The 144,179-nt window shown below is 34.7% G+C and overlaps 1 long non-coding RNA gene and 1 other non-coding gene across 2 annotated transcripts; one reads left to right on the plus strand and one right to left on the minus strand.

Annotated features, from left to right (window-relative positions):
- Positions 1–27,695: 27,695 nt before the first annotated feature.
- Positions 27,696–108,224, plus strand: LOC140164966 (uncharacterized). The gene is made up of 4 exons (XR_011860612.1): positions 27,696–27,835; positions 40,119–40,401; positions 96,852–97,034; positions 107,495–108,224. It is a non-coding gene; the product is annotated as an uncharacterized lncRNA (long non-coding RNA).
- A 29,938-nt stretch (positions 108,225–138,162) lies between these two features.
- On the minus strand, positions 138,163–138,234 carry Trnav-aac (transfer RNA valine (anticodon AAC)). Its single transcript has one exon. It is a non-coding gene; the product is annotated as a tRNA-Val (tRNA).
- Between the last annotated feature and the right edge of the window lie 5,945 nt (positions 138,235–144,179).

Below are 144,179 nucleotides of genomic sequence, written 5' to 3' on the forward strand. Positions count from 1 at the left end.
AGTGCAGTAAATGATCTAGTGTGCATCTGATCTAATTATGTTATATTTAAATAAGTGATGGAGATTACAAATCATTAGAATGATCTATATCTATATCTATATCTATATCTATATCTATATCTATATCTATATCTATATCTATATCTATCGTTTGATATTCGTATAAGCCTTTCATTTGTATGCAATTTTAACTTGGGAGGAGAAAAATTGGTACATTCTGTTACAATGACTTTTTGAGGGGTAACAAAATTCATCACTTTCAGCGGATCATTTTACGTCACGAAATTCTTATCTCAAGTACAATCACGTTTAATCCGTCTCGAAAAATATTTGTTTTGGTAAAACTCAAAGGAGATATTTTGTATTAATTTCGCGCAGATCAAGTCACTCATCTCTAACGTTCACAATATTGTAGCTCAGCTGAGCGTACACGGAGCGCTCAACTTGTCAGTGCTTAGGCTCGAACTCTCTTTTGTGTACGCTCGCGCTGTTTACGCTACATTTGAAGTTCGCTAACGTACCCCTCACTTATCGTCGACCACCATAGGCAACATGCCTACCTTCCGCGGTAGGATTGAAAGTATGATGCCCAGTTTTTATATTGTGGTCTGAAAGACAGGAAGTTTACTACCCACACAAAAGACCGGCCGTATGCCTTTAATAAGTGACGACCCAAATTACTCAATAAATTATGATATTACTATTGAAATTCCCGCTTTTACTACGATTCTTCTACGTTTGTTGGAATACTATTCGTCACAAATCCAGGTTAACTAATTGACTGTCTCTATTAGTAACACCTACTCGGATTTTTATGGGCGATTGAGTGTACACAATGGCAGACATTCACATCCTCAGGAATTTCATCCCCAAGTGTGGTGTTACATGATGAAAAGGTAACCGTTCAATGTGCGAACAAATGTCAAAATATTGTCTACATGGTGTTGAAGATGGTGAATAAAGTTGTGAAACTAGAGTGCTAAAGCTAACACCGGACTCTTGTTCAACGAGAGGTTTAATATTTCATTTTCGTGTTGACCAGTGATGACTACGCTGACATTATTTTGTAGGATGGGGCTGTCGAGGAAGGAACTTAAAAGTGGCTTAGTTTTAAAGTTTAATAAACCACTGTGCGATACCCTTACGATGTCGTCATAAAGAGTTTAGCGTCAGTATTTGTGACGTTGTTGATCGTAATGTTTAACACTATGTTCCCAGAAAGACAAAGATGTTAGAAGTTGAAGTACTCCAAAGAAGAACAACGAAAGAAATAATGTAGAAGAAGAAGCAAAAGATGATGATGATGATGAGGATGGTTATGCTTGATGATGATAATGATCAAACAACTTCTGATATATTGCACTGATTTCAACCACAATGCAGTCTACATACTGCATATAAATTGGTTTATATGGTCATTATTTCGAAACTCAATCACTCGCTTACGTAGTTTTTCTAGTTAGAGGATGCCCACAATGGTATAATTTTCTCCAAAGCAGAATATTCAAGAGGCTGTCTTTTTTAATGAAATATTTTCTGGAAAGTATGGCAAATTAAAATCATGTTATTTTTCTTAATGAAATACTATCTGGAAAGTATAGCAAGTGTTCGCTCCCACTGATCAGTAGAAGGTCACGTTATGTTTTGCCTTCAATATTACCACTTGCTCTTTTTTTTTTAATATTAAGGACCCTAATGGAAATAACCCTTTATATTTGAGCGTTTTGAGGCTATTATTGGTGTTATCAACCACTTGTCGTCGTGTTGTTGTTGTTTTATTGCATTTTACTTTGTTAAACAATAGGTTTTGCGTACTGGTCCCCTAAGAATGTGCCATATGTTCTATTTTAAATATATTATGTGTTCTTCGTCTGAGTATTTTGTTGTAAATGCGTTTTAATGTATTTATATGTAGTGGTGATAATGTATTAATAAATTGAATTGAAATAGGAGATGTCAAATAATTTACTTTTATCTACAAGGCTAACAAGTATATTTTACGGCGGTTCAATTTTCGTCTCATTAATAAAATTCTGTTATTTATCAAGAAAACTAATTTCGCCCACAATACATGGATACGTTGTAGTCTTGTTACATGAGCACAATAAAGGTTTTGAATTTCCAACTTATGTTTACATGATAGCGATACAACCTTGTAATAGGTGTTATATTTCCACATTTCCCTTCATGGTCAGTATGGTTTAGTTGTGACCGGAAATCAATGTATTTCTGACATTCTAAAGGTCTGAGCTGAGGATCTCGCATTCAGAACATTGAGATACTATTAACAGGTGACTGTCCTCCCAAATACATAAGCAGTATCTACAAACGTGTTACAAAACAGATACTGCCTTCTTACTCGAGAGGCAGATGTTCTTGAGTCAGTCCGTCCAGAAAATCAAAATGCTGTATCTACGTGTAAATAACGTAGCAGATATTACACTTTTATTTTGGAGGCAACTATTTTGAACCAGTCTGTCCACAAAGTGCAAGGCAGTATCTGCTATCCGTGAGCAGTCCAGAGTACCACATTGATGTTTATTTATTTTTAGAATGCCAGGATATCAATTGATCGTACAAAGTTGTTATCAGTACAAAAGCCAAAATTGTGATTGAGTGGAATTATTGTTAAAAGAAAATGTTATAACATTAAGTAAAGTTGAATTCAAATTACCATCATTGCTTTAAATAAAATAATCTAGTCTGCATCGGATCTAATCATGTGATATCTAAATAAGTAATTGAAACTACAAATTATCAGAATTTGCCAACCTACATTCTAGATATCTATCTTTTGATACTCGTGTCTAAGCTTAACACACGGATGTATTTACAATCCGTAAAAACAATATTGTTCAAGGTTGTCCCTCGGGGCTACAAAGAAACACTAGCGATCAAGCTTAAACTATAAATTAGTCCTGATAGAGGGCAGGGCCTGCAGAATGAGGAAAATTAAGGGTTAAAATTTTAAAAAGTAAAAAGTATGAAATGGGGGACGGGTTGTTTCTAAGTATGGCATTAAGGTTGCGCATTTACCTTGCTTTCTTGACCGGGAACTCCACCAGGGCTTAAACGCCATCAAGGCCACAATCCCGGTAAGCCTGAGGCTGGATACTTCCATAGTAAAATGGAGTTCCAATATGTAATAGCCCGCAGGGCATGTTAAATCCTTGCGTAACTTTAATGTAACGACAATGTAACGATGTAAGGCCGTATAAAATTAATGTTTTGGTTCTCGTCCAGAGGATTTTCATGAATTGATGAGGAGGAGGTGTTTTTTTTTTTTTTTTTTCAATGTAAAATTAGCATTGTCAGTAGTTTTCGGTCTTCTCCAACAGTGCTCGAGGAAACGATGAGGCCTTTTTTTTTTTTCAAATGTGAGATTCTGAGGGATAACCCCCTATAGAGTACCACAAAAAGACTTGGAAGTGATGCTTGTTCTCTAATAAACTTATTTATATGTATGAAGATTTCATAAATCATTCCAAAGTCTTAAACAATTGAAAAATCTAAAAAAAAAAAAAAAAAAAATCTGACAAATCCCAGAAATAAAGGAAGAAGAAGACGAGAACCAAAATATTAATTTTACACGGCCTAATGTAATGCAATGTAATAAATCACCTGACCTGTACAATATTTCTACTACTAAATTATGTTGTATTATTAAAGCTACTCAATTCACCAGCACCTTCACACCATCACAACCACCACCACCATCATAACCACCGCCACCGCAACCACTACATTCACCAAAACCATTACCGTCACCATGATATACTCACTATCCTTTACATAGCGTCGGAATTCCCTTATTGAAACAAATTGACGATAATATAAAAATACATCTCTAGCAAAAGTGATAAGTGACTAATTGTATTTTTTTCATTCATTAAAAGTAAAACTTTGTTTAAAGTTAATAAATATTTGACATATATTAAGTAGTTACTTAATCCCAGTGCCTATCAAACTAAAATAATTTTTCGTCATTAGTTATGAATATGACTTTCATCATTAAAAGGTGCGGTAAGATGCCAAATTTGAAGATTATTTATTCCTGATTGCCAGAATATCACATCATAGAAAGCTGAATGCACGTAGTTGTATATGAAAGCAAAACCTGTGAGTTAAATTATTGTTAAAATTACATGGTACAATAATATTGTGAAATGAAGTTGAAATTAAATTATTATCATTGTTTTGAATAAAATAATCTAGTCTGCACCCGATCTAATTATGTTATGTCTAAATAAGTAATTGAAACTACATATCATCATAATTTGCCAACCTATATCTAGCTATCTATCTTTTGACATTTGTTTAAGCCTTACAGATGATTGCATATATCTACTATGAATCAAAGCGCAAATTGTTTTGTTTTTGAGTGGCATTGGAAGTACGTAGATGCAATTACCCAAAATATTATTGAGTTTATTTATTCATTCTTTTCTCATTTACCTGGGCGTTTTTATTTAGTGTTTTTGGTACGTTGCTCTGTGTGCTAGTGTATTTTTTGCAAGTTGTTATTAATTTTATAGAGGGGTTCCATAAATACCGTAATATTTGTTCTAACAATTATGTGTGGTTCGTAAAGAGTTTTGGACAATACAACAGAACAAGAAATCGTATTACCAAAACAATACATTTTATGAGTTTAAGTACTCCAGCAGCTTGATATAAGAAACTCATTATTTGGAATAGTACGATTGCGTGTTGTATACCACCAGGTGGATGAGGCTACACGTTTTTGTTCCATCTAAGGATGTATCTCAGGCCTAAATCTTTGCTGTGTGTGTGGCGGTATTCTGTCATTAAGGTCACCTCTACTTTTATTGTGAAACACAAGGCTGACCAAAAACGATTTTGGTACCTTTGCCATTGTCTTAGATGTGCTAACGTACCCAGTTCAGCCCAGCCAGAAGCCGTGCATTAAAGACAAAATACTTAGTAAGACATTTTACATGAATCTGACAGTTTATAAATTAGCTACGTCTATTTCAAAGGGGCTTCAACTTTGTCAATAACGTAACGCTGCTTCCTTGGTTTTTGCCAACTTTTTCATTTCCGAAATACCTGATGACAATTTAACGACTTATCTTTCACTTTATTTTAATTTTTTTATACTTGTGCTGGTATCACTGAATGGGACTTTAAGCAAACCAAATAATCAAACTAACCAGTACACCATTAAAGAGAGGATGTCTCATTGTTTTGTTTTTAAATCTGGACATCAATGTCGAAAAGTTAAGCTTACCTGGGCTTATAAAACTATTAATGTTATGTAAACCCGTAGAGATTCGTCTTCTTACTTGTTCTATAGTATCTGTCTAACGCAAGCTTAAAAACAAAGAGGTTTTGTAGTCAACTATTTTGTCTAATAAGGTATCCCCATAGAGAAGGTTTGAGTGATATAAACTGTCGCCCAAGGCTTATCATATCCCAAGGCAAATATTTTATTGGGAGCCTTTTTACGAACAGAATTTGTAGGATGTGTCGAAAGTTGAACAAACAAGAGGATTTTTTATACTTGATATTTCATATTGCTTTCGTCTTTATTTCATCTTGGTTATCTTTGTGATGTTGAACAGACATTAGAAATCACTTGAGATCTTTTTGGTTTTGTGTTCGACAATAATGTTAACATCAGAATAGATATAGGTCTTGATAACCTTATCAGTTTTAGTATGATGCTAAAAAATGCAAATATAAATAATACATGACGTTTGCAAAAAAATATGGAATATATCTTTAAGGGAAACAAAACATTACCTTTCTATAATAAAATCATTTTTGAAAATTGATATCTGAGGACGTATTCCGTTAACAGTTACATTACATAGCATAAAACGGTTTTTGTTCATGTGCATATATTCATGTGCATATTTGAAGTAAATGTATGTTATTATATTAAATGTGGTTATATTATATTTCAGGCTTAGCGAATGGGGAATTTCACTTTAAAACATCCTGCAAGATATCGCTTTTTCACATATAATAATATGTTATAAAATGCAGAACAATTTATTTGAAGTAGGTGAATGCACAGGATTCATTTCAATTAAATTAAAATCACATTGCATTAGCCAAAGGTAATTTATTATAATTATGAAGCCAGCTAATTATTAAAGAAGAAGAAGAGTTAGCTCATTAGTTAAAAGCAGGAGATCAAGCTCATTACTCCAATACTATGTATTATAAGTTGCCAATAACACGACGTTTTTAGACTATTTATGGATGGTGCAATAATTATGTGTACCCAGGGTGGTGAAAGATTGGGGGGGTGGCAAGCATTTTTTGGCAAGTCGAAGGGGGGGGCAATTTTGGCACAGATATTTTGGGCACTGTTTCTATATTACGTCCTAAAAAGATGTAGGAAAAACGTTAGGAACACGTTCAACTATCCAAAATTTCCTGCTCGTTGCGCTCGCTTATATGTAAAGACAATTTTAGGTTTTAAATTCGGGTTCCTCAAAATCGTACATGTGTTAAGGGCGGGGACAAAGATTTTTTGGCACGTCAAAAAGGGGGGACAAAGGTTTCTTTGGTACGTCAAAAAGAGGGAGGGAGCATAGATTTTTTGGCATGGCTAAAGGGGGGGGGGGCAAGTGAATTTTGGCAGACCATTTTGATAATTCACCACCCTGGTGGGTACAAATAATTGCACAACCCCTTAGGCCCTCAGTGTATCCATGAAGCGTTGGATTCATTGTTAATCAGAAAGTATGAACTGTGGGCAATTTTAAACTTGAATTACTGAGTCATATTGTGTTACGCGGACTACGAAGCAGGTTGTTACAACTATCCAGTGATATCAAAATAAGTACAAACATGGCCAACATAATGTCGCTATGACGTTATAATGTGAGCGCGCCCATTGAAAATTGGGAGATTCTGGTTATGTACAAAAGTATAGGCTAAATTGATTTTCGGCTAAAATTCTACGAAGATGAAATTTTCTCCTAAATATAAAAGGAAATGACCATTTCAACCTAACTTACAAGTAAGTAAAAAGTCAGTAGCTCTTGGAATTATTTTACAAGAGCGAAATGGAAATCTTAGATTTTACTGTAGAAACCAAACCCCTCTATGGTCACCTTTGATGGCCGGTTCTACCCCGAGTGAGGTGCTGGGGTATAAAATTTTATCACTCAAATGAGCGCAAAGGATGCATCTACGATTAGCGTAGGTCGTTTGGGCGTAAACACGCGCGTTCCTTTATGACAGATATTAGGGGGTTGGTACAACGTAATATTAGGGGGTTGGTACAACGTAACTTCATAGTTCTAAGGTTAAGAAATGACCTTCATATACATATTCTGTAAATACTAAGCGTGCTTTGGGGTTTTTTTTGCCCCTGGTTAATGTAATGTGCGCCATAATTGCCATTGAAATGAGCCGTGTCAACTTTCACCTGATCTTTGCAATATATCTACTACTAAATCTGTTGTATTTCCAAAGACTCTCTTTTTTCTTTCGGGTACATATTTTAAAGTATTATACAGTGACATCTCTGCACCATCAGTCATTGTCACGATCATTTGAAAAAGGAAGGTAATTCAAATCTTCACATTTTAATTTTAATTCTTCATTTTCAAATGTCTTGTTCATCATTGTTTTGCTAGTATGTTAGAAAAGATCAAGGACATTAAGTTGACATTGAGTGCTGCAGTCATTGTTGCATTATCTTCGTAGTCAATATATATTATTTTCTGAATGAAAACTGATGTTGTATCTTGTCGCTTATATTTTAAGAAATATGAAGAACTGGCTTTGTTATAAATGCGTTGATGTCGCGATCATAAGCAACGTCTTGATAGTTAATAACTAATAGCTCTATAGGAAATACCATCGTTAAAAAGGTCGTTGATTCGTCAGAACACTCCTCATTCATTATGATATCTCTCTCTAGTATCTTGAACCTGATGCACTTTATTGGATTGTAACTTGCATTGAGTACATTGCAATAAAACCACGAGTAACAATCAAATAAGTATATACTTGTCCGAGAGGTTTCCGAGTTATTTTAGTACAAAAGGCATGGATCACCACTTTCCTCAAGAACTGACTCTTTCCTGTGAAGAAAAACTGACATCTTTGAAGGCGAATTTTGTACATTACGGGCAGTTACACCGACTGCTTGGTCCAGTAAAAATTCGTTGTTTGTTGTTCCTTAGCATTTGTACATTATGTACATTGTAGTCTGCAAATCCAAAGGCATAACGGCACTACATTTCCGAAATATCCAATACCCTTGGCTGTACACAAATGTGTATTTTGCAATGCTCATAGTCCAGTGTGAGTGACGGATTAAAACAATCCAAACAAACAAAGAAACAAAGAAACAAACAAAGAAACAAACAAACAAACAAAAACAACAATACAAAACAACAATAAACAACAACAACCAATTAACCTTTCTGTACTCTAAGCTGTTGAAACCCATTGCATTCAACTTGCACAAAGGGTCATTTTTTAGAAATCTATAATCGACATAATATTTTGCCAACTCTTCATTTTTGTTTTGAAAATGCTTAATTCTAATTATGATAGTCGATGATTGAAACGCTATTTTTGGATCAAAAGACCAGCATAATATTGTTCCAATTCCTCTCTTTTGAGAAATCTTAATATACGACCTTCAATAATTGCATATCAATTTGTAAGTGCTCTTTAGGAAATGCATAGTTCATTGAATTTACAACCATATGACAAAACAGGCGAAAATAGTATCTTTTTGCACAAGATTTTAAATTTAAAGAGAATTGGCCATTGCTCATTCTAATGACGCTAGTATGGATAATATAAGTGTGCTCTTTCATTTAATGACATAAAATTTGAAAAATATTGTAAGAAACACATTTGAGGTTTTTACTTTTAAAACCTACGTTTTGGTCAAAAAACGTGCTTGGAAAGATCGTTTTCAACAAATGTACTATATTCGCTTTGCTATAAACATTGAATTGCGTTATCTGTTGACTAGCTTTAATTTCGTTCGATATAAAAATATTTCAGAAAAAACAATCACAGAGGCCTTACACGGCTCTATGATGCTATGCGCTCAACCGTGTAGTGCAATGAAAGACGGTGTCCACTGCTAGCTTGGACGAAATTGTGTGCCCAGGTCTATCGAGGTGGAAACTGTGCATAGATGGTTTATATAAAGAGAATCGTTTTTGGAGCCAAACCTTTCCATATGTTGTCTATTCACGGAAAACAATATAATGATAACAAAAACGTCACCGCACACTTATACTAGCCTCTTTTCTTATATTCTTTTTAAAAGAACGATTAGAATAGAGCCACGAGGTTATTTATTACCTCGGTTGCAGATAAAGTATTGTCTGGTCTTGTAAAAGTAGGTCTTCATACAAAACAATATCTTACCTTATCATATGTTGTTGTCCATGAATAAATAACAATTATTGGTCCAATGATTAAAGTTTATAGTAAGATTTTTCAAAAAGAGAAATTTGGAAAATAATGCTAGTCATTTTATACAAAAGTAGCATTTCAATCATTGAATATCATAAGTATTAGCAATAATTCAGCGCTCGAAATAAGGCGCGTCCTTGCGTCAAATACCCGTAAAAGTAGGCGCGGACCCGCAAATTTCCGACGGTACGGGTCCGCGTGACCCGTAAAAATTGAACCAAGCAAAGAGCAAAAAATCCTAGTTTTGTTGTTCCACTGAAAAATCCGATTCACATAATACGTACAGCTCCCTGAGTAGACTTTCATTTTAGTTTCCCATCAAGTTTTCAACCCGGACCGCCGTAGCTAATTCTCATTCTTGAAATTTCAAAGGCAAGTGGCCGGGGTCGGACCCTTGAAAATTGGTGAGGACCCTTGGATTTTTGTTCTTATTTCGAGGCCTGATTAGCATATCAAAAATGAAGAGAAGCCACAATATTATGTCGATAAATTCCTCAAATTACCCTTTGTGACCTCATTAGTCAATGCAAATTGAATGCGATGGACTTCGAAAGTTTGGAGTAAAAAAGCTTAATTGCATTTTCAAATCAGTCATTCACACTTGACTATGAGCATTGTAATACAAGTGTTTAAAGCCAAGAGAATTGGATATTTCAGAAATATAGTGCCGTTACTTTAAAAATTACGATTGCAAAAATGTCCGGTGCCTTTGGCTTGGCGCTTTGCCCATAGTCCAGTGTAGAAGTGATGTATGACTGACCCGTAAAAATATGTACAATATTTGTCGCAAAAGACGCCACTTTTTCTTCATGGGAAAGACCCCGTCTTAGCGACAGGTTAGACATCCTTATACATTAACTATTGTCAAATTACAGTTCCAATGGTGAAGGTAAAAAGGTATCAAAGCTAGGAATAAGATGGAAGACAATGCCCGAAGTATAAGATCAACATTCTAGTACAAATCTGTCAAAGATACTAACCACATGCATGTATAATAAATAGCTGTTTTAAAAATAATTATAAAGCCAGGGGCATTGGATATTTCAGAAATATAGTGCCCGGTGCCTTTGGCTTGGCGCTTTGCCCATAGTCCAGTGTACAAGTTATAAAAAGAAAAATTTTAAGTGAGTAGCAAAAGTAAAATCTTTTTCTACTCCAAGCAGTTGCATGACTGACCCGTAAAAATGTGTACAAAATTTGCCTTTGAAGACGCCAGTTTTTCTTCATAGGAAAGACTCGGTTCTTAGCGACTGGTGGGACATCCTTAAACATTTTATACAACTATTGCCAAATTACAGTGGTAAATGTTATATAAAGGCATTAAAGCTAAGAATAACATGGAAGACAATGCCCCAACTATATGTATAAGATCAGCATTCTATAATAAATCTGTATTTTGTTAAAGACACAAGAATATACAATAAATAGCTGTTTTGAATTTGCTGTAGAATTCATTAAAGAGGAAAGTTTAGATGGCGAGCATTGCCTTTTGTACTAAAATAAATATGAATGCTCTCGGACAAGTCGATATCTTGTTTGATTGTTCTTCGTATTTATTTGCAATGTACTCAGTATAAGTTACAATCCTCTAAAGTGCATCAGGTCCACAGATATTAACCTCTTGTATTTCGGAAATCCAAGATAGATAGAGAGAGAGATCATATTAATGGATCAGGAGAATTCCGACAAATCTACGACCAGTTTTGCAATGATACTAGCTAGCTATTGGTTATCATATCGTTGTTTATGATAGCGATATCAAAGCATTTATAACAAAGGTAATATTCAGCTCTTACTTCATATTTTTAAAGTACAAGCGGGGATCGATGGAACATCAGTTTTCATTCAGAAAACAATATATAATGACCACGAAGATGTTGCGACAATAACTGAAGCGCTCAACGTCAAGTTAATGTCCTTGATCTTTTCTAACATACTATCAAATGAGGAATAAGACGAGAACAAAAAAGAAATAAAATTAAAATGTGAAGGTTGTTTTCTTCATGTTAATCTCTTTTTTTTGTAGTACGGTGACAATGACTGAATGTACAGAGATGTCACTGTATAATCTAAAATGACTGAAAATATGAATCCAAAGAACGAACACTTGATAGAGAAAAAAAAACGCATATCGGATTGAATTTTCCGGTTAATAGAGATTGTCTGTTTATTTGTTTATTTGTTTGTTTGTTTGTTTGTTTTTGTAATTGTTATCATGGGTTTTGCTACTACACAACCGGCTCTGTCGGAAATGGTAGGCGATGAGGCGTATATATTAAAACGAAAAAAGAAAAAATATCAAGCAATTAATGTAACTTTCTTGTCAATGTAAGAATTCCGATGCAATGTGGATGATAGTGACCATACCGCAGTGATTGTAATGGTTGTGGTGGTGATGATTGTAGACGATAGTAGCGGATTTGATGGCGAAAGTGGGGTGGTGAACTGAGTTGCTTTGGAAATGCAACACAATTGCGACCGTACACCACGAATATATCCTAAATTGTATTCTGAGTTACAGTGTAAAATGTGCATGAAGGTCGTATTCATAGGTACCTCAAGTTGGTGCTACATGTATCTCATTTTGATAGCGCTAGTTAAACACCTTTTAAACCAATCAATAATCCTATTGTTGAAGATGATAATAAGCTTCTACCTATGTCTATATAATTCTTAAATAGCTCTAGTCTTTGTTTGCTTTGGCTAAATCCTGTTCAAGTGGTTGGTTACAAAGCATGGTATTTTGCCTAGATATGTATAACCAACAATTAACAATGAGAGGACATTCCTGAACCTCGTTGACTTGGGATGATTTGAAATGACCGCCAGTTATGACTGTTTGATATTTATTACCAGCAATGTGGGAAAAGAGACACATGTAGAACCGAAAAAGGTACCATTTTGTTGAAGGAGCAAAGTTCATCAAACCATTACCCCGCTTCTGCATATCGCTTGAAGTCAAATAATATACCATTTTAAAGCTTAAGATATATATTTTCTAAAGTCGAAATAAAACCAAATTTGGCCGGGCCGACTTTACGGTTCATTCGTGGTGTACGGTCACAATTTAGTAGTAAATATATTGTATAAAAATCAGGTGAAAGCGGACACGGCTTATTTTAATCACGAATTATAGAACACATTACATTAAACTAAATGCAATTTATCAAAAAAACATATTCGAAGAAAAATGAGATCAAACTCATTGTAGTAGCAATGTTTTGCAAGTTCTCAATTTTCCGCCGTGTATTCATTTTGATGTACATGCAATCCGACGCTCCATGGAGACACTTGGGGCCTAAATAGTCTTCTACGTCGTGGTATTGACAACTTGTAAAACACATCTACTCCCAGCAAACACAAAAACGTTTTTAAAACGTTTTAAATAAGTTATATTTTGGGTTTTGGTTTAGGTAAAAACGTTTTAATAACATTAAAATGTCGGGTTATATAAAGGTCATGAAATCGTTTTAAAACGTTTTGTATGAAAACACACTACAGCAATATTTTTAAAATGTTTTCGAAATGTCATTGTAAACTATTTTTGCAAACATTTTTGGCCAAATATTTTGTCAACACTTAAATAACATTATGTTAAAATATTTGCACCCAGTAAATACAGAAATGTTCTTAAAATGTTTTTACAAAACGTTTTAATAACATTTAAATGTCGGGTTATATAAAGGTCGTGAAAACATTTTAAAAACGTTATTGTAAATATTTTGGGCAAAACATTTTTTGCAAAATATTTTTTCAACCCCAAAATAACATTCTGTTTAGAATGATTTGTACCAAGTTTTCAAAAAAATTTTGGAATGTTATTAAAACGTTTTTATACCCTTTATGTAACCCGACATCTAAATGTTTACTGTAAAACATTTGTGTTTGCTGTGCAGTAAATTACCAACATATGTTATTTAATGTTATGAAAATGTTTTATACCATTAATGTACCCTTTTTATAACCCGACATTTAAACGTTTTCTGACAACTTTTTATAACCTTTTGCGAATGATGTCGAAAACGTTTTGTGTTTGCTGGGCTGTTATTACATTAATGAGCCTTGATCTGCTTCTTTCAATTTAATCTTTTTTATTTTTTGAATAATTAGCTTGTTTCATATTTGTGATAAAGTGCTTTTGGGTAATGTAATGTGCTCTTTATTCATTGAAATGAACCCTGTCGGTTTCACCTGCTCTTATACAATATTTCCACAAATAAATGTTGAATTTCATACTAAACGTGAATGTGAAAAAAAGTGATATCTCACATGCTTTAAAGTGAAATTATTACAATTCGCAAAAACTTATATTTATCAAAACCATGTAAAGTACAACAACATATATTTATTTCAAATATGCACATGAATATTCACATGATTAAAACCATTTTATGCTCTGTAATCAAACTGTCAAGGATATGTCCTCAGATTTTCAATCGTCATAAATGATTTTGTCAAAACTCAAACGTCATTATACGAAGCTAATGTATTTTACCCTTCAAGATTGTCAAATATCACGTATCATCAAATTATTAACGTTTTAGGATCATACTAATGCTGATAACTTTATCAGAAACTATATCTATTATGATTGCTAACTTTATTACCGAACACAAAACCAAAACTATCTCAGAGATTTCTAATGTCAGTTCAACATCACAAAGATAACCAAGATGAAATAAAGATGAGAGCAATATGAAATATCAAGTATAAAAAAAAATCCTCTTGTTTGTTCAACCTTCGACACATCCTACAAATCATGCTCGTAAAAAGTCTCATAAGAGAGCATCCTTCCAAATACATTTTGCCATGGGGTATACTAAGCCTTAGGCGACAGTTGAGATCACTCAAATTGTCTCTATTGGGATACCATAATAGACAAAATATATTTAACTTAAACTGAAAAGGCTCTTTGTTTTAAGCATGCGATTGATGGATATTATAGAATAGGTCAGTAAACATTCTCTGCGGGGTTGCATAACAACCATAATTTTATAAGCCCAAGTAAACATAAATATTTGACGTTAATGTCCAGATTAGGAAATGAAATATCCTCTTTTTATTGGTGGGCTGCTACTTTATAATTACTCCAAACAGCGGTTTATTTCCATTGGGGTCCATGACAAACAACACCCGAACATATTGAGATAATCAGGGTCAACAACCTTTGAGCCTGTCTGAGAGATAGCATACATGTACAGGTAAAGGGGGTCAATCGCTTAACGTCCCCGCTGAAGCACGGAATACTCACATGGTCATGGGACATTTACCCAATTACAAAATGCACTATGACGAGAGCAGAAACCCAGCAAACACAAAACGTTTTCGACATCATTCGCAAAAGGTTATAAAAGGTTGTCAGAAAACGTTTAATTGTCGGGTTATATAAAGGGTATATTAAGAGTATAAAACGTTTTCATAACCTTAAAAAACATTTTATGATAATCCACTGCTCAGCAAACAAAAATGTTTTACAGAAAACGTTTAAATGTCGGGTTATATAAAGGGTATAAAAACGTTTTAATAACATTCCAAAAACATTCTTGAAAACTTGATACAAAACATTCTAAACGGAATGTTATTTTAGTTGAAAAATATTTTGCGAAAAATGTTTGCCCAAAATATTTTCAATAACGTTTTAAAAACGTTTTCATGACCTTTATATAACCCGACATTTAAATGTTATTAAAAGGTTTTGAAAAAACATTTTAAGAACATTTCTGTGTTTGCTGGGTTCAAACATTTTAACATAATGTTATTCAAGTATTGACACAATATTTGGCAAAAATGTTTGTAAAAATAGTTTACAATAACATTTTGTGAAAACATTTAAAAATATTGTTGTAGTGTGTTTTCATACAAAACGTTTTAAAACGTTATCATTACCTTTATATAACCCGACATTTTAATGTTATTAAAACGTTTTTACCTAAACCAAAAGCCAAAATATAACTTATTTAAAACGTTTTTAAAACGTTTTTGTGTTTGCTGGAAAGTCTGAATTTACAGTTGAAGACCTGAGCGCAAGAAGACCGTAAGTCCACTTGGACCCTCAATATGTATACACTAAAGTTGCGTACAGTTTCGTATAGTTTGATAATGTTTTATACATGTTCAGGGGCCAAAACAAATCTTTCACAACCTTTCATGATGTTTTCACCCTGGAACATGTATTAAACATTATTAAACCCTAAGAAACTATACGTAACTTTAGTGTATACATGTTGAGGGGCCAAGCGGACTTACGGTCTTCTTGCGTTCAGGTCTTCAGTTGTTGCCAATTGAATTCTGATGTTTTCCATGTCATTATTCCAGCAAGTTGCCACCACCGAAATTTGAACTCGGAAGTTCCCACCAAGGTCGAGGGCCATAAACTTCCATAAATCATCCAATACCTGAAAGGAAGAGCATTTGAGTTTCACAATTAAAGTTTAGGTGAACAGCCTCATCCCCTACCTACCCAATCAAATGATATTTTGACATATGGACAAAGCTCATATTTTTGCCATAACCCCAGCAAATGTGGCCAAAAGATATGGTTCATGTAGCCAAATCGATGGATTGGATTTAGATTGTTCTCGTCATAGGCCAGCTTTAAGAATCAGACATGATTATTTGTACCAAAAAGATTTCAATATTTTGAATTGTTTATATCATGAACGAAGTGCACAAAAACATAAGAATACAACCGCGTAACACACAGAAAAGTACCAAAAAAAATAAAAACACGAAATAAATACTCCTAAGGAAATGAGAATAAAATTAATAAATAAAAACAATGTAAATTATCTGGGGTAATTGAATCTGTGGAGTAATTCCAATACCACTAAAATAATTCCACTTTTTGATTCACTGTACATGCAAGCATGGGTAAGGCTTAGACGAATATCAAAAGATAGATAGCTAGATATATGTGATGCGATCAAGCAAAATCAGTCGGAACTTTCTGATTCTTACAGTATGGTAAAAAACATTTACAAAGCTGCATTTTGCAGAAACTCCAATTGAAATTGAACGACCAGTTCCAAAGATATAAGTGATTAAAGAGTTTCCAAAACAGGAGGAAACAAAAGGGAATATTTCCTTTGTTTGGCTATATCTCAAAATCAATATTTGCGAGTTCCGACTGATTTTGCTTGATCGCGTCACATATGTTGTCACATTCTAATGATTTGTAGTCTCAATTACTTATTTAGACATAACATAATTAGATCAGATGCATACAGGCGCGTAGCAAGCGGGGGGACAGGGGGGACGAAGTCCATGGGCCCCTGGGGTTCAGGGGCCCCAAGCAAAAGAGAAAATGAAATAAGCGCTGTTTAAAAAGATGCTAAAAAGGCAGGACCGAATTTACCTTGGCCAGGCCAAAATTTGGAGGCCCCAAACTCACCGTGAGGAAGCCATGTGTACCTAAGAGGCCAAGTTTTGTTTACAAATTGGGGGCCTACTATAAGATCGACAGTGCATGGTGACAGCATTTAGCCCAAAATGAAGGTAAATTCTGCTATTCGAAAGGCTAGTATGATATGCCCTAAGTGCGCAAAATTGTGCAATTTTACCATATTTTGGTCCAAAACATGGTGTTGTCGGGCTAAGAGAAACATACACAGGGCAACTTGGAGCTACTTGGGGGCCCCTCAGGTCCAGTGGTAAATCCGGCCTTGCTAAAAGGGCCCCGCACTGTTTCTTGTCCATGGACCCCCGAGGCTCTTGCTACGCCCCTGGATGTACACTAGATTATTTAGTTAAAAACAATAATGATAATTTGAATTCAACTTCACTTGATATTGTATCATTTTATTTTAACAATAACTCCGCTCAAATGTTTACTTTCATATACTGCTATGTGCATCCAGCTTTTCACGAGCAATTGCTATCCTGGCATTCTAAAAATAAATAAACTCAGTTGTGATATTTTATCGCACCTACTAATGATGAAAGTCATGGACATAAGTAAAGACAAAAATCGTTTTGGTTAAATAGCTACTCAGATTAAGTTACTACTTTATATAGGTCAAATATTTGCATTTCTTTATTAATTTCAAACAAAGGTTTACTTTTAACGAATGAGCAAAATACAAAAGACATCAGTGACTTGTCACTTTTGTAATTTAATATTGAAATTCTTTAGATACGAAGAGGATAAGCTCACTAATGGCTGCCAAATGTATTTTTTCGACTAGTTCTAGTAGCACGCTGCCAATCGGCAGCAATCACATCAATTGGGATACAAATCACTGGGTAATCACATGCTGGAAAACGATATAATGCAAATACTGCTAATGAAGGTCTGCCATGGACATGACAGGCTACAAAATGCGATCAAGTTGACTTCAACCATTATCAATTGCAGGTAGCGAAGCAGTCGCTGTTATGTGCCCATCCGTTATAACGAGGACAAGTCGTTCCATTAAGTTCGCAAACCAAAATTATGACTCTCACTTTGCGTCTATCGCCGCGTAAATAACAGCAGTGGCTTTCGTAAATTAAATAGAGGTCGTCAGTCTTTTAAGCCGCCCCGCTCCTTGATCGCCTTTTTTGTACTCGTACATCTGCTTCTGCGGGTAATTTAAAACAAGTTAATTTGCACCTACAACCTTCTTAAAGACACATATCCATAAGTACATGTGCAACGAATTGTCCAGTATTTAATTTTGTTTTTCGTTTGATACCATGTAATGCACGGCGCCTCAAATGTGTTGGGGAAGAAGAATATTTCTTGATTTTTCATGATCAACAAATTTAAGCATGTGAACTTTTAATCGTTTCTTATCTTTGCCTTGAGCATCTGGATTAATAACATATTCAGTACACTGCCCTGTGGCCTTAGTAAACCCCTTTTTCACCTTGTCGATAAAACAGGGTTCATTTCTTGACCATCATTTCATTTCAATTGGTTGAGACATTATCTTAACACAATAACTATAATTACAAAAATGCATAAATAGAAACAAAGTACAATTAAGAAACAATAAAAACGGTAAAGGTAAAGGTAAAGGGGACGATCTTGCATAAACAGTGATCTGAGTGCTCATCTCTCTTTCATTTGCGACTGGGCCAGACTCCTCCATGTAATGTTGTTATAGGGGGATCGCTACACTTCCTCCACAGCGAGTCTGTTACCTTCCCAGCATTTAAGAATGCCGTTACCCATTTATACACCTGGGTGGAGAGGAGTAATCGAGATAAAGTGCCTTACTCAAAATGGCGTCGCCGGGGCTCAAACCCGCAATCTTCTGATTATGAGTCGGAGCCCGTTCCAATCGGCCTCCGTGCACCCCAATAAAAATACAATGAAAAGTTGTTGATAACACTAAGGATATTGCAAAAGAATACACATACTTATATCCATTGTGGTCCTTAATATTTTAAAGAAAAAGAAGTAATTTTGATACCCACACAAAACAATAACTTTGTCCATGCAGTATTACATAATGCCTTAAAACTAGTATTCAAATATGATTCAATAAATTTTGAAATTACTTTTGAAATTCCCGCTTTTACTGCGATTCTGAAGTTTGTTTGAACCCAATTCGTCACGAATCCAGGTTAACTATACATGTCCCTAGCTGTCTCTATTCGACGTTCGTCACACCTACTCGGATTTCTATGGGCAATTTAGTGTACACAATGACAAGCCTTCACACCCTAAGGAATTTCATCCCCGAGTGGGGTGTTACATGATGAAAAAGTAACCATTCAATGTGAGAACAAATGTCAAATTATTGTCTACATGGTGACAGAAGATGTTGAAGAAGACTTGGGATGACGACGATTTAGTACTAAAGCTAACACCGGACTCCTTTTCAACGAGAGGTTTAATATTTCCTTTTTCTTGTTGACCATGTTGCCATTTTGTAGCTTTAGGATGTAACTGTCGAAGAAGGAACTTAAAAGGGGGTTTATCTTAAAGTTTAATAAATCACAGTGCGATACCATTACGATGGCGTCATAAAGCGGGAAGTAATAATAGTGTTAATATTGGTGACGTTGTTTGACTTAATTGCTTAACACCTATGTTCTCAGGGAAAAAAGAAGACAAAGTGTTTCAGAAGAACAAAGAAATAAAACAGATGAAGAAGAAAAAGAAGAAGGAGAAGGAGGAGGAAGAGGAAGTAGACGACGATGTCGATGATGATGATGATGATGATGATGATGATGATGATGATGAAGATAATGAGGATGATAATGATGATGATGAGAATGATGAGAATGATGATGTTGATGAGAATGAGAATGATGATAACGATGATGATGATGATGGTGATGATTATGTTGTTGATGATGATGATGATGATGATGATGATGATGATGATGATGATGATGATGATGATGATGTAGTATTATGACAGATAATGGTGATGATGTAGTTTGATGATGATGATCAAAGCAACGTCTGTTAATGGGACTGATTTCATCCACCAAAGCAATCTACAACATACTGAATATACAAACAGGATGGACATTATTCCGAAGCTCAATATATATGTCACTCGCTAATGCAGTTTGGCATCACTCAAAAGGAGAATATTCAAGAGGCGGTCTCTTTTCATGAAATATTTTTTCTGGAAATTATATATCAAATCATAATATCTGGAAATGTATGGTAAGTGAAAGTTCCCAGTGATCAGTATAAGGTCACATTATATTGTTTAAGGTTAAATACCACTAAATAGGCCTGGGCGATACACTGAAATACGATGAGGAACTATTTGTTTTCATGGCATTCGAAAAGACTGCATTAAAATCGCTGAAATTGATCAAGTTATATAGCCAAAAAGTACTTTTTAGAGTTTGATGCTTCAAAATGGTACATTTTCTCTCATTATATGACATTTTTGATTTAATAGTCCCAACATTCATACGCACAGCCTCGGTGCTTAGTAAATAGTCGCCTTATCATATTGTAACTTTCAGCTTCGAGGGCGCACTGTCATTTTAAGGTGTTTACGGTTCAGTGCGTTAAAACAAGAAAAGTCTCAGGTCAACCTATGTTGAATTTTTGATCATTTGGCATCTAAATCATATAGTTTCACCTGATATTGGTGGCATTGAACTGTGAGAGTTCTGAATATGAGAAAATTCCACCCGAAATTAGGCATTTTCCCATTGAAACACGTGTAATACATAATTAGTGGTATTTAACCTTAAGGGAGAGCCCCACTTCCTGACCTGCCTCCTTGTTTTTTTCGTGATATTTTTGTTCTGCCATCCATGTTATTTTTTTCTTCTTTTGTATTTTGCTCATTCATTAATAGTAAAACTTTGTTTAAAATTAATTTAAAAAATGTAAATATTTGGCCTAATAAGTAGTAACTTAATACTAGTGGCAATTTAAGCAAAGTGATTTTTGTCTTTACTTATGTTTTATGACTTTCATCATTGTTAGGTACGATAAGATAACACATTTGAAGTTAAATTAATTTTTAGATGCAATAATATCACTCGCTAATGGCATCGCTCAAAAGGAGAATATTCAAGAGGTGGTCTCTTTTTATGAATATTCTTCTGGAAATTATCATGGCAAATTCAAAACATTATTAATGATATATTATCTGGTAATGTATGGTAAGTGTCGGTTCCCAGCCATTAGTATACTTAGAGCCTCACTTCCTGACCGGCCTCTTCCTTTTTTCTTGATGTTATATTTGTTCTGCCATCCTTGTTACTTTAAGCTGTTTGTTCTAACTTAAGTGTTATTAACCACGTGTTGTGCTTGTCGTTGTATTTTCATTGTATTTTACTTTATTTATACAAAAATTAGGCTATCTGTGCTGGTCACATAATAATGTGCAAAAATCTATTTTAAGTAAACTATGTTTCTATCGATGCATGTAGATTGTTGCAAGTACCTTTATTAATATTTATATTCATTGGTGATAATGTGATAACGCTACCTAACCGATGGACCAATAGTGCCACGGGCCCTCTACCCCCCAGAAGGGAGAATTAATAGTCTCACTACTAAATATAATATAACTACTACATCTCCTGTCAATCAATATTAAGGCCAAAATGCTGTATCTAAAAGTAATTCAACAACTCTTCCTATACCTTTGTACAGGAGCCAACCGTTGTTAAACCGTGATGAACCCACACTTTTACTGTAGCGTATACGCGAACGCGAGCGAGACTACGCGTTACGCGAGAGCGCGTAAAATTCGTCATGCCTGGAACCTTTGTGCGTATGCCAGCTTACAAGTTGAATTCAGTATTTTTCAGGTAGCGGCTAAACATTGCCGTTTTATTCTGTAGTTTTATTGCTGATATCAAAAGAGAAATCATCAAAGTTTTTGTAAGGCTGAGTGGCAATGATTAACTGACATTTCTCGTAAAATAATCGTGAATTATACGATATTTAACTTCTTTTGGTTGTTGAAAAAGCTGCCCTCGCGAAGTAAACCACGCAGACGACGCGGCCGCATCGTTGTTAAACGGTGATGAACAACGGTGAAACATGATTGAATCCCTAAATAACATATACTGTACTTTGATTTTGGAGGATCATATTTTGAATCGGTTTGTCCTCAAAGTAAAATAATATAGTTGAAGCATTGTGAATTACATGGTTGAAAACGGAAAACAAATGTATACTAGGCAATCCATTGCATCACTGTACCCGTAGGCCAGAGTAAAACATAAATGATTTTTGGGATTATATATATATGTCTTTTAAAAAATGTATTTCCCGCGTAAGCAGACATCACTAATACAAAAACAAAAAAAACCGCGACCAGGAAGCGGAGCTTAAATGAATGACGACCTCTATTTAATTTATGAAAGCCGCTGCTGTTGTTTACGAGGTGATAGACGCAAAGTGAGAGTCACAATTTTTGTTCTCGCACTTTATGGAGCGACTTGTCCTCGTTATAACGAATGGGCACATTACAGCGACTGCTTTGCTAACTGCAATTGATAATGGTTGAAGTCAACTTGATCGCATTTTGTAGCCTGTCATGTCCATGGCAGACCTTCATTAGCAGTATTTGCATTACATCGCTTTCCAGCATGTGATTACCCAGTGATTTGTATCCCAATTGATGTGATTGCTGCCAACTGGCAGTGTGCAACTAGCACTACTCGAAAAAATACTTTAGCAGGCATTGGTGAGCCCATCCTCTTCGCATTGAAGGAATTTCAATATTATATTACAGAAGTGTGACAAGTTACTGTCTTTTGTATTTTACTCATTCAATAAAAGTAAAACTTTGTTTGAAATTAATAAAGCAATATAAATATTTGAGTTATATTAAGTAGTAACTTAATCCATGGCTATTTAACAAAAGTGATTTTTCATCTTTACTTATGTAAATGACTTTCATCATTAATAGGTGCCAGAATATCAATTGATCATGGAAGCTTGATGCATATAGTGGTATACTGGTATATGAAAGCAAAACTGTAAGGGCAATAATTGTTAAAATTACACGATACAATATTATTGTAAAGTGAAGTTGATATATTGGCAGTACAATTGAACCCAAAACATTTGTATACAACTGCTATAAAGGAGAGAAACATCAGTTTTAATAAAATCTTTGGTAATATTTGGCTATTTTGAGAAAATGGCAAAGTACCAAACACTCTTCCCTGTAGAATGCAATGGGGTTTTGAAATGAAAAAATGGCTTAAGTCAAAACGCGGTTTTTTTTGCAAATAACACATATCCTATATTATTTTCAAGGAATGTTGTGCATGGCACCGTAGCCGATAAAGCTGATCTAATTATGTTATGTCTAAATAAGTAATGAAGACTACAAATCATCAGAATTTTCCAACCTATAGCTCTATTTATCTTGTGATATTCGTATAAGCCTTGTATGTACAATGAATAAAAAATTATTATGTTTTTGGGTGACAGCGGAATTACTCCACAGTTTCAATTACCCCAGATAAGTTAAATTGTTTTAATTTATTAATTTTATTCTTATTTCGTTGGGTGTTTTTATTTCGTGTTTTTATTTGTACATTTCTCTGTGTGCTTCGCGCTTGTATTTTTAGGTTTTCGTGCACTTCGTTCCTGATATAAATAATACAAAAGACTGAAATATTTGTTGGTAAAATGCATCATGTCTGATACTAATAATGTGTGTTTTCTCCCTACCATACAAGAAGGCTTATCACTGTACTAATCTCATTACAAGTTTTGAGATCGGTTGCTCCATCTATCGGTTACGATATGGGAACGATATCTTAGGATAACGTTTTCTGAGGTTATGACAAAAATATGAGTTTCGTTCAAATGCCAAAAAACGTCGCTCCCATCAGTAACAAACCTTAAGAAAAGACTTCACGTTTCATAAATAAAGTCTGCACAAAAAGTAACTCAGCTGTTCTAAATACGCCTATAGATTCAGAACTAACATTTGTTTTCACAATATTACAACATAGCGAGAAGGATGATTTATTTACACGCATTTTGATACCCCATTCGTCAAATGTCGTTCAATATTAACAACACAGTAGTGCTTTTACAGAAAAATACCCGAATTTAAAAGTTGCAGTTTACAGCGATCAATGGTTATAATGCCAGCACTGTAAACAAGGAAAGCCCGCCATTATCTTCGCGCTTACTTGAAATCAATACAAATAACTGCAACTTTTAAATTGGGGTATTTTTCTTTCAAAACACTGCTGTATTGTCAATATTGAACAAAATTGGACAAATGTGGTACCAAAATGCGCGTAAATAAGTCATCCTTCTTTTTATGTTGAACTATTGTGAAAACAGTTATTAGTTCTGAATCTATAGGCGTATTTATAATAGCTGAGTTACTTTTTGTGCAGACTTTATGTCATCATAAGTCATAGATCTGTATGTGAAACACATTATTTGCATTAGAGATGCGACAGTATGTGAAATTTAGTAGTGCGCGATCTTGACCCAATTTTACGAAAACAACGCCGATACGACAGTATGTAAAAATGCTTTGAAAATACGGCGATCGAATTAAAAATATTATAGATACGACTGTGTGTGAAACGTACAATTATAAATAACCGTATAACATAATCATCTAATTAGGGTGTTTGCTTTTAAAACTTTCCTCCCCGACTACCCTCTGGCTACGCCACTGATATATCTCACAGCTAGACTTAAATGGTGTTACCCGTTCGGGTGTTGTTTGTCATGGTCCCCAATGGAAGTAAACCGCCCTTTGGAGTGGAGGCTTTCTTGTGTTAGCCAGGGCTGTTGTCAAGCACTCAAGCAATCCTGATAATCAAAGTAGCAGCCCACCAATACACAGAGGATGTTTACATTTCCTAATCCGGACATAAACGTCAAATATTTAAGTTTACTTGGGCTTATAAAACAAGGGTTGTTATGGAAACCCGTAGAGAAATTTTACTGACCTATTCTATTATATCCATCTAACGCATGCTTAAAAATAAAGAGGCTTTTAGTGTAAGTTAAATACATTTTGTCTAATATTGTATCCCCATAGAGAAATTTTGAGTGATCCAAACTGTCGCCCAAGGCTTAGTATATCCCATGGCAAATATTTTATTGGGAAAGATTCTCTCTTATGAGCCTTTTTACGAGCAGAATTTGTAGGATGTGTCGAAGGTTGAACAAACATACTTTATATTTCATATTGGTTTCATCTTTATTTCATCTTGGTTATCTTTGTGATGTTGAGCTGACATTAGAAATCACTTGAGATCTTTTTGGTTTTGTGTTCAGTAATAACGTTAACAATCGAAAAAAGCCCCGATAAAGTTATCGGTTTAAAAATGATGCTAAAAACGCAAATGATACATGATGCTTGAAAACATATGGAATATATCTTTAAGGGAATGGTACAATACCTTCCTGTACATAATGTCGTATTGTGTTTTGATAAAATCATTTATGAAAATCGGCATCTGAGGACATAACAAATGATATTAAATGTTGACAGTTAAATTATAGGGCACAAACTGTTTTATGCCAATATTCATGTGCATATGTGAAGTAAATGTATGTTGCTGAACAATACATGGTTTTATTATATTTCAATTTTAGGAAATGGTAATAATTTCAGTTTAAAACATCATGGAAGATAACACTTTTTCACATTAACTTTTGTTAAACAAATGCAGTACAATTTAATTGTAGAAATATTGTACAGGAGCAGGTGAAACCGACAGGGTTCATTTCAATGAAATAAAAAGAACATTACATTAGCCAAAAGCAATTGTAACAAATATGAAACAATCTAATTATTCAAAAACAAAAAAGATTAAGCTGATTACTTTAAGAGGCATATCAAGGCTCATTACTTAACAGTAGAAATGTATTATAAGTTGCCAATACCACGGTGTGAAAAGCTGTAAGTGTATCACTGAAGTGTTTGATTGTTTGCACATCAAAATGTATAATAACTGTTAAGAGCATGATCTAATCTTTTAAGTACTGAGCTTGATCTCGTATATTAGTGGCTTTTTAAATTGCCTTTGCTTAATTTTTAATTGAAATTACATTTGTAATTTGTTATTGAAATGAGCCGTGTCCACTTTCACCTGATCTTTGAAATATTTCTACTTTTAAATAATTGTATTGTTTTTCTAAAGCCACTCAGTTCACAAGTACTCCCACCACCACTACCATAACCACAATCACCACTACCACCACCACCACCACCTCCTCCTCCTCCACCACCACCACCACCACCGCCACCGCCCCCACCGCCGCTGCCATCAGTATGGCAATACTAGGCAATACTTCACTCATGGAGAAAGAAACTGTACATCCAAATGAATGACAAAGAATATGACCATTTGAAACACAAGTGCTTATTATATTTTGTGGCACAAACTGGTAAATGGCATTACATTTGCCCAATATATGTTAAAAATGACATTGCTCAAGAGTGGTTGAACCAGTACAACCACCACCACATCATAAACACCACAACTGCCACTACCACAACCATTACAGCCGCTAAAACCATTCGCATTGCATTGGAATTCTCTCGTTGAGAAACAACAACATGATTTCGCTCCCGTACATTAATTAAAGATAAGATATGTTTGACTGTTAAAACTCACCATTTATAAATTTCTGGAGAGTCTTGCTTTAAAAAAATATTGCCAATTATCAATTATGGGAGGCGCCATTTCAACACTGCCGGTTAAATGTGATATCAGTATGGCGATACTTCATGCATGGATTAAGTAGCTGTGCATCCAGATGACTGACAAAGAATATGTAATGCAATGATTGGAAGTTGCATGACCATATGTGCAACATAAGTGGTCATTGTATTCCGTGGTACAAACTGGTAGGTGACAATATATGTTAGTAAAAAGACGTAGCTCACGATCGGACATTAAGGTTAATACAACATTATGGTTTATACATGATAACTGGAACGTAAATATTTCTCGAAACGAAAAGAAATAATATGTTTATAAATAAATAAAAAAAATGCCTGTAAACGGAGAATATCCAAAAACTTGAGGATGACAAGATAATAAGAAAGGGAATTCCAATAGCTTTTGGTAGCTCTTGGGCTTATTTGCATATAAATTCTTAATAATTTACATCAGAATCTTAGTGGCAATTTAACAAAACACATTCACATGATATACCTCTTCTACAAGTGAGTTTGAATAAGCATCCAAAATTGAGGAGCATGTTGCGGTGGTTTGACTAAATTTAGAAGGAGCTGCTTGCTTTTTTAAAAATCAAAGTATGATTAATAATTTGTATGTTTGTGAATTATTGTTCATTATTTTTATTCGAAGATCTTCAGGCTTCCACCATTTATTTCGAATAGATATACTATATAGACTCATAAAATCGAATCTGGTCTTGAAACTCTCAAGATATAGAGCATTGTTATGAGTTGCGTTGGGAGAAATTTAAATCAATCTGAATATATCGTAAAGGCCATAGGTTTTAATGATAGCATAACCAGCTAAAGAAAAACTCGCGCGTCTCATTTAACGCAATATAGGAATGGCAATTAAATTAGTAGCCGCAGACGATTCTATATCATTTTGTATGTCACAAATTCTCGTTTTTGAAATAAATTCAATGAAACTGAAAACACTGTCTGTTAAATAAAAACCTGCATTGTTTTTATTGATATATGTACCAATATTATAAGAACCAATTATACTACATAATTGCAGACGACTTTTGAAACCGGAAATAAGGTGGAATCATGGGAAAGGGGGCGTTGCAATAATTTCTTGTTTTTCAATAGATCGCTCTGTCACCGTACTTACTTTTCCCCAGCGTGTGTTGCTAACACATTACTTAGCTATATACGTCATCAAAAAAGAGGAAGACTATAATATTTATGTAGAGACAAACGCAAAATTTGAATCATTGAGTTTTTGGTGATACAACAGTGCTAACGTGTTTTTACCAGCTCTTGAACGGAAGAAACAATACACTACTGCTTATTGCACGCAGGTAAGTGACTTTTAATACGATAAGTTTGCTTGGACCAAAACGGCAGATGGAATTTAACAAGCAATTAATCATCGATGCTTAATTTAAGATTAAGGTTGACGGAAAAAGGTATGTTTAGAATTGCTTCGAATATTTTTTATATACATTTTGGTTCTGTTAGTATTTAATAGCATAACAAACTATTTCTTTTCTGGTTTCGTTAATACCGTTTTTTTTTCTTACGATAAAGAACGAAATATCCTTTCGGAATTAACTTTTAAGCAGTGTTTGGACGTTAAAATTTCGCTCATTTTTTTCCAACTTTGTCCCAGGAGAAATAAGCGCACAACACTACAAGTTTGTACAATTTTATTCAAGCATATACTCTCATTCATACGTTGTATCACATTAACTGACTGAAGTTTAAGTCACTGATATGATTTGGTATTTAAACTTAGCCACAAGTTCCAAGTACTCTAATTTAGATAGCTGTAACGTAAAACTCGAGAGCAAGCATACGACAATAAGTTGTCATATTTGCTTTCTCCTGCTGACATCGTAGAGTTTCTTCTTAACTAGATTGCGAATTCCCAGATTGCTACTCTCTTGAATGGGGTGTGTTTGATTTGATTTATTTTGGTGGAAGATTTGAGCTTAAGCCTCCTCTTACTTCGATTTTTAATATCGTATGGCTAAAACAAGCTACCGACTAAGTACATGCTATATAAAGTAGGTTATACGAGTTATGAAACGCTCGCGGAGAATTGGATAATTGAGTGAGTTTAAATTCATTGGCTAAAAATCTAAGATTAAGCCGGAACTAAATAATCCAACTATAATGAGGCATCAGTAACACACCTATACAGACGATTTTGGCGAAGTATTTTCCATTTATAATGCAACTTCATTAACAACGATATAACCCATTCTTTTCGTGAATCCATATCCATTTGATTTGAATATTGGTTCTCACATCTTTGTATTGCTAGCACGCAGACCGTGGGCTTACTTCTCACGCCCAGCACAATCTTGATTTTTAGGAGGGATTTTCAACAGTTAAGGCTTATTACGGCGCATTTGTAGAGGGATTGTCACTTAAACTATTGATGAATTTTCAAACGGAATTCTGCTTGAGTATTAACCTGGTTTACAACACATCGTTTAAATATAAATCATGTCGAATTAGAGCAAACACAATGTTTTCATGTAACGACTGTTTAATGGTGATTACATTTACAGATGACGTCGTTCCAAAAATTAAAAACAAATTGAAAAGATTGATGAGTACGGTTCCAGTTGATGAACTTCAAGACTAAATTAACTCGCCGTAAGTGAGGAAACAATTGGGAGAATTTAGATCGCGATGATGAATGAACTACTTGAGCCATATATGACAATCACAGTGCTCTAGGCGGAACCAGATATATTTCTCTTTTTATCCTCATGTGTTACTAGGAAGAAATATTTTGTGAGAAACTATAATATCCTTATAGCATATCGTACCTTGCTTTGTCTATAGAGGCTGATTAGTTATTAGTTAATAGGTAATAGTTTAAGAGACTTCGTGGATTATGTATGTGTAATGTAATGTAAATCCACGTTCGCTAACGCTATTCATTTTTCACTTAAAAGTGTCGAACTCACGTTCTATATTAACGTATTCATGCATTCACGAGGTTGAAAGTGGTTTGATAGGTTTTCGGAGTCAAAGGAATCTGCAGTTCGTTGTTTCAGTCCGTAAGGTGACCAGTGTGCATGAAATTGATTTTTGTCCACGTTTCTTCTTGAGTATGGTTGGTGAATTTTATTGACAACATGTGGTGTTGTGCACAGGTCTTCGTCTTTGTAGCAAACATGATGATTAAGTCGAGACAATCCGCAATAAATGAGGAATATTTCTGCGGAGTACGGATTTTTGGCAGACATGTTTGGTTTTTTTTCATTGTTCTTTTTACATTAAAAGAAAAAAATAAGGCGGAGTCTTATCAATTGATAGTATTGTTTTGTCCTAAGAAAACTCATAACTCACAAGCATTCGGTTAAATCGTAGCTATTTTGTTGCTGTTGTTGTTGAGCTATAGTATACGATTTCGGTCAAATTTTGATTTTTGTATTCTTTGCCAAAACATTGGTAACAACTGTCAGGCAGATTATCTGGTCATTAGAATTGTTTTGTTTCCTACAAACACAACAAATTTGGCTGATTCCAATATAAAGGTTGGACATTAGAAATGTACCAAACTAGTTTGAAAGAAAACAAAATCAACCAATTCCATTTAAAAAGATCGTACACAATTGATTTCGCTATAGAAAACAATGTTAAACATTGGAAGTATTGGGCTATTGCAGTGGAAATCCAGAACTTGTGCGTGTTAAATTAAGGTCATATCTTCCTTAGGGGGTATGGATTTGAACTGGAATAACACATTTATGATAACGAGCTACTGATAAGATTGCACTGGTTTCTAGAACTAATATCGCTACATGAAGAATGCACTTCTGACCTTTGTTATATTTGAACGAAACACCTGGATAACGGCAACTTACCATTCCATTAAATGTAGCGTTAACAAAATAATCAATGTGTCAGGAGACATTCCCATCAAAAGTAACTAACTCCCATATAAATGCTAGGAAATAATATTGCTGATTCTATTTATGTGCACCTATATGCGAGGCTTTTGATAACAACAAGGCGTTAAATCTATAAATTAACCATAAATTCGACTGGACTAAAAATTCAAGCTTCAGCGTTTGACGATGATTAATAACAATGTAAGTTAGCCACAAGCACTGTAAGCGAAACAAGTTCCAAACAAACTTCCATGGCTTAGTTCATTTATTTGGACAATGTAATCTCGAAAGTTGAACTCATATTTTGAGGTATGAGTTTTTGTACCTAAAACATTTAAAGGTCATTGTATGAACGTACAAGCATATTGAGGGTTAAGAACTTTGGACTGTCAGGCGAGCATGTTCTGGACCTTAGCGAAGCTTGTCTGAGACAAAATATCCCCAATCCAGGCGCTGGTTACGGATAGTAAAACGGCACCAATCGGGAGCTAAATCATAGGGGTTGTTATACTTTTATTTCTCCTCATTCTTACATTTTCAATCGGATGACTTATTATGGTAAAAGGGTATATCTTTTATTGACGTCACTAACAAAATCCTTTCTTATGCCATGGTTGAGATTAACCTTTCTATTTGAATCATGTGAAAAAGTGGTAACATACAATTTTTCAATGGGATGTGCAAAAAGAACGTATATTTCTCTTTTTGCCTTTACAAGTTACATCCATTACTATGTGAGGATCATTGAATACAAATTGACCAAATCTATGGTAAAATGAAGTAACATGCTAGTGAAGTAAATATAGGATGCTCCCTTTTATCATATTAGTGCTGTTGACAACTGTTTTATGAAATGTGAGCTGCTACCACGAAATGAGCATAAAGTCACAAGTTGGTAGTTTCGAGACACCCATGCTGACTGAGTTGGTGTTCTTTGTTTGCCGCGTACCTGTACAACCCAGTAGTATGTCCTTCGTGAATGGCCCATTATGTCGCCATTCACAAATGACATACGGATATACTACTGGCCTGGACAGGTGCATGTGAAATAAACAACACCAGCGCATTGGCCAGAGCTTCTCGAAACAACCGACTTTATACTCATTTCGTGGTAACAGGTGACAAATGATATTATAAATCGTCATGACTGATCAAGATTAATGAACCGCATCTTCTTTAATAAGGAATCAATTTTAATGACAAGTCGCCACATCCGTATTATGAGAGAATTGAATATCAAGCATTTTACAATCTGGATAACCAATAAACCCGAACAATATTAATTCTCTTCACGCGGGTGTCGACTGCAGACGACATGTTTCAAATTATTTTTTTAATTCAAAAATTTCAGAATTATAATCAGAATCAGCATGAAAAATGCATTAAAATGAGAAAAAACAAGCCTAGTATTGGTTCAGTAGTTCTTAAGATAGCTCTTGATATTTTAAGAAAATATTTCAAACCTTGAACTTTTTCCGTTGAAGCGCATGGCTAGCATGCAGAGCATTAAAGCATGGAATGTGTCGTATATCAGTCAGGTTAGGTTGTTTAACATGTTATTTTCCATTACATGTTATTTACTGGTAGTATACTTATTCTATTATGGATATTTCAGACTACAGAAAATATATTTGATAATAGATCATTTTATATACCACCTATTTAATTATTACCTTTAAATTTGTACAGCTGACATTTCTTTGACACAATTTATTCATCAATCGTACGGTGTAAATTGGAAATTCGATCATATTTTATTTTGCTTTACACTAAAGTATGATGGGAAATTGATGGTCATTCTAGGCAAAATAATATCAATAGTCGTGTCTGCTAGTGAAACATATTTCTGTTATTTTGAACATAATTAATTGCGTAGGTCATAATTTACAATTAACAAGAAATTTCGCTATCAATTTAAAAGAGCACATATCATTCTGCTGAATCGTATGCTTGCTAAGTGAATAAATATATATATTATTTAAAAGTTAATTTGCCCATAGTTATTTCATTTGTTAATAAAGATACTTGTGAGTAAAACTGGCTGAATTCAATTTGTTGTTAGAGAAACATCTTAATTCCAGTGTCATTTATTTCGAACAAGAAATAGATGGACGCTTGTATTGTAGTTGTTCCTAAGTTAATTTTGCTTCGATCTATTTATATTTTGCGTATAAATCAATACGTAATAAAATAAATGCAAATCAAACCGAAAACACTGAGAAAGATTGTCAATACTTTTAATGAGAAATACGGCCCAGATCAATAGACGAAATCACTCATCGCTGACGATAAAAATATCTTACTTAAAGGAGGATTTCGTTATCCTAGCATCCTCTTTTTATGACATTTTTCAGTAGATATCCACGAAAAACGCTTATTCCCAAAATTTCAGTTGATTGCGATTTTGCGTCTGCGACTTACGCATGATTATTTGTATTACATTGCTCCATAGGTTACCGTTGTAATTTCGTTCTGGTACCAGAACGAAATTCGAATTTGACGATATTTTTGCTAAACGAATTAATCTGCAAGAAATTATTGGTACATAAACATTATGTAGCCAGAGGTTTGCAGTGGTATAAAAATCTCAACTTTTTTTGAAAAAAGTGGGGGGATGAGGTTGTGTATCACAAAATGCCCTTTAAAATTTGTGTTAAATTTTGTGTTAGCCATTGTTTTCACTCGTTTTGTTATCAAAATTCTATTCCAATTAGTACCGACCAAATATCACTAAAGTCTTATTCAGATTCCCTTTTACAAATTAAGCGTACTGCTAGCCGTCCAGCGCGTATTATTTGTACAAGGTCCAATGCACACGCTCGACGTCGCGCGTGTATACGCGACGGTTAAGCTGTCAAATGAAATCTGAATAAGACTTTAACCCTCGTCCTCCCGTTTTCATCACGCATACAGAAACGCTTATGCTTTCACCTGTGCTTACGCCCAAATGACTTAAGCTAATCGAAGACCCAATCATTGCGCTAATTTAAGTAATAAGCTGGTTAACCACCCACATACGTGGGGTTAAAGCTGACCATCAAAGTCGACCACATGGGGAGGTGAGGGGTAATCAGGCCCACCATAGATTTCTACAGTAAAATATACGTGATGGGTTTTACTGTTATGAATTATTCGAAAGGACAAGTTTAATAGTTAAAACTAGTCATTTTCTTTCTTTATTTAGCATTTTCGTTGAATTTTAAGGTGCAAATCTACGTTTTATAAAGCCAGAATTTCTCACAATCGCAGTGGTACGCTTTCAGTATGAGATCATAGCGGCATTACGTAGGAGATATTTATACTTATTTTGGTATCAATGGATATAAAACACTCACAGCTATAGGCTACTTAACAATAGTAGCAAATATAACAGTATGATATGATGTTTAATATAGTTCGGGTTACAAAAATGGTTCAGTAGAATGACGACTGAAAGATAATCACAAATATATTCCTCTAGTGTATAGCCTTGATTTAGAGCAAAATGCTGCAATAAAGTAGTATTATCCAAATAAACTTGCAGCATATAACTTTGCTTATTGTTTTTTAAAGATGTTATTTGTGTGTAACACATAGGAAATTTATTTTCGAGCCATAAAAATAGTCTGCAATTTCTCAGCATCCCCAAACCGATTTAAGGGTACTAGATTAGGTATTGTTGGTCGAAGCAGCCAAAATGTCGATTTTCATTATCTACAGTGATATATTTTTGAAAAATTACACTTTGATGTTTTGCAAAAGTTCATTCTACAAATCATATACTTTGAAAACATGCTTGATTTATTGTTGTTAATGAGTTATGTACGTTTTACAAAAGTCTTTACAGCATAACTCAAGAACCACAGGACCTATAAAAGTATTATGTTATATTCGAATTTGCCTATACGCTCGCCAAAGCTTACTACCATTTTCAAGATGCTGTGAACTACCAAACCGCAACAGTTTAAAAAAGTTAGAAGGATATTAGGTTTACCTCAGACATCATTTATACTGTACGTTGTAGGTTGATACATTGTGGACTATCTGTATGTGACCGATTCATAATCGGAGAGTTACGGGTTCGAAACCCAGTGATGGTGCTATCGTGTTGTGTCGTTCGACATGGCTCTTATCTCTACTGTCTCTCTCAACCTGGTGTATAAATGATTACTGGCTGACTTATTCAGGGAATGTAAACAGACTGGTTGACTGTCCCCACAACAACTTCACGGTGAAATCCCCAAGCCGATAAAGAGATGACACTCCAGCCTGTAAAATACAGGTACTACCCTTTACCTTACTTTACATGTTCCAGTAGAACTGATGCGCATAAAACAAGATTTCAAAGGGATAAATAAAGGATTTCAAATTTTACTAAATAATATAACATTCCGATTTTTGTTTGTTTGTCAAAGGTTTGTGACCTGCGTTCTGTATTCCCTTTTGTGCACAAAGCCGTTTTGGTGTTAAAGATGTCCAAATACAGCGTCAAGACATTTATCATTGTCTCATTTCGTATCATGTAGCCGACATCCACCTTTATGACTAAAACCTTAGCAGAAGGCAGATCATAATTATTTGATATCAAATTCTCTGTTTGATCCTTGCTGTAGCATATACAAGTGAAGCTAATAACCCAATATTACTAATATTTTTTCAATGACATACAGGGTGTCCCAGAATAATCTATACCGTGTTTGAAAAAAATATTAAAAATATATAATCAACGGTGTATCTAATAACGTGCAATACAATGACACACATATCACCTACTTATTCTGTGACTTTCATTAAAATAGCTGGATACGTTTTGGCGTGACATTGATATTATTGAAAATAATTTTCAGCGCAAAGGCCTCAGAACACATGGATCTGCAATAGTGAAGAAATCATACATTCTTTTATAGGAACTACACCAAGTTTGGCACAGGTTTAAAACTTACAACTCTAAATAATTCTCCATATGAAATTAAGTGAAACATTTCAATTTAAGATATTAAGGTTTTTGTGATTTTTACCACAATCTTTAAACAAAAATGTCATAATTGAGGAGGATATCTTGCAGCAAATTCAATCTTCACCTTAAAGTAGCTGCAGCAATATACTGTGGACATAAATACATGCTGCGACACTAAGGATGGATCTTCTCTTTACCTTGATGACAAATCCATCTCTTCCGGCATTTCAAAGGACGAAACTCACACACACCGTAATAATTATCTTCAAAACTGCCGCCAAAGAAATAATAGTATAAGGTTACTCAAGCGTAACAATTACTTCATTCCTTACAAGGATTGTTTCGTAACGTCATAAAATCGATAGAAATTGTCTTTTAGTGGAAGTAAGAATAGGACACAGCAAAAATAGCTGCATAACCTTTTCTAAATAACTTAGTAACCCAATATCCGGTAACTTCTATTAGACACGTACAATTTTTAAAATCTAAAATTCCCAAGAAAGCTAAATATATGTAGAATTTTGAATTTTAAACAATATCACCGATAGTAATGCTATTCATACCTAAACAAAACTTTCCCGGTATGGACTATTCTGGGACACCCTGCATTAGGACTATTTTGGGTACGATATTATTTCATACAAATTATGCTAGGCGAAATCATATATAAATAATTATTATCATTAATATTCTTTCAATAGCAAAGTATGAATCGCAATATTTTGCATACGATATTATCCCATACATATTAGTTTAGAATATTCGCGAGACGAAATCATTATAAGGTAATTATTGTATGTCGGTTGACATTTCTTATTTCTTACTATGGTAATATTTTGAATCATGCCATAACTGGTATGCTAATTTGGTGTGAATATTAATCATCATTTTTCACACTAATGACTATTCTAGCGATATCGAAACCAACCATTGTCATTATAACAATTAAAGGAGCACGGTGGCTGAGCGGAATGAGCACCGACTCATAATCGGAAGATTGCGGGTTCGAGCCCCGGCGACGCCATCGTGTTACGCCCTTGAGTAAGGCACTTTATCTCGATCACTCCTCTCCACCCAGGTGTATAAATGGGTACCGGTATTCTTAAATGTTGAGAGGGCAACCGACTCGCTGTTGAGGTGTAGCGATTCCTCTATAGCAACATTACATGGAGGAGTCTGGCCCAATCGCCAATGAAAGAAAGATCGGCACGCCGATCACTTAATACACAGGATCCCTACCTTTACTTTTACCTTTACTTTTGTTGTAACATTAAACATTGTCTCTATAAAACATTACTATTTAAAATCAAATTTTATTTGAACTCCTTGTGGAAATAATTGTACATAACAAATCGAGGTCAAATGTGTTTATGTAAATTGAACTAAATATTATTCTATAGTTGTTCAAATATATCTCAATTCTCGTGACAGGATCTGGTTTCTTGCGACCCAGTTTTTGTTTCCTTTTGTTTGTGAAATATATTCAATATGGAAATAAAAACCTAGATATAGTTTTTATAAGTTGAAGGATTTTCTAGCTATTCTCAATGCGCATTTGCGGTTTCATATTGCATATTTTGTTATGGTCTTTAACTTGTTGTTAGAGGAAACATAGGTCTAGCTATCGTCTCCTTTACATTTCCATTTCGTAACCTATAATACTTACATTATTAAGTATTATAGGTCACCCAATTCTCGTACCAGTAACCAGTAGAAACTGATGAGAGGTAGCAATAAGTGTGTTAACTGGACCAATATTACTTGACAGCGTCCGTCGCTACTGATCACTGCTGCATCAGGTAGCGCCATCTGTTGATGAATGGGTGACAGGCTCTCCATAGGCTATTTGAATTAGCCTCATTATTCAAACACTGCCCCCCAATACGTGGATTTCAAACCATAGTTTAATTTTGATTTAAAAAAGGTTCCCGAAATTAAATCATTTGATTGAAATGTTAGTCGAACTTGCGTAATGGCTGAATGGACTCTTGTTGTGCGCGTGTAACATATTATCATGTTATTACATATTGTTAGCCGAGCAACCTCACTAACGATCAATTGACGTATACACGCATTTACGATGAAATAGCAATTTTCTTTTCGATTTTATCATTACAGTAAGGCTAAAAATTAAAAGGACAGAGGGCAGTCTGATAGTGAACACTAAAATTATGTGAATTGTTTTGTTTATTTTCAACGAAATATAATATTGCTTTAACTCCACCGGGTTAACGCCACACTACCCAGTTCAATCAATTGTGCACAACAAGACCACATATTCATCATGTTTGTAGTGATCTATCTTATCGAAAGGTTTAAAGTTCATCTTTCAACCATAATCTTGTTTGTTTCTTTCAAATATTGAATTATTAATTTGATCTACTTTGTTTACGTTATGTGTAAAAATAACCTGCGTACATTATTGTTGATTTGAAATTCACCATAAGGTTTCCAATTTCCTGTTATACTATCTTGTTTTTACTGTATTGTTATATATTTTTATTGTTCATCCTCCGACCTTTTTTCCATATAAGAAATGAAATCTTAACAATAGAAAACAAATTTAACTTTTCAGCGATCTTGTGACAGAAAAAATTGTTCTCATTTTCTAATCAAATTATGAATACCTTGCACTTTCATGTTGTACAATGTTGTACAGACTCCACTGTAAAAAAGTTTTCTGTTCATCAATGGAAATCAATTATTTCAGAATATCGCGACAGCCTTTGCGATTACGTCATATCGGCATGCGTAGTTCACCTTGCGCAGTAGCGATGGTATAACCAATATTGGATCGGCGTAGCGTGTGGTTAAATTGCAAAGATTATCGGGATACCTCAAAATACTCTGTTCTAACCTCTTGTATGTACAATAATTGCTGCATCAAGAAACGGATACAATTTTGATATTTTATCAACAATAATATCAAGATTGATAGAATATAATAGGCTTTAACATATACAGAAGAGTAATTGGGTTTGTTGGCAGTGTTCAAATTATAATCACGCTATTTTTAGAGCAATTATACATACATGCGACTTTACGAGTGGATATTCATAAATGGTAAAAGAAAACTAAATAAACAATGCACCATTTTTCGCTCACCTGGAACGTATTCACTAGATCGACTAGTGTCTTCAGCGGATGGTGATGCTGATGTGATGATATCTGATCTATAACAATCGGAATAGTCTTTTTTGGACTTGTCGATCATCTGACGTCATCAAAAAGCGGAAGTGGTCTAGGTGAGCGAAAATGGTGTTGACGTTGAACCCTTCAATTAACTATACAAACATTGGCGCATATTTTGCTTCTTAACTGAAGTGTTTTAGTTAAGAACACACTATTCTATCGCGATGCTCTCTTCTTCTGCTGCATTTGGTTAACCTTGCCATTTTAGTAAACCGTTTCGTCTAAATTAATTACACTTAACATAATAATTTCTCGGAGTTAAAATAACAATGCCAGATAAACCACCTTGGTGTGGGGGAGGAAAACAAAAATACAATATACAAGCACTTGAAGGACTGATCGACAAAATAATAGTAAATCCGATGTGCATTAATCAAATAGACTAGGCGGAACTGTATCACCTTGGAATGGGAGAGATCGGAAGCAAGCTAAATACATGACAGATGAAGAGATGAAATAGTAAAGAAAACGGTTAGGTTTTAGCAAACCAAAATATAACAGATAAGCACTAATAGATAAAGTCAATCCGATCAGAATTAATTTAATAGACCAATATGTGTAATATTATAACATTTGCTGAGAAAAACGCCCTCAATATTTTTACTAATTCTTTTTTACACGATTATAGTGTACTTTATTTAACCAATATACCCTGCAAAATGTAAGACTCAAGTTGGTAGAGTTTTATTATTACGATGGAATTATTAGTTGAACGTATACTCGATCTTCATAACACACAATATGTACATGGCGTGTGGGACTGGTGATCTACACAACAAAGCTCGTACCATAACGCGACACGACCGAACGAGTGATACGCATTGGCGACATCGGCGCTGGTAGTAAATTCCAATTTTCTTTGCTTTGCCTTAGTTAGTTGTTCGGTTCAAAAATAAAAGGGAATATATCTGAAAGTAAAAGCTAACATTTTATGGCAAAGAAAAGGCTAATCTGTTTTGTATGAAAATGTTACAATATGGCTTTAACCAAAGCGGAACCGAAAGCTTTGGAAACAATTGAAATCTCTTTTTCGAAAAATGTCCTCATATATTGTTCTTTGGAAGCAATTTTGCTTTGGCGACGCATTGTTGCTAAGAGTGTCTACAGTCCTTCCCTTTATTGTGACAAACAATTCACACTTGAAATTTCAGCCAACTTGGATCCATAGGATGTATTTCAATATAACATCGAATCGCACGTTATTATATATTGCTCTTTGGAAGCAATCTGCCTTTGACAACTATAGTATATAGACTATGCCCCGAATATTTTTAACCATGCCCCGAATAAAAAGCAGTCAATATTTGTTTTATATACGAAATCTTAAGATTATTGTCATGTGCATGGTTAAGCGCGTGAAAACATTAACGCGTTCGTAATATCATTTCACGCTGGGAAAAACGCGCACGCAGGGAATGCCCAGGGAATAATATTTACTTTTGCGGGCATAGTCAAAATTATGCCCGCGCTTTTAACCAATCACATGGCGGGAATCTTTAGATGAGGTATATAATATTTCCTAGAAACTATCTTTCCTATATAGGGACAAACGCTGCACATTTTCCTGTTTTTAACTTTTACAAAATTGATTTTTCTTTCCAGCTAACAACAGAACACCTATAGAACCATGTCTTCTTTTTGGCGTAATGTTATCGGCCTTGCTCTACTTTGTTTAGCACTGTTGGCCGTAGCAAGTGCCATGAACCTTGACACAGAAGACGACGAATTTATAGGAGAAGAACCATACGAATTAGAAGACACAGAGAAAAGGAGCGGTTTGGATTGGAATCAATTTCTCCGATACCAAAGGGCGGCACACTGGTCACGAAAATACGGATTCGCTAGCAGCTTAGACAACTCAGTTCGCAGATATGAAAACAGAATGGTAAGTCAACATTCTTACATCGGTTTTCATTGGTTATTTACGAGATATATTCAACTGAGTAACCAATTAAAGTCAACATTCTCATCCCTCAGAACTACTACCATGACTACCTTTCTTTCATCGGTTTTGATTGGTTATTTACGAGATATATTCAACTGAGTAACGAATTAAATACAGATTCTGGCTCAATCTTCTACAGCCCTAATTTGGGTCAATAAATCATAATAGTTCTTGTAGCCAATCAGGTGATAGAACTCCGGGATTTGAAAATAAACCCTAATTTCGATTTCTTTACATGTCTTTAACAACCGATTACGTTAACTCTTACTGGTAGCAGAAGATGATATATCTTACTTTTTCGGTCGAGGACAAGGAAAGAAAACATTCCATACCTTATCAAGATATGAACCAAAGATTTTACTTACTGAGATATCAAGACAGTGTGTGGAAACTTTCTCGATAGCTCAGTAAGCAAGAGCGCATATAATAGCTACATGTATATATACAATTCCAAGCTCAACTCGTGGTCATTGATGGAAACATCTTTCCTTGGCCGACTCGATCATAGATAACATTAACCTAGAATACTAACTATAAATATCATAGCTTGTTTGTATCCTACCAGAAAATCTGTCTGATCCTACCAGTGAGCTTGTTAAAAATCAATTACCAATTACTTGCATCAATGATAACAACACTTTACCTTTTAAGAAAAAACGCGATATTTGCTTCGTTACTTACAACACATAGTGTCCTGCTACCACAAAATAAGCGTTAAGTCGCAAGTTCGTAATTTTGAGACGCCCTCGCTGCCGCGTAGGTGTTCGTTGTATCCCACAACCTGTTCAAGCCAAGTGTATGTCTGTATGTCTTTTGTGAATGGGAGTACTACTGGCCTTTACATGTGCGCGGCAAACAAAGAACATCAACTCAGCAGCCAGGGTGTCTCGAAATTACCAACCTGCGACTTTCGACTCATTTCGGGGTAGCAGGTCACATACACTGTCTTTTTACTTGCTTTAACATCAAACTGCTGGCAAAGTCAAAAGCTGTACTTTCAAATAAGTAACACATCATTAAGATTCGCCTAATTGTTGGCGCACATGAGTATCTTCCCCGTAGGTTAAATTTGAAAGCTACCTCATCTTTGCGGTATTGTGTGAATCAGTTGATACAAAAATAAATTAAGGAGCAGTTAACTTCTTCAATTTGATAATAAAAGTTGGTACTGTAGTATTTGTACTGTTAAAGATTTGAGCATTTTTGATGTTTTGGGTCATATTCTGTTTTCTTGGAATTGCCCTTATACAGAAGTTAATTTGATCAAAATCGATTTGAAGCAATCATCATATATGGCAGGGGCGTAGCCAGCTTTCTTGGTCAGGGGGGGCAAAATAAAATTTTGGGGGCACAGACGAAAAAAATTGCAGTTGCATCATTTACAATACATAGAGACTGTATGTCTTCGAGCTTCCCGAAAAGGGCCTTATTGGGATGATGTGCGCGCGTTGCGCGATAAAAATGGTATTTTACACTATTTTCGCCCATTATCCGGCTCAAAAGGGCTTTATTGTTACAATGTGAGCGCGTAGCGCGGAAAATTTTGTATTTTACACTATTTTGGCCCTGAATTTTGCTAGAAAAGGGCTCCTTGCCCTTTTTTTTTTCCTTTGCCCTCCTGATTTTCTCTTTCATTTTTTTTGTCAGAGGGGCACTTTTTCTTTTCCTTGTTTTTTGTCAGGGGGAGGGGGCTCTCTGCCCCCCCCTGCCCCCCCGCTGGCTACGCTACTGATATATGGTGATTGGTATTAGAAAATGTAAGAATGGAAAAAACAACTTACCATCGCCACACACCCACCTACAGGATGACATACATATTCTATTATTTAATTTGTGTGTTTATTGGAGCATCAAGGCAATTAAGGGTAATTAATTTTTAAAAAGCAATGTCATTAGAATAATTGATATGATATAATGTTTCTAGTACGCTTTCTTATAAATTTTCACAGCATTATATTTTGCTGCTTTTTAACATTTCTATAAGCGTATTGAGTTTCTTATGGTAATATATATCTAAAAATACGCGACTAATGAAGCAGTATTTAAATTCCTATTTAAACTTTCATTACACATAAAAATCTGCTTCTTAGATTTTTAGTAATTGTTAGTAATTTCTTCTTGTGCACCTTTGCTACAGGGTGTCTCTGAAAGGACTCTATCGTCTGAAAATGTCATTGTTTAGTTTTTAAAGGAAGGTGACCTGATATATTTGGAAAAACAAATTCTTTAAAACTTACGTATACATAAAATGACATCCCTTTCAAGCACTCATGCAAAAAGAACATGTAAATGTTTTTTGTAAATGTGACTAATTCCTAATTACCGACATTTATACAGCATGATATTGGTAGTCTACAGTGTTTTTATTAATGATAATCATCATGCTCATGTAAAATATTGATATCAAGTGAAAGGCCCTATTTTTCTCATAAACATATTGAAATTAGAAGTTCCAACTCAGTGTATTTCCGAAGATATCATCAAAAAACTGCCCAATTAGTCTCAAATGTGGTATACCATATTTGAGACAAATTCGGCAGTTTTTTTGATGATTTCTTCGGAAATATACCGATTTGGAACGCCAAATTTCAATATGTTTATGAGAAAAATATGAGCTTTCATCTGATACCAAAATCAGCATTTTGATGAGGTAATGTGGGGGATGAAATTGTCAATCAGGTTACCCACCTTTAATGTAATAACCTCACATAACGGAATGGTGTACGGTATGTTATTGCGTGATAAAACAGTTACCACGTATTTTTTGAATTTTACTATTAAATTTTATAAAAAGAATGAAAATCACACCTCATTTTAATCCATTCAACCAACCAAAAATATATGATATATAATATATAATCATTGACTGCTGTATTGAATTCGGTGGCCGTGAAAAAAAAAATCAAAATTAACTGTAGTAACATTAACAAAGTAGGTAATGGTGCCTCCAACGGACAAGGTACAAAACACACCAAGGATCAAAGGATGATACAAGAGGATACCTAGAATATATAATTTGTTGTCTGTCCCTGAAGAAGAGCGGTTTATCTGCTCGAAATGTCGGTTGTATTTTTGTTAACTTTGTCTACCATCCCTGTGGTTTTGGATTTTTCTAGTGCAGTAACAGTGTACACCATTCTGGTTTACATACTGCATTAGTTTTTATCTTGTCTTTGTCTTTGTTCCCCACACCAAGTTGTTATACCTGGCTCGAATCTTTCTATAGTAACATTCTTATATTTTCAAGAGCAAATCAGTCGACTTGTTGGCGTTACAGTTCATTCAGATGAATAAAAAGTGAAAAGGCGATATATCGACTGCTCATTGCCAGAAGTGGGTAAGTGCAATAGCTGCCCTGTGAAAATTGTCAATTTACACACATCATATTGTATTCATCTACACATGGTAGCTACATATGGCAGCTATTGCACTTACCCACTTCTGGCACTGATCAGTCGATATACAGACTCCATGACCTTACTGTGTACTTAAACACATTTAAAGTGTGATTATAAAAATTACATTTGAAAATTCATTTAGGAAAGCGATAGTTATCAAGAATATTGGTCATGGTTGAAATGCTTATCAATTAAGCTAATTCGAATAAAACTATTTTTTTATAGACGTCTTATGTATTATTTAAACAAAAAAGGCAATATACCTTCAAAGAATATGATGCACTTTAATTATATACTATTTTAAAACCACTATTGAAAATTTAAAGTGCATTGTGTATATCAAAATTTGATTCTATTATTTTTCTTACCACTCCATTGTTTGGGTTTTTTCGCTATAAATGGTAACAATAGCAATGATAAATCATCAAATCCACTTTATATTAAGAAAGTCAATCTGCGGTAAAGAGTAAAGGCTTTCATATGAAGGATCATCACTCATATTTGGATCCCCTCCAATTGCTCGACACGCCACTTGTGCGACAGGGTAATCCGTATGTAATCCGTTCTTTGATATTGATTGACTCAAGAGTTGAGTATCGTGTCGAACCAATAGATTATCGAACAAATGGAGGAATGCGTCATATTTGTTTGCCTTTCTTGAATATAATATTGCCCTAAACAATGACCTCATTGTTTGGTTTTTCTTTTCATATTTTCACATTTTTAAAATGCCAAGGTACCCTCAGATTAGGTAAAGTGATGATTGAATAAATTAACAGAAAAGCATATAAGGATCTGATTGCGACCTATTTCAGCTTAGCCGCTCACCATGGACCACAATGGCCTCAACCCAATGGCATAGTTCAATAACCTCAATTAAACAATCATAGTGCAAAATTTGACCTCATGTTGCAGAGTATGAGTTTTTGTACCCAACTTTTCAAAGGTCATTCAATGAATGTACAAATGTATTGGGATTAAAGAACTGTGCCAAGGTAGATGAACATGTTGTTGATCCTATTTGAAAGGTAACGATGACCTATGTCTACAATCATGTGTGAGAAATGCCATTCGTCATTACATATGCGATGTGATCAAGCAAAATCAGTCTGAAGTAGGCCCAGGTCAATGTTGGGATTCTTACATTTTCATTTTTAGCGTATTCAGAGCTCCACATTAGTGAAAACCCCATGTCAATACGACCTTTGGTTAAATAGTTTGAACATCGGTACATTAAAAAGAATGAAACGCAGAAAATCAAATTTTTAGCACACCTATAATACATGTCACATAAATACATAGTCAACTTAGCAACGATACTTTTGGTTTAAGATATGGCTACGAAATTTGATATAACAAAACGCTAAATCCGAGCTTCTTTTGGAATAATTTCACGATATTTGACAATTAATATCGAGGTTGGATGGGGGTCAAAAAGTTTTAACTTTACATTTTCCCTTCAGAATTTCATCAAAAATATTTGCACGTGAAAGAAGAATGTGTTTCCCACTCATTTGTGCACAAAATCAAATTTGATTTTTCACCCCTACATGCACTATTTGGCCCATATAAAATCTCAAAATAGGATTGCCAAGTTCCGACTGATTTTGCTTGATCGCATCACATATATGTTATTTGTTTACTTTCATATCTGGTAAGAGCCCATAAACTGATTTGTCACGAAACAAGATACAAATTCCAGCTTACGGAAATTGAATGCAAACGTTGGTAGCAACTAAAATACACCGGAAGAATGACTTGAGACGAAATGAGACATACATTTTAGCCACATTTTGAAATTCTTATTGTGAGTACGTGTGTAAAACGGATAGAAAACAGTAAAATAGGGGACCAAATCAAAGTGTAACAATAAATCCTGACACTCGCTTGTACTAAAAAAAGTGATTTATAGTGCGCTACGCACAAGCACAATGCCTAGACATTGATCCACAAGCCTCAGCACACTTTACAGGTTGTCGCTGACCACTACGGCCCCACATCATTCCATAAACCATTAAACAACTATTCAGAGACTTTGCTGTTTCAAGAGCGCACACCCTAGACATTCCACAAATAACCTGCGCAACCAGGATCAGCTCCCCGAGTTTCGTACGGGTTACAACGAGACAAATTAGCAGTAAGTTCCTTGTCCAGGGTAATTTCAAGCTAACTCAACTTTTCCACGAGAGCGTACAAGGCACCGCCAGGGTTCATAGGCGTAGATCCCGGGGGGATGGGGGGGGGATTTATATTTCACTAGTTTAGCTTCAAAATAGCAAAAATTTTTGCGCGCTTCGCGCGCATTTGTACAATAAGCTTATTCTGTCGCCAAAAGGTGCTGCATTGACTATATTTTAAGAATTTTTTCCAACTCCATCCCCCATGTTAAAAAGAAATCTACGCCACTGCCAGGGTTCGAACCCGCAACTTCTCGCACCATAGTCGAACGCCTTATCGATTGAGCTAATTTGACTGCCAACTTGACTACTAGACCCATACTGATAACTGAAATCTCCAATGCCAATGTTTCTGACATCTCCTTGTAATGCAAATTATGTAAAATACCATTTTTTTTGCCAATTGGCCCCAATATCTTACCAGATATAAAAGTCCGTAAACAAATAGTTATGACATAATTATATTAACCCATGAACACCCCTGGCATTTATCACACATGATGGTTGGTATATGTCATGGTAACTTTTCAACAGGAAATAACCTGAAAAAGGTCGTTATGAGAAAATGCAAAACATGCTTTGAATTTTCTTGCATATATAATAAATACCAAATAAATAGTGCGTTTCTTTTAAGTGCGCTACAGCGCGTTACAGTACGTGTGTGTGTAAGTACGTGTGTGTGTAAGCCTCTCATAACGCAATGTCATGTGCGTGTAGGGTTCTCATGTTGCGAAGCAGTCTGCTCGCACTGTCGCGTACAAGAGGAATAGCGTTTCTGAGGTCAAATGTCTGATAATAACCACTATTAAACATTGAAAGTAAAAAGAAATATTATTAGGTATGTTAGGATGAGCTAGTAATTACTCCCGTGTAATAACCAATAAGTGCTTTCACTACTATTATTATAAATGTTCCTTTTATTGTCATGTCACGGGCTATGTCATTTTCGTTACGGTGATTGATTTTCAATTATATGTGTATGTGCATTAATTTTGTACCAATTTATGTCAATTTTATATATTTCAGTAATAAATTTAGGATTTTTTGTTACAATTTGTATTGTCATGAAATGCATGGTTTTCCGAGCAATTATTTAAAAAATTCTTATTTCTATATCATTAAAACATTAAAACATGTATTACTCCCGCACCAAGTCGTTTAAATTGTTCAAGAAATCATTAATATTATTTTCATTATCATGAGCAAAATAACATTGAATAGACACAATAATAAGCGACTGTTTATGTTGAATATGTACAGTGTCATGTCTTGTATTGCAACATTATTATTGTATTATAAAGAATTGGAATTCCGTGGAATGTATCAAATTTGTAAAATAATAACCATATTTGTAGAGCGAACCTGGGTTTCTATCCTGGAATATGTAATTTAGGATGTATTCTTACTCTTATTCTATTTCTTATATTAAGATGAATTATTATGAATTTGTTTTTGTTATTATTATTATTATTATTTTATACAATATTTGGAATGAAATCAAATTTCCAAGGTCATTTTGGCCTTTGGTCGTAATATTCGCTTAAGGCCTTCCACAATTTCCTACGGGATGGAATCGAAATTAAAATTTTACATATAGCTCTACTACAAATGAAGACCTGAGCGCAAGAAGACCGTAAGTCCACTTGGCCCGTCAACATGTATACACTCAAGTTGTCTATAGTTTCGTATAGTTTGGTAGGGCTTAATGCATGTTCAGGGGCCAAAACAAATCTTTCACAACCTTTCATGGTGTTTTTACCCTGGAACATGCATTATAAAACCCTAAGAAACTATATATAAGTAACATGTATACATGTTGAGGGGCCAAGTGGACTTACGGTCTTCTTGCGCTCAGGTCTTCAAATGCTCTATAAGTTTATTGAACTATAATCCTTACGAGCGACAGGTAATGACCTGACATAGCAACATCCAAAACAGGTAATGACATCATAATGACGGGAAGCTTTTATAATTATAATTGTTTTCAAGGATTAATCAATAATGTTGAAAACGTAAAAACGGTACGCTTCTACACTTCTTGGCGCAAGCAGCCTTAGGAGCGGAAAGCGAAAACAAATCCAAACAAGCAAACAAATAAACAACACTTCGTCTTGCTGATTTGTTGCGAGAGTGAGTTATCGTAGTGGTTCATTCTTCGATTTGCATCAATGAGATCCCGAGTTCGAACCCTGGCCACTCCCATAACACTTTAAGTGCATTTGGTTTCCAGTCCATACCCACTCAGGTTTTCTCCTGTTTCCTCCTGGGAAATACCGGGTGAGAAATGACGCAAATACTCTGGATAACCGGTAAGCGTCAATACATCCTAGCATTCAACACCAACCCTTGCTGATTCTAATGACAAATGTACTGTACTGGCTCTGTGAGAACGCAGCTTAAGTTGTATACAGTATAGAAAACGGTTCATCGGTGATTTACAGACTGCCAGAAGTTTTAGAACAGAAACTGATCCTATATGTGATAACACATTTAATTTTGCTTCTTTGAGAAGGTGAGAAAAGAAAAATCTTGCAGTTCTTAATATAAACGCTACAATCTTGTACGCAACTACTTTAAATAATGCGTATTGTTTGTTTACGCTCGCTAGATGCAATGTTTATGAATAACCGTGTCGGAGGTATTTCAAAATAACAAAATCTAAGTTTTTATGAATATTCGGTAGTTTTAAGGTTTAGACTTGACTGACGATTATTTACTGTGCCTTCAAGGAGAACACGAAGGTACACGTGACATTCATCCAACAAGTTCAACTAATCAAGAAAAATCCAATTGTCAGTGTTCGAAGGCTTGATCATTTTTTGGACAATTACGACTTGCTCTCTGTCGTTTTCTTTGTTCACTTTTTTTTGCTCTTAACGATCTTTAGGTTCGTTTACTCTGACAACTGCCTAAGGTATGGAAAGGGTTCATACCACTTTGTCAAAACTACCTGGTGTCCTTTTCGCGCCAAAATTTATTACAGACGATATGTTGCCAAATTCTGTTTAGTATTTGAAGTTTGAAATTAATAGCTTTGTTCTTGAATATAAGATACATAATAATGCATAATATATAATGATGTAAACCTTAAAACTACCGAATATTCATAAAAACTTAGATTTTTGTTATTTTGAAATACCTCCGACATTTTTCGTAACAAACAGTGCATCTGGCGAGCATAATATGTCATGGAAAATGCATTGAAACAAGAATTAATCACCTTAGAGATGCAAAATAATTAACTACTGATTTTGGACAAACCTTATATCCTAAAACAAAAGGAAATCATTAATACAATAAGCCGTGTTGTTGACGTAATGCCTGAATCCTATTCTAAGGTCATTGCTTTAGTGGCTACTTTTAATCAAATCCCTTATAATATGTATCTGACTGAGTGTAACAGTTTCGCGAGGGCTACATATTGTAAATGTTCAACTTTAAGTGTATAATTTTAATATCAGGAATGAATTTAATATAAATGAAGTCTTTTCGACAAATATTAAAGATGAATATCATTGCGATGTGAGAAATTAACGTGCGAACCTACATGTAATATTAACGATCACTTTCTGCAACAGGGACTTTATAGATCACTTTTCTGCAACAGGGACTTTATAATTCCTTGTTTAAAAACACCGTGTAAATATGCTTAAATAAAATCGTAGAAAGACAAACCATGGGTCCATACATGTCATCATTATCTTATTTGATTGCGATTTTCTTAATATCTGGTAATAGCCCATAACCGATTCTGTCATGCAATAAGTTACAAATTGCAGCTCACGGAAAATGATGTTTTGGTTTGTTACACACTTTGTTGAATACAAACTTTGGTAGCATCCAAAATGCACTAGAAGAGTAACTAGAATGATATGCGGATCTAATCTGCATAATCTTAGGAAATATTGCTGACCAAGTGACATTTATCCAACAAGTGCAACTATAATTTGGTTCACCTCAAGTTTGGTAGTGACGTATGTGCGTATTTTGCTCGCCGCAGTATTGAATCGCGCGCGTAATATTAAACGCACTGAGTGTACACGCACGCGTAAAGAGGCGGTTTGTTGGCACGCTTGTGGCGCAACCGCGAAAAAGCATTGACGTCACTACCAAACTTGAGGTGAACCAAATTATAATCAAGAAAAATCCAATTGTCAGTGTTCGAAGGCTTGATATTTTTTGGACAATTACGACTTGCTCTCTGTCGTTTTCTTTGTTCACTTTTTTGCTCTTAAAGATGTATAAGTTCGTTTACTCGGACAACTGCCTAAGGTATGGAAAGGGTTCATTCCATTTTATCAAAACTACCTGGTTTGCGATTTTCTTAATATCTGATAATAGCCCATAACCGATTCTGTTATGCAACAAGTTACAAATTACAGCACACGGAAAATGATGTTTTGGTTTGTTACACACTGTGTTGGATGCAAACTTTGGTGTCAACTAAAATACACCAGAAGAGTGACTTGAAAGAAATGCGGATCTGATCTGCATGTTATTAGGAAGTATTTCTGATCATGATATACAAAATGTGGCAATGCCATTGTGACGAATGATTCTAAATGTGAGTACATATGTAAAACTGATCAAACAGTAAAATTGGCCACCAAATCAAAGTATAACGGTAAATCGTGAAACTTGCTACTAGAACCATACTAGAACTGAAAATGGTCTTCTAAATGATGACTCATTCCATTCTGTTTCTTTGAAAACGCTTAAGATAACTTTTGGAGTTATTAGTGTAAAATAAAATTTAAAAAACATAACAAATGGTAAAGATACAAACTGTTTCACAAGTAACATACTTGTACTTCGTAAAAGTGTATGCATTTGATGTTACTTTCTAAGAGTGTACCATTCTAGTTGAAATTTGAAAACCTTCAGTACTGTTACTCAGATGGCGTCAAACGTCATTCAATTATACACAACAATCACGTACCGATATCTTGATTACAAATGAGAATACGCAAGTTCTTTAAATAAAGCGTATTGTTTGTTTACGCTCGCTAGATGCAATGTTTTATTAACAAACGTGTCAGAGGTATTTCAAAATATCAACATTTAAATTTTGATGAATATTCGGTAGTTGAATGTACCTTTAGCAGCATATTGTAAGTTTTAAACTTGACTGAAGATTATTTACTTTGCCTTCTAGGAGAATACGCAGTTACAAGTGACATTCATCAAACAAGTGCAACTAATCAAGAAAATTCCAATTGTCAATGTCCGAAGGCTTGATCTTTTCTGGACAATTACGACTTACTCTCTCTCGTTTTCTTTGTTCACTTTTTTTGCTCTTAAAGATGTTTAGGTTCGTTTACTCGGACAACGGCCTAAGGTATGGAAAGGGTTCATTCCATTTTATCAAAACTACCTTGTGTCCTTTTCGCGCCAAAATATATTGCAGACGATATGTAGGTTCGTTCAATTGTATTAAAACTACCTCCTCGCCAAAATCTATTGCAGTTGATTTGTGATTTTTCTCCCACAATTTAGTTGCCATTATTTTGTTCTCATTGTTCAAGATAAAAATAATGGAAAGTGCATTATAACAAGAATTAATCCGTATATATATGCAAAATTATTCATTAGAGAGTTGGGATATACCTTAAATCCTTAATAATTATGATATAAACAAAAGGAAATCTTGAATACAATAAAACCGTATTGTTGACGTAATGCCTGAGCCCTATTCTAAGGCCATCCGTTGCTGAAGAAGAAGAAGAAGAAGAATATGATGACGAAGAAGAGGAAGAAGACGAAGAAGAAGAAGAAGAAGGAGAAGAAGAAGAGGAAGAAGAAGAAGAAGAAGAAAATAATACCAAGAAAATGAGGCAAAAGGAAAAAAATGATTCAAGAAAAAAAAAGGAATCAGAAAAACGAATAAGAGCCGGAAAAAAGTAGAATACAATAAGAAATTAGAGAAGAGAAGAAAAAATAAGAATAAGAATTATGTGAAACAATTTGGCAAACAATTACATATAAATGTTAAATTATTGCTTAAATAAGAAGTATGTGGGTGTACACTCGTGTATTGAAATTATGTGAAAATAATCAAATGTGAACAAATTTGTTAAACACTATACCCAATTGTATAATAATAATAATGTGCAAATGTTTTAGTCAAGCATATGCAATTGGTGGACATTGTATAGTGTAAAGACATGTTATTATATATTGGCCAATTCATAACCGCGGGGTATCTTGTAGTTATCGTAGTAGTTGGTAGCTATTGTTACTTGCTGTGCAGCAAGGGGAAACGCTTTGGCTGGCTCGAGCGGTTTAAGCCTGCCTGATTTCAATTGAGATCACATTGGGGGAAACTACTAACTCATATTAACCACGTTAACGTATTCGTGAGGTAAATACCAATCAATGCTACATTAACTTATCCTTTGATCCAAAGTTTTAATTGAATTGTAGCGTGCCGGTAAATAGCATCTGTGATGAAAAGATTAAGTACGTAGAAATGTTTACCCAGCTTTTAACTTCTGGTGAATTTCATGTTAGATTAAAACAGCTAGATGATGTAATATTTAAGGTTGGTTTTCCTGGTTGATTTCAGCTCTCCTGTTGTTATGTCCACAGGCAATTGCAATAATGTAATAACCTAGTATTGAAAGATAAACTGCGAATGAACCGCCTTTTTGTACTTTCTGAATTGTATATATGTGGTGCGACCAAGCAAAATCAGTCGGAACTCGGATATATTAAGTTTTTAGTTTTTTATAGGATAGTAAAAAACATTAACAAAGCTGCATTTTGCAGAAAACTCCATTGAAATTGAACAACCAGTTCCACAGATATGAGCAATTAAAGAGTTTCCAAAACAGGAGGAAACAAAAGAAAATATATTCTTTGTTTAGCTTTATCTCAAAATCAATATCTCCGAGTTCCGACTGATTTTACTTGATCGCATCACATATGTGTTCGTTTGTTTTTGTAACAACATCACGGCTAGCATCATAACTAACAACGACATCTATAACAAAACATTCAGCAAACAATATTATATAAGCTTAAAACTAATTCTTCTATACTTCTAACACTACTACGTAATATAATATGAATGGAAAACGGAAAAGTATATGTCTCGGCTGCGCCTCGTCAATCATTGTCAGGTTTTGTTCCAATCTCTGACACATTGTGCTATTCCATTTAAAATCCACACTCCCCTGTGGAAGATTTTGAAACATCTTCCACAGGGGAGTATGAATTCAAATGGAATGAACACATAGGCAGTTCCATTTGAAACTCACCCTCCCTCTGTGGAAGATTTAGGTTGAATCTTTCTTAGAGGGTGTATAAAATTCAAATGGAGCTGTTTAATGTGCTCATTCCATTTGAAATTCCTACTCCCCCTGTGGATGATTTCCAAAATCTTCCACAGGGGGAGTGTCGATTTTAAATGGAACAGCCCATTTGCTGCCCATATTAAAGGTTGCTGAATTCTTCTTCCTTCACTTAATTTCTTTTTTAAGAGTTGATAGAGAGAAATGTCTTCATGTAGTGACAACCGTGTGTTTCTAACTCTTGAGATGGTTGAAAACGCCATTTCCTAGAATGCAGTCAAGTGCTATGGAAGTGACCTGAAACCGGCAATTTAATAATAACAAGTCTCCCACCTTGTTCTAAATCAGAACTGCCTTAATAAATGTTTATCTCTTAATAGAAAATTAGATTAAAATTGCGTGTAACATAAGCTGTAGTTTGCGGCTTAATAATTGCTAGCTGTAATATTCAACAATAGATTTGGCACAGAGATTTGTCCAGAGAAGAAATCTGGCCCTTCCCAGCATGCCATTATCTTTATGCTGCCCAGTCTCACCTTCAGCCTATCTGTCCAACACTGCATGCTTACACTAGAATGAACAGTTAAGCACAAAGGCTAATGTAAGAAACTTGGTTTGTTTCTCTTTTTAGAGCTTTCAACATGTTCAATGTTAATGTAACCTGCCGCAGTGCTTTCTGGGAAGTGAATATCTTCTTCACACATTTTGTGAGCTCATAAGTTTAACTTGAGTATTTTCCAGTATTCTTCTTAATCTTGTCGACATCTTCACGTCAAGTTGTTACCCCATGTCGAAGAGTGGTAACACTCAATTTGACGTCCATTATAGTATTTTATATTACATCATACAATTCACAACGTTGTTATGAACGTACTTTCTTTCTCTGAAATCACCATCGGCTCAAATTGTATTACATTTAAAGTAACATCATCTTTACCAAAAACAAAACGTCAACTTCGCATCGATTTTTTCCTTGTAAAGAGCTCCGAATCGCGCTATAATAATGTCACGACCCTCTGTATCACAATCTCCTAAAGTCGCAGTTCTTAACACTCTATTCACATATACACGCATACAATGGCCCTGCAATTACTGGGCATTAAAACTCATACACCACATCAGCAGGGCACTTCATCACGATTTAGATGGTCAATACAGGTCATTGAACCACGTCATAGCAAGGAGGCTGTTTTTGACTCGTGACGTAGGTGTTAGTAAACAGACACGTCAATATTGTATTTCATAGACTCATACCAATTCTACAACGCAGACAATTATCTTGGGTATTTAAGGTTTTCAAACGGGAATAAATTGTTATATATCAGTATTATTTTTAATGTGTTATTTGTATTTAATGTGATATATGAGCTTCGATTAAGACTTGTAATTATTTTAAAACGTAAATCAACGCCTGTGTCATCTTATACCACTCGTATTAATGTTGCATTAAGTAATATTAATGATTCCTCAGCTTCTTCTTTTTAAAATAAAGTTGATCCTCGGAGTGATGGCCATACGCCACTTGAAATAACCAAATTAAGTTGCTACATGAGACTGTCTGTTAGTGTTAATACCTCTTAAGGGGATGTTAAGATCGATTTCCCTTTGTCTTTCTATGTTACTAATATTAATGTGAATGTTTGTATTACGTAAACACTCTTTTAGCATCTCGATAGCAGGAAACAGTTGATGAGTACTTGTTGCAATGCAATTTTATCAGTAAGACGATGGTTATGCAATGATTTAAAATAGTAAAATCATCAATATAGATGAGATGTTTGACAATAAATTGATGATAATGTTAAATTCACAAAATAAATTGTGATTGAGAGACTCTTGATGTGACAAAACGAAAATGACGTTGAGTCTTTAGTGCAAAAAAATAATCAAAATAGCCCTTGCAAGTCTTCAAAGATTGGACTCATGTGGCTTGCCTCTAATGTATTCAAACTTTGCTTAGTCTTATCTAAATGATTACGAACATCTTCACAATATCGCACGCATATGTAAACATTGTATGTATTTTAAATATTGTTTTACTCTTATTCAAAGTCTTAACGAAGTAAGATGAATGTTTCATTCTATGTTCTAGTAAGAGGGAAATAAAGAAGGAATAATAATTTAACAATCTACTAAGCCTGATTATCATGATTGTGTAAAGTGAAACACAAAATGGCAGGTCGAAGGTCACCGACCGGGGTCATTCCGGCGTGTTATCATGTTCGTGAACAACAAACATTAATCAATGCTGGGATGGGATCAATGTAAACAAAAACAGGTATGATCTCGTCACCAAAAAGCGATATTCTAAAGTCATTTCAAGATTAGTGTGCAACGTTTATTTTGGTGTTATGTTTGTGCCTAGTGCGTAGCATTTATGGAATAAAATAGATAACGCAATCCATTGAGAATTGATTCAATTTTATGCACGGAGAATATGATGCAGAAGCAAAGGTGTTAAACAAAATAATATGTAATAACCAAAGGGAAACGATGAGAAATTAACACAAATATGAATCCGTCAGCGTTATACATAAGGGTATTGGTAAATTATTCATTCCTCCAAGGCTAAGAATTGAATATTAAGAATATGCAATACAAAGGCGTAGATCCTTTATTTGATTTTATGCATTTATATCCTAACTAGGAACCTAGCAAATTTGTCAATCAAATCACTCAGTCGTGTACGACTTTGGGTATATTATTAACATTAATCGTATTGTCTGTACCAGGCAATACGACATAAAAGCTGTTGAAACTTCAAAGTAAATCAGATTACAACCTGGTTTGTTTTAGTAATCAAACGACGCAAAAATAATCAGTCTTAGAACAACACCGAATATGGAAAGTATTAAGACCTTTCACCTTTGATCTAGTCTGTACAGCCGTTTATGGTGATCTATTGACCTTTTCAGTAAATCCCATAAGCCCTTCGCGAGTACACCTATATAAGTTGTCGCAATTTGACGTCACGCTGACCCGACTTGCAATGCGGAGTAAATATGCTCACTAAACGATGTGCGCATCGGCATGACGCGTACTGACGTCAAATGACGACATTTCAGGTGCACTCGCATAGGCTTATGGGATTTACTGAAAAGATCAATGGGATATACTACAATGGATCTAATGAAATACTGTACGAAAATTGCAACGGTCAAAATAATTTTGATCCACATAATTGAAATTAAACTAACCAAAAGGTTACCTCCCTCAGTAAAGGATATGGCACATGTACTGGATACATTCACATACCATGGCTGTCGCAAGTTGGTAGTGTCGAGAAATCCTGGGTACTCTGTTGGTGTTCTTTGTTTGCCGCGCACTTGTTCAAGTCAGTAGTGTGTATGTATGTCTTTCGTGAATTCTGGCACAATGGGCCATTCACGGAGGACATACTACTGGCATGCACAGGTGCACGCCAAACAAAGAACATCAACTCAGTCAGCCAGGATGACTAACTTGCGATTTCACACTCATTTCGTGGTAGCAGGTTCGTTTTGAAAATCTCCTGAACTGATAATAATTATAAAAACATTAACCAAATAAAACAACATTATTGTTGGCTTCCCATACACAGATGCAGATGAGAAATGATATTCAATATTATATAATTCAGTTTACTGTGTTAGTGTGGGAATCGTGGCAGTATGGGCATGTCTTTAATATGGAGGACAATGAAGATGTTTGACTAAAATTACCGCTTAAAACATAATTATAATGGAATCAGTATGTGCTGTAATCTATAGTATTTACCCTATCAGTGGTTAAGAATGCTACACACGTAAATTGGTACTATGGAATTTATCAACATTTATGATTCTTCATAATCATGATAATTGTATCCAGTGATGAGATGGAGTTGAAAATTGGTTTTGAAAATCAAAATATGGCACCCAAAATGCAAATGGAGCGATTATAAATCAAATACGTACGGTAAAAGGGTAAAGACTAGTGACATGTCGATATTCCGAAAGATCTTTAGCCCGAAAACCCAATGAATTAGTTAAAAACCGTAGTCCCAACCCTTACCTTAAACCTCACCCTAACCTATTACCTAAACCCTGGTTCTAAAACTAACACTAAAACCCTAATCCTTACCCTAACACTAACCCTGAATTTTATCCTAACCCAAACATAAGTACTGAAGGTAGACCTAAACATAACCCTGACTCTAATTCTAAGTCAAACCCTAAGCCTATCCGTAATCCCGTCCCGATCCGTAAGGCTAATCCTAACCTAAATACCTCAAACTCTACTAACTTTAACGCTGCTCTGACTAATGATCCTTCGGACTAATGGACTGTTTCCAGTATAAGCACCTTTATTATACGTACTTAGCCTATATCTTAACTCCGCCGTTTGTCTCAGTGCAATTCTTTAGGGTATTGTCTGAGTGTGTCAGTGTGGTCATTGAAGATGTTTTTAATAGTTAAGTTGCTATATCGAAAGGGAATCTGCCATTGTTTAATGTAATAACCATATAACGTGAAACGCAATAGTTGCAATCTTTGCTTATGGTTTACAAAGTCAATGTAATGTAAATAGCCATATCGTTACACAAAATAATCACAATCACAACTAATCCTGCGCATTCTGACCCCTAGACGTAAAGTTACATGCAATTGAATAGACAAAGGTTCAGTTTTAAAAGTGACAAAACTGGCCTATACAAGGCGCAAAAAGATTCCAACAAGCGCACAAAGAGACAACACAGTTTCTTCAATGAAGCTTGATTTTAAGCAGTTTTTACTTCAGTTTTTAGTTTTCTCTGTACTTTCCATACCTTTCATTTTATTTGCCAGTTCTTTTGTTTCAGTTTTCTTTTGTTCCTTTGTTTTAAATTAAAGGCACGCATAAATTAGCAATTCAACACTCTCAAACCAGATGTCCAGTCCGTGGAGTTTTGAATAGGCCAGTTTGTCACTTTTAAAACTGGACCTTCGTCTAATAAGATGCTTGTAACTTTGCTTCTTGAAGTCACATTGGATTCAATGGGGTGTCATAATGTGCCGGATTAGATAGTGCATCTGTTAAACATATAAATTTACCCGAATATGGTTTAGTTTTAAAATTAGGATTTTTCTTCCAAGTGTAAGGATACTTTTTTTGGCGCAGTATATTTTAATAAATCTATGATTTGTATAGTTCATGTGAAATCTTTATTTCAACTCTTAGAAAAAATAATCTTGGCTGTTATGTATATAAAATCCTCAAGAGAAAATGCACTTGAAAATTGAAAGTACCCCACAATGCTTTTTTTTGTAATTAATTTTTATTTGGGCTTCGGGTTCTTCTTAGAACCATTTAAGGTTCTATAATTATACAGAACAGCTCAGAACCATTTCCTAATAGTGAGCATTTGCTGACTAATCTGTTCGTCTCTATCTTCTGGCTACTTACAGGTGTCATTTAGTTGTAACTCTTGCGTTTAACAGAAAGAAACCTGTTCACTAGAGATTGTATTTTTAAATCTAAATTTCATATATATTAGCAGGTAAAGTCAATGCAAACTATTTTCCCAAATTGATTTCGCTGACTTATAAGATTATTTTAGTATATAACCAGATCACGTTAGATTACATCCTTACTTTGAAACTTGATCTGCCTGAAAAAAGACCGTAAGTAGTCATTGAATACTAATTAGCAAGGTTACAAAAATATTCCGATCTACGCCTGACCGCGTTTAGCGGGAATTTTTATCACATTATTTAAAGTAACAAACCGGGTAACAAAACAGATATATGACAGTATATATTTTGGAAAGGAAATAGCATAAGGATCGTGACTTTAACTCCTGAATTTGTTAAAAATGACAAATTTGTGAGAAAATCACACACTAAAGGAATTTTCCACCCAATTTGAAAACCACCATAATCATTTACGTTTACAATTTTTATCGATATTTTGGAAACAAAGAAATTGTATTTTGGACGATATCAAATATTATTAATATGCAATTTTCATTATTTAAAATTATAAGCGTAACTTTCTCAAACTTGTCCAAAACTCATTTGTTTCATTTCATTGTTAGTTTTGTTTCATTTCCAAAAATATATACTTTTATGTAATCGTCTCCTACGCAGCCATACTTAGAAAACAACAACAACAACAACAACAACAAATCCCGCCAATCACGATCCAGCGTGTACCTTTAAACACGTAACACCTGCTATTATGCCGATCATAAATCTGTTTTTTCTGAAGACATCATTAACGTAATTGCCATAAATTAAGTATTATTCGTGGTGTAATTTGAAACAAAGATTTGTTAATAACCTTTGAGAGTTTTCTCTCTTGCATCAGATAACGCTTTCCTCAGATAGTTTAATTCCCCGTATCAATGATCATACTAATGATAAAGACAGTGCTGTATAAAGAACAGCGCGACAAGAATTTTGAGTCGTGATGCTTGAATATGAAAATCAATCACAAGGCTTGATATTTTAAGATTCTTTAAGAGATACCATAGCCTTGTCTAAGTAGGTATATGTCACAACTCGCACAAAAGCAGATAACAAAATATTGTTAATACAATAATCATGTGAAATGCCGAAACCTATTTCCTATATTACCATTTTTCCTTCATTTGCGCTGAGAGGAGGAAGAAGGAAGGAAAAAAGTAAGAAATAGAAACGAAGAAGAAGAATAGCAGAGAAGAAGATGAACAAAAAAAAAGGGATTTATCATTGTTGTTATTCTAATTGTTGTTGATGGTGTTGATATTGTATCTGATTGTATACAAAGTCGGAGATAAACCATCTGTGGTACAATGGTAAACTTTGCCATTTCAATATTTAGAGGTATCATATAAAATATTAAAACATTTAGAAAAAAGCTTTTTGGCTTTTAATTGTGCTTGTATTTTTTCAATCACACTTTTCTCAAACGCTGTCCAAGTTTAGCGGGAACCCAAATATTTTGCAGTAGACACATTAGAGCTTTATAATAGTACATGTAATTCTCTAATCTCGATCAAATTCATTTAAGAATGGAATTAAGCATCGATCTATACCGTGTTTCTGTATTTGAAATAGGCAGAGGCAAACAGTCTATTTGCATCTAGAATTCATGAAACGTTTCTGAATCTATTTCAGGATTTGTAAATAGTTACTGTAAACTTCAGCTAAAGAACAGGTCAATTCATCGTCATAAGAGATTAAAGTTCTTCATCAAGAACTTTTTGCTCAGAAATTTGACTTGTAAAAACTCCAGTATTTATCCAAGTCTTCCGTAAAATTTGTTTTGCTCGAGAACTTGCTATTGGAGTTCACTGCAAAGCTTTTAGTTTTCAAGATAATTTACGTTAGTCTCGAATAAATATTGGATTAGATCTTAAGAACTCTTCACAGGACTGACTAACAAGTGTACATTGCATTGGGTCATCACAGAAGTACCACGCTGTTCTATTGGACTGGCTGGCAGAAAATAAACTGGCCTTTATATATCGTCAATAACATTTAGATTTTTTGTATGTGGCTTGGTTTAAATGGTTTAAATTGCTCTTGGTTGAAATTAATATTATTTTGTAATACAATTGTAACATTATTTGATCCACTCAGAGCAATTGGATTATTACTGTTTCTAAATACGTCCTTTATCATTTGCATTGTTGCGCACATAAATCAAAAAAGTACTGATTGTGCGCATTACTATTACGATCAAACCTGAATGCTAATCTCGGTGATATCGATAGAATAGTATTTTTACCATAGGATGTCGAATGTCCTTGTTATATACTTTTGACCATTACTCCACATACAAGTGTGCGTATAGCATCGTTTTACTCCTAATACGAATATATATACATTTCTATTATAGAATGTAAGCAGATACACATATGTCTGTCGCCTCTATAAACATTTCAATGTTTAAAAGCATGTTAAAGGTCATGTCTGTGGTAGGATTATTGCATCAATTGACGCTTACATCACATGATACAAGTTTCTCTCCGAGCAAGTTTCACCCAAGACATTGCACTTGTATTTCCACACTTTATTAGATGAATGCGCTATTCGTATTGATGGGAATTCTAATCCCATAAGACCTTTCCGATGATGATAAATGCATAACAAATTATATCTTGAAGGCATTTTTCAAATTAAAGGATACACATGATTATACCCTGCGATATAGTATTGATTGTGCAACTACAAAAATGTAGTTTTGAATTAAGAGTGATTTGTTATACCGTTAGAATCACCATCCCTACTTTGTCATCTGCTTTTCTCGTTATATGGTTGTCTGAAGATGGAATGATAGAGTCTTATAAATGGTCAGTGATCGGTATAATACGATGATACCTGGCATTACTGCTGATCCAATTGACCAATGAGCCGGTGTGGGATTCCGCAATGGTGTTAGTTGATTGAGCCAACGGTACCTTGCTGTGATTTCTCTACGGCCCATCATCCGTACTTTTCCAATAGTTCCAATTTAACCAGGTCTTAATTTGAATAATATATGAGGGGTGATTAATCCATTGGAGTGATGAAACACGGGGATGAAACAACATATGATGCATTTCACTGCTTCATATAATTATGATGCTAATTTTAGCATCAACTTATATAAACATTGAAATTCATGCGATATATGAGACATGCATACCATTATCCCAGGGGAAGCACTACCATATTCAAGAAACATCAACAAACGAACAAATGTTAAGCGCATTTCTAAAGTATACAAGGTGTCATCATGCAAAGCGTTGTGCTGTATATGTGATGCGATCAAGCAAAATCAGTCGGAACTCGGCAATAAAATTTTTTCACTTTCTTATAGGATGGTAAAAAGCATTTCCAAAGCTGGATTTTGCAGAAAACTCCACTGGAATTGAACAACCAGTTCCATAGATATTAGCAATTAAAGAGTTTCCAAAACAAGAGGAAACAAAAGGAAATATATCCTTTGTTTGGCTATATCTCAAAATCAATATTTCCGAGTTCCGACTGTTTTTGCTTGATCGCATCACATATAAGGGAACGCGAAGATCTTTCACATATAACGGGACACACTTTTGCACTACTTATAAACATTATATCATTTTGGCCTACTTTTGTGAATTAAAGTCAACTTCTCTATATTGTTTTAGCTATTTCGTTTCCTCTCTTTTTTTTTCTCTTGTTCGCATTTCCATCTAACATTGGTTACAGAAAATGCAAAGGCAGTTTGAACTTGCTATATCTGCTTACTTCTACAGTAACAAAAAATGCTCTCTGTCATTGCTTTTGTTTATTTTTTACGGAGGGCCAAACTTGGCCCTCTGAAAAGTCTCAAAGTTTAATATGTTTTGTTACCCTTATTTGATCTATTTTAACCACAAAAATAAAATTTAGCAATATTATTCATCCTTGTGGTTAGAGACATGACGATGAGAATACAGTGTTTTTCATCATAATACGTCAGTTGATTGTAATTATATATATTAAAAAAAGTCGCAGTGATTTATAGTGCGCTAGCACAGGTACAACGCTTAGACGTTGATCAACAAGCCTCAGCACTCTTTACAGGTTGTCGCTGACCACCACGGCCCCACATCATTTCATTGACCAATTACCGCAGTTTTTCATAGACAAATTAAATATATATGTTTTTCAAGAATGAATTCCTTCTGTCGTTTCCTTTCATTTGATACACATATATGTAAACTTCCGGTGAATTTTAGATTTGACCCTCTAGAGGGTCTGTGTGAATCTGGGGTGGGGTGGGGTGGGTGTATTAAAAGGTGTATCATGAGCTACCAAAATACATAGTGCCTCCAAAGAGAACGTGAAGAATTTTCAATTATGTTCCGGTGCTCTCGGGTTAATCTGATAATGATACAATTGAATAGAAGTGAATCAAACTCACATTACGTAACATTGCCCACAACTGATCACAAAGTAATAAGAAAATCATAATTTTAAGTGCAGTTGATTTTCTCTGACCATCACTCTCGAAAACATATCATGTATATGACGTGGTCAATTTTAATATGCCGTTACTTCTGCATTCTTGCGTAATCCATTCCCCTTGGTACGTAAACAGTTGATACTCTCAATGCATTAAACATAAACTTTGAAACGAATTAAAATTGCTTTCATACACCTCTGGTAGAATACGATATTTGATTCTAAAAACACATGATCAAACAAATAAAGTAAGACACTTATATTTTTAGCTTTGTTTTATTTTGGATAAATACAGATTTCCCTTCCCCATTACCGAGAACGCTTCCGCAGACCTTCCGTTTCTTTAATACGGTATCCCGTATACATTAAGCTTATTTTGTTTGAAGTTCATGAGCGATCACTGGACATTATATATCAGGCGATGATTTTCATTTGATTTTTTTAAAAATATTATGCTACAGTTCGAAAACTCTTTCTTAAAGAAACTGTTGCCCATTTGTTAACGTTTCTTCAAATTCCAAAGACCCTAAACCTCCATTCGCGTATGTAAGATATCATAATTTCTCATTTTTACAAACAGAAAAGAAATAATAAACTACCGAAATGCAACTGATCTTGATACTAAACTTAAGTCATATAAACAATGAACAATATTTTGTGGAGTAACATTGTGGAGTAACGTATTTGACTCCTGAAGAAACCAACTGGCAACCAAGTTGCTAAGCAACAACGAGTTGTACACAGAAGGTCGTCACAACAACATCAGTGTTGATAAAGAAATCTGACAGATTTCGAAACGTCCACAGCAAGTGCTGTTTTATTGGACTAGAACTATGAAATTCGTCTTTATTTTCAATAACAGTCCTGCAGAACATATTCAGTAACAATGAACAATAGTTTTGATATTTTGTTCTTCGGACAATGGCAGCTTCATGATTCTGTAACACCTGCTTAAGAACGCTATATGCGCGCACATATTGTGTAGTAACTCATCTAGCCCACATAACCAATTTTATAGCAGTTCATCTTAAGCATATTCACAATATCACCCTGCTCCAGTGGTTTGCATTTGATGATCATGGCCGTTGACAGTTCAATTCCAGGAATCGCTTGGGAGGTTTTTTTTCCTAACTTAATTCGTCACACCGATTCTTTCCATTTTACTAGCCTCCTATATTCCCAAGTCTTTAGACTCTGATACAAAATTACTTAGGGTAGCAGCTTATTATCATTAGAATGTGTATTTTATAATCTGTAGGCTTGACGATTTTGTATAATATTAAGGGTTTTTTTATTTATATAAAATACATAAATCAAGCTAATTTGTGTCCTGCAAAATATTGTATAAGTAGGTTTCTTTCTTATGTGTTAAAAAAACCCACATCGGTTGATCCCCATGCCATGCGAATAAGATTATGATGGTCATGTCTTCCATATGGGGTGTATGGATTTCAAATGGAATGACCCAATACAATGAACTCCCTATCGGACCAGGTAGTCAAGATCACTTTATTTTAAAGAGATAGTACTGTCATTATTAAGTGGCAATGCAATTCATCAAATCTATTACTTTACGGACACTTACATGATAAGGTGTATTATAAACGAACTGACCTTATTTTTTTATCTTCTTTTTCGTCATGTTTCTATTCCTATTGTTCTTGTTTCGTTTGTATCAAGTTATCGTACCAAGCTTAACTCTGATATTGGGCTATTCCAGTTTAAATTCATACACACATTGTGGAAGATATGAACTTATTCTTCCAAACAGTGAGTGTGATAGTGCTACTTGAATGGGGGACTCCATTTGAAATCTACATCAGCATGATATGAATAGCCAATAGAACTACGATCCAGGTCTTTAACCCTGTTCTTTGGCATCTATGGTTCAATGTTACCGAGTCAATGTACTAGTGCTGTGCGATATATTCAAAAATCATACATTGACAATAGAAGATATAATTCGTCGGGCCTACTGTACTATTATTGCATTCAGATATAAAGTCTGCACAAAAAGTAACTCAGCTGTTATAAATACGCCTCAGAACAAATAATTGTTTTTACAATATTTCAACATAGAGAGAATGATGATATATTTACACGCATTTTGATACCCCATTCGCCAAATGTCGTTCAATATTAACAACACAGTAGTGCTTTTACAGAAAAATACCCGAATTTAAAAGTTGCAGTTGACAGCGATCAATGGTTATAATGTCAGCACTGTAAACGCGTAAAACCCGCCATTATCTTCGCGCTTACTTCAAATCAATACAAATAACTGCAACTTTTAAATTGGGGTATTTTTCTTTCAAATCACTGCAGAATTGTCAATATTGAACAAAATTGATAAATTGACAAATGGGGTATCAAAATGCGCGTAAATAAATCATCCTTCTTTTTATGTTGAAATATTGTGAAAACAATAATATTAGTTCTGAATCTACAGGCGTATATATAACAGCTGAGTTACTTTTTGTGCAGACTTTAGATGCAACGAGCATTAAACGCCCTGGTTCGTACGCTAGTTAAGTAGGCTAACTTTCAAATCTGTCTTGATAAGATTACAGCAATATATCAAGCCTGTCATTTCGCTTCTGTAACTAATTTATATCAGATAATCTTTAAATTATCCATTGCATGTAACGTTGTGAGATCCAATTTACACTAGCGAATTTCTAGTGAAAACGTTAACGACAAGCGATTGATCACTTAACCAATATACTTCCTGTGGCAAAAAATCCAAATTCATTAATTGGTCAAAAAAGCAGTCGCTCATCGTTAACGATAGGACTTTAGAGGCTGCCCTTACTGGATAGACCAAAACAATGCAGTATTACACACCAAGAGATTGACAAATACATAATTTAGCAATCAAATCAAATTGTCTTGTGAGCTGCCACTAAATTATTAACATCTTCGTGATTATGTATGATCTTTAATGCCCACGCCAGTGGAGCAATTAGACCAAACCGACACCTTTTTGAGAGCCATTTTCAATCATCATTTCCATTTCGAATCTGTATGGACTCTCTGGCTGTGAATTCTTTCAGCTACATCTATCATCTGGGGAAAAGGGACTCTTTTATAATCAACTAAAGTATCCAAAAATTACTTTAGCTTGAGTTATCTTAGGCATGCTGTCGTCAGATGTTATTTTGAGTCATCAACATTTTCTAGGTAGTACCACTTTACTTACAGATGCAGTAGATTTGTTTGGGCAGAAAAAGTATTTAACTGAGTTGTAAGCTTCTCTCGAGAGAACAGCTTTTAAGAAAAATAGTGATCACTTGGTTTGAAACTTTCAAATATCATAGCTATTTTGTCATAAACCTGGTCTGATTTCAGCCAAAACTCATAAAAACGTCGCATTCTTTGCAGCATTTATTACTGGAAATTATAGGAAACTACTATTATTTGACATCATAGGAAGTTTCATGCTGGTAATTTTAAAATATCTTACAAAAACCATGGAAGAAAATATATACAAGCTAGGTGGCATACTCTACTCCCAGGCAAAATTGAAAATTCGCTAAATTTAGCCCAAAGGATGGTCGGCGATCACATGGAGCCATTAGGGAGTTTGTTTGAGCGTTTTACGGCCACAGGATTACATATTTGACTCAAGTTATTGCTCAACTCTTTCGCAAAATCTGTTCGGTAAGCACCAAAGATTATCGTTGAATTAATGTGTCTCTCTACAACTATCTACTTTTTCAAATACCATTGGTATAAAAGATAGAAGTTGTATAAGTGGATGTTTGATACAATACGATACTTTGAGTTGAGAATATCCGCAAAAACAAAGTAGACACAGGCTGATATTGTACTGCGGGAAAGGATATATGCTTGCATATTCTTCAATATGAAGGGGTGTGTATTGTCAATTGTACAATGTAATACTAAATGGCATAGAATAACAGATCACAAAGGCACAAATACAAAAAGCAGGTGAATAAATGACCTTTGTGTTTCTTAGGCTCAGGATATGATTTTAAGCGCTACAGAAGGAACGGAGAGTACAGTGGCACTAGATGAGTTCACCTCAATGTTTATCAACATAGGCAAGGGACTGGTATTAGGCTGGTATATCGATATGCTTGAGTGAACCCCGAGTGAACACTGTTGTGATGTGGCCTTATTGTGATGTGGCGGGAGTTTTAAAAACATGAATAACTCATCTACAGGCACATATAAAACACGATCATAGCTCTTCATACATTTACAATATCTTTAACATTCTAAACCTACAACTTGTACAACTTCCGCAATTAAAACATATGATACTTTGAATATTATTACTTTCAACATTTTATGACAATATGCAATGGTAATTATAACAGTTAGATGGCTCGTTATAGTTCTATTGTGTTTATGTATTATTATATATATTTCCTTTTATTCTATCCCTTTACTTTATGTACATCAATCCAATGAAGATGATCAAACACGTCATTATTGGCCTACAATACCCAACGATTCGTCGCGGTTAGCACCATTGTCACCTACTAAATGAATCTCATAATAGGTTCCTTTCATCAATGACTTTTAGTCTAAAATCATTAAATATTTATTATTTGCGTTTTAGGAATCGGAGACAAGAGAATACACTACTCTAAATGTCAAGAACCATTGCAACCTAACATCTTTTAATGTTGATTATTCATTTTTTTTTTTTCATTTTAATTGTTAAACTTCATTACGATTAATATACCACATACCTTGGAAATTGACGCTTCTTTATTGCATTATAAATTCACATTTTATTTGTTCTAAAATACCTTAAAGCAACCTCACATTACTTCATTTAAGTGTCTTAATTATGTCCCGTATGGATATCCGTAGACAAGGGATATGAACGGTTTTCTTAATGAGTTGTATGTTGTACTGACGTCATTTCAAAATCCGTGCTTAGCAAGTTATATTATATATAACTACTATTAAATAAGTTATTGCAACATTGTTAAGATTTTTTAAAATAATTCCATAAAGGTAAACGTTTCATACGAACAGGTAAGAGTACCGAAATTAAAATGATCTTTTACTCTTTCATATATTTCAAACATAACATTTATTTCAAACAAAAATAGATTGACTTCCAATCTTACTGTCACAAGGGCATGAAGGGTGAGGCCAATTAAGACTTTCCAGATAGTTCATTGGTCAAAGTATAATGATCACATTTAACCGATATACTGTACCATTAATGCTATATTAACATATTATGCAAAGTATCTAAAAATATCTGTATGTTTGTATGAAAGTTTATGTTGTATGTCCTGTTTACTCTGACTGCTCATATCCATAAGTACCAGACTTGAGTCCTGTGTATCAGGGTATAGTTCACCCCGCAAGCGAGAGGTCTGGCGTTCAAGTACCCCCACAGGCAGGTATGAACGGACTTTTTACTCCGCTATATCTGCATACGCATGTTATGTTTCTATTTGTATTTCCATGTTTAATGTGCTTTTGTGCTAGATTCTTCTTTCCCTGTATACCTCTGTACTTTCACTCGTTAATATTAAACAAGAGTTACAATTGATGATAAAAACATATTATGCAAACAACAACAACAACAACAAAACATTTTATGCAAACAATTTTTTTAAGCTTTTACATTAATTTGCAATACTTAGGGTATCGGCATCAATCAGTTCGATTGGCAATAGGACCATTATAGTGAGAACATCTCAAATGATATTTGACGTATGGATTTTAATCATATTAAAAATGATGCCCACTTACCATATCTACACAACCTTCAATAACATTTTGAACTTGAATCGTATCAATTACTTAATTGGTAAAATGTATTTATGACGTTATTTTTTTTTAAAAACCAATTTTCCCACAAACTAGGGCATTGTACGTTACAGATGGTGGAGATTGTAAGATTTTTATCAATCCAAATTTGATATGATAATATGAGCAGATAAAGTCATTGTAGACTATTTTTCTAAATTGATTTCGCTGAATGATAAAATGATTTTAATATAATCAGATCACGTGAGCTTTATACAACCTGGCTTTGAAACTTAATCTGTCTGAAAAAACGCAAGTGTTCATTGAATACTAGAAGAGCAGATTCAATGAATTAAGAACGTATTCCGATTTAAGTATGCAAACGCGAGCATGTGTGCATTGCACACATGCTCGCGTTTGGATGGAATTCGCGACTTTAACCAGGATCGCGACTTTAACTCCTGAACTTGGAGATAATGACAAATTCACGTACAATTTGTGAACCACCATAACAAGTTATTATAATTTCTGTCAATGTTAAATAAAAACAATGACTATAATTTGTACTTCAGATGAATAGGTTTTATAATTTACCAGCCAAACTGGTTATTGTGGCAAATTTGTGAGAAAATCATGCACAATCTTGGAGCCACCATAACTAATTATGCTTATAATTTCTGCATATCGATATTAAATAAAAACAGACTATATTTTGTACTCTTTGGACTCGAGATCAATCAATTTTATCTAAGTGTAGGTCAAACTGTTTATCGTGATTTAAGAAATTTGGTTGAAATTAATTTTTGTGATTTTCATAAAGTTTACCAAAATTCCAAGATTCGTTTCCTTTCCTAAAATATACGAGCGTATACTTTCATATACTTGTCTTGGTTACTTTTACTTCTTATTCCAAATTTTAACGGCCTAGTGAAAATAAATTCAAAAATAAATACGTATGTATCCTGAAATCCTGAAACACTTGGAATTTTGCCAGTCATATATCTTTTTTTCTATCATCTAAAATAATACATTAACGTAATTGCCATGAATTAAGTATTATTCGTGTTGTAATTTGAAAAAATGATTTGTTAATAACATTTGACAGTTTTCACTTTTGCACTAGATATCACTTTGCTCAGATAGTTTAATCTCCTGCATCAATGATCATACTAATGATAAAGTGATGTAAAAAGAACAGAAGGACAAAAGTTTGATTCGTGAAGTTTTGATATGAGAATCCATTATTATATTTTAAAGAGATATCATAACCTGCAAAGTAGGTCTCTGTCACAACTCTCACAAAAACAGATAACAAAAAATGTCGAGAACTATATTCTAAATCACCGCTTTCCCCTAATTTGAGCTGATATTATGCTCATGGACGATGAATGGAAAACAAAAAGAAGAAGAACATGTTAGAAGGCGAGAAAGGAAGGCGAAAAAGGAAAAAGGGGAAAAGGAGGAATAATAATGGACAATGAATAAAAAGAAGAGGATTTTTTTTTTGGTTGTTATTCTTATTGTTGTTGTTGATATTGTTGATCTTGTATCTGTTTGTAACTAGATAAACTATCAGTGGTATAATGGTTAGCTTCAAAATTTAAATATACTGATTTATCCCTTCAAAATATTAAAGTACATTAAGTAAAATTGCATTTTAAAGCTTTTGGCTTTATGGTAAATAACGCTTCACTCAAACGCTGTCTAAGGTTAGCGGGAACCCAAATATTTTGCAGTAGACACGCAGTAGTTCCCTAATCTTGAACAAAAATGAAACGGAATTAATCATCGGTTGTTACTGTGTTCCTGTGTTTGATATAGACAGAGGCAAACAGTAATTTTGCATGGGGAATTCATGAAACGTTTCGGAATCTATTTCAGGATTTGTAAATAGTTACTGCAAACTACGGCTAAAGAACGGGTCAATTAATCGTCATAAGAGATTAAAGTTCTTCATCAAGAACTTTTTGTTCAGAAATAAAAAACTCCAGTATTTATCCAAGTCCTACGTAAAATTTGTTTTGCTCGAGAACTTGCTATTGGAGTTCACTGCAAAGCTTTTAGTTTTCAAGATAATTTACGTTAGTCTCGAGTAAATATTGGATTAGATCTTAAGAACTCTTCACAGGACTGACTAACAAGTGTACATTGCCTTGGGTCATCACAGAGGTACCACGCTTTTCTAGTGGACTGGCTGGTTGAAAATGAACTACCCTTTGATCGTCTATAACATTGAGAGTTTTGTATGTGGTCTGGATTAAATGGCTGATGTTACTTAATATTGAAATTAATGTTATATTTGTGACATGAATTGACTTAGACCAAACTCGTTATGTAAGAAAAGTGGGTAATTACTATTTTTTACTAATCATTAATCATTTCCATTGCTGCACACACAAAAAATTAAGTGTACGCATAAATATTCTGATCAAAACCTCAGTGATATCAGCTAATTTGGGTAAAGGAACAACATTGTTACCTTAGGATGTCGTACTCAGGGGACAGAATAGCCAACATGTGATTGTAACATATTTAGTATCGATATATATTTTACTGAATTCAAGTGAGATCAGATCTTCATAAGCATTTGTTCGACAACTCTATAATAGTCAGGTAGTGACTCGTCCTTATGTCCCTATTACCATTTGTACTTTATAATATGTACTACTCCACATACAAGTGTGTTTATAGAGCATTGCTTTACTAAGACAAAATGTTCCTCATATGGAAATACATATAAATATCTATTATAGAATCAAAGCAGTTCTACATATGTTTATTGCCTCGAACATATCAATGTTTGAAAACATGTTAAAGGTCATGTTTGAGGTAGGATTATTGCATCAATTGACGCTCACATCACATGATACAAGTTTCTCTCCGAGCAAGTTTCACCCAAGACCTTGCACTTGTATTTCCACACTTTATTAGATGAATGCTCTATTCGTATTGATGGGAATTCTAATCCCATAAGACCTTTCCGATGATGATAAATGCATAACAAATTATATCTTGAAGGCATTTTTCAAATTAAAGGATACACATGATTATACCCTGCGATATAGTATTGATTGTGCAACTACAAAAATGTAGTTTTGAATTAAGAGTGATTTGTATACCGTTAGAATCACCATCCCTACTTTGTCATCTGCTTTTCTCGTTATATGGTTGTCTGAAGATGGAATGATAGAGACTTATAAATGGTCAGTGATGGGTTAAATACGATGATACCTGGCATTACTTGGTGATCCAATTGACCAATGAGCCGGTGTGGGATTCCGCAATGGTGTTAGTTGATTAAGCCAACGGTACCTTGCTGTGATTTCTCTACGGCCCATGATCCGTACTTTTCCAATAGTTCCAATTTAACCAGGTCTTAATTTGAATAATATATGAGGGGTGATTAATCCATTAGAGTGATGAAACACGGGGATGAAACAATATATGATGCATTTCACTGCTTCATATAATTATGATGCTAATTTTAGCATCAACTTATATAAACATTGAAATTCATGCGATATATGAGACATGCATACCATTATCCCAGGGGAAGCACTACCATATTCAAGAAACATCAACAAACGAACAAATGATGAGCGCATTTCTAAGCTATATAAGGTGTCATCAGGCAAAGCGTTGTGTTCTATATAAGGGAATGCGAAGATCTTTCACATATAACAGGACACACTTTTGCACTATTTATAAACATTATATCATTTTGGCCTACTTTTTGAATTAAAGTCAACTTCTCTATATTGTTTTAGCTATTTCGTTTCCTCTCTTTTTTTTCTCTTGTTCGCATTTCCATCTAACATTGGTTACAGAAAATGCAAAGGCAGTATGAACTTGCTATATCTGCTTACTTCAAAAGAAAAAAAAAATGCTCTCTGTCATTGCTTTTGTTTATTTTTTACGGAGGGCCAAACTTGGCCCTCTGAAAAGTCTCAAAGTTTAATATGTTTTGTTACCCTTATTTGATCTATTTTAACCACAAAAATGAAATTTAGCAATATTATTCATCCTTGTGGTTAGAGACATGACGATGAGAATACAGTGTATTTCATCAAAATACATCAGTTGATTGTATAATTAAAAAAATGCGCAGTGATTTATAGCGAGCTACGCACAGGCACAACGCTTAGACGTTGATCCACAAGCCTCAGCACACTTTACAGGTCGTCGCTGACCACTACGGCCCCACATCATTCCATTGACCAATTACCGCAGTTTTACATAGACAAATTAAATATATATGTTTTTCAAGAATCGATTGTGATATATGAATTCCTTGTGTCATTTTCTTTTCATTTGATACCCATTATGTATACTTCCGAATTTTAAGTGCAGTTGATTTTCTCTGACCATCATTACTTTTGGATAAATACAGATTCTCCTTCCCCATTACCGGGAACGCTTCCGCGGACCTTCCGTTTCTTTAATATCCCGTATAATTATATTAAGCTTATTTTGTTTGAAGTTCATGAGCGATCATTGCACATTATACACCAGGCTATGATTTCCATTTGATTTTTTAACCTTATGGTACAGTTGGAAAGCTCTTTTAGCATACATTAAAGAAACTGTTGTCCATTTGTTAATGTTTCTTCAAATTCCAAAGATCCTAAACTTCCATTCGCGTACGTAAAATATCATAATTTCTCATTTTACAAACAGACAAGAAATAATAAACTACCGAAATGCAACTGATCTTGATACTAAACTTAAGTCATATAAACAATGAACAATAGTTTTGATTCTTGGTTCTTCGGACAATGGCAGCTTCATGATTCTTTAACACCTGCTTAAGGACGCTATGTGCGCGCACATTGTGAAGTAACTGATCTAGTCCACATAACTGATCCGATAGTAGTTCACCTTTAGCATTGTATTCACAATATCACCCTGCTCCAGTGGTTTGCATTTGATGATCATGGCCGTTGACAGTTCAATTCCAGGAACTTAATTCGTCACACCGATTCTTTCCATTTTACTAGCCTCCTATATTCCCAAGTCTCTAGACTCTGATACAAAATTACTTAGGATGGCAACTTATTAGCATTAGAATGTGTATTTGAAAATATGTAGGCTTGACGATTTTGTACATATTAAGTTTATTCCCAAAGATCTTTTTATTTATATAAAATACAAAAATAAAGCTAATATAATTTGTGTTATATTGTATAAGCAAGTAAAACGTCATCTGTAACTATACCTTGTTTCTTTCTTTGGTGTCAAAAACACAAAACAATACCAAAAAAAAAACATCGGTCGAACTCCTGGGGTCACATCATAATATTTTGGTGGTTATGCTCCCCGAAATTTTGAAGGCGTACAGGTAAAAAGGGTCTTTTGAAGCGTGTCTTTTGGACCTGCGAACAGTCAAAATTAATGGTCTTTATTGGTTAAAAAACAGAAATGTGAGGAATGGACAATTTAGGGGTCATTTAGAGCTAAAATTGCCAAAATAAAGAGTTTTTCAGCGCTGTGCTGTAAAATTTTAAAAAAAACAGGGATCTTTCTGGGGATACCCTTATGATCATTTGTGTTCAGTGCCCCCCCTCCCGGTGTGAACATACAGTATATACGCGCTAGCTAGTAACGCACATGCATAATATTATATTTACGCTGTCATAATGTTTTGACGTTGTAACAATGTGGTTGCAACGTTTTACAATGTTGTGTGTTTTAATAAAAAAGACCCGCAATGATGATTGAAAGTACGCTAAACCCACAATACAGCACACTTTACTGGACTTCGCTGAGCACTATGGCCCTAAACTTTATGATTTTGGTTTCCACCAGTCCCAATCATTTTTTTAACCATATCGTACATAATAATTGCGTTAATAGTAATGCCTGGAACATGCATGACCTTAATCTCCCACGTATATTTCACAAAGAGTCACACAATCAGGTAATTCCTTTTGAAATTCACACTCCATGTCATGCGAATAAGATTATGATGGTCATGTCTTCCATATGAGGTGTATGGATTTCAAATGGAATGACCCAATATAATGAACTCCCTATCGGACCAGGTAGTCAAGATCACTTTCTTTTAAAGAGATAGTACTTCATTATTAAGTGGCAATGCAATTCATCAAATGTATTACTTTACGGACACTTACATGATAAGGTGTATTATAAACGAACTGACCTTATTTTTTTATCTTCTTTTTCGTCATGTTTCTATTCCTATTGTTCTTGTTTCGTTTGTATCAAGTTATCGTACTAAGCTTAACTCTGATATTGGGCTATTCCAGTTTAAATTCATACACACATTGTGGAAGATATGAACTTATTCTTCCAAACAGTGAGTGTGAAGTACAAATAGGGCTACTTGAATGGGGGACTCCATTTGAAATCTACATCAGCATGATATGAATAGCCAATAGAACTACGATCCAGGTCTTTAACCCTGTTATTTGGCATCTATGGTTCAATGGTACCGAGTGAACGTAATAGTGCTGTGCGATATATTCAAAAATCATACATTGACAATAGAAGATATAATTCGTCGGGCCTGCTGTACTATTATTGCATTCAGATATAGATGCAACGAGCATTAAACGCCCTGGTTCGTACGCTAGTTAAGTAGGCTAACTTTCAAATCTGTCTTGATAAGATTACAGCAATATATCAAGCCTGTCATTTCGCTTCTGTAACTAATTTATATCAGATAATCTTTAAATTATCCATTGCATGTAACGTTGTGAGATCCAATTTACACTAGCGAATTTCTAGTGAAAACGTTAACGACAAGCGATTGATCACTTAACCAATATACTTCCTGTGGCAAAAAATCCAAATTCATTGATTGGTCAAAAAAGCAGTCGCTCATCGCTAACGATAGGACTTTAAAACGCTGTCCTTACTGGATAGACCAAAACAATGCAGTATTACACACCAAGAGATTGACAAATACATAATTTAGCAATCAAATCAAATTGTCTTGTGAGCTGCCACTAAATTATTAACATCTTCGTGATTATGTATGATCTTTAATGCCCACGCCAGTGGAGCAATTAGACCAAACCGACACCTTTTTGAGAGCCATTTTCAATCATCATTTCCATTTCGAATCTGTATGGACTCTCTGGCTGTGAATTCTTTCAGCTACCTCTATCATCTGGGGAAAATGAACTCTTTTATAATCAACTAAAGTATCCAAAAAATTACTTTAGCTTGAGTTATCTTAGGCATGCTGTCGTCAGATGTTATTTTGAGTCATCAACATTTTCTAGGTAGTACCACTTTACTTACAGATGCAGTAGATTTGTTTGGGCAGAAAAAGTATATAACTGAGTTGTAAGCTTCTCTCGAGAGAGAGAACAGCTTTTAAGAAAAATAGTGATCACTTGGTTTGAAACTTCGCTTTCAAATATCATAGCTATTTTGTCATAAACCTCGTCTGATTTCAGCCAAAACTCATAAAAACGTCGCATTCTTTGCAGCATTTATTACTGGAAATTATAGGAAACTACTATTATTTGACATCATAGGAAGTTTCATGCTGGTAATTTTAAAATAAGAAAATATATACAAGTTAGGTGGCATACTCTACTCCCAGGCAAAATTGAAAATTCGCTAAATTGAGCCCAAAGGATGGTCGGCGATCACATGGAGCCATTAGGGAGTTTGTTTAAGCGTTTTACGGCCACATGATTACATATTTGACTAAAGTTATTGCTCAACTATTTCGCAAAATCTGTTCGGTAAACACCAAAGATTATCGTTGAATTAATGTGTCTCTCTACAACTATCTACTTTTTCAAATACCATTGGTATAAAAGATAGAAGTTGTATAAGTGGATGTTTGATACAATACGATACTTTGAGTTGAGAATATCCGCAAAAACAAAGTAGACATGCAAAGGCTGATATTGTACTGCGGGAAAGGATATGTGCTTGCATATTCTTCAATATGAAGGGGTGTTTATTGTCAATTGTACAATGTAATACACTGGGTGTGCATATCACTATAATTAAATGGCATAGAATAAGAGATCACAAAGGCACAAATACCTCTAATAAAAGCAGGTGAATAAAATGGTCATTGTGCTCCTACACAACAGGAATACACAACAGACTCAATTCAAGTGGAGGTCACTTCAAATCATCCCCAAGTGACATAGTTAAGGAATGTTCTCTGTATACCGAAACCATGTGACTTGGGGATGATTTAAAGTGACCTCCACTTGAAATGAGTCTGGTATTTATTCCTAGCTATTATGTGAAATGAGACACATGTAGCAGCCGACAAGTGCATCCTTTTGATATGGATGTACACATATTTCCTTTTATTTTATCCCTTTACTTTATATACATCAATCCAATGAAGCTGATCAAACAATCGTCATTTTTGGCCTACAATACCCGACGATTCGTCGCGGTTAGCACCATTGTCACCTACTAAATGAATCTCATAATAAGTTCCTTTCATCAGTGACTTTTAGTCTAAAATCATTAAATATTTATTATTTGCTTTTTTAGGAATCGGAGACTAGAGAATACACTACTCTAAATGTCAAGAACCATTGCAACCTAACATCTTTTTATGTTGATGATTCATTTTTTTTTTTCATTTTAATTGTTAAACTTCATTACAATTAATATACCACATACCTTGGAAATTGACGCTTCTTTATTGCATTATAAATTCACATTTTATTTGTTCTAAAAGACCTTAAAGCAACCTCACATTACTTCTCTTAAGTATCTTAATTATGTCCCGTATGGATATCCGTAGACAAGGGATATGAACGGTTTTCTTAATGAGTTGTTGTACTGACGTCATTGCAAAATCCGTGCTTAGCAAGTTATATTATAACTACTATTAAATAAGTTATTGCAACTTTGTGGTTCAACATTGGTAAGTTTATAATAATTCCATAAAGGTAAAAGTTTCATATGAACAGCTAAGAGTACCGAAAGTAAAATGATCTTTTACTCTTTCATTTATTTCAAACATAACATTTATTTCAAACAAAAATAGATTGAGTTTCAATCTTAGTGTCATACGGGCATGAAGGGTGAGACCAATTAAGACTTTCCAGAGATTTCGTTGGTTAATGTATAATGATCACATTTAACCGATATACTGTACCATTAATGCTATATTAACGTCTTATACAAAGTATCTAGAAATATGTGCATGTTTGTATGAAAGTTTATGTTGTTTGTACTGTTTACCCTGACTGCTCATATCCATATGTACCAGACTTAAGTCCTGTTTATCAGGGACCAACTGTGTAGCTCAGTGATTAGAGCGCTCACCGGGCAAGCGAGTGGGCTGGGGTTCAAGTCCCCGCACAGGCAGGAATGAACGGACTTTTTACTCTGCTATATCTGCATATGCATGTTATGTTTCCCTTTGTAATTTCATGTTTAATTGTGCTTTTGTGGTAGATTCTTTTTCCCCCTGTATACCTTTTGTACTTTCACTCGTTAGTATTAAACAATAGTTACAATTCATGACAAAAAACACATTATGCAAACAACAACAAAATAACATATTATGCAAACATTTTTTAATGCTTGTACATTAATTTGCAATACTTAAGTATCGGCATCAATCAGTTCGATTGGCAAAAGGACCATTATAGTAAGAACATCTCAAATGAGAGATATTTGACGTATGGATTTTAATCATATTAAAAATGATGCCCACTTAACATATCTACACAACCTTCAATAACATTTTGAACTTGAATCGTATCAATTACCTAATTGGTAAAATGTATTTATGACGAAAGTAATAAAAAATTATTTTCCCACAAACTAGGGCATTGTACGTTACAGATGGTGGAGATTGCAAGATTTTTATCAATCCAAATTTGATATGATAATATGAGCAGATAAAATCATTGCAGACTATTTTCCCAAATTGATTTTTTTTAATGATAAAATGATTTTAGTATAATCAGATCACGTGAGCTTTATATAACCTGGCTTTGAAGTTTAATCTGCCTGAAAAAACGCAAGTGTTCATTGAATACTAGAAGAGCAGATCCGATTTAAGTATGTACACATGCTCGCGTTTGGAGGGAATTCGCGACTTTAACCAGAATCGCGACATTAACTCCTGAACTTGGAGATAATGACCAATTCACGCACAATTTGGGAACCACCATAACAAGTTATTATAATTTCTGTCAATGTTAAATAAAAACAATGACTATAATTTGTACTTGAGATGAATAGGTTTTATAATTTAAATAAGCCAAACTGGTTATTGTGGCAAATTTGTGATAAAATAATGCACAATCTTGGAGCCACCATAACTAGTTATGCTTATAATTTCTGTATATCGATATTAAACAGACTATATTTTGTACTCTTTGGACTCGAGATCAATAAGTTTTATCTAAAGTGTAAGCCAAACTGGTTATTGTTTGTTAAGAAATTTTGTTGAAATTCTTTTGTGTGCTTTTCCTAAAGTTTACCAAAATTCCAAATTCTCTTTCCTAAAATATACGAGCATACTTTTATATGCTTGTCTTTGCTACTTTAAATTCTTTTTCCAAACGTTGACGGCCTAGTGAAAATAAATTCAAAAATAAATATGTATGTATCCTGAAATATTTAACACTTGAAACTATATATCTTTTTTTCTATCTTCTGAAATAATACATTAAGGTACTATGATTAGGTACTATTCGAGTTGTAATTTGAAAAAATGATTTGTTAAGAACATTTGACAATTTTCACTATTGCATTAGATATCACTTTGCTCAGATAGTTTAATCTCCTGTATCAATGATGATACTAATGATAAAGTGCTGTACAAAGAACAGAACGACAAGAGTTTTGATATGAGAACCCATTATAATATTTTAAAGAGATATAAGTAGGGCTCTGTCACAAGTATCATAAAAACAGATAACACTCATACTCATGGACGATGAATGGAAAGCAAAGAGAAGAAGCGAGAAAGGAAGGCGAAAAAGAAAAAAGGGAAAAAATGAATAACAATAGACAAGAAGTAAATTAACAAAAATAACAGCATTTCTTATGGTTGTTAATCTTATTGTTGTTACCTTAGTGGTATAATAATGGTTATCTTCACAATTTGAATATTCAGATGTATCCCTTCAAAATATTAAAAGACACTTTTAGTAAAATTGTATTCTGAAAGCTTTTGGCTTTATGGGACTTGTAATTTGTAAATAATGCTTTAACATGTCTAAGGTTAGCGGAACCCAAATATTTGGCAGTAGACACGTTGTAGTTCCCTAATCTTGAACAAATTCATTTAGAAATGGAGTGGAACTAATCACCGATCGTTACCGTATTTGATATTTCTATATTTGAAATAGACAGTGGCAAACAGTCTCTTTGCATCGAGAATTCATGAAACGTTTCTGAATCTATTTCAGGATTTGCAAATAGTTACTGCAAACTACGGCTAAAGAACGGGTCACTTAATCGTCATAAGAGATTAAAGTTCTTCATCAAGAACTTTTTGCTCAGAAATTTGACTTGTAAAAACTCCAGTATTTATCCAAGTCGTACGTAAAATTTGTTTTGCTCAAGAACTTGCTATTGGAGTTCACTGCAAAGCTTTTAGTTTTCAAGATAATTTACGTTAGTCTCAAGTAAATATTGGATTAGATCTTAAGAACTCTTCACAGGACTGACTAACAAGTGTACATTGCCTTGGGTCATCACAGAGCTACCACGCTTTTCTAGTGGACTGGCTGGTTGAAAATGAACTACCCTTTGATCGTCTATAGCATTGAGAGTTTTGTATGTGGTCTGGATTAAATGGCTGATGTTACTTAATATTGAAATTATTGTTATATTTGTGACATGAATTGACTTAGACCAAACTCGTTATGTAAGAAAAGTGGGTAATTACTATTTTTTACTAATCATTAATCATTTCCATTGCTGCACACACACAAAATTAAGTGTACGCATAAATACTCTGATCAAAACCTCAGTGATATCAGCTAATTTGGGTAAAGGAACAACATTGTTACCTTAGGATGTCGTACTCAGGGGACAGAATAGCCAACATGTGATTGTAACATATTTAGTATCGATATATATTTTACTGAATTCAAGTGAGATCAGATCTTCATAAGCATTTGTTCGACAACTCTATAATAGTCAGGTAGTGACTCGTCCTTATGTCCCTATTACCATTAGTACTTTATAATATGTACTACTCCACATACAAGTGTGTTTATAGGGCATTGCTTTACTAAGACAAAATGTTCCTCATATGAAAATACATATAAATATCTATTATAGAATCAAAGCAGTTCTACATATGTTTATTGCCTCGAACATATCAGTGTTAAAAACATGTTAAAGGTCATGTTTGAGGTAGGATTATTGCATCAATTGACGCTCACATCACATGATACAAGTTTCTCTCCGAGCAAGTTTCACCCAAGACATTGCACTTGTATTTCCACACTTTATTAGATGAATGCGCTATTCGTATTGATGGGAATTCTAATCCCATAAGACCTTTCCGATGATGATAAATGCATAAGAAATGATACCTTTAAGGCATTTTTCAAATTAAAGTATACACAGGCATGGTTATTATAATATTGATTGTACAACTAAAAAAATGTAGTTTTGAATTAAGAGTGATTTGTTACACCGACACATCCCTATTTTGGTATCTGCTTTTCTCATTATATGGTTGTCTGAAGATGGAATGATAGAGATTTACTAACGGTCAGTGATGGGTAAAATACTATTATGCGTGGCATTACTTGGTGATCCTATTGACCAATGAGCCGGTGTGGGATTCCGCAATGGTGTTAGTTGATTAAGCCAACGGTACCTTGCTGTGATTTCTCTACGGCCCATGATCCGTATTTTAACAAAAGTTCAAATTGAACCTAGTCTTAATTTGAATAATATATAAGGGGTGATTAATCCACTGAAGTGATGATATAATTCTTGATGACTTTCAGTGCTTGATGTATGGTGCAAATTTGAACATCGAATTATAACATTGAAATTCATGCGATATATGAGACATGCATACCATTATCCCAGGGGAAGCACTACCATATTCAAGAAACATCAACAAACGAACAAATACCAAGCGCACTTCTAAACTCTAAAAGGTGTCATCAGGAAAAGCATTATGACATAAGGGAATGCGAGTATCCTTTGCATTTAAAGGGACAAAATCTTACACTGTAAACGTAAAGTCATTTTGGGTGTTTTTTTCTTAACTATTCTATTGATTTCAACTTCTGTATATTGTATATTGTTTTAGTTAGCTTCTGTTAAAGTTTAGTCCCTATTTGCTGTTATCACGCCTCATGTACGTTGCTTTATTCAAACTCTTCTCTTGATCGACTTTCTATCTGGCAATTTTACACTTTGGTAACAGTGAAAGTGAAAACATAACACGGTCCAAAACTGATCACAAAGTAATCAGAAAATCGTTATTTAAGGTACAGTTGATATACTCTGCCTGTCACCTTCATAAACATGTCCTGTTTACGAAGTGGTCAATTTTAGAAGGGTTACGTACACAGTTGATACTCTCAATGCATTAAACGTAAGCTTTGAAACGAATTAAAATTGCTTTCATACACCTCTGGTAGAACACGATATCTAATTCTAATATTACGTCAGTGTTTAAAACATATGAACTAAACAACTTAACTATAACACGCTTATTTGTTTAGATTTGTTTTGTTTTAGATAAATAGAGATTCCAACCTCTTCAGTACAAAAATATTTCTCCTTCTCCATTACCGGGAGCGCTTCCGCGGACCTTCCGTTTCTTTAATTGGCTGGATGCTTTTAACTTAATTTCATGAGCGATCACTGGCCATTACAGGTCAGGCGATTTTTTGCATTTGTGTTTGTTATCTTATGATACTCCAGTACTCTTTGAGCATACCTTAAAGACATTGTTGTACATTTGTTAACGTTTCTGCAATTCCAACGACCCTAAACCAGACCCTAAACCCCATATTCGCATACGTAAGATATCATCAGCGCCAAACAGTATCATAATTCTTCAATTTTGTCAAAAGTAAAGGAATAATAAACAACTGAAATGCTACTGATCTTATTCTTGGTTCTTCGGAGTTCGGACAATGGACAGCCTAAAAATTCATTAAATTACGCTCTACCTGTACGCCATGTGCACATATCGTAGCTGTAATTAGTCATTCTACTACGAATCCGATAGTAGTTCACCTTTAGCATATTATTCACAATATCACCCTGCTCCAGTGGTTTCCATTTGATGATCATGGCCGTTGACAGTTCAATTCCAGGAATCGCTTGGGAGTTTCGTCTAACTTAATTCGCCACGCCGATTCCTTTCTATTTTACTACCCTTCTATATTCCCAAGTCTCTAGACCCTGATACAAAATTCGTTATGACGGTAACTCATTAGCATTAGAATGTGTGTATATTCAAAATCTGTATAAGGGTTTGACGATTGTGCATGTATTAAGTTTGTTCCCAAAGATCTTTTTATATATATAAAATAGAAAAATCGAGCTTATCTTTGACCGGCAAAAATATATATATTTTATTATATTGTATATATATTATTGGGGGTTTTTTTTTGTTTTTTTTTTTACTAGCTGGTGAGAAAAAAAAATCAGTCTATGAGTGTTAGTTTGCGTGTACTTATATTAACACAAAACATTTTGAAGTCAGCCATTATACATTTCCACAGGATATACATTGACAATACAAGATATACTATTGCATTGAGATATAAATGCAGCGAATCTATACACACTGGTTCGCGCCCTGTTTGAGTAACTACTAAATATGTGACCATCCAGCACAACTGAGCCCTAAAGTCGCCAATCATCATTTTTGAGATATTCAACCAAAATATTCTGCTTGAAATTAGCTTTAAAACGATGTATATCATGTCTATAGTACTTGACATTTAAGTAGTGAAAAACAATAAAACAGTCAATAAATCCTTTGTTTCTAAGTTCAATGGAGCATATCTCAATAGTGGCACCGGAGACATCCGGGCTCAGTTGTGGTGGATGGTCACATATGTCTTTATAAGATTACAGCACTATACACTAGAGGAAGTTTTAAATGAGAAAACGGACTCCATTTTGGTGAGAAACGGCCAAAATTGAAAGAATTCAAATTTTCTCATTCTTTTGGATGCGAAACTTCGTGGTGTGTGTGTCAATCATTATTGTCCTATTAAAACTGGTGAGAATTGGTAATCCCCGCTGAGCTCAAAACAAACATTATTTTCTCATCCACAAGAATGAGAACATTTAAATTCTATCCATTTTGGCCGTTTCTCACCAAAATGTCCGTTTTCTCATCCAAAATTTCGTCTTATTATATCAATCCTTTCTGCCATTTCCCTTCTGTAACTAACTTATATCAAATAATCTTTAAATTATCCATTGAATGTAAAGTTGTGAGATCCAATTTACATTAATAATGAAAACGTTCACGACAAGCGATTATTGTCTGTCCAAATAACTTAGACACCCGGTTTTTAGGATATATTTCGAAAAGTTTTCACTTTGGCAAAAAATCATGAAAGAAAAGTGGCTAAACACGATCAGACCTAACAGAAATTATTAGTAAAGCGATAAAAAAATATTCTTCCTTGTCTACTTTTATTCAATTTAGACCAATTTACAGCAAGATATCTGGGTCCAGCCGAATATTCCTAATGACTTGAAACTTTTGCTGGGATAATCTATTTACAGTAAGGGTGTTTGAACATTGTAATCATGCATATTGATCAGTGATTCCACCCTTTTTTCTTTGATCCTTTTACTAATTCACAATAATGGCGGTCTACTCAAATGCATTCAACAAAAGCATGTTTGCAATCTACCGCGAGAGGTCGTCACACGCATAACAAATACATTACGATCAAATAGGTTGATGACAATATTTGATTGAATGGACTACACTGTGCCATGAATTTGGTGAAGGACACCGATTCAAATAATTTCATGCACAACCTCTATTTATCTCAAAAGATGTCACAGTTGGTGCATTATAACAAATGATAGGGCAAGTTACTATGCGTCTGGAGTGTATTGTGAATTATACTCCTCACCAATAACATCAGAACATTCATATGGCATACAATTTGTATTTTCTTAGAATTGTGCCAAGCCAAAAGCATGCACAGAAGAAGATTCAAATACCGCGCCGAATTGTTGTAATTGATTGAGGGACAGTTGGGATCACTGAGTTAATACACTAAGAATAAATATATGCCAATTAGAAACACTGTCTGCATTTTATGACCTGAATTATATTTTTCATTTTTATCAAATGTTTTTGGTGAGGAGTATAATTAATTTACTATTCATCCATTCACTATCCAAAATCACCATACCTACAAATCTGTAAATGAGACCTTCCAAAATAATGGTACCCAACTTCTACCAGATTATTTTTAAAGTGTTGAGAAAAACCTTCCAATTTCAATAGAATTTCTGGTAAACTCTCACTCAATGCTTTGGAAACACAAAAATCCCGTTAGGTCTCAGCGAATGTTAACACTTTTCTTTCATGACTTTCTTTGAAAGTGTATATTTTTTCAAATAAGTAACAAAAACTGGGTGTCTAAGTTAATTGGACAGACAATAATCACTAATAACCAATCATGCTTCTTGCTGCAAAATGTACAAATCCATTAATTGGTTACAAAAGTAGTCGCTCATCGCTCATGATAGGACTTTAAAACTCTGTCTTTACTGGATAGACCAAAACAATGCAGTAATACACGCCAAGAGATTGACAAATACATAATTTAGCAATCAAATCAAATTGTCTTGTGAGCTGCCACTAAATTATTAACATCTTCGTAATTATGTATGATCTTTAATGCCCACGCCAGTGGAGCAATTAGACCAAACCGACACCTTTTTGAGAGCCATTTTCAATCATCATTTCTATCTCGAATCTGTATGGACTCTCTGGCTGTGAATTCTTTCAGCTACATCTATCATCTGGGGGAAATGAACTCTTTTATAATCAACTAAAGTATCTAAAAAATTACTTTAGCTTGAGTTATCTTAGGCATGTTGTCGTCAGATGTTATTTTGAGTCATCAACATTTTCTAGGTATTACCACTTACTTACAATAGATCCAATAGATATGTTTGGGCAGATTCGTAAGCCTCTCTTGAGAGTAAAACTTGTAAGAAAAACAGTGATTACCTGATTTAAAACTTTGCAACTTTGCTTTCAAATATCATATATATTTTGACGTCTAAAGCTGAATTTATACTCGATCGCTTTTGCAGAAAAGCGATTTTCACGCATCCGTTTTCAGAGCGCCAAGCCGATCAATCGATTGCAAATCGCTGAAGCAAAAACAACGTCACTTTTGCAAGTTGAGGAAATCTCAACTTCCAAGTGATGTTTCCTGACACGTGAATGCATCAAGCAATAATTTCCAACCAACTGGATCTATTAGTTTGTTATATAATTTACCTTTCTTGATTTATTAACTTGGATGAACTATTTCGAAGCAATAATTATTGACAGCAATGGATGTTCTATAAATGTATTTTGTGGTATTTAAAATATTTGTCGTCTGCAATCGCTATCGCCGTGATAAGCATAAAATGCAAATCGACGAGCGATGCATCGCATAATTCGGCGATTGCTCATCGCTTTCCAAAAGCATTCCAAATGTATTGCAATCGCTCGGCGATCTAGAATAAATTCAGCTTTAATCCTTGTCTGATTATATGAATTCACTGTTATTTGACATATAAAGGAGGTTTCATGCCCATAATTCTATCTTACAAAACTGAAAGAAAATAAATACATGGATCTCAATAATCCCCTACCCTTGAAGTTGGCACTAGGATCCACAACATGCTCATCTATCAGGGCACATTTCTTTAACCTCAATACATTTATACATTCATGGAGTGACCTTTGAAAATTTTGGTACAAAAACTCATACTCTTCAACTTGAGGTCAAATTTTGCACTATGATTGTTTGATTGAGGTTATTGAACAATGCCATTGGGATGAGGCCATTGTGATCCATATTGTGGGCGGCATACTCTACTCCCAGACAAGATGGTAGGTTCAAAACATTTCGCTAAATTGAGCACAAACGATGGTTGGACAATACATGGAGCCATTTGGGATTTGTTTGGGCGTTTTACAGCGACAGGATTACATATATTTGACTTAAGTTTAAAGTTTAAATTGTTGCCCAACTATTTCACAAAATCTGTACGATAATCACTAAAGATTAAAGTTGAATGAATGTGTCTCTCTGCTTTTAGAAACACCATTGGTATTGACGAGAGATAACCTTTAGTGAATGTCTGATTCAATACGAAAATACTTGAGAATATCCGCAAAACAAAGTAGACACAGGCTGATATTGTAATACAGAAAATGATACATCGTTGCATATTCATGAATATGAAGGGGTGTTTATAGTCAATTGTACAATGTAATACGCTGGGTTTCCACATCGCCATAATTAAATGGCGTTGTAGGACAATAGATCAAGGCACAAATACTTCCGATAAATAACAGATCAATAAATGACCGAGTCCTGTGGGTTTCTTAAGCGCAGGACATGGTTATAAACGCTACGGAGGGAAATGACATCACGTTGACAATATATAGGGTACTTACCGAACTTGATATGATATGATAGCTATTAAAACAACATTTACGACAACTTAAGCATTCTAAACTTACAGCTTATACAACTTCCGCGCTTAAAACACATGATACTTTGAATGTATTATATCTGAAGCTGTTGTTTCTACATTTCTATGCAATATTCAAAAATTTATGACAACATGCAATGATAATTGTTATATTTAGATGACTCGTTATAGTTCTGATTTATTTATTAGTTATATTTCTTTTAAAGGTGGGTAACCTGATTTAAAATCTCATCACCCACTTTACCTCATCAAAATGCTGATTTTGGTATCAGATGAAAGCTCATATTTTTCTCATAAACATATTGAAAGTTGGCGTTCCAAATCGGTGTATTTCCGAAGAAATCATCAAAAAACTGCTGAATTAGTCTTAACTATGGCAAACCATAGTTGAGACTAATTAGGCAGTTTTTTGATGATATCTTGGGAAATACACTGAGTTGGAACTTCTAATTTCAATATGTTTATGAGAAAAATAGGGCCTTTCACTTGAAATCAATATATTACATGATCATGATGATTATCATTAATAAAAACACTGAAGACTACCAACATCACACTGTATAAATGTCGGTAATTCCATTAGGAATTAGTCACATTTACAAAAAACATTTTAAATTTTCTTTTTGCATGAGTGCTTGAAAGGGATGTATACGTAAGTTTTAAAGAGTTTGATTTTCCAAATATATCAGGTCACCTTCCTTTAATGTCTTTCCTTTACTTTATGTGCATCAATCCAGCGAAGATGATCAAAGGAACTTATTTATTAGCCTACAATACCAGATGATTCGTCGCGAGTGTCACCACTGTCACCTACAAAATGAATCTCATAATAGGTTCCTTCCTTTCATCGGTGACTTTCTTTAAAGCATCAAATATTTATGATTCGCTCTTTAGGAACCAAAGACGAGAGAATACACTGCTCTAAAAGTCAAGAACCATTGCAACCTAACATCTTTGAATATTGATTATTCAATTTTACCTATTTTAATTATTAAACTTCATTACGATTACGATACCAAACACCTTGGAAATTAACGTTTCCTTATTGCATTATAATTCACATTTGTTCCAAAAGACCTTAAAGCAACTTATTATTACTTCATTAACGTGTCTTAATTATGTCCCGTATGGATATCCGTAGACAAGGGACTTGAACAGTTTTCTTATTGTGTTGTTGTGCTGACGTCATTTCAAAATCCGTGCTTAGCAAGTCATATTATAACTACTATTAAATAAGTAATTGCAACTTTATGTTTCAACGTTGTTAAGTTTTTAATAAATACATAAAGGTAAAAGTTACATACTAACATCAAAGAGTACGCAAAGTAACGATAATCTTTTAATCTTTACGTTTATTTTAAATGAAAAAGAGACTGAGTTTCAATCTTACTGTTGCAAGGGCAAGACGGGTATGACCAATTAAGACCTCCCACATTTTAACATATATACTGTACCGTTAGTGCTATATTACCGTCATATAGATGAGTTGACTTCTGACGTCATTGCCTGGCAGTATGTGACGCATCATAATTTGTTCAGAGCCCGTGCTTTCAACATTCCCGCCACATTACAATAAGGCTATTAAACAGTGTAGTGGTTATATGCAGTTCGCTCAAGCATATCGATATACCAGTCCCTTGACTTTGTTGATAAACATTGAGGTCAACTCATCTATACAATGTATCTAGAAATATGTGTATGTTTGTATTTATGAACGTTTATGTGTATTGTATAATGTGGACAAGTTTACAGGGCGTCCCTTATATCCACCAGTAACAGGCGTCACGTTCGAAATGCTTTGATTAGCGCCAATGTGGGCTTCTGTTAAACGCACCCTTTGTGTTTCCCTTAAAATGTTTTCTCAACATATTAAGAGCTATCTTCAAAACCCCTGAACCAATACTAGGTTTGTTTGTCCTCATTTTTAAGCACCTTTAAATAATATGGTCATGAAAACGTACAATTGGGGCATTTTGGAAATTGTCGTGTGCAATCGACACCTGTTTGGAGAAGATTGAATAATCTTAAGTGGTTCTCCCACTACTTATGTAAGCCCAAGACTGTATGGTCTATAATCTTCCATCTTAAATTATCCCTAATGAATAATTACAAACCTACATGTAATAAACCCTACATGTAATGAAGTACCAATGTTATAGCATTTACGAGTGGAATCGCCATCTTAGAAAGATACCTTTGTACTTTCACTCCTTAAGAATGATCGAGAATGATAACATCATATAATTTATGAAGCATTTTTAAATCTTATATAACAATGCAATACATTAATTTTAAGTTTCAGCATCAATCAATTACATACATACTTGCATATTCAGCATCAATCAATTCAATTTGCAAAAGAACCATTATAGAGAACATCTCAAATGAGAGATATTTGACGTATGGATTTTAATCATTACAAATGATGCCCACTTAGCTTTTATATCTACATAACCTTTCATTAGGAAACGAATTTGAGAAAACCTTCTTCTTAATAAAATACTATGCTGAGCCACCAGCCTGGGTGGCTCACGCTCCAGTAATTTCAGATGATTGAGCTCAGTAATATATCAAAGAATGTCTTCCAATTCATGAAAACAAATAGATAATCAGCTTATCGGATTAAAAGCTTCGAGGGAAGGTGTTGCTGCTCAGCGAGTGTTTGTAATTATCAGAAGGTTTTCTCCAAATTCATTCTCTAATGTGTTAACATTTTCCATTTACATGATTTTAGATAATCGAATCAATTACTTAATTGGTATAATGTATTTAAGTCAAAACTTATAAAAGCATGCATTTTTTTCCACAAAGTAGGACATTTTACGTTACAAATCGTGGTTTAGTATTATTTATTTATTTTAATCATATTTATCCCAGGTAGCCCAATTTAGCCAAATAGCTGGTCTAACATGGAGTCCTGCTACACAGTTTAACAATCTTTTAAAAAGTACTATATTTTGCATATTTTGCAAATTGTGAAAGCATAACTGGTTTGCAAGTGCTTCCAGCCACAGGAGCTTTCCGGAAACTTCCTGTAAAACAAAAGACAGGTGCCAGATTGTATTCGGTTTCGATATTCAGTAATCGTATCCTTGAAAAAGACACCGGGTATCAGGCTAAATACTACGAAAAGAGCCTACTTGTTGCAATACGTATGTTGGTGTACGCTAATACTGTTTAAGATTGATAAAACTACGGATTCGCCGAGCTGTAATTCTATATTAGTTTAACATCGTCACAATATATTCATATTATAAGAATACTTAATCTCACGTCAAAAACAGGCGTGTTAGTTACTTTGTGTTTACTTAAAGATAATTGCGTTCTGTTAACTAAATACCCAAACGAACATCTGCAGCGAATTGTGTATGGATAAAATTCTAAGGTCCGATTTTGTGGTAATTTGTGTTAACGTATTCCCCTACGGTGTTACCTAATACAAGTCACCTATATTATCATTGTGAAACGATGTATCTGTTATATACGTCATGTATGTTATACTTTCATTTGACACAGGTTTCTATGGTACCTTTTCCTTATGTTGAATTCATGTTAAAAGGAACATCCAATGGATCAACTTGGCATATATTTCTTTCATGAGAGATTGTTCATGGTTCAATTGGATACATGCACTTGACTTAGGCAAAATAATGTATCTAAGAAAAGCGTCTTTGTGCGATACACCTGTTTGAAAACATAGGGTTTTTACATATAAGGAAAGTTGAACATTATGTGACCTGCTACAACGAAATGAGCGTTAAGTCACAAGTTGTTGGTTTCAGGACATCCTGTCTGACTTAGTTGATGTTTTTTGTTTGCCGCGCACCTGTACAAGCCAATAGTATGTCCTTCGTGGATGGCCCATTGTGTCCCCATTCGCGAAGGACATGCAGACATACCACTGGCTTGAACAGGTGCGTGTGAAACAAAGAACATCAACTCAGTAGCCAGGGCGTCAAGAAACTAGCAACTTACGACTATCCGCTCATTTTGTGGTAACATGTCACATATGCTGTTTTGAGCAATAGATCGCTGATGTGAGCGATGAGCTGGATTTTATATTATTTTCGTTGATAAGTACGATCTTAGATTGCAATTATGAACAGGAAAGAAAACTTTGTTTGGCTGAAAGTGTAATATTAATTAACAACTACTGAAATGTGTAATAGTCAAAATGCAACCATTATACTCAGGCCCGTACGCAGGATTTTTTTTTTGGGGGGTGCTGATTTTGAAAAAGTGGACTTTTTTCCAAAGGGGGGGCGATTTTGTGAAAAGTGGACTTTCTTTCCAAAATTTGGACCTTTTTTGACCAAAAAAGCGTAAAAAACCTGATTTTTTTGCTAGCTACGCTCGCAAATTATGATATTTTGGGACTTTTTGTATACTTTTGCAAATTTGGGGAGGTGCGGCCGCCCCCCCCCCCCCCCCCCCCCCCTGCGTACGGGCCTGATTATACTAAAATGTACAATTCACTAGATTGGTCACCAAATCAATACGCATCGCTATAAGACATTAAACACACTCTCAGACGGATACGTCTTAAACATGTTCAAAGATAAAGGCTGCGGTCCAGTTCTGTGTCAATACATATGGCGACGACAATCACAAGGGGGACATTTCATACAAATTGACCAGCGCTGAAAATATACGCGAGAGTTTACACTTCATAAGCAAAACCAAATATGCTTTGCTACTTGAGCCATTTAATATTTCAGTTTTTATTTTGAAATCGGTAATTGCATCCGTTAGATGCTATTATATAAAAGCGTCTACTTTTTGTTATTCCTGTTCGATCACGTATCACGTATGTTTTTGAATTCTATTAGAATATAATATTTTAATTAACTCTCTTCACGCGGGTGTCGACTGCAGACGACAAGTTAAAAAAAAAATTTAAAGTTCAAAAATTTCAGAAATGTGAATTTTCATGACCAGTTTTGAAATCAGCATGAAAAATGCATTAAAATGAGTACAAACAAGCCTAGTATTTGTTCAGTAGTTCTTATGATAGCTCATGATATTTTGAGAAAATATTTCAAAACTTGAACTTTTTCCCTTGAAGCGCGTGGTACCTGGCTGTACCACCAAACGGTTGTCAAACTTTGACGTTTCACATATCTGATATCAGATATGAAATACACGTATCACCAGAATTGATTAAAATCTATTTCGCAAATCCCAATTCCCAGCTGAATACAGTACGTCACGCCTCATTTGTGTAATATTGTTCACATTCGGAATCCATCTTGTGAACTTGGCAAATTATATTTCTACATCTAGTATCATACTTGGGTTACCATTATTAAACCCATTGCGTGGCGGGTATGCATTGCTTGGATAAGAATTTTTAAAAGGCTCCTTATTTTTTACCCATATTTTGTCAAAAGCACATTGAATTGACAGAGGTTAGTTTTTTTTTGGTACATCAGAAAGCAGGCCGGTGCTTAAAATCGACCTAAAAACTGCTTTGAACTACACATGCCCGTTATTAGGATAATCCGGAGAGAATTCGGCAAGTCTTTTGACAACTGTTTTTTTTCCTTAAATTAAACAGAGATGTGTCAAAGAAAGTGACAAGAGACTTTTTTTTTCCTGCTAACAGAGTCGCAGATTCAACGACGTGAATAAGGACCGACGTTTTTAATCATACCAACCAATGTTCATGTCGATTCAATTCAAATGATTGTAAACCACCTTTGAAATTAAAAACATTACGAATCGAATAAGTTAGTATCTTTTAAAGAGGTCCCAGCGTCAATTTTCGAATGGATTTGATTATAATTATCGTTGAGATGTGTTTAACTACACGAAAGCTGGAATTATATTTCCAAGCTGTCAAAATGTGATACGGCATATGGCGGAGAAGGCAGATATATCCAATGACACTAGATAAAATACCAACTTGTATTGTTACCTTGGTTACCAACATTGTAACGTTTACATTACTTGTTTTTTGAACAACGTGTGTAATTAAAACAGAATTTGACGATTATTTGAAGGAAAATGCAGATTATTATTATTTGAAATTAAAAGGAGCTGTCCACAAAACATAGCTTATGTATATAGTTAAATTCAAATTTGGTTAATGGCATGAGCTTTCTGTCGATCCTAGCAGGATCTTGATCAAGATCTCTCTGCCTTTATATTTAAAATCACACCGATTATATATTCTAAACGGTCTGAAAGGGATAAAGGTCATTGGACAACGACTATTGCCCCAAATAGGAAACTTGGTTAACGCAAGCATAAGTAATCTATTCATATATGTAATATAAAAAAAAAACAAGAAAAGTTGCTTTAATACAATATTTACCACAATTTGAAACAATACAATATGCTAATTTGATATTATTGCCACACATATCGAATTCCTCCTTTCCGCCGTCTTTTCCAATTCATTGCACACAATAAAGGTATTATATTGCCATTTAAGCTTATGGATTATATTGCAAGAACAGGCCGGCAACATGATGTCTCAGTTTTAAATACCCTGTCAAGTCCGAAGGATTGTGGTAATCCCTGTTCTGATATGTAGATATGCTGTCCTATATAATGTTCTAATACTACCACTCTTTTCTCTGTTACTTGAGATACTGCCACTATAGTAATGTCAGTCCAAGCTACACGTATTGCTTTACACAATAATGAGTTGTAATTAAAATACGCCCAAACTTTCACCTGTAACATCTAGCACGAGATAAATAATGCAAGTCTTTCTGGCCTTCTCTTATTTTATTTATTGGAAATCTTGCCTTACATCTACGTCAATTAATATTACAATCGTTATTATTGACATTTACACTCCCTTGATTTGCGGATATCAGGTGGTGGTCTTTTATTGCAATCTTTAAATCGTGACTATTAAACTTAGATTTATAGTTATCAGGTGGTTTTGTTGATAATATTAATTCAAGGTAAACGTTAACACTTGATACTCTAACAATTCTACTTCTAAAAGAAGGAACTTGTTATTATCTTTAATTGAACTACGCTACCCATTCACCAAAAGAGCAATCGCGTAATGAAGGTTGCGTGGAGATGGCAATTGATAAAAGTTCTTTAATGCCACGTTTTTGAATATGTTTACACAAAATAAAGAGATTGCGATATTCCAAACGTTCGTATCGAAGGTACGTGGAATCTATTCAAAATCACTCTCCTGTGACGGGATTTTGAATAGATTCCACGTACGTTCGATGCTACGTTTGGAAATCGCAATCTCTCTAGTATTACAGTCTGAACTTCCTTTAGAAATAGAAAATATCTTATGCTTATAGATTTTACATTTTACTTTTAGATAATAATTGATACCCTTGTGGCTATGACAAATGACTATCATTTTGTATTGATAGATTATTCTACGATATTGAATAACTAGAAAAGAAAAATCAAATTACAAACCAATTCAAAATCCCCTTAAAGCCCAGAATATTAATCATGCCCCTTTAATCATTGGTCAAGAGATGGATTTTACGGTTATTTCCTTGTGACTGTCTCACAGTTAATACAGTACGCAGATCAACCCGGAAACATGAAGTGGTTAAACACTACGTGATCTAACGGTTAAACCCACATCATTAGTCAGTTAGTATAGAAATCAGGCCACGCTGGAGCTTTTATTTGATCTAGCCTGCGGTAGCCTTCTTAGGTACGGGTGGCGTAAGCCGCCCAACAGCCACAAGTAGATAGCACCATGTACGTGATGCAAGCGTAAAGTACACCAATTGCTTTTTATTCTATAGTAAAATGGGGATGTTTTGTTAATGTGCAAAATAGTGAAATAGCATCAACACCCGTAATTGAAAAAGAATTAAACCCTTAGGTACATATTGAGCAACGTTAAATAGCTTTTTAAATCAGCACGTTTAAAAAGCACTGAACCGGTTTATTGGCCCATCGTTGTACTAGATGTGATCGAAATTTGAGTCACTTTTATTATAGTAGCTATGCTCCAAATTCACTCAAAAATACCCTATAACTTCTGAATTACAAGTCACATGGGTGTAAAAGTTACATATTTGTGATCCATGGAACCAGACGAATTATGTGACATGTTCTTGCTTAACCTAAATTTAACATCAAGGGACTGAAAGTTTTCTTTGGTAGCTCCAGCATTCTGTAACACTGTACCATCCAATATCCGGTATTCTGATATACTTTCCATCTGCAAGAAAACTCTCAAAATCCATCTCTTTCCACAATAACCATGATAATCTGGCTTGCATTGTTTCAATTTGCTGTGTTATGTTTGTTGTTGTTTAATTTTTTCATCTTCGTGTCGTAGTCTAAATGAAATGGGGCATAATAATAAATGTAATGTAATGTAATGCGAAAATAGTTTCTGAATGAGCTTTGTCTCAAAATTAGTCAATCTATAACCATAATCATAAAAATCTGACTGTGTTACAACCACAATCATTAATATACAATTTATAATTGCAATTGCTGATTTTTCCGATATTTCCGTGAAGTATTGTGGTGATTTTTACATGAATGGAAAGTGACTCGGTCACAGCGACTCTACATCGCTTTTGTACGCCGATACAGTCTAAAATGGAATGAAGAAAGGGCGGGAAACTTAAAGGGACATTCAGTAATCCGTTCAGCCCAAATCCTATTCACCATCGAAGTGACGTAATAAATCGGATTAACTATCATAGCAATGGGGTAAAACAATTTTTGAAATACCGCGCTACACTGGTACGTCCACGCGGTACCTCTGCATTTAACCATATCAAGCTGATCACTCGCACCTGTAAGATTAGTATATTTGAAAGGAGCGGTATTGTATTCAATCTATGATTGCAGACATACACAGGTGATAAGTACAACCTGCTTGTAGTGCTGCGCGGTACATTCAACAATTGTTTTACCCCATTGCTATGGTAATTAATCCGATTATTACGTCACTTCGACAGCGAATTGGTTTTGAACAAGTTTGTTTTATGCCTGGGCATTAAAAAAATCAGATTGAGCTATCTTGACATGAAAACGAAGTAAATATTTTAAAGTGCCCAAAATGATAGGATAACGTAGTATGGGAATGACGGAACTTTGAATGACCCTTTAAAGTGACCATTACGAAACATGACGCGTATATCCATGAACAATATTTACACTATAATTGCTTTACAAACTCTCTACATCGTATTTAGTAGGAAGTTACCCCTTTTACAATGTTTACTCATATGTCTGTCGGCCATTTTTTTCTCTCTTCCATTACAGAAATCCTGCCAGGTTGGCGATGTGTGTAAATCAGCACAGAAGAGTACATTTAAGTGTCGTTGCAATTCATTTACATTCTGTCGATCCACGTCTAAAAACTCAGACGCAACATGCGAATACAGTGCGGTGGGCGTGGTTTTCAATCAACCCAATTAAATTTTCATATCAAATTATAAACCGGAGGTAAGCATAACATTTGAAAGTTGTAAAATATCTATATATTATCTGAGAAAACGATTTAACATTAAAGGCCGATTCAGTGATTTGCTCATTTGGAGGATCGTAATAATCAGCTTTTGGCACCTTTGATTAGATGTGTTAACGAACATAGCCTGTTAGTGGTTAAACCGAAAGCCGTGTATTAAAGACAAAATAAAAATTTTACACGAATCTACCATTTCTCTACTTAAGGGGGTACTACACCCCTTGTTAAATTTGTGTCTATTTTTGCATTTTTCTCAAACACTAATAACACAGTGGTAACAAAAGTTATGTATATTATAGGGGCAAGGAATCCAATTACTACACTGGAATTTCAGTGACCCAAGACAAGCGGTTTATTATTTATGATCAGAAATAAGGTACCACTAGGATGTACCTCGTTTCCTATCATATATACTGAACCGCTTGTCTTGAGTCACTGAAGTTTTCGTGTAGCAATTGGATTCCTTGCCCCAATAATATACATAACTTTTGTTACCAGTGTGTAATTATTTTTGAGAAAAATGCAAAAATAGTCACAAATTTACCACATGGGTGTAGTACCCCCTTAAGTAGACAAATTAGCTACATGTATTTGAATGAGGCTTCAACTTGTCAATACTGCTGTTTTTCTAGTTTTTGCCAAATTTGTCAAAAATAACAAATTTAAATGACTAATACACTTTTGTTGTGATCACTGAATAAGCCTTTAACATTTGCCCCAATCGATATGATAACCCTATTACTAAATTACTTTTGTGAGTTGAGAGTAGGTTTGATTTCAAAACCTCACAATCTAATATCAACATCAAATTCAGGGCCATTAATGATCTTGCTGAGGGTACCAAGCTCAAAAGACATTTCCTTCTTGTTTCATATTTTTCTTGCTTTATATAATATCTTTCAAAATGGAGTATGATTTCAAATGGAATGAACACATTTGGCAGCTACATTAGAAATCTATACATCCTTTGAGAACGATGCAGTCTGAATATTCCACAGAGGGAAGGTTGGTCAATGTGCTAATTACATTTGAATTTCATATTGGCCCCTATATGGATGCCACAAGCAGACAAGAGATGAATTTGTAATGCAAAAATGTTTAGCTCTTTAATAGAGCACCTTACCACATGGTTGTTTGATACATGTAGCATGTAAAAGTACGCCGTTTTTAAGAAAAGGTGAACACTGATGGCGCTATTTAACTTAAATCGTGTTTTCATCTTTACGAGGGGTAGACACTTGTATAATGGCATTAAAACATCTGAAAAAGAGTAACAAATAACAGCGACATTTGCAAAAAGCTTTTTATCATGAAATGTTAGGAATAACTTATATTATTTGACTAAACTCAATTTTAAATATATGTAAATAGCGCCTTCAATTTTGCACACATATACAGTTTATAGAATTCAAAATACAAAAAAAACCCAAAAAAAGATGAATAAATTGAAGAAAAAAATCTAAGTTAAAAAGAGCTGGAAATATATTAGTGTGTTGTTGGCATTGTCTACGTCTATAATTGAACATTATATACTGTTTTGTTAGAAAAATGGTTATAAAGATATAAAATCTCAAATACAGATGTTCCACAAGGAGCATCTTCCCCAATTGGTCTATCAAATTAGGTGGAACTTAAAAAAGAGGAAGTTACTACGATTACAAACATTGCTATACGAACGACTTATAAAGTCAAATTTGTGTAAATCTTAATCTATATTCAAGTCGTTAGCAACGACACATTTGACTTATTAGCACTGATTTGTTTGTCGCACGTGATTAGCTATTGAAGTATAAATTGAGATCAGCATACAATTTGCCTTCATACATTTAATTCAAAATACAGGGTGTTCCTGAAAGAACTGCATCGTCGGAAACAATTGACCGCTCCGCTTTGAATTAAAAGAATTTTACGAGAGTGCCTCATTTCAAATCCATTCCACTGAGTCAAATATCAAACTAATGCTATATGTATTACTTATCAATATGCCTGTGTATTAGCTTTTTGTAGTGGGTTGAGCTATATTGGTGTTGTTCTGTCTTTTGTGTTATTTGTCCTGCCTTGGACGGGTGCAACATCGGTTTTCTCTTCCCACGGCAAATAGTGTTGTTTTATAAATGCATTTCTGTTTGGCTTTATTTAATTGATTGCATCATTAATTGTTTAATTTTAATTTTTCTAGTGTCTCCGGGTTCTCGCGGCCTGCTGCTTGCGTTCTTTTTGCCTCTCCCCCGTTCAACACTGCGAAAGCACGTCTGGTGGTGGTTATGATTTCGTTGTTCTCTGAATTAGCATTTATGCTGTGTTGTAATAATTTTGCTTGATTTTATCTTGTTTTGCTCTATTGGGCTTTTTAAATTTGTAGTATATCTTGTAGTTAAGGTTTTTTCTGTAAAGCGCATTGAGAAACTGTTTTGTTTGTAACGCGCTCTATAAGTGTATATTATTATTATTATTATTATCTATCAATGACAATAGATGCCTCATGCGCTGATGATGCGCAGTGATAAGCACTTCGAATACAGATCATCGATTGATATTTGAATCCGTGGAAAGGTTTGAAAACGAGGGTGTTTCGTACAATTAGTATATATCAAGAACGGTGTGGTCAATTGTCAAATTAGTTGTGGCAATAAAACACCCAAACAATACTGTTCTTTCAGGGACACCCTGTATAATAGTTACGCTTTTAAAGTTTTCAAAGTTTTCAAAGTTGAGTTATTTAGAATAAAGTTATACATGCATTACAAGTAAAAAAAATAGGTCAGCTGTCAGTGACAAATATTATCTTTATTTTATATTTAGAAATTTGAAATCAAAAGCCTTTTTCATCAATAGTAATTTTGCACTTCTAATGTAAGCTTCTATTATGCAGTTCAAACATTAGTCCGATTTATCTAATAACCTTAACTCTCTTCACGCGGGTGTCGACTGCAGACGACAAGTTTCAAACAAATTTTAAAAATTCAAAAATTTCACAAATGTAAATGTTCATGACCATATTTGGAATCAGCATGAAAAATGCATTAAAATGAGTACAAACAAGCCTAGTATTGATCCAGTAGTTCTTAAGATAGCTCTTGATATTTTGAGAAAATATTTCAAAACTTGAACTTTTTCCATTGAAGCGCATGGCTAGCACGCATAGCATTAATGTGTCAATATTTACTGTTGCTGCAAAACACACAGTATCACCCCCACGACACGCATTCTCACAAATCAAAGTGTAATGTGAATTGCGCACAAACTTTTTTCTTCTTCTCTCCTATTTTGTTGAAACAACGTATATTCCTTTTGTCCTTTCCTAATTAAACTACCTACATTGTGTTTTAATAAATATTATTTCATTTAGTTATAACTCCAAAAGTATATACCGGAATCGCAAAATTAAAAAAGAGAATTGTAGCACAATCCGTTTCCTATTGAGGTACCTTAATTAATTCATGTTATTAACGTATATTCCCAGAGTTTAAATATATTTAATGAACAGCCTCTTGGGAGAATGTTAGTTCATGACTTCCTAGCAATTAGTTTGTCCTTTGTTACTTATTAATCTTATTGTCAAGCATTTTCTAATTAATTTGAAACTATTTCAATGCAAATGATCATGCCGATATGTTGCATGCTGCTCATTTCAACTGTTTTCTTTTTCGGGTTGAATAAGCTGTGGTAAACATATTTGAACAACAAAGCATATTTAGGCACATTTAAGCTGGTACTACACACCCTGATAAATTTTTTGATTAATTTTGCATTTGTCTCAAAAAATAACTACACACTGGTAGCAAAAGTTATGAGGTGCATTCTAGCGGTACCTCTTTTCTTATCATAAACAACGTACCGCTTGTCTTTAGTCACTGAAATTCCAGTGTAGTAATTGGATTCCTTGCCCCTATAATATACATAACCTTTGTTACCAGTGTGTTATTATTTTATGAGAAAAAATGCAGAGTCACAAATTTATCAAGGGGTGTAGTACCACCTTAAGTAAATGAAAATGTTTAGATATTCACGAGAAACAAATATTAACATGAAATAAAAAAATAATTGCTTATTGCCATGCTTCCCCAAGAATGAGCGCGAATGAAAATTTTAAACTTGGAATGAGCTGCATTCTGACATTCGATACATGATCATCTGTTTCATTGTAACCACTATATGATTAAGATCCTGTTTTTTCATTTTATGTTCTTTTCTATTGTTCTTGGTTTCAAAATCAATCATAAAATACCACCTGTACATTCAAATTCAATGAATATAATTGTTAAATTCACCAATTGAAATGCGTTTTATGAGTCCCATTTTATATACATCCCATATTGTCAAAACCATGCGCATTTGACTCGACTTTATGAAAAGAATTGCACATGCGTAGTCTATCGATTTGCTCAAATATGAGCTTGAAACAACCAAATATTGTACAGAATGTCGAAAAAACAAATTAAAACAAAACTATATTTCGCTCAAATGAATTTTTAAAATAAATCTGACCTGACAACCAGAATTAGTATAGTTGTAATAACTGCATATTTCTGATCTAATAAAAATGTGTCCGTTTTTTAAAAACCTCCGGAATGTACTTGCCCGGTACGGTGTGCTGGAAAGTGTGCCGAGGCTTGTGGATCAACGTCTAGGCGTTGTGCCTGTGCGTAGCGCACTATAAATCACTGCGCTTTTTTTTAGGTCGATATAATTGCCAATTCTATTTATCAAAAGATATTTTGCAAAGTGCTTCTTAAAAATATCAAGGAGTGGTTTAACTCTTTCAAAAAAGCTGAAACTAAAAAAAAAAAAGCTACTAACATTAAAAAATAAATCATATGAGATAAAATTTTTAACTATTTTTTTCACAAGTTCACATTAATTTTGAAAAGTTCGAAAATACTTAAAAATGATGGGTTAGGGTACTTCTTACAATAGTAGACTTGTTAAGAGGTTGAACGCTGCATTTTTTAGTACAAAGGTCCCACTTGGCATGGATGTTCCTTGAGGCAAGAAAAAGATTCATCCAAAGAGACACTCTGTCTCTATGCATAAAACCCCCCTAATTAGCATAAATTATGCTAATTAGCACCCAAAATATGGTATTTTCTAATTTTTAGCCCATTTCACTTAAAAGTAGGTGAAAACAGTTGAATTTGGATTAATTTAGGATAAGGAATTAATTTTGGGGGTTGTTTTGGGAATATGTGTCCATTCTGACACCCAAATCCAAGATGGCCGCTGGCCGCCATCTTTAAAATACACGTTTTTACAACTTTTGAATCATACTGGCTACCAACTTGTGTGATATATCAATTTATACTAATTTGGGGCTGTAGAGCTCATTTCCGGCATTAATTTGATTAAAGGAGTAATTTAAAGGTGTATTTATTTGCTATACAGGGTGAGTCAGAAAAAAACTGCTCTCAATCATTCCTAATTTTGTACCTTCAAAACATGCATGGGAAATGACACACTGGTTTATGGTATTACATTAAACAGATTGAACTAGTACCATATCAGTATGACTTTGGGGTCATGGTAGGAGCGTCCGAACCAATAGTTCACGCGGCTCTGGATAACCAACCAATCCTGCCACCACCAAGCACAACTTATCATCTAGAAGCTTTCCATCATGCCCAGAATCGCCAAAGGAAGTCCAAGCAGACCTTTTCTAAGGCCTGCTTTGACAGTTACATCACTGGATGTCGAAGGATTCTCTACCGCCAAGCAAAATATCATCAGCGGATTGTGCAACAATCTCCACTGTGATCCCCTGTGCCTACAGGAAACCCATAGAGGAGCGACTAACCACCGCCCAACCGTACCAGGTATGGTCGTCAATACGGGAGTGCAATATTTGTGAATGAAGTTATTGTGATTGAAGCCACTATGATGTCTGATAACAGCAACATTGAAGTCCTCACTGTTGAGCTCAGTAATGTAACAATAACATCAGTCTACAAGCCACCAGCAGAAGACTTCAAGCTCCCTCTCTTCACTTCTAACACTGACACCAATGGGGTTACAAAGAAACCAACAACGATGGAGCTGCAGTTGAGGAATGGATAGACAAACACCAGCTGGGCCTTATTCATGATTCCAAACTTCCTCCTTCGTTCCATAGTACCCGTTGGAAGAGAGAATACAACCCTGATCTAGCTATTGTCACTAACAACATCTCTGACATGTGTAAGAAGATTGTATTGGATCCAGTTCCCCAAACACAACACCGGCCAATTGGTATCCACGTTAACACCGTAATCTCACCAAACATAGTGCCTTTTCAGCGACGCTTCAATTACAAGAAAGTAGACTGGAACGGATTCACAAAAGAGCTAGACCAGAAGGTGAAGAGAATTACTCCAACTCCAGACAATTATGACACCGTTGCCCAACTAGTTTCCAAGACTGCTCGTAGACATATACCAAGAGGTTGCAGGGTGGAATACATACCAGGCCTTTCCAAGGAATGTGCAGAAGAAAACAAGAGTATGTAACCATGTTTGAAGCTGACCCTTTCGCCAAGGAAACAACAGCAAAGGGTGCGACAGTTATGGAATCCGTCTCCAAAGAGCGTAATAAGACCTCGCATACCCTCATAGAGTCAGCAGACATGACCCGCAACAGCAAGAAGGCATGGTCCACCATCCGCAAACTTCAAGGTGACCCTACAACAGCCCCACTGCAGCCCAAAGTCACACCCAACCAGGTTGCCCACCAACTGCTCCAGAATGGAACAAGTGGCAAGAAACATAAGACCAAATTAGACCGCAAGAAATACAGCGGAGACCCCGGCTTCATCAAGCCCTTTACTATGCAGGAGCTGGAAGCAGGAATCGCCAAACTCCAACCAGGGAAAGAAATTGGCCTTGACAACATCGCAACTGAGCAGCTGAAGAACTTTGGTCCAGAGGCAAAGAAATGGCTCTTACGGCTCTACAACACCTGTCGTCGCAGCCACAGACTCCCTAAGATCTGGAAGAAGTCTCACATCATCGGTCTGCTGAAGCCAGGGAAAGATCCATCCATCCCAAAGAGTTATCGACCAATATCGCTTCTCAGCCATACCTACAAGCTATTCGAACGCCTCCTGCTCAACAGACTGGCACCTGTGGTAGACGAGCAACCCATCCCAGAACAAGCAGGTTTCCGTCCTGGCAAATCAACAACAAGCCAAGTTCTCAACCTTACCCAGCACATTGAGGAGGGATTTGAGGATGGATTGGTAACCGGAGTTGTTTTCGTCGACCTCTCAGCAGCTTACGATACCGTCAATCATAGATGTCTCCTCAGCAAAATCCTGGAGCTAACCAAAGATATCCACCTGACGGAGCTCATCGAATGCATGCTTGACAACAGGATGTTCTTTGTTCAGCTTGGAGACAAGAAGAGCCGGTGGCGAAGACCCAGGAACGGACTGCCCCCAAGGCAGTGTTCTCGCACCTCTCCTGTTCTATATATACACCAATGATCAACCGAGAAGTGACGACACCCAACTCTTCATATATGCAGACGATTTTGGCATCAGTGCACAACACACCAACTTCACTGTTGTGGAACAGAGACTCTCCAAAGCCCTGGATGAGCTCATGCCATACTATGAGGAAAACTACCTCCGTGCCAACCCATCCAAGACACAGGTGTGTGCTTTCCACCTCCGCAACCGTGAAGCTAAACGTCAACTGAAGGTGACCTGGTCTGGAACCACACTAGAGCACTGTGAAACACCCGTATATCTGGGAGTCACTCTCGACCGTACACTCTCATACAAGAGCCACATTGAGAAGACAAGGAGCAAAGTTTGTTCACGAAACAACATTTTGAACAAGCTCACTGAGCCCGACCAGACACTCTCAGATCAGCAGCCTTGGCTTTATGCTACTCTAGTGCTGAGTATGCCTGCCCAGTGTGGGGAAGATCAACTCATGCCAAGAAGGTGGACCCAGCACTCAATTCGTGCTGTCGACTTATCACTGGATGCCTCCGATCAACACCAACGGAGACTCTCAACACCTTAGCTGCTATAGCCCCTCCAGATATACACCGACAAGTGACCAGCATGCGAGAGCGTGTGCGTCAGACCACTGATATGAACACCCCATGTTCAACCAGACTGCTGCACCCAAATGCCTTAGATCCAGAGGAAGCTTCATAAGCAAAGTTCATCCTCTTGGGACAGTCTCCAAGGAAGCGGAAAGACTCACCCTGTAGAAAGAGAGATCTCCCAATTCACCAGCTATGGGACTACAACCCAGTGAGCAGCTACCACCTGGAGCTGATTCCACATGGCCTGAGTGGCGGTGTCTCAACAGACTAAGATCAGGGGTCGGAAGGTGCAAGGTCGCTTTGCAGAAATGGGGATACCTACCAGAAGGACAAAACACTATACCTGTGTGTGTGGAACGGTTCCACAGACTATGGAACACCTGTTGGTCTGTCTACAGATGGGGCAACATTGCACACATGAGGACCTAGCTGAATTCAACGATTCTGCTCGTCACTGCGTCAGCTATTGGCTCGGGCGCATTTGACCCTGCGCTTGGACACGCTAAGAAGAAGTATGACTGCATAGTCCAATAAAAAGTAACTATTTCAGGTTCAAAGGTCCACCTTTAGGAACTGAACATGACTGCGTGTGTGCAGATTAACCGGCCATTTTGGATTGTCAAAATGGCCGCCATATTGGTATTTAAAAAATGGTAAACATTGGTTTTCATTACAAGTGAATCCTAGACTTCAAAAAAAAGCAAAATATAGAAAATCCCCACAATTGCCAACGACCAAAATTTTGGTGACGCACTGAACCAAACTATATATTCAAACATAAGTTTGATGTTCATCCATCTACAATATTGTCAAAGACTGGTACATTGGAATTTACATTAAAAAACCACTGTGCCCTTTTCAAATGACTTCCTATCTTATAAACAGTGCCAGAAATGAGTTTCCCACCCCCATGTTAGTATTAATTGATATGCCACACAAGTCTGTAGCTCGATTGATTCAAAAGTTGTAAAAACACATATTTTAGAGATGGCGGCCAGCGGCCATCTTGGATTTGGGGGTCAGAATGGCCACATATTCCCAAAATTATCTCTAAAATTAATTCCTTATCCTAAATTAATCCAAATTCAACTGTTTACACATGTTTTTAAGTGAAATGGGCTAAAAGTTAGAAAATACCATATTTTGGGTGCTAATTAGCATAATTTATGCAAATTAGGGGGTTTTATGCATAGATACAGAGTGTCTCTTTGGATGAATCTTTTCCTTTTGCCCCAAGGAACATTCATGCCAAGTGGGACCTTTGTACTAAAAAATGCAGCGTTCGCCCCATTTTCACCCTGTCGCTAAGCTTGCCTTTCAAGTCCTTTACGCTCTAGAAAACGCCTGATACACGTTACGCATCATCATGTAATTGACATCACTGATGCGTCTGCATAACCACATGAATCCTATGGCTATATCGCATAAGCCGCGTGTCAGAATAATGTCAAAAATTAAGCTGACATGAAAATTTTAATAACGAAACGTGCGCAGACATAAACAAATTACAATTTTTGTCACTGAGAACCTTTTTAACAGTGTACTTTTGACTTAAATGGGTGTAGAAAAAATCTTTTTGACTATGTGAACTTGATGAAAACACTTGTTTGTACTTTCATTAATTCGCATTATGTGTTACATGTATAGGGTCCCTGAAAGAACTGTATCGTCGGAAACTTAATTGGTTGGGCATTGTAACGCCACAACTAAACAAAACTAAATAACTGTTGTGGTTGAGGAATGAATCAGCTATTACATATTGAATTTTGACAATTGACCACGTTGTTCTTGAAATAAAGAATTTTACGAAGCTCCCTCATTTTCAAACATTTCCACGGATTCAAATATCAATCGATGATCTGTATTCGGAGTGCAAAGCACTGCGCATCATCAGCGCATGAGGCATCTGTTGTCATTAATAGATATTTGAAAATGAGGTAGTTTCGTAAAATTCTTTTATTTTAAAAACATAGCTTCAATAATCAAAATCCGAAAAGTATGTGATAGCTTTTTTTATTATTTAGTTTATGCGTTATAATACCAAAAAAATAATCAGTTTCCGACGAAACTGTTCTTTCAGGGACACCTTGTAGCTCAAGGAACTTTTTAACGATAGTTGGGCAGAAAATAATGATAATGGCCAGTGCAAGGGGTCACTTTTACTCTACCATATTAAACATACAAAACTATAAAACAAAAAAGGCCATTACATATACTGCCCAAGGCCGATTTGCCCATTGTCTTAGATTATAGACATAAATTGATTTAAAGTTTAAAAATATATTTCTATATTGACATTTCATTTGATTTTTAATCTTTAGAGCGTTTTTTCATACTTTGCTATCTTTACGAGAAGTTAAATAAATCACTAACGTATTGTTTTATATCGTTTCTTATTTGATGTCCGTAGGAGGGGATATGACACTAATACCAGAAGCGAGGGAATGGCTTTTTCTCCGTTCCTATCAAATATACCGATGATATTTTCATTTGGAATTTAGCGGAACTCAATTCCGTAAGATTAGCGTTGTTTTTAATGGACAGTTTTAACATCTTAAGCATTTCCCCTTTGGAATTTTGTAAATGACTCTACATTTTGATATAAAAAGGCGTATATTTATGTCTGTCAATCAGTCTGCTTCTAGTTGTATTATGCTGATTATGGTCATCATGTGCTACAGCAACAAATATGTGTTTTTAGACAACTTTCTTCCTTTCGTTAATTAATACTGTGTTATGGTTCAAAACACAGCGTCTTGAAGTGATTGATACAATGGATGTAAGAGATTCTAATCAAACCGTATGCAGTTCATCTTTAAACGATCTTCAATTAAGACAAATAATAAGCAATGTTTGATAAATCAGGTTGATAATAGTGATATCGTTAAAAAAAGTTAAGCTTAACAGGGATTTATTCGTCTTAAACTGGCACAAAGTTGCTTCTGAGCTTAATCTTGCTATAATTATTTAATTTCCATCATGAAAGTACTCGTAGTTGAGATTTAATTCATTCGAAAAGGTTGCTCTTTTTATACGAACGATTATTGGATGAGTTTTTGTCAGTTAGGGATAGGTCATTAAACATTTATGTCATAATATTTTATTAATGTAAATCTAGTTGTTAAATCTTGATAATTTCTTCCGAAATAACAAATCTATCTTAAGTTAAACAAAAGCATATAAGGATATTGTTGATATAATTACGTATCAAATATTTTTCGAACCTTTAAGAAATAAGTAGTCATTTCTGGTGTCCATTCTAATTATAGTCCGTCGAGAAAGCCTAATGAAGTTGAGCGCAATAAGTAACATCGTGGCTTGTCACGCTGTAACACGCATGTGGGTGCTTCTCGTTGGACTAGTCTATTACGGATGTCAATGATATTTGGGTTCAATGAACTCTAAAAGCCTTGAAAATTATGATTAAGCAAAATATTTTCTTAGTCCGAATTTTATTTCATTGTATCAATTTACATTCCTTTTTTTACAAAACATTTATGATATAATTTGAAAACGGATAATATTTACTTTTCTGTTCCAAATATGTGCATTTGATATAAATTTAACAGTTTTTGCGACTAAATGTGTTTAATCGATAAATGAAAAAACCGTGAAGAACGAGTGGTTGTATATAAAATGGATGTAAAACGACCCGTTTTCAATAAAAACTTTTAAAACTGGCAGCGCAAACTAATGTAAATACGAAAGAGTTATATCATTGACAGACCAAAATAGTACGATATTGTGTATATATAAACTGTAATTACTAATTGGTTATATAAAACAATAACAAATTATTGTATTAAGTGACCACTGTATTGAACGCGAGGCTGAAAGGTTTTTGTAGTTCTCACTGCTTATGGCAATAATTATGTGTCAGTGGCAATAATTATGTGACAGTGGCAATAATTATGTGTCAGTGGCAATAATTATGTGTCAGTGGCAATAATTATGTGTCAGTGACAATAATTATCTGTCAGTGGCAATAATTATGTGTCAGTGACAATAATTATCTGTCAGTGGCAATAATTATGTGTCAGTGACAGTAATTATGTGTCAGTGACAATAATTATGTGTCAGTGGCAATAATTATGTGTCAGTGGCAATAATTATGTGTCAGTGGCAATAATTATGTGTCAATGACAATAATTATGTGTCAGTGGCAATAATTATGTGTCAGTGGCAATAATTATGTGTCAGTGGCAACAATTAAGTGTCAAAAATTCTGTATCAGTGGCTTTGTCCAAAACTTATAACAGTGTTGTCAGATTGAAAGATAGCTAATTTTTGCCACGAAACGTACACTTTTAAGCCGCCGATTACAAACCTGAAATTGTAAATAAACACAACCCCAAATAATAAATATACATAACTTATTATACATAATAAACATAATATCTTTGTAAACAGCATTTGCACAAAGGGCTAATATTATTTTGATTTTGGTCAGTTATTGTTCACCTTTCGTTTCGCTTAATACAATACTTCAATAATACTTATATCACATTTGTGTTCATGTTGTAAAACAACATATTATATGTAAAATCTAATAATAATCCTCAAACTACATGAAATCTTTTAAAGATTACTTTAATTTCAAGCCCGGATGCTGTGTATAAAAACAGATAATGTGAGAATTTTGGGAGCAAAAGAATGAGCACTACCGGATATTCTACTTCAAAATATACCGGTAATTCTTTTAACAATGTGCTGTTCCATTTGAAATTCATACACCCCCTATGCAAGGCAAGACCTTAATTTCTCACACAGGGAGTGTGAATTTCAAATGGGGTTACCTAAATGAGTGACTCCATTTAAAATCTACACCCCCTGTGTAGGAGATTAAGGTCATGTCTTCCATAGGGGGTGTATGTATTTCATCAGGAATAGCTCAATAAAGGTTAACCTTGTAGATTGTCAGTAATGCATTATTTTGTGTCAAATTATGTAGTTGAATATTTTGCAGATAGTGTTATCTTTAAGAATAAAACACGAAGCAATGAAACAGCTTTTAGTAGTCACGGTGTGTTTTGGGTTGTCTTTCATTTTTGTAATTTAATTGCGAAGAATCAAATATACATTAACCCCCTGTATATCCTAAACAAAGACATATATGTCATAATTAGATCCAACAGCCAATAGCTGCATCTTTTAGCTCGAATTTAAGACCTCATTTGTTAAAATTGTTTTAGAAATAAAAATACGATGATCCAAATACCAAAGGAAGATGCCAATTTAAAGTTGCAGTTTGCTCTATTGCAAGCCCTATTGATGTGTACACAAAGCGTTCGCGAACAAGAGAACCAGCGCCGCGCTTCCATTGATTAGCACGTTAAAACTTTCATTGATAGAACACAAAAGTGCAACCAATTTCAACAAACAAGGTCTTAAATCAGAGCTAAAGAGTACAGGTATCGGCTGCTTGCTTTTTGACATACTTGTCTTTATTTAGGATATACAGGGGTAAACACAACTGGTACCTTAATTTTTTGGCTTACTGTATATGGCGGTACATGCAGTGGCGTAGCCAGGGGAAAGGGGGGGCAGCTACCCCTCTTGGTTGTTCCCCCTCTTGCCCACCTGGGATGCTGGCCGCTCTTATGCACAATCACCCTCCTGATTCACCTGGATTCACCTCATTCACCCTGAGCCCCAGACCTAACTATGCTGTTACTAAATATTTGTTGATGAAACAGAATAGGCAATCTTGCCTTATGCGCCCTGATATTTCATGGTTGCTTGATGTGACCATTTATTAACTTTTCAAAAAAATCATTATATGATATATACAGGGTATCCCTAAAAGAACTGTATCGTCGGAAACTATTATTGGGTACTTTGACGCATAAACCAAACATAACTACATAACTGGTGTGGTTGAGAAACATATCAGCTATCACATACTTTTGAATTTTGACAATTAACCATTCCGTTTTTGAAATACAAGAATTTTACGAAACTACCTCATTTTCAATCCGTTCCACGGAATCAATGACAATCCGCCTTATACGCTGATGATGCGCAGTGATTAACACTCCGAATACATATCATCGATTAATATTTGTATCCGTGGAAAGGTTTGAAAATGAAGAAGTTTCATAAATATCTTATATTTCTAGAACGGTGTGGTCACTTGTCAAAATTCAAAAAGTATGTGATAGCTGATTAATTCCTCAACCACACCAGTTATTTAGTTATGTTTAGTTGTGGAATTACAATACCCAAACAATTAAGTTTCTGATGATATTTAAACACTCAGAACGCTGGTCACTTGCTGACTGTTGTTATACAAAGCTCACTCAGTAATTTAATTAGGCACTAGATCAAATTCGGTGTTGAAATGAGCAAAATTATGAGCATATTGTGTGAAATTTGTACTTTAAAATAAATTTTCTCAGCCAAATAAAAAGCAATACATTTCATTCTTTCATTAAATTTCAGCAGAAAACCAGAATGCTTGATACTAGGGCCTATACTTTTATTTTAAATCCTGGTGTTAAAACGTCGGTGTGAAATTTAGTCGTCTAATGTAAGATTTTCAATTTTGACAAACTTGAACTTAAGCCTTTTTAGCTTTTAAAATTAATATAATTCACAAATGAAAGATATTTCCCAACTTTCTTAAACATATACGGGGCAATTTCTTTTTTGATTACACCATTTTTCACTTCCGAATGCCAATTTGTTCAAAATATACCCATGATTTTGCGTGCAACAATTTCTATTGGTTGTATTCGAATAAAGTACTGAGTTGGACATTTTGGCAGTCGCACGTGAACAACTATGAAATCAAATCGGAAATTCTGACAAAACTATAATATATATATAGACCTGTCTATTGGGAAAATTCGTTTCTTTAGTTTGAAAGTAAACCAAAAAACGCTGATGGGCGAAATTCACGTCTGTAAAAATCAAAAATCTAATTTTAACACCAGGATTTTGTTTAGTATATCCAAGCACTATGTTTTTATCTGACATTACTAAAAAATAAAATTTATTTTTTTATTTGACCGAGAAAATTAATTTCAAAGCAAAAAGGTGCATCTCAAATTGTATTGATCTCAACATGTATCAATCGATTTTTAGCTTTAGAGCACGACTATACATAACAATAGAGGATAGTAAATAGTGTTCTGAGTGGTAATACTTTTTTCCAATAAAATTTTAAGTTGAGAATACAATTCGCCGTAGAAGTGATGATGTAACAGGATTAACTACCATTATATGAATACAATTTTGGAATATATCGCAATGCACTACAATGTTTACGAGGTACCCTTGCATTTAACCATGGATGTCAAAGAACAGGGATAAAGACCTGAATCGTAATTCTATAGAATATTCATACCATGCAGGTCACTCGTACCTGCAACATTGGTATCCTTGAAAAGAGCGGTATTGCATTCAATCTATGATTGCAGACATACACAGTTGATGAGTGCAATCTGCTTGTAGTGCAGGGCGATATATTAAAAAAATTGTATTCACTTATTGCTATGGTAGTTAATCCTGTTACATCATCAGTTCTATGGCGAATATATTCAGTAGATCGATGGATCATGGCGGTGATTGTTGAGGTATCATAAATGTTATAGTGAGTGAAATCACAGGCGAAATCAAACTGTCGTGCCACAAAGGCGGAGGAGAATAAAACCATAGTTGATGAAAACTCGTGCATTAGTAATATGCATATAAAGTTCCGCAATCACCAGCCATTGCTCTTATGCACAATCACCCTCCTGATTCACCTGGATAAAATGACCATGAGCCCCAGACCTAACCATGCTCCTATTTTAGATTTGTTGGTGAAGCAGAAGAGGGCCTTAGACATCCTATAGAAATTAGAAATTGTCACAGATTGGCCATCTTGTAGTTATACAATAGCTGCACATGTGGCTGACGCATAAAGTACACCATTTGCCTTTAATGTCAAAAGGGATTGAATGTCCAGCATCCGGGTTACAGGGTCAATGTATTTTAACTGAAGGGGAAATTGTTAATGATGAATCCGGACAATGCACCTTTATAACATTCATTCCTAAGGTTTTCACCTGGTCCAAACTCTTCAAAGAACATAGAACATATACACGCAAACACACACCCCATACATCTTGAAAGGAGATTCAGAGTCGTGTAGGGGTGTGCGAGGGTGGTGTGGGTGTTTGGTGGGTGGAGTGTGTGGTGTGTGCCGGGGTGTGTGTATTATCATGACTTACGATCACATAAGATGATAATATAGGAAGTTACAGTGCCAAAATTAGTTAACAGATACTGAAAGTATTGTTAGGCAACTTGACACTTTGACACAAAAATGACACATTGAAGGGGTCTGTCACTCACTTTTGCACAGTAAGTTTTGTGGGGCCTGAGAGTACATCAGACGAATTGCATTCTGAATACGAAGAATGCCCTTCTGATATATCAAATTTTCTAGATTTTTTGAAATTTGTGATATAATAAAAAGGACATTCCTGGTATTCAGAATTCAATTCGATATGTCCGATGTGCTCTCATGTCCCAAAAATACTGTGCAATCGTTGCTATCCGATCCCTTAAATACGTCTGTTATTATAGTATACCTTGGCTTGAATTAACGCTTGGGTTATCACAATAGGTGTCACATCATCAGTGAAGAATAAATAGTAAACGGTAGTATCTCTATCAAGGGATTGTGTTTCTTGTGTCTTTCTTAATGAATGCCGTACATCAACAGTCTGTAGTCCCCCGTGTCCTGAATGAAAGTGCTTATATTGTATAAGATTATTATTTCAGCTAGTGACGCATAATAATTGGCAAACGCGGTATTGCTCTAACAGCTATAGTTATCATTGCATGCTAGCCATAGGCTTCAACATAAGAAGTCCCAAGTTTTGAGATATTTTCTCAAAATATCAAGAGCTATCTCACGAACCACTGAACCAATACTAGGCTTGATTGTACTCATTTTAATGCATTTTTCATGCTGATTCCAAATATGGTCAATAAAATTTACATTTCTGAAATTTTTGAATTTTGAATTTTTTTTAAAACATGTCGTCTGCAGTCGACACCCGCGTGAAGAGTGTTAAGAATATTTTTGATTCTAATTTTGACGATGAATGGCATTTTATAACCATAATGGACATTTGTGCTCCTGGCCCTGTGTCTTTGGCCTTAAAGTAACCCTATATAATAAGCGAACAGCTTTGAACTAAAAATGTTTTAAATCGAAGTAATTAATTAATCTTTGCTAGTTATTATGAAGTAATTTTTCTAGTCAGCAATTTATTAGCGTAATAGGTGCTATCTTTACACTTGGAAAAATAATCACAATCTCAAAACTGAACCATATTGGAATAAATTTGTTTTGTTTTTAATAGATGCACTATCGAATCATTATGACACCACATTGAATCTAATGTGACCTCAAGAAGTAAAGTTACGAGCAATTGAATAGACGACGGTCCAGTTTTAAAAGTGACAAACTGGCCTATACAAGGCGCAAAAAGATTCCAACAAGCGCAACAAAGAGACAACACAGTTTCTTCAATGAAGCTTTATTTAAAACAGTTTGTAAATCAAAGTTCATTTTGTACATTTTCATTGGTGGAAATTAAATTAAATGTACTTGATTATTTCAATTTTTAGGAATATATCTTCAAATATTGTTTAAATAGTGATCAAAATCAATATTGTATGATTTCTGAAAAAATAAGCTCTTTTAATTTGCACCAAAGAGCATCCATCTTAGCAAATTTAATACTATTATTTCAAGTTAGTAAATGTGCATATTTCCGTGTGATGAGTATGTTTGAAAGGAAACATTTTTTAAGGAAATCTAAACTATGTATTAATTTTGAGATATTCAATAGCGTCTAATAGTGTCAAGTATAATGTATTGTGCCGGGTATATGTGTAATAGAATATGTGCATCTAATAAGGTTTATCAAAACACAGATGTTAAAAAGACAACATAACATAATATCAATGATCACAAAGACACTATGATGTGATTCAGTAAATCATGAATGAACGTAAGAGTTAATATTGTTTTCACTGTTTAAATAATTAGCCAATATGACTGTGTTACAGTGAGTTGGAGGACACCGTGACCTTGAGGTGTTTGACTCAAATATTGAGAAAAATAAACCTGATACATAGAATGAATGTTATTGGTTCTTTAAAGGGGAGCCAAAGCTTGATATAAGGGATATCATTTCCGTTCCATGAGCATGATTTTTTTCGGGACAGGAAAAGCGCCCCAAATCTTTGGTTTTTATATATTATTCAACTCAAGAACCTCAAGACCCGTGAAAATATAAAATGAGACTCATTTCCAATGATATTAATGTAACTCTAGTACTATGAAGTAGGTTTTAATACGGTATAAAAAAACGCGCATGTTTACGCCCAAACGACTTAAGCTAATCGTAGATCCATCCTTGCGATCATATTTATAGTTACAATTTTTAACCAACCGGAAAATACTAATTTCGTGGGGATTTCAGCGGAATTGTGAAGAACAGTACTATTACAAGGTTTACATCAAGGTTGTCTGATCATTTTAGTGAACAACATGGTAGAAAAAAAGTTGAAAAAATCCTATATCTTTGCTGAAATTTGCATTAAAATGTGTGGACTGGAATAATAATAATAATAATAATAATAATAATAATAATAATAATAATAATAATAATAATAATAATAATAATAATAATAATAATAATAATAATAATAATAACAACAACAACAACAAAATGGTTAAAGCAGCAAACAATATAGAAGCGGAGAAGATTGTCTATGGGTAATGTGTCGGCTTCTGCACATTGAAACAAAACAATGATTGAGGTACGAGTATGTGACAGTAATTGCAACTATCGCAACGTTCGAAAATAATTCATCATGATTTCCGCATAATGTCGAATACTGGAATACTATAAACCGTTACTCACTCGCGATTCGCCAAACGAGGGTAGCGATGATGACAAAAAACGGCTTTACATCGCAAAATTCAATAAAGGCGCCCTCTATTATCGTTACAATACAAAAGGACCGGTTTATGTGCGATTCGACAGTATGCTGTAATCGCGAAGATTTTGCTGTGTTTTTGCACAGATGTGTTAAATTTTATTCTTGATTTAGTATTTTAAACCACGTACCAAACAAGATTAAATAATAAAAGCAATTGCATCAAAACACAACTTTCGTATACTTTTTGAATTTTGAAAATTTATAGCTTCCTTCTTGAAATATAAGACTGTCACGATGACAGCTCATTTTGAATCAATTCCACGAATTCAATACAGCAATCATGATCTGTATGTACCTCAATATTCTGTTTGACTCATGGAATGAATTGAAAATGAGGTATGACTTTTAAATTGTTATGTACCTCCATTATTCTGTTTAACTCATGCAATGAATTGAAAATGAGGTGTGATTTTTAAATTGTTATGTACCTCAATATTCTGTTTGACTCATGGAATGAATTGAAAATGAGGTATGATTTTGAAATTGTTATGATTCAAGAACAAAGCGGTCAATTTACAAAATTCATAAAATGAACAAACAAAACAGAAAATCTAAAAGAAAAACTTGTTTAGTATTTCATAACAAACGCTATTCTGTTCTTTTTATAGTTGTGGCATAACATACTAAAAAAGTAAATCTTTCGACGGTACAGATCTTCCGTGAAAGACACCTATGCATTGAATACATATCACTTGTTGACAGATGTCATCTACATAACATGATATAAGTTGTTCAAATCTTAAACGAAACAGAGAAATTACGCTCACAAATGTACGCGGGCGTAAAGTGGGTCATCGGTTTTGTGACATATATATAGCGCATTTCTTCTACCCTTACAGAAGTACATGTATATGATTTGAAAAATGCATGTTCCAATGAACTTAAATTGCACACACATAGTCAAGTAGCCTGCGGTTTTCATATTGAAATAAGAGAAAATATACTGCATCCTGACAGTATGTCACGGATTCTTGATTATGCAAAATAGCAATAGTGTATACATGGACATAGGTAAAACCTCTTGACTTATCAACTTCAATATCATCAATGTCATCTCAAGATAATAAACAATTTCCACAATACATTGATTTGAGGTCACCGCCAACCACAAATATGAAAAATCAAACCTATTAAGGGATCTGGAATGAGCGGTTTGAGCGTTTCGACAGTATTTTTTTGTGCGACATGAGAGCACATCAGACACATCTAATTGCATTCTGAATACAAAGAATGTCTTTCTGATATCAAATAATTTTCATTTTTTGAAATTCACGATATAATACAAATTTTATGACAAATTATTAAAATCTGATATTTTTCGCATTTTTGATATATAACAGTCCTCGAAGTAAATTTTATAAATCTAATGATAAATTCTTAAAGTGTATGTAGCTGGGAGAAAAGGCCGACGATTAATTGAAAATTTCGACCTTTCATATTGAAGATATAGATTTTTTTGGTGTTTTGGGGGAAAAAATCCATATCTTTAATACAAAAGGTCAAAATTTTCAATTGATCGTCGGCTTTTCATCCCACCTACATACACTTTAAGTACATATTATCAGATTTACTACGTTTACTTCGAGTACTGTTTAATATAAAAAATATCAATTTTTCATAATTTGCTATAAAATGTGTATTACATTGCGAATTTCTAAAAATCAAAATTATTTGATATTAGAAGGACATTCTTCATATTCAGAATGCAATTCGATATGTCTGATGTGCTCTAATGTCCCACAGTAAATACTGTCCAAAGGTTCATACCCCACCCCTTAAAGGGCTGGGCTGCAATGCTACACAGTCAGTAACAAAATCATACAATTGCATTATATTGTAAAGCATAAAAAATGTGTGTAACGAAATAGATATTTCTTGCATTAAATTTGAGTTCGCGCCGCGGCGGTGCCATCGTGTTGTGCACTTGGGCAATGCGCTTTACTTCAATTGCCCCTCTCTCTACCCAGTGGTGAAATGGGGAGCTGTTAGGAATATTATCCATTGTATGGCAGCTGACATATTCTGACGACAGCGAAATAAATGTAAAGCGCTTTGATGCATGTAAAAGTAATAAGTGTATACATGTAGTAATGTCTAGTTAGCTCTTGAACAATAGTTAGGTCCAATTATCTGGGACTAAAAAATGGGTGGGCCACTTTTACTTGTGTACTATTTTAATATTGTCTCACCGAGGTATACGCCAAAATAAAATCTAGTTTTAATTAGTTGAAGCTTACCAAACCAACTGAAAATATCTGTAAAATCGCCTTTTCCTTGATAATACTTTGATTTGACTTGATTATGAAAACATGGCAATAATACGCTTGACTGACGCTAGTTCTCAACACATAACATAGATGCGTCTTATTATTTTGTAAAACCCACAGTGAACCCACAAGGCTGTTGGTGTTGACAGCACACCGTGTAATAGGTATTCTGCAAATCAGGCAAGTCCTGGTAGAAGTCCGCTAGGAGCTATTTATTTTATAAATACAAAGAATGTTCACAAATAAACTCAACAGATCAATAATTTTTCAGCATTATTTATAATTCTGATAACGCTGATGAAGTTGACAGATGCGCGATGCGCGGATGCGCGGTAGGCGGTGACATGCCAGTGAAAAACCAAAACTTTTTGGCTATGCTTGTTTATCTGTTGTTGTTTTTGTTTGTTTGTTTGATATTTAATTGTTTTCCTTTATTGCTCCGTATCTTTTAAAATATCACACCTTCTTACCCTTCCCACTGGCTACGCCACTGCGCAACATCGCCACCTCATTAAAGCAGTAGCCTTTTACTGCAAACTACTGCAGCTAGAGCTGACGTGAATGTCTATTAAACAATGCTTTTCGGGTCATTCTGAGTCATAAAATGAAAACATATTGCGCACCCATGAAAGTTGTTTTTTGTACTAGCTCAAATGAGAAACTTACGGGTAGACGAGGTATTGCTAGTCGAAGCAGCCAAACAAATTTGATTTTTATTATCTAAATTAATATATTATTGAAAATAGCATTTTGATGTTTTGCAAAAGTTCATTCTATAGCTCATATACTGCTCATGAAAACTTGCTTGATTTATTGGTGTTAATGATTTTTTTTGACGTTTTACAAAAGTGTTGTTGTTTCAGCCCTCTTTACAACATAAGTCAAGAACCACAGGACCTACAAAAAGTATATCTGTGATATTTGAATTCTTCTACACACTCGCTATGAAATGATCAATGCAATTTTTGCCAAAGCTTAATACCATGCTGTGAACTACCAAATCACAACAGTTTAAAATAGTTGCTAACCTTAATGTACCGCTTTTAAAGCAAACATAGACAGTGCAAATAAAGTGATTAGGTCACTGAAATAATGGGCATTTTACACTTTTACCTAATCGAGAAAAATGAGTCAGTTGTCTTTTATTTTGTTGAATTTATTTGTGTATTTTATTTTTAAACACTTGAATTACGGGAATTTCATTGGTTACTGACTGTATTTAAAAAGACGATATAATGATGATAAATTATTGGACGTGCAAAACCACTTGAAAAAAAACCCGAGGGTTACACTAACAATGTGTTCCAAGAAAAACCCCTATTGTTAAAAAGACGTCTTTTCGTGACGGCAAAAAGGGTAAATATTGTCACTAAACTTGTCTCAAGTGCGTGGGTCATGTCATTGTATTCCAAAATAACGTTCTTCCTCCAAAGTCAACTGCCCAGTCATTTTAAAAACCTAAGGCAAAGATAATAGCTGCTATCAAAGACGGCACGAACGCTACCAAGCAAAACAAAACAAAACTTACACTTAACGTAAATCGCGAGCGATGATAGCTCACGGATAAACCAAGGAACGGAATAAATCGTGCTTTACCAAACACTAAATAACGTTGTACCTCATTGGTCAGTTCGCTCCTTACTGGATTAAGACAATCAACGACGCAACTTTCTATTAAACGTGCAAAGAGTGTAACTATTTAAATCGAGCGGGGTGAAATACGACATTGCTTACATAAACATCAATTTATGATAATGCGATCAACATTAAAATCTCTGTTAACAAATGACTTAATATATATTGACATTTTGTGTCACGATGTGTCTAAGTCTTCTTCCATTGTTTGAGAACAGTCTGCGGGTATATCCCACGGGCATCTAACATGCACTAGGATCCACAACATGCTCATCTATCAGGGCACAGTTCTTTAACCCCAATACATTTGTACATTCATTGAATGACCGTAGAACATTTGGGTACAAAAACTCATACTCTGCAACTTGAGGTCATATTTTGCACTATGAGTGTTTAATTGAGGTTATTGAGCTATGCCATTGGGATGAGGTCATTGTGGTCCATAGTGATGCGTTGACCCGAACACCCAACCATTCAAACACTCTCGCAAGTTATCTTCCTTTTATGGCCATAAACGCATCACCATATTCTCAATGAGCACTACTCGTTCTCGGAAAAACCGTAAGTAAGTAAAAAAAAAAACCCGTGATATCGGTTTTGGTCTTGAAACGTGAAATCAACTCTGGTTTACCTATCTTGACTATCTTTATGCCAAACAAGTTCACTAAATCTATTACACCGTACATAAAGTAAATTGTATCTTTAATGACAGAATTCTACCAAAAATAAACTTTTTTTTAAATTATATTTCATTGTTTCATTACAGTATATAAATTAATTTAGGCTACGTTTTACCAAACGCAACCTACCTTGGGATGGACGTAGATTAGACATGGGATCCTGCATAATCGAATTAGTCTACTTTTATTACCAAATGCAAATGGAAACAATGCTGTTAAAACGAAATAAACTCCGCGTGAAAATCAAATCATGGACTCCATAGACCCTCTTGATTAACTCGGTTTAAAATTAATTAGCATTGACACCACACTAGACTAATATCAATTTCTTATGAATTCATATAGTCAGTTGATTGGAAAAAGTGACTCCCAAATGTGGATGGATTACGTCATGTACGTGACGCCGTAGTTTTACTTGAAGAGAATGAAGAGGTTTTTGTTTGCTGGTGTGATAAATTCATACTTCAATCGCTGATGATTAATTTAGTAGGTCAATTTTAATTTTAATTTTAATTTTAGCTTAAAAGTTAATAGTGTATCCACAATGATAAATTAATCTTATATCTAGCTGGCAATGTGAGCGTTCAACCTAAACATAATTTATAGAGATCTTACGCAGCACTTTAAACGTTTCATAACTTTATCCTAATTAGACAATTTTGCTAGCAATGTCAGATTTTATGTCTCGATTAAAACGAAATAGACAGTTTTGATATCATTGCAAGATTGTATATACAGTATATAAACAGAGCAAGAGGCTAACGCATCATACACTCGAACATGGAAATATTCAAACATTACAAACTAGATCAAATTAATGATGCTTAATCGTTATTCTTAATATATCAATATACAGAGGAAAGAAGAATTACGCATCGCATACTAGCACATTTAAACATGAATTTACAAATAGAAACATAACATGCATAGGCAGATATACCAGAGTAAAAACTCCAGACATACCTGCCTGAGCGGGGACTTGAACCCCAGACCTCTCACTTGTTGGACGAGCGCTCTACCACTGCGCTACACAGTCTGGGGGTATATGGTGGTTGATTGAAGTAAAAGATGATACTGATTTCAAATATTTTTGGGCCAAAAATCGCTTTTTATACTTAATGCAAGGAGGCACTTCTGACGTCAACCAGCATTTTACGGGGAATGTTCGTACTTACCCAAGCTATCCATTGGTACCAAAACATAAGGGGTTTAACATAGAATTTCAGAAATTTGTTGCCTGCCTTGGTAAAGCGTGTGATACGTTAATACATTTATGATTATTTTATGTTCTCTTCCGCTTCGTAGCTGCATCCTACAAATGCATTTTTAAAACATTTCAAAAACACTACAAGTGTGTCATAACTTCATATGTGGACTATTCATTGTCTCAAGGCTTGAGGCTTACAAAATCAACTGAAAATGTAGGTGAAATTGCCCTTTCCTTGATAATGCTCTGATTTGACTTTAAGAAAACTGACAATAATGCGCTTGACTGACGCTATTTCTCAACACACACATACACGCGTTTTATTATTTACTATTTTTTTTAAACCCACAGTGAACCCACGAGACTTTGGTGCTGACAGCACACCGTGTAATAGGTGTTCTGCTAATCAGGCAGGTCCTGGTAGAAGCCCGCTAGGAGCTATTTAATTTATAAATTCAAAGAATGCTTTTAAATAAACTCAAAAGATCAACAAAATGTAGTTTTTCAACATATTATAAATTATTTCTAATGACTTGAACCACGTAGACAGATGCACACGTGAGCGGTGACATACCACTGAAAATCGGAATATCCTTACCCCTTCCTAACCTGACGTTTGAAGTTGACAGATTGACGATGCGTGACATTTTAAAGATTTTAATCTTCTTTGCTTTTAGACACAAACACGTTTCAAATGGTATATTTTTTGTTATTATTGTTTGTTTATTGTTATTTGTTTGTTTGTTTGCTCGTTTGGTATTTAGTTGATTGTTGGTTTCCTTTTTCGCTCCATATCATTAAAATACAGCATTTCGTTCCTGATAGTTTAAACATTGAAAATGTTCTAAACTGTACTCTTTCTTTAAAAAGCACGAAGTGATCACTTACTGTCAAGTGGCAGATAAGAGTCAGATAACAATAGCATTAGACACAAAGGACAGTTGTTTGTATACAAAATAGGACAAAATGTTTTACTGTACAAAAGAATACCGACCATGATTTTTAAATTACAGAAAAAATGCGAATCTTCATTAAAGATGTTTGTTTAGGGTCATTCTGGATTGTTATTTAACAATTCATCTTCTGAGTCATAAACTAATAACATATTGTCACGCCATACAAATTGCTATTGACATAAATGGTACTATTAGCCCGAATGAGATACTTAATGTAACGCTTGGTTAGACAAGCATAGACAGTGGAAGTATAATTAATTAAAGTGATCTGGTCACTTCAATGATAGGTATTTTACACTTTCGCGCGATCGAGCAAAATTAATTTCGGTAATTTCATTGGTTGCTGTCTGTGTGTTATGAGACGATATAACCATTATTTCTGGACGTACAAGCTACTTTGGAAACAACAATTTGGTTATAATGTGTTCCTTTTGTATCGAGGTCCTTGTTAATTTTTTCCCAAGAAAAAAAAAGAATTTAATCACGTATCTCATGCAGGTTGATGTATTACGTCGTTAAAGAAATCGATCAAAGATATTTTAAGGAAAGTTTTGTATCAATACCCATGCTTTACATGTTTACCATAAGCCTAATCAGACGTTGAAAAGGTTTAACAAAGATGTATATCCTGATTATTGTTGGTGAGACTGACTACATGATGTTCCAGGAAACGTCCCATTTACTGAAATCGTCAACCTGAATACAGTATTAAAACAACTTTACACAAAATGATAATAATAAATCAATATTTGTATAGCGCAATTTGCATCGCAGATGCTCCGAGGCGCTTTACAACTAAAAAAGGAAATGCACACACATAAAAATACAATATGAAATTTACCCAAACAACAGATTAAAATTACAAGATTGATGACACTGGATATTAAAAACTACATCTTAAAAGTAATCTAAAAACAATCAAAATATTGCAGCAATGATGTTTAAAAACAAATGCCAAACATGTATATAATCAGTATTAACATGATAAAAAGATACACTAAGAATTAAACAGATGTGTCTGGAGCATTGCTTTAAAGCTGTCCACAGAGGGGGCTGATTTCAGAGATAAAGGAATATATTCAGGCGTCTTTTCGTGACGGCAAAAAATGGTCATGTCATTGGTTGGAGATTGTCAAAATAACCTCCTTTCTTCAAGGTCGACCATCCAGAGATTTTAAAACCAAAGAAAATAAAAATAGCCACTATCAAATGCAGCAGGAACTCTAACAATTAAAAAAAACACTTACATGTACACTTAACGTAAATCGCAAGCGATGATAGCTTACGGATAAACCAAGGAACGGAATAAATCGTGCTTTATCACACATTACGTAACGTTGAACCTCATTGGTCAGTATACCTCCACTCTGGGTATCAGCTAATCAACGACCAAACTTTAGATTACGGTAAAATCAAACGGACAGAAACGCAATATTTCTTTCATAAACAACAATTTATACAAATTCAATCACAACTAAACAATTTTATAATATGTTGACATTTGTGACAGGGAGTGTCTTAGAATTCGTCTTACTTTATTTTATTTAAGATGCAAGTACATCCCACGGGCATCCGACAAGCGTTGAGCGCAATAACACCTAAACACCCACACATTTAATCGCTTTCATAAGTTTCCTCACAATTATACCCATACACTGCACCATATGGTCAATGACCATTGCTCATTCTCAGAAAATCGTACACAAACCCCACAACCAGTCTTCCTCTGATGTAAACCAGGACAGAAAATATGTAATGTACTTTTTAAATTGCTTCAAAAAGTATCTTACTTCAATACTCTACTCTATTACATGTCAATATCTAAACAGTTACCTTACTGACACAACTGAAAAATGCACTGGCATGGAAGCGCTTGGTGTATCACATGTCATAACCTAGAAATTTTGGCAATATAGAGTTTTTAAAAAGCACGTGAAAAAGTCAAAACAAATAATATTCGTGAGAGAGTGTCTTGGCGCACCGAGGCGTATATGAGTATGAGTATATGAGTATATGAGACAGGAAAGTCCACATTACTGTCACAATTGGTTTACACACATCAAATGGGCTGTGACATGTGGTCCAGGAAGCAGCTCACTGTCAGTGAATTTTACGGTTTTGTCAATTGGGCAACTGACTGGTTACTGTTATTGGTACCACAATTTACTTGAAACAAAACAAAACAAAACTTACATTTAACGTAAATCGCGAGCTATGATAGCTCACTGATAAACCAAAGAATGGAATAAATCGTGTTTTACCAAACACTAAGTAACGTTGTACCTCATTGGTCAGTTCGCTCCTTACTGGATTAAGACAATCAACGACACAACTTTCTATTAAACGTGCAAAGAGTCTAACTATTTAAATCGAGCGGGGTGAAATACGACATTGCTTACATAAACATCAATTTATGATAATGCGATCAACATTAAAATCTCTGTTAACAAATGACTTAATATATATTGACATTTTGTGTCACGATGTGTCTAAGTCTTCTTCCATTGTTTGAGAACAGTCTGCGGGTATATCCCACGGGCATCTAACATGCACTAGGATCCACAACATGCTCATCTATCAGGGCACAGTTCTTTAACCCCAATACATTTGTACATTCATTGAATGACCGTAGAAAATTTGGGTACAAAAACTCATACTCTGCAACTTGAGGTCATATTTTGCACTATGAGTGTTTAATTGAGGTTATTGAGCTATGCCATTGGGATGAGGCCATTGTGGTCCATAGTGATGCGTTGACCCGAACACCCAACCATTCAAACTCTCTCGCAAGTTATCTTCCTTTTATGGCCATAAACGCATCACCATATTCTCAATGAGCACTACTCGTTCTCGGAAAAACCGTAAGTAAGTAAAAAAAAAAAAACCCGTGATATCGGTTTTGGTCTTGAAACGTGAAATCAACTCTGGTTTACCTATCTTGACTATCTTTATGCCAAACAAGTTCACTAACTCTATTACACCGTACATAAAGTAAATTGTATCTTTAATGACAGAATTCTACCAAAAATAAACTTTTTTTTAAATTATATTTCATTGTTTCATTACAGTATATAAATTAATTTAGGCTACGTTTTACCAAACGCAACCCACCTTGGGATGGACGTAGATTAGACATGGGATCCTGCATAACCGAATTAGTCTACTTTTATTACCAAATGCAAATGGAAACAATGCTGTTAAAACGAAATAAACTCCGGATGAAAATCAAATCATGGACTCCATAGACCATCTTGATCAACTCGGTTTAAAATTAATTAGCATTGACACCACACTAGACTAATATCAATTTCTTATGAATTCATATAGCCAGTTGAGTGGAAAAAGTGACTCCCAAATGTGGATAGATTACGTCATGTACGTGACGCCGTAGTTTTACTTGAAGAGAATGAAGAGGTTTTTGTTTGCTGGTGTGATAAATTCATACTTCAATCGCTGATGATTAATTTGGTAGGTCATCTAAATTAATAGTGTTTCCAAAATAATAAATTATTCTAATATCTAGCTGACAGTGTGAACGTTCAACCTTAACATAATTTATTATAATAATAATAATAATAATAATAATAATAATAATAATAATAATAATAATAATAATAATAATAATAATAATAATAATAATAATAATAATACGTAATACCAGCACTTATATAGCGCTATTACAAATTCAAAGAATATGAACATAGCACTTCACACAAAAAGAAGAGGAAAACAACAACAACAAAATCTTTATGAGGTGAACAAATGAGTCTTTAGATGGCTCTTGAAACTGCTGACAGTGAGACATGACCGTATGGATGATGGCAAGTTGTTCCAAAGTTTGGGACCAGCAATGCTGACAGCCCCACCACCAACCACCCGGTGATTCCAAGGGATGACAAGACGAGTAGTGTCTGTAGCAGATCGTAGACCTGGTCTAGCTGATTGGTAAATGGTAATGCAGTCTGTGAGGTATGAAAGAGCCTGATCATTAAGCGACTTGAAAATGTACAAAAGTGTCTTGAAGGCGATTCTATCTTTAACTGGGAGCCAATGAATACTAGCGAGAAGAGATCTTATAGCAGTTCATAGAGTGTACACTCAGAGAAATATTCACACGTTATGTAAAAAAAAAACACAATGTAAATTAAATTACACACAGTATATGTAAAAGTTTGTCAAAAACTTTTACCATACCAGTTTGTAAATGCTTCAAATACACATTTGAACTGTAACGAAGCTAGTTTACCTATTTTGTGTAATCATTGCATGAAATGAAGTAAAATGTCAGCCCAAAATACTTCGCTGATTGGAGAAAATCTACCTAACGTGTTATGTACTTCGACACGCATGTAGTTTTTACCTATTTCATGTAAGAAATTATAACGCAAACCGAAAGCAATGGCGGCGAACACGACGTGTTTGCAGTGTAGCGCATACCTGCTGAAACTTTCAAATAGGTAGGTTTCGGAGTCATTAAGTTTGAACCAAACTGGAGATTCGTTCGATAAGTTATGCATGGATTTCTTTGATACTTTAAAAATGGCTATTTATGGGTTCATTTTGCTAGATTGATCAACATTAGAATTGACATGCATGCACCGGGACATTGCAACAATCATGTGTTACGAGTAGGACAACCATTACAGTACAATACTGTACTGTATACTGCGTCCGGACACTGCGTGTATCTAGCCATGTGTGTAAGTGTTGAGATAGATCACAAATACCACAGAAGATCTTCTCTGGTAATACGGACAGTGCAGCCGTGATATGCATTGAAATGACTTCGATAATGTAGCCTAGTGTACCAAGTGCAACGAATTAGGCTTGAAGCCTTGACGTGAACAATGCATTATAGCATTGTATCGTACATGTACACACGCGAGAGAAACGCTTATAGCGGGTTGAACTGATAGAAAATAAAATAAAAACAAAATAAAACTACTTCATGCATGAAATTGTATTGTTGAATGAATCTGACAGTTGACCAAGATCTGATGACTTCAAATCTATCATATGAATTATGTTTCAGCATAAAATATCTCGATTCTGGATTGTTATTTAACAATTCATCTTCTGAGTCATAAACTAATAACATATTGTCACACCATACAAATTGCTATTGACATAAATGGTACTATTAGCCCGAATGAGATACTTAATGTAACGCTTGGTTAGACAAGCATAGACAGTGGAAGTATAATTAATTAAAGTGATCTGGTCACTTCAATGATAGGTATTTTACACTTTCGCGCGATCGAGCAAAATTAATTTCGGTAATTTCATTGGTTGCTGTCTGTGTGTTATGAGACGATATAACCATTAATTTTGGACGTACATGGTACTTTAGAAACAACAATTTGGTTATAATGTGTTCCTTTTGTATCGAGGTCCTTGTTAATTTTTTCCCAAGAAAAAAAAGAATTTAATCACGCATCTCATGCAGGTTGATGTATTACGTCGTTAAAGAAATCGATGAAAGATATTTTAAGGAAAGTTTTGTATCAATACCCATGCTTTACATGTTTACCATAAGCCTAATCAGACGTTGAAAAGGTTTAACAAAGATGTATGTCCTGATTATTGTTGGTGAGACTGACTACATGATGTTCCAGGAAACGTCCCATTTACTGAAATCGTCAACCTGAATACAGTATTAAAACAACTTTACACAAAATGATAATAATAAATCAATATTTGTATAGCGCAATTTGCATCGCAGATGCTCCAAGGCGCTTTACAACTAAAAAAAGGAAATGCACACACATAAAAATACAATATGAAATTTACCCAAACAACAGATTAAAATTACAAGATTGATGACACTGGATATTAAAAACTACATCTTAAAACAATCTAAAAACAATCAAAATATTGCAGCAATGATGTTTAAAAACAAATGCCAAACATGTATATAATCAGTATTAACATGATAAAAAGATACACTAAGAATTAAACAGATGTGTCTGGAGCATTGCTTTAAAGCTGTCCACAGAGGGGGCTGATTTCAGAGATAAAGGAATATATTCAGGCGTCTTTTCGTGACGGCAAAAAATGGTTATGTCATTGGTTGGAGATTGTCAAAATAACCTCCTTTCTTCAAGGTCGACCATCCAGAGATTTTAAAAACCAAAGAAAATAAAAAATAGCCACTATCAAATGCAGCAGGAACTCTAACAATTAAAAAAAACACTTACATGTACACTTAACGTAAATCGCAAGCGATGATAGCTTACGGATAAACCAAGGAACGGAATAAATCGTGCTTTATCACACATTACGTAACGTTGAACCTCATTGGTCAGTATACCTCCACTCTGGGTATCAGCTAATCAACGACCAAACTTTAGATTACGGTAAAATCAAACGGACAGAAACGCAATATTTCTTTCATAAACAACAATTTATACAAATTCAATCACAACTAAACAATTTTATAATATGTTGACATTTGTGACAGGGAGTGTCTTAGAATTCGTCTTACTTTATTTTATTTAAGATGCAAGTACATCCCACGGGCATCCGACAAGCGTTGAGCGCAATAACACCTAAACACCCACACATTTAATCGCTTTCATAAGTTTCCTCACAATTATACCCATACACTGCACCATATGGTCAATGACCATTGCCCATTCTCAGAAAATCGTACACAAACCCCACAACCAGTCTTCCTCTGATGTAAACCAGGACAGAAAATATGTAATGTACTTTTTAAATTGCTTCAAAAAGTATCTTACTTCAATACTCTACTCTATTACATGTCAATATCTAAACAGTTACCTTACTGACACAACTGAAAAATGCACTGGCATGGAAGCGCTTGGTGTATCACATGTCATAACCTAGAAATTTTGGCAATATAGAGTTTTTAAAAAGCACGTGAAAAAGTCAAAACAAATAATATTCGTGAGAGAGTGTCTTGGCGCACCTAGGCGTATATGAGTATGAGTATATGAGTATATGAGACAGGAAAGTCCACATTACTGTCACAATTGGTTTACACACATCAAATGGGCTGTGACATGTGGTCCAGGAAGCAGCTCCCTGTCAGTGAATTTTACGGTTTTGTCAATTGGGCAACTGACTGGTTACTGTTATTGGTACCACAATTTACTTGAAACAAAACAAAACTTACATTTAACGTAAATCGCGAGCGATGATAGCTCACGGATAAACCAAGGAATGTAATAAATCGTGTTTTATCAAACACTAAGTAACGTTGTACCTCATTGGTCAGTTCGCTCCTCACTGGATTAAGACAATCAACGACACAACTTTCTATTAAATGTGCAAACGGTCTAACAATTTAAATCGAGCGGGGTGAAACACGACATTGCTTACATAAACATCAATTTATGAAAATGCCATCGACATTGAAATCTCTGTTATATATTGAAATTTGTGTCACGATGTGTCTAAGTCTTCCATTGTTTAAGAACAGTCTGCGGATATATCCCTCGGGCATCCAACATGCACTAGGATCCACAACATGCTCATCTATCAGGGCACAGTTCTTTAACCCCAATACATTTGTACATTCATTGAATGACCGTAGAAAAGTTGGGTACAAAAACTCATACTCTGCAACTTAAGGTCATATTTTGCACTATGAGTGTTTAATTGAGGTCATTGAACTATGCCATTGGGATGAGGCCATTGTGGTCCATAGTGATGCGTTGACCCAAACACCCAACCATTCAAACACTCTTACAAGTTATCGTCCTTTTATATGGCCATAAACGCATCACGATGTCCTCAATGAGCACTACTCGTTCTCGGAAAACCGTAAGTAAGTAATAAAAAAAGCACCGTGATATCGGTTTTGGTCTTGATACTTGAAGTCAACCTTTGTTTACCTATCTTGACTATCTTAAAGCCAAACAAGCTCACCAAATCCATTACACCGTATATAAAAGAAATTGTGTCTTTAATGATAGAATTCTACCAAAAATAAACTTTAAACAAAATTATATTTCATTATTTCATTGCGGTTTATAAATTAATTTAGGCTACGTTTTACCAAACGCAACCCACCTTGGGATGGACGTAGATTAGACATGGGATCCAGTATAATCGAATTAGTCTACTTTTATTATCAAATGCAAATGAAAACAATGCTGTTAAAACGAAATAAACTCCGCATGAAAATCAAATCATGGACTCCATAGACTAATCTTGATTAACTCGGTTTAAAATTAATTAGCATTGACACCACACTAGACTAATATCAATTTATTGTGTGTTTGGGTGGAGGAACGACAACAACACACCAGCAGATGCCCCATGTGTTTCTTGTATACAAAAAAGCAGACAAACGAAGTATTTTTGGTCAGTGACACTTTCAGGATATGTAAAGTGTGTGCTAATGATGACACCTATTGTATTTGAATCGTACCAGAGATGTAGAAACAGAGAAATTAATTAAAAACCAAAACACCCAAAAAAACCAGCAAAGGCATTGAACAGCTTTCCGGTCACCCAATACTGGTTGCTAATTATGTACATCGGCAACTCTTTTATCCCTACCTATCCTACACTAAAAGGCGTTGCAGTGGGTGGGTATTTAACATATGGGTGTATGTTTGCCGCACCCATGATGTTTTGAGCTCTGATATGGGCGCTAGAGCCAAGATAAATCTGGCTAGATCTGTCATTTTGTCTACATACCCGGTAACACTGAGACTAGGTCACTAGATTATACGGAGGTCAGACTAGCATTGAACCAATCAATGTTGATCAATTCCAAAGTATAAAAGTGTCGCTGGATTTCATTGGCTCGCTCTAGAGTCGCCTGGGTTTTATACTAATTTATTGTGCATATCTCCACGCCGCCGACAGACTTGATAATTGGTAAACACATCTGACGGCACAATATTGACCAGTCAATAGCCTGTTGCATAGCGAAAGTTTGACCAATTAGCGGCGTGTCCACCTTCACAAGCTGCATGACGTAAGTTTACATTACAGCCTATTAGCATAGTGACACCCTCTCATGTCCCGAACATGTATCTGATTTTGTAATGGTAAAATTTTTCGTTCCAGGCATCGTTCTCTGCTTGCAATGTTTTGAATTATGTTATAGGACATTATTCAAGTTTGGTAAAGAATATTAACTAGGATTGCCCATCACTGAGACGAAAACTTCGAAACAAGGATATATTTTAAGTCTTTCAAGTTAAGGTATGAAAATTTTCGCTGTGCAAATTTCACGTTTTATCTTAATAAATGTTCATAATTGTCTAACAATAGGCCTTTTCTTCTCTGATTTATTGTGACTTGTCGGCCCGCTTGTCGGCAAATTTTAGTTATATGTTTGATAATAAAATCGCTAAATTGTAATCTTCTTTTTTTTTACTATGAAGCTCATCCAGATTTCAAAATCAGTACAGAAACGTAATAATTAACTTTTTTTTATCAAGTATTAGCAAACGAATTTTTGTTTCATCTCTGGATCACCCCCGTAAGTTAACTAACTTTTCATTCATATGTTAATTAGAAGTAAACAAAATAGTAAATAAATTAAGAGAACCCCGGGCGAGAACCATTTAATACTAGTAAAAATATAAAACATGCATTTATAGACTCAAATTTGAAGTTGATTCGCGTAGAAGAAAGAAGAATAAAACAAAAATAATAAAGAGAAATGCAAGAAACATAAAAGAAAGAAAAGAAAAGAAAAGAATAGACAGAAAGAAACCAAGAGAAAAGAAATAAAACATTTACATTCAAACAAACCATCAATTGCTCACACGTACACCGGGAGATCACCCATCGATTTACACGAGTACGGGAAATCCCCTCGATCGCGTATCGTAGGCCATTTAAACCCAACGTGGTTGTTTGTTATGTATCGAGCACGCTGATTGGCTTAGCCAATGTTTTAGTAGTTTATTCGATCAATCAGAAAATTCGTACTTCGCTTCACTGCCAACAATTGTGTGCTGCCAAACCAGGCCGTCGCATTCATTGATTGGCTTATGATTTAGTTAAATCGTCTGTGCAACCAATCACAAAACGGGTTATGGAGCACGTCGGTATAACAATTTTGCTGATGCCATTGACAGCGTGTGTGTTTATTTGGGAGCAATACATGAATATCGGGAGATTTATCCGCACCAAAAAGAATTATAAATGAACTCATACGGGGGAATTAATGGCTGCAGGACTCAAACAGGGGATATAGCACGATTAGTTTGTAAGCTTTTGCCAGTACTTGTTGCCTGTCATCATTTATAAATAACTGTAAACGTATAACTTGGTTCATGAGTTGTTAACCGGTTGTTAAGCTTAAATTTATTAATTTTCATGATTTGATTTTGTAAAAGCCTGTAGTTTTATCATGTCATATTCACTGATTCTGTCATGGCAGGAAAAAGTGGGCAATACGGGAAGCTCATTGCAGGGAAATTTTTGGTTTTTGACCAAAAAATTAAAGAAATACATACCGGTATGGGAAATATATGTCATACTGGAGGGAAATTTGGTAAAACTGGAGGGAAATTCTGGATTGCTTGCATGGAAAAAAACATTCTGTGTCTGGAACCGATTCATGGATTCGGCTCCAGATGCGTCGTCTACTAGGTCTGTTTCAAAGGCAACTCTTTTGAAATGGAAACAAGAGTTGATCGATACGTACAATTGGCAATACGACTCTGACGGCATTAAGGCAGTTAAACTAAAGCTACCTGTAAAGTTTGCAACAAGTATTGGCAAAAAATAAAAACTCATTACCCATTTGGCAATTTTCGTTTCAGATAGTCATATTTAGTACAAGGAACTTATACGATGTCCTCATTCACAAACTGATACTATCTGTCCATCGTATAAGCCTCTTACCGTACGATAATGTGGTCATGGTGGTGAAGGAATATTACACAGTCAAGAATAGGCTCCATCATCTTTTGGTTCTGATCCGTCCCAGTCTCCCAAAACATCAAAATCATTGTACATTTACTTACTTAAGACTGTCCTTTTTCATATAGCGCAGACAAAGTAGGGCCAACTTGCATAGAAATGGTCAAATTTTGGCAAGAAATATCTCTGTGTAATCCTATATGTAAGTCCCATATCACATCGTTATCGGCGATCATGTTTTTTTTTTGAAGTTTGGCTGGTACCTACCAGCGCGGCGTCATGCACATGTTTCAATGTAAAATTAGCATTGTCAGTAGTTTCGGTCTTCTCCAACAGTGCTTGAGGAAACGATGAGGCCCTTTCTTTTTTTTTTTTCAAATGTGAGATTCTGAGGGATAAACCCCTAGAGTACCACAAAAAGACTTGGAAGTGATGCTTGTTCTCTAATAAACTTATTTATATGTATGAAGATTTCATAAATCATTTCTCAGTCTAAAAAATTGAAAAATCTAAAAAAAAAAAAAAAAATCTGACAAATCCCAGAAATTGAGGAGGGAGGGACGAGAACCAAAATATTAATTTTACACGGCCTAAGGACTTCGCGCTATGCGCTCTTGATGTGGGGGGGCAGGCGATTTTGGCCAGCCGTTCGGAAATTCTACCCCAGGGGGGGGGCTCATAATTGGCTCAATTGGTGCATCAAATTTATCTATTTAGACATAATCAGAGCACTTTGATTTATTTTTGGATCCCCATAGAGACAAAAACGTGACATTTGACCTTTTTGGTTATGACTCAAGAATGGTACGTCCTAGATAGGTCAAACTATACAATTTCTGAATGCTTAAAGGAAGCCTAGAGGAATACATTGGAATGGTATTTAACACAATTTGAGCAAGTTTGAAATTTGACCCTGGGGTGCAATTTTAGGTGCTCAAAAGTTGAGCTCCTGAATAATTCCAGGAGAACAAATAATTGAGCTCCTCATATTTCTATTAAAGGACTGAGGAACACATATATATGACGGCAATTACTGACATTTTTGTATTGTCAAATGTTCAATTCATCATTTTGTCACCAACAATATTAACACAGGCAATCATTACGGTACAGATAAACTTTAACTCAAATATTACACTATCGTCCATGATGATTTTGAAGAACCATTAAAAAACATACACCATGCTGTTGTTTTAATGTATGATGAAATATTTCTATATTATTTCTCCTAACATGCCCAAGACTAGCCAAGTATCAAAATAGTTGTCAAAATTTCAAAATTCCATTCATATTTCTATTTTTTCATGATTTAAAAGTGTAAAAAACCTATGACAATTCCACATAGTAATAGAATTTTTGAGACATGCACTGCATTGGGGTAATTAAAAAGTTTACACTTATTTTCATATATTCTTTAACCATGTTAACAGTCCATGCTCATATGTTGTATTACTTCCTGAAAGGCCTGTTCAGTTATCAACATAATCCGAAAAGCGTAAAACACCTTAAAATTATGTTTTTCTTCCTAGGTCTACTGTATCAGTTCTGTTTTTACACCTTGTAATAAAACCATAGCATAAGTCAATATCAATAATTGCCGAAACTCGAAAAACAATCTACAATTATATTATGTTATTGTTGTGGCATTTTAATATTTAACTCTTCTTTAAATGTTTTTGTAAACACTTTCATAGCAATTTCCAACTATGTCATCTCTCCATATTCAAAACCAAACAGTCTAATTTCCCAATATTACCAAATGCCCCACCCATCGACTCGTCCAAACACACAAGGTTCTGAACAGAAACAGTATACAACCGGCTACAACCACACACGTTTTCCAAACACTACCACTCTCCATCTAACACCAACATCAGCTAATAACCGCCAAACCCGAGAACCGTGAAAGCCGAGAACCGCTCTAGTTATGAATTCATATAGTCAGTTGAGTGGAAAAAGTGACTCCCAAATGTGGATGGATAACGTCATGTACGTGACGCCGTAGTTTTACCTGAAGTGAATAAAGAGGGGTTTTTTTTACTGATGTGATAAATTCATACTTCAATCGCTGATGATTAATTTGGTAGGTCATCTAAATTAATAGTGTATCCAAAATAATAAATTATTCTAATATCTAGCTGACAGTGTGAACGTTCAACCTTAACATAATTTATAATAATACTACTACTACTACTACTACTACTACTACTACTACTACTACTACTACTACTACTACTAATAATAATAATAATAATAACAATAATAATAATAATAATAATAATAATAATAATAATAATAATAATAATAATAATAATAATACGTAATACCAGCACTTATATAGCGCTATTACAAATTCAAAGAATATGAAAATAGCACTTCACACAAAAAGAAGAGGAAAACAACAACAAGAAAATCTTTATGAGGTGAACAAATGAGTCTTTAGATGGCTCTTGAAACTGCTGACAGTGAGACATGACCGTATGGATGATGGCAAGTTGTTCCAAAGTTTGGGACCAGCAATGCTGGCAGCCCCACCACCAACCACCCGGTGATTCCAAGGGATGACAAGACGAGTAGTGTCTGTAGCAGAGCGTAGACCTGGTCTAGCTGATTGGTAAATGGTAATGCAGTCTGTGAGGTATGAAAGAGCCTGATCATTAAGCGACTTGAAAATGTACAAAAGTGTCTTGAAGGCGATTCTATCTTTAACTGGGAGCCAATGAATACTAGCGAGAAGAGATCTTATAGCAGTTCATAGAGTGTACACTCAGAGAAATATTCACACGTTATGTAAAAAAAAACACGATGTAAATTAGATTATACACAGTATATGTAAAAGTTTGTCAAAAACTTTTACCATACCAGTTTGTAAATGCTTCAAATACACATTTGAACTGTAACGAAGCTAGTTTACCTATTTTGTGTAATCATTGCATGAAATGAAGTAAAATGTCAGCCCAAAATACTTCGCTGATTGGAGAAAATCTACCTAACGTGTTATGTACTTCGACACGCATGTAGTTTTACCTATTTCATGTAAGAAATTATAACGCAAACCGAAAGCAATGGCGGCGAACACGACGTGTGTGCAGTGTAGCGCATACCTGCTGAAACTTTCAAATAGGTAGGTTTCGGAGTCATTAAGTTTGAACCAAACTGGAGATTCGTTCGATAAGTTATGCATGGATTTCTTTGATACTTTGAAAATGGCTATTTATGGGTTCATTTTGCTAGATTGATCAACATTAGAATTGACATGCACCGGGACATTGCAACAATCATGTGTTACGAGTATGACAACCATTACAGTACAATACTGTACTGTATACTGCGTCCGGACACTGCGTGTATCTAGCCATGTGTGTACGTGTTGAGATAGATCACAAATACCACAGAAGATCTTCTCTGGTAATACGGACAGTGCAGCCGTGATATGCATTGAAATGACTTCGATAATGTAGCCTAGTGTACCAAGTGCAACGAATTAGGCTTGAAGCCTTGACGTGAACAATGCATTATAGCATTGTATCGTACATGTACACACGCGAGAGAAACGCTTATAGCGGGTTGAACTGATAGAAAATAAAATAAAAACAAAATAAAACTACTTCATGCATGAAATTGTATTGTTGAATGAATCTGACAGTTGACCAAGATCTGATGACTTCAAATCTATCATATGAATTATGTTTCAGCATAAATAAAACAAAGAAAGAAAGAAAGAGAGAAAGAAAGCCGCAATCCTATTGACCTGTTTTTTTGCTTAACTGGTATGTATTTTTTACATAATTCAAGGTTGTGTGAAAAATACCTATTTGTTACAAGGTTCATATGCTAAATAAATGTTATGTATTTTTTTACACAATTTGTGTAAAATATTACATTACAATTATGTAGTAAAATACCTAATAGCTGAGATAAAAAATCTACATAAAAGTTATGTAAATATTTTACCTAATATGTATGTATTTTTTTTACTTTATATCTGATATGTTTTTTTACATAATTCATGGTTATGTAAAAAATACCTATATGTTTTGGAGTTCTATACGTACATCGAAGTTGTGTAAAATTTTACACAATTTGTGTATTTTTTTCTGTGAGTGTACTTAGACAATTTACGCAGCACTTTCAAACTTTCATAACTTTATCCTAATTAGACAATTTTGCTAGCAATGTCAGATTTTATGTCTCGATTAAAACGAATTAGACAGTTTTGATATCATTGCAAGATTGTATATATATAAACAGAGCAAGAGTCTTACGCATCATACACTCGAACGTGGAAACATTCAAACATTACAAACTAGATCAAATTAATGATGCTTAATCGTTATTCTTAATATATCAATATACAGAGGAAAGAAGAATTACGCATCACATACTAGCACATTTAAACATGAATTTACAAATGGAAACATAACATGCATAGGCAGATATACCAGAGTAAAAACTCCAGACATACCTGCCTGAGCGGGGACTTGAACCCCAGACCTCTCACTTGTTGGGCGAGCGCTCTACCACTGAGCTACACAGTCTGAGGGTATATGGTGGTTGATCGAAGTAAAAGATGATACATTTTTGGGGCAAAAAATCGCTTTTTATACTTAATGCAAGGGGACACTTATGACGTCAACCAGCATTTTACGGGGAATGTTCGTACTTACCCAAGCTATCCATTGGTACCAAACCATTAGGGGTTTAATATATATTTTCAGAAATTGGTTGCCTGCCTTGGTAAAGCGTGTGATACGTTAATACATTTTATGTTCTCTTCCGCTTCGTAGCTGCATCCTACAAATGCATTTTTAAAACATTTCAAAAACACTACAAGTGTGTCATAACTTCATATGTGGACTATTCATTGTCTCATCGTGGCATACGAACAAAAAAATCAAGTTTTAATTACTTGAGGCTTACAAAATCAACTGAAAATGTAGGTGAAATTGCCCTTTCCTTTATAATGCTTTGATTTGACTTGATTAAGAAAACTGACAATAATACGCTTGACTGACGCTATTTCTCAACACTCACATACACGAGTTTTATTATTTTTTAAAACCCACAGTGAACCCACGAGGCTTTGGTGCTGACAGCACACCGTGTAATAGGTGTTCTGCTAATCAGGCAGGTCCTGGTAGAAACCCGCTAGGGGCTATTTAAATTATAAATACAAAAAAGCTCGTAAATAAACTTAAAAGATCAATAAAATGTATTTTTTCAACATATTATAAATTATTTCTAATGACGTGGACCACGTTGACAGGTGCAGACGTGCGCGGTGACATACCAGTGAAAAGCAACAAATTCTTACCCTTTCCTAACCTGACGTTTGAAGTTGACACAGATTGACGATGCGTGACATTTTAAAGATTTGCTTTTAGACAAAACACGTTTAGAATGGTATATTTTTTGTTATGATTGTTTGTTTGTTGGTATTTGTTTGTTTGCTCGTTTGGTATTTAGTTGATTGTTGGTTTCCTATTTCGCTCCATATCATTAAGAACATCACTTCGTTCCCGATAGTTTAAACATTGAAAATGTTTTAAACTGTACTCTTTCTTTAAAAAGCAAGAAGTGATCAAGATGTTTTAATGTTTCCATTGGAAAAATGTCCCTTTTACTGTCAAGTGGCAGATAAGAGTCAGAACGCCCAGAGGATAACAATAGCATTAGACAAAAAGTACAGTTGTTTGCTTGTTCTGAAAGTGAGGACAAAATGTTTTACTGTACAAAAGAATACCGACCATTAATTACAGAAAAAATGCAAATCTTCATTAAAGATGTTTGTTTATGGTCATTCTGGATTGTTATTTAACAATTCATCTTCTGAGTCATAAACTAATAACATATTGCCACCCCATACAAATTGCTATTGACATAAATGGTACTATTAGCTCGAATGAGATACTTAATGTAACGCTTGGTTAGACAAGCATAGACAGTGGAAGTATAATTAATTAAAGTGATCTGGTCACTTCAATCCACCAAAAAACGTTGACAACGTAAAGAAAGCAGCAAGTTTAAAAAGCCCCCACCTCGGCTCACTTTTTGAAACTTGGTCCCATTTGTAAAAGGTACTGATTTAAACTTTGTCATAATTATCAACTTAAAACATTTCCAGAAGTGTTATGTATCTTTAATGTGCCGATGCGATATTAAGTTGTTAGCATTCTGGAACGATCAGAAAGGTTATTATGTTGTTCTTGGCCAATATCCTATATATGTTTTGTTTTATAATAAGTAGGCATGTTAATGGCAATGATGCTATTGTTTAAACGTTAAAAACACCGATTTGCTGTTGATATTCAAAATGGGACCAAGTTTCAAAAAGTGAGCCGAGGTGGGGGCTTTTTAAACTTGCTGCTTTCTTTACGTTGTCAACGTTTTTTTGGTGGATTTTATTTCTTTTTATTAATGTAGCCAAGCAGCTTTAAGTTTGGAAAGTCATCGGGTTACGAAGTACTCCATAAAACGAATAAAACGAAACATAGATGTTTGAAATTATATGTTATCCTTGATTTATGACAGTAAATAATTTAATAAAACTTTATCAGCCGTTTATTTTTAAAACTTGCTGGTCACAGCTACCGCGTGACTGTAATGTTAATAGGGATACATATACATTTTAATAAACTTTATTCAAGGCAACTAAGAAAATGTAAATATGAACAACACATACCCAATGTTGACGATGCCAGCGAGACACAGAGTCAGTGCGATTTTCTTCAAATTGAAGCTGAGAAATGCGTGTATATGTAGCAAGGCTCATACTACGGAAGCGTCTAAGTGCCACGACTTAGCAAGATAATTATGTTTTAATGATTGTAGTTTTTGTAGCCCTGCGGGGCAATGTAGTTGGATATCCACATTTCGCGGTTGATAGTTCTTTTTAGCCCTGCGGGGCAATCTAGTTGGATTTCCCTATTAAGCGGCGGTTGTTGGCGGTCTTTCGCGGTTTGTAGTTTTAATTTCCCTCATTCTTCATGCCAACCATGATTGTGGTTTTGTAGCCCTGCGGGGCAATCTAGTTGGATATCCAAATTTCCGCTATGAAATACCGCGTGAAATGGAAGCAAAAATATTTGTTTATTACGAACAATAATTGACTGTAGGATTGGTGGCCCTTTTTGAATTAATGAGTTGTCAAGATATTACACCTGGGACTGTAAATAACATTTAGCATGGTTTTAGATACATTTTGTACCCAGCGAAAAATAACATCGAACAATAGAAGTCAAGTGTTTTAATGTTAGCTGTAAATATAGTCTCGCGGGAGCATCTGTTATTAGTCTTCTTTATCAGTCTTTTTTTTAAAAACTTGCTGGTCACGGCTACCGCGTGACTCTAATGATAGGTATTTTACACTTTCGCGCGATCTAGCAAAATGAATTTCGGTAATTTCATTGGTTGCTGGTTGTGTGTTATGAGACGATATAACCATTAATTTTGGACGTACATGGTACTTTGGAAACAACAATTTGTTTATAATGTGTTCCTTTTGTATCGAGGTCCTTGTTAATTTTTTCCCAAGAAAAAAAAAGAATTTAATCACGCATCTCATGCAGGTTGATGTATTACGTCGTTAAAGAAATCGATCAAAGATATTTTAAGGAATGTTTTGTATCAATGCTTGACATGTTTACCATAAGCCTAATCAGACGTTGAAAAGGTTTAACAAAGATGTATGTCCTGATTATTGTTGGTGAGACTGACTACATGATGTTCCAGGAAACGTCCCATTTACTGAAATCGTCAACCTGAATACAGTATTAAAACAACTTTACACAAAATGATAATAATAAATCAATATTTGTATAGCGCAATTTGCATCGCAGATGCTCCAAGGCGCTTTACAACTAAAAAAGGAAATGCACACACATAAAAATACAATATGAAATTTACCAAAACAACAGATTAAAATTACAAGATTGATGACACTGGATATTAAAAACTACATCTTAAAAGTAATCTAAAAACAATCAAAATATTGCAGCAATGATGTTTAAAAACAAATGCCAAACATGTATATAATCAGTATTAACATGATAAAAAGATACACTAAGAATTAAACAGATGTGTCTGGAGCATTGCTTTAAAGCTGTCCACAGAGGGGCTGATTTCAGAGATAAAGGAATATATTCAGGCGTCTTTTCGTGACGACAAAAATGGTCATGTCATTGGTTGGAGATTGTCAAAATAACGTCCTTTCTTCAAGGTCGACCGTCCAGAGATTTTAAAAACCAAAGGCAATAAAAATAGCCACTATCAAATGCGGCAGGAACTCTAACAATAAAAAAAAAAACCACTTACATATACACTTAACGTAAATCGCAAGCGATGATAGCTTACGGATAAACCAAGGAACGGAATAAATCGTGCTATATCACACATTACGTAACGTTGAACTTCATTGGTCAGCTAATCAACGACCAAACTTTAGATTACGGTAAAAATCGAACGGACAGAAACGCAATATTTCTTTCATAAACAATAATTTATAAAAGTCCAACCACAACTAAACAATTTTATAACATGTTGACATTTGTGACAGGGAGTGTCTTAGAATTCGTCTTACTTTATTTTATTTAAGAATAGTATGCAAGTACACCCCACGGGCATCCGACATGCGTTGAGCGCAATAACACCCAAACAGATACACATTTAAACACATTCATAAGTGGCCTCCCTTTTATACCCATACACACTGCACCATATGGTCAATGACCATTGCTCATTCTCAGCAAATTCGTACACAACCAGTCTTCCTCTGATGTAAACCAAGACAGAAAAAATATGTAATGTACTTTTTAAATTGCTTCAAAAAGTATCTTAATATGATGAACCATGACTTCCATATAAACTGAGTTACTCCTTCATCTAATTATACACGAAAATATACACAAAATATTACTGCTTCAGGTACCAGAGGAGGCTTAAAGGCATTCCTACAATGCACTATGATTGGGAAATTTGATCAATATAGCCTAATCTTAAAAGGTAAAGTCCCCATTACCACACACACAAAATGGTAATTTAAAAATTGCAGCCAACGAGCTAATATAGTTGAGACTTTTCAAATTAAATTTTCTATTCTTAATGTCCCACTGCATTAATTTTATTCATAAGTCTCAATGTTTTGAATGTTAAATAAAAGGATGAAAACACCAGATATTTGCACACAATCCCAATGCAAGGTATGGTCAACTGTGCCACATGTGTACAAAAGCCAGATATACCAAGGTCAGAAACCTCATTGCTTATGAGAAAGTCTTATACATCCTCTATTCAGGTAATTGAAAACCACTGTGCAAAATTGTACGAAAGTGTACACGAAACGCTACTTGCCTTCTGTCCAAGTATAATCATAACATCTTTATAATACACGCAATTGTCTCATTGTGATAAAAGAGAAACAATTGTGAATAAACTTAAATAATCTAAACTGGGCTCAAAAAGAATTTTTTTTCACATGGTAACATTATGATAATGAACCAAAATTACACACAGGATTACTTCAATACTCTACTCTATTACTTGTCAAGTTACCTTACTGGCACAACTGAAAAATGCACTGGCATGGAAGCGCTTGGTGTATCACATGTCATAACCTAGAAATTTCGGCAATATAGAGTTTAAAGCACGTGTAAAAGTCAAAACAAATAATATTCGTGAGATAGGCTAGTGTCGGGGCGCACGGAGGCGTATGAGTATATGAGACAGGAAAGTCCACACTACTGTCACAGTTGGTTTACACACATCAAATGGGCTGTGACATGTGGTCCAGGAAGCTGCTCCCTGTCAGTGAATTTTAGTATTTTATCAATTGGGCAACTGACTGGTTACTGTCATTGGTACCACAATTGTTTTCACTTACAAAAAAAACCACCCAAAAACCGAAAGAAAATCTCAAAAAGATAAAATAAAACACTACTGGAGTAAACATTTACACATTACACAACAAACGAGCGTAGTTTAAAACTACCGGGGAAAACATCACACATTTTTTAAATACCTTTTTTAATCTGCAGGTTGAAATCATAAATATATGAAGAAATATGATTTTTTTGTGTGTGTCGGAGAGACTCACTGTAAATTCCAATTCCAATTTGCAGCAAAAAAGTGTTTTTTTTTTTCATTTGAAGATATGGATTATAAATAAAATAAAAATAATATTTGGCATTTGACTTTTTTGACAGGAAACAAACATACTCTTTTTTTGGCCAGATCTCTATAAATTGTGTTTTGGTTGAACGCTTACACTGTGCGCGATCAGCTAGGTTTTAAGATAAATTGTTTTTTCGGATGCACTATTAACTTCATTGACCTATGTACCAAAATAATCGCCAGCGATTGAAGCGTGAATTATCACACCAGTACCAAGTATAACTACGGCGTCACGTACATGACGTATTTCATCTACATTTGGGAATCCCTTTTTCCAATCAACTGACTATATGAATTCATAAGAAATTTATATTAC

This window comes from Amphiura filiformis, chromosome 11 (genome assembly GCF_039555335.1).
Source record: "Amphiura filiformis chromosome 11, Afil_fr2py, whole genome shotgun sequence".
Classification (NCBI taxonomy): Eukaryota; Metazoa; Echinodermata; class Ophiuroidea; order Amphilepidida; family Amphiuridae; genus Amphiura; species Amphiura filiformis.